Source organism: Balaenoptera musculus, chromosome 8, assembly GCF_009873245.2.
Source record: "Balaenoptera musculus isolate JJ_BM4_2016_0621 chromosome 8, mBalMus1.pri.v3, whole genome shotgun sequence".
Classification (NCBI taxonomy): domain Eukaryota; kingdom Metazoa; phylum Chordata; class Mammalia; order Artiodactyla; family Balaenopteridae; genus Balaenoptera; species Balaenoptera musculus.
This window is the reverse complement of record NC_045792.1, coordinates 56,056,353-56,194,595: the sequence shown is the minus strand read 5'-3', so window position 1 is coordinate 56,194,595 and position 138,243 is coordinate 56,056,353. Positions and strand designations below refer to the sequence as shown.

General features: G+C 47.7%; 4 protein-coding genes and 1 pseudogene across 9 annotated transcripts; 1 reads left to right on the top strand and 4 right to left on the bottom strand.

Moving 5' to 3' along the window:
* Positions 1-27,110: 27,110 nt before the first annotated feature.
* Positions 27,111-28,074, bottom strand: LOC118899512 (annotated as a pseudogene).
* Positions 28,075-36,054: 7,980 nt separating this feature from the next.
* Positions 36,055-37,024, bottom strand: LOC118899511 (olfactory receptor 2AT4-like). The gene is given in 3 exon segments (XM_036861294.1): positions 36,055-36,431; positions 36,434-36,478; positions 36,481-37,024. Coding segments are annotated over 3 exon segments (966 nt in total).
* An 11,890-nt stretch (positions 37,025-48,914) lies between these two features.
* Positions 48,915-59,505, bottom strand: LOC118899510 (olfactory receptor 2AT4-like). The gene is given in 2 exon segments (XM_036861293.1): positions 48,915-49,865; positions 59,497-59,505. Coding segments are annotated over 2 exon segments (960 nt in total).
* A 2,920-nt stretch (positions 59,506-62,425) lies between these two features.
* Positions 62,426-63,153, bottom strand: LOC118898937 (olfactory receptor 2AT4-like). Its single transcript, XM_036859785.1, has one exon. The coding sequence runs from the start codon at positions 63,136-63,138 to the stop codon at positions 62,428-62,430; it is 711 nt and encodes a 236-aa protein (XP_036715680.1). The 5' UTR covers positions 63,139-63,153; the 3' UTR covers positions 62,426-62,427.
* A 14,958-nt stretch (positions 63,154-78,111) lies between these two features.
* On the top strand, positions 78,112-131,273 carry SLCO2B1 (solute carrier organic anion transporter family member 2B1). Of its 6 annotated transcripts, none has more exons than XM_036859781.1 (15): positions 86,397-86,705; positions 87,377-87,524; positions 92,142-92,272; positions 93,389-93,526; positions 94,822-94,984; positions 97,917-98,156; positions 98,390-98,488; positions 101,246-101,436; positions 112,922-113,024; positions 117,258-117,615; positions 119,734-119,899; positions 124,730-124,893; positions 126,292-126,356; positions 126,680-126,800; positions 127,820-131,273. In XM_036859781.1, the coding sequence occupies exons 3-15, from the start codon at positions 92,189-92,191 to the stop codon at positions 127,998-128,000; spliced, it is 2,073 nt and encodes a 690-aa protein (XP_036715676.1). In that variant the 5' UTR covers positions 86,397-86,705; positions 87,377-87,524; positions 92,142-92,188; the 3' UTR covers positions 128,001-131,273. The 6 variants fall into 6 exon arrangements, with proteins under 6 accessions (XP_036715672.1, XP_036715673.1, XP_036715677.1 ...); XM_036859780.1 differs by having other exon boundaries at positions 87,377-87,895; XM_036859777.1 differs by lacking the exons at positions 86,397-86,705; positions 87,377-87,524 and adding an exon at positions 78,112-78,430.
* Positions 131,274-138,243: the final 6,970 nt, after the last annotated feature.

Genomic DNA, 138,243 nt, shown 5'->3' with positions numbered 1-138,243 from the left:
CCTGCACAGCTTCCTTGAATCCTCTCTGTCCTTTGCTTTCCACAACTAAACAATCACAAAAGTCAGACGGATTCTATGCCCTCTTAGACTCTCTGGAAGCTGTGCCTTCCTTTCCAGGAAGTAGAACATAGTAGAAAGAACGTGGGCTTTAGGGTTGGACAGACCTGGGTGGAAATCCTGCCTCTGCCACTTATTGGCTATGTGACTTAGGGAAACTCTTTTAATTTACCCAAGGCTTAATTTCCTTAATTTATCTACAAAATGGGGATAATAGCCTACTTTGAAGAGTTGTTGTGAGGATTAGAAACAATGCTGTAAATACCTAGCACTGTGCTTGTCCCATGGTAACACTTAATGGTAGTATTCATCATAATGATGATAATGATGATGATGATTATTTCTGGATTCACTGTTATTGCTCTAATCTAGGACATCATCTTTTCTCTCCTGGACCATTGCATCAGCCTCCTCACTGAACTCCCTGCCTTCATACTTCATCACAACCCCCTGAAATCTGCTTTTCACAGTTGGAGAGATTTTTCTAAAATGCAAATCTGATCACGATACTTACCTGCTTAAAACTCTTCTCCCTTGGGCTTCCCTGGTGGCGCGGTGGTTAAGAATCCACCTGCCAATGCAGGGGTCACAGGTTCGATCCCTGGTCCAGGAAGATCCCACATGCCGCGGAGCAACTAAGCCCATGTGCCACAACTACTGAGCCTGCGCTCTAGAGCCCATGAGCCACAACTACTGAGCCTGCGTGCCACAACTACTGAAGCCCGCGGACCTAGAGCCTGTGCTCCGCAACAAGAGAAGCCACCTCAATGAGAAGACTGCGCACCACAACGAAGAGTACCCCCTGCTCGCCACACCCAGAGAAAAGCCCGCGTGCAGCAATGAAGACCCAATGCAGCCAAAAATAAAATAAAATAAATAAATTTATAGAAACAGAAAAACTCTTCTCCCCCTGTTCCATCTACCCTATGCCCCAGCCATACTGGTGGGTTTCTAAGCACACGTTGGTCACTCACTGCGTTCTGCCATGCTTCATTCAAGCAGTCGCCTCTGCCTCTGCCTGAACATCTCCTTTCTCCCCCTTCCCTCACTCCCTTCCTGGCAAATCTTCATCCTTCACACCACCGCCAGTGTCTGCCACCCCTCCATGGATGTCTGCTTACTGGGAGTTGACTGCCAGCTTCTTGAGGGCAGGGAGCAGGTCTGATGTTTCTTTGTGGCCCCTGCCTCCCTGAACAGGGCTTGGTATAGCGAAGGGACACACAATGTCTTCAGACACTTGCCCAAGGTCACAGAGTGCATCAGCAGCAGGGCCAAGGCTTGCACCCAGGTCCCTTGCCTTCCTACCCAGGACTCTTTCTTCTTTGCATGTCATTTTGGCCCAGCAGAGTGCAGGAGCCCAGGGCTGGTGGCTTGGGGTGGGGGACCTCCCCACGTGAAGGCAGCAGGCTGCCTGAGGACATCACATACCCCGTCTCAGTGCTGCGCCCGATAGTGGGGGAAGGATAAAATCATCCACTGCCCACGCCCTGTAACTCCCCATCCGACATGGACTGGAGATAACAAATGAACAACACAAAATCCAATCTTCCTTGGCGCAGAGGCTGGCAGGAGTGCGGTGGTGGTGAGGCTGGCCCCAGCAGCCTCTCCTCGCCTAGCACATCTCATATTTATTGGCTCATAACTGAAGATAGCCTGGAGATGTCCCAGCACCAGCCCCAGCAAGACAGATGGGACACAAGGATGGCTCAGGGAAGGAGTCAGGACACAGACTTCCTCACAGGGCTGCAGCCACGGAGGGGAGGCCACAGAAGGGGAGACAACTAGTTGGCTACTGCACTGGCCCCAGAGGTCTGACCCAGGCCCAAGGTCCTGCTTCTGCCACCCACTTGTGATGATCTTGGGTCAGACCCTTCCTTCTCTAGGCCTATTGTTTCGGGCTTCTGTGTTTTATTACCAGGGTATGGGAGAGCTGTTCTGGGATTTGGGAAAATCTGGGCGACTAACTTGCTGTGTGGCTTTAGGTGATTCTCTTTCCCTCTCTGAGCTTTGTGCTTTCTCATTGTAAAAGACTGAGGGGGTTGAGTTGGCCCACAAGCATCCAGGCTGTGTGTTTTAGCATCAGCGCTGGAAGGCTCCCTGCCTTTGTGGGAAGGCAAAAAGAAAATTCAGAAATGCTGCCAAATATGAAGAAACTGCTACGGCCCCTCATGCTCTGCATTCCCGGGCTTGGCGTCCGAGGCCCGTGGAAACTGTGTAGTCTCATCTCTATAGTTTGTGCTGCTGTGGGAGAGGGGTCGGGGCTGGTAGCCAGGGGCCTGGGTTCTGGACCAGTGTGTCCCCCCTCTCCTGCTGTGAGACCTGGGCAGGGCTTTGACATCTTCAGGTGTCAGAGTCCCTACCTGTAAGATTTCTGTCCCTGTTCGCGGAGGCAAGTAGGGCCCCAAGCCCAGAGCCAGTCAGAGGCTAAGATCTGCAGCTCCCCTTCTAAGTGTCCCCCAAATCCATCTGTCCCTCTCCATTAGGGCCACTGCTTTTACCTCAGTACCCATCTTTTCTTCCAAGATCAGTGCTGTAGCCTCTTCGCTGGTCTCCCAGCCTCCGCCACCCGCTCCCTAATCTCCAGTCAGAGAGACCCTTCTAAAGCATATATCTGACCACGCCTGCCCCTCCCCGTGCCAAACCCTCCCTCAGCTCGCCCTCAGTTGAGCTCCTCTGCTTGGCATTGAAGACCCTGCGTGACCTGGCCCTGCCTTGTCCACCTGTCCCCCAGCTGTCTGCACCCGCAGGCTGGCCTCCTCGCTACCCTCCTCCGTGCTTTTGCTCAAGCTGTTCTCCCAGGCCCTCCCCCTGCCCTCTCTTCAGCTCTGACACCAGGCCTGGGCTTCCCAAACTGGCCACTGGAGGCGCCGGAGCCCTGAAGACAGCACGGGGTGGGGTCAGCATTTTGCCTAGGCCCCTGCTCCAGCCCCTTCAGAAGCTTCTGGAGATCTGAGCCCCAAAGGGTGCCTGTTCCGTGGAGTCCCCACAGCTTCAGGTGGGAAGGATGCAGCCTGTTCTCCCTCCTGCTGCTGATGACCAGAGAATGTCTGAGCCACAGGGGGCCCAGAGGTGATCTCCTATAATCCCCCATTGTACAGATGGAGAAACTGAGGTCCAGAGGGGACAGTGGCCACCTAGCAAGTCAGTGCAGAGCCAGAGCCGGGGCTTCTGCACCCACTGTCTGGGGTGGGGACATGGGCTGGAGTAGGACTGTGAAAGAAACAGAACACTCCAGAGGTGTGGGCAGGAGGGGCATCTGGACTATCCCACGCCTAAGGGTGAGAGAGCCTAGCAGGACAGGCTTAGGGAGGGGCAGGGGCTTCTGCTGATTGAGCTCCCACCCTCATTGCTGGTTCTATTCTGTCAGGGTTTGCAGGTCTCTGAACTTTACCTGACTGAGGTTCCGGGTGGGGTAGGATTTCCCCAGTTGTTCTAGAATGTTAGGACCAGACCTGAGACCAAAATCCAAGGCCCCAGGTCCCCAGCCAGGAGCCCGCCCAGCATACCACATTCCAACCCATGACATGGGATGGTGAGCCAGAAACTTGCCCAGAGGTTTTGCAGAGACTGCTGAGTCGGGCTCGTGCTCACTGAAGAGGGATGGGCACAGCCTGCCCTGCAGGAGCTCAGAGTCCAGAAAGAGGGCCATGGGAAAGTCACTTTGGACGAAAGGCAATTTTATGCAGGCCCAACGTGATGTCACATTAGCTGGCACCATTAGGGAGCTTTTTCAAGGGTCAGGTTATTAGTTTCCTAGATGTAATTTCATAGGAGGAATATGGTCAAAATGGAAGCGTGTCAGTCTAACAGCTGAAGCAGCCTATTCAAGATGCAAAATCGAGGTACCTACATAGCTTGTCTGTCAGTGACATCATAAACCCTGTGTTCATTCTGCAAATAATGACAGAACACTGTGAACTAGGCTCAGTGCCAGGCTTGGGGAATCCACAGCCCAGAACTACTTTTCCTTTAGTTTTTGTTTTTTCTTTTTTTAAATTTATTTAATTTATTTATTTTTGGCTGCATTGGGTCTTTGTTCTGTGCGCGGGCTTTCTCTAGTTGTGGTGAGCGGGGGCTACTCTTTGTTGCAGTGCACGGGCTTCTCATTGCAGTGGCTTCTCTTGTTGCGGAGCACAGGCTTCAGTAGTTGTGGCATGTGGGCTCAGTAGTTGTGGCCTGCGGGCTCTTGAGCTCAGGCTCAGTAGTTGTGGTGCTCGGGCTTAGTTGCTCTGCGGCATGTGGGATTCTCCTGGACCAGGGCTCGAACCCGTGTCCCTGCCAATCCCCTGCATTGGCAGGCAGATTCTTAACCACTGCACCACCAGGGAAGCCCTCCTTTAGTTTTTATAGTTTCATTTTCCACATTTCATTCTTTAACTCAGGGTTTATTTGGACATGTGGTATAAGACGAAGCTGTAAAATGATCTTTCCCCCAATTGGACTGGGTACATGTGAGTTGTAATCCAGGTCAGAATTTTCCAGAGCGATGCTATAGAGTACTGGTCCCATAAGATGCTCGGGAGTCAGTCAAAAAGATATGTAGTCAAAAAAGGTTAGGAACTGTTGCATCTCAATAACCTTTTAGAGACTCACAAAGGTCATGAACATAATGAAAGCTCAGAGGAGTCCTGCGGTAAGGAAATTTTTGTGTATTTTTTTCTATTTCACTATAGAATCTGTTGTTAAATAATAACTATGAATGCAGTGCAGAGCATCCACTTTGGAGTAAAGATGACAGCAGAATAGAACCAAGGCAGAGGACTCCTCTGCCTCAGCTTCTACGTGGTTGTGGATCTGGGGTCTGGCCAGGAAGAGTGAGATGCACATGACCAGTCCTGCTCCAGGGCTGACAGTCCTAAGACTGTGGCCAGGAGCCACAACCCATGGGTGCCCCAGGAAGGGCAAGGTGGCCTCTCTGGCATTCGGCTAAGACTTACAGAGGAGTGTTTGCTCTGGGCCTTGAAGGCTGAGCAGAAGTGTGTGATGGAAGTACCTCTTGTGAGAGCAGGACCTCCAGCAGTGACTCCCTGCCAGGGCAGTGACACAGACCACGCCTCCAGAACCGTGGGACAGCCTGAGCTGTATGAACAGAGCCACCAAAATTAGATGCCCATGGGAAGCCAGGTGAGAACACAAATGCCTATAGCCTGGGGCAAAGCTGGGTGTGGGTGTCCAGCCAGAACAGGTGCAGAGAAAGGTACTTAGCATTCATTTTCCAAGTTCCAGGTCTGCTTTGATGAGGCAGGATCTCCTGGGCCCCATTATGACTGTCAGCACAGAGCACACATGTGACCTCCTCACAAGGCCTCTCTTTCCTCAGGGAGTCTGCAAAGTTCCTTTCTTGTCTGGAACAAGTAACTGGGGAGTTGGTGCGGAGTGAGAGGAGAATGTGGGGACCCAGATTTCTAGGGATTAATTAGGGCCCTTCGATGAGATCTGTTTCCCCTCTGGAGGCCAATTAGGGCATCTGGAAGCTTGGGAGGTGGGGAGAAGGGAGATAGGTATGTGTGTGTGTGACTGAGGCAGGCCCATCCGTCCTGTGCTGTGTCCCTCTGAGGGGAGAGTAGACCTCAGGGGTACCCTGTTCACTTACAGGAAAAGTACAAGTGCAAAGATAATCACAGAACTGTTTTCATCATCTAAGAACAGAACTTTAGTGTTGCACTGTATGAAGTGCATTATCACCATCACCTCTGTAGCATTGTCCTGTACTGAGCACTCACTAGGGGCCAGGCCCCAGGCTAGGTCTTTACATTCATGATCCAACAGCAATACACAAGGGTTCCAGTTTTCCCACATCCTTGCCAACACTTGTTTTTATTTGTTTGTTAGTTTGTTTTGATGATAGTCATTCTGATGGGTGTAGTGGTATTTCACTGTGGTTTTGATTTGCATTTCCCTAACAGTGATGTTGAACATCATTTCATGTGCTTTAGGCCATTTGTTTATCTTCTTTGGAGAGATGTCTATTCAAGTCTTTGGCCCATTTTTATTTTTTTTAATATATATAGTTTTTAAATTTTATTTATTTATTTGGCTGTGTTGGGTCTTCGTTGCTGCATGCGGGCTTTTCTCTAGTTGCGGAGAGCGGGGGCTACTCTTCATTGGGGTGCACAGGCTTCTCATTGCAGTGGCTTCTCTTGTTACGGAGCACGGGCTCTAGGCGCGCGGGCTTCAGTAGTTGTGGTGCACGGGCTCAGTAGTTGTGGCTCGCAGGCTTTAGAGCACAGGCTCAGTAGTTGTGGCACACGGGCTTGGTTGCTCCGCGGCATGTGGGATCTTCCCGGACCAGGCCTCGAACCCGTGTCCCGTGCATTGACAGGCGGATTCTTAACCACTGCGCCACCGGGGAAGTCCTTGCCCATTTTTAAATTGGATCGTTTCGGGGTTTTTGTTGTTGTTGAGTTGTAGGCATTCTTTATGTATTCTGGATGTTAATCTCTTATCAGATATATGCTTTGCAAATATTTTCTCCCATTTTGTGGGTTGCCTTTTTACTCTTTTTGATAGTATCCTTTGACAAAGAAAAGGATAAAAATTTATCTTTTTTTTCTTTTGTTGCCTATGCTTTTGTTGTCATATCCAAAAAATCATTTCCAAATCCAGTGTCATGAGGCTTTTCCTCTGTTTTGTTCTAAGAGTTTTATACTTTTAGCTCTTATGTCTAGGTCTTTGGGATAGGCAGTGTTTAATCTTAATTCATTTAATAGACATCTATTGAACACTTGCTAAATGATGGATCCTGGACCAGGTCCTTGAGGATAAAAATGATGAACACAACTCTTAAGTCAGGCATGTCATAGGTGAAGTATTTGAGCTTCAGAGAAATTAAGTAAAATGTCTAGGGTCAAGAGACTAATAAGTGGGGGAAGCATGACACCACTTAGGCCTTGTGACTTCAATTCTACTCTCCTGTACTATATCCCTCCCCTGTTTGCACATCGTCTACAGTTCCTGAATGTCCAGAAACCAAGACCACAATCCCCAGTGAGGCACCCTGGACTCTTAATTTGGCCAGCCTACACTTCCAGCCTCATCTTTCCTGAGCCACCCTTCGGTACCTCTCACTTGAGCCAGTGACCAGGTCTCAGTCCAATGCCCCGTGCTCTCTGTTTCTCTCTTCTTCTTTGACTCAAACCCACTTACACTCAAAAGCCCAGCTGACAACCCACCTGCTCCAGGAAGACTCTCCTAACCTCTCAGCCCTCACACATCTCTTCCCTCCCCTTTCCAAAGAATGCAAAGTCTCAGTATTATACTTATTTTTATCCCATTAAAATCTTTCTAATACCTGAATCAACATCAGATTTGGAGTCAGAGAAACTGATCTTGAATCCTCTTTCTGCCACTGTATAAAGTCACATCATCTCTCTCAAAACCTGTTTCCTCCTCTAAAAAAATGGGGACACAGATGCCCACATGGCTGGTTAGTTGTGAGACTTTGAAACAGTGACCTAAATCCCCTGACACAGTGCACCGCCCAGAGCAAGTGCTCAGTGATATTGGTTGTGGGTTCTCTCTCCCTTCCCCCATCTGTTCTCCCCTTCCCCCTGTGACCTGAGGGTGAGTCTGCTCTTCTCACCTGGATCACGGATGAACTGTTTCCCCCCAAAGAACTCCAGTTCTCTCACTTTGATGGCAGTGCAGCAAGAAAATCACCCCGTGCTCATCCCCTCCCCCAGCCTGGGATTGTTATTCTTCTAGAGAAAGAAATGAGACCCATGATGGAAAAGTGACCTATTTGAAGTCACACTTATTAGCTAGGTCTGCCATCCATGTACCTGATGGTTTGTTTATTTATGTATTTTGGAGATGGTTTATTTCATTAATAGTGTTATATAAACTGTAATTATCTTGTTTATTTCTTTACTTGTTGTCTGTGTTCTCACTTGAATGTAGACTCCATGAGGATAGGAATTTTGTCTAGTTCATCTCTCTATTTCCTATGCCTAGCTTATAGTGTTTTCTTCATAGATGCTTGTTGAATGAATAAGTGTTACCAATTTGATTCAAAGGAAAATGCAGTGAGGGGTAGTTAATTCAGAATGTCCATTGAAGGCAGCCCCTTTTTAAGAATATTGAGATCAAGCAATTATACTCCAATAAAGAGGTAATAAATAAATAAATAAATAAATATTAAAAAAAAATAAAGAAGAACATTGAGATCCCCAAATCTATAAGCAACTTTTAACATTCCAAAGGGTCAGATTCAGATGGGCCTTTAAAGACACCTTTGTCAAAGCCCCTCATCTTACAGGGAGAGGAGTGAGACTCAGAGATGGGTAAGGGCTTGGTGAGGGACACATTGTAAGGCCGTGACAAAGCCTAACTGGAACCCTGGTCTCCCGCTGCCCAGCCTAGTCTTGTTTTCTTCCCTGACCCCGCCCCAGGGGCAGGTTGTTTACCTCAGGAATATGAGAAGAAAGGCCTAGGGGAGGGCTTTGTTCTCAGAGTGCCTTGTCCTCATATATCACTGACTGCTTCCTGAGCTCCCTGTGTTCTGAGCTCCCTCCCTGTGGGGGCCCCTCCACTGACTTGAATGAAGGCAGAGCTCTGTGCCACCCTCCCATTGTGGAGAGGGGATGGACAGAAGACGGGGTTCCAGAACCATAGACCTGTACCATAGAACCCTACCCTCCATCTGTCCAGATAGGGATATTGAGGCCCGGAAGGAGCCAGGGACTTGTTCAAGACACACAAACGAGCTCCGCACACTGGCTCAGCTGCCCAGGCTCCTGCGGAGGAAGCCCAGGTGAGCAGATTTTGGCCCCCTTCCACAGGCACCCAGCTCTGCCACAGGCTCTATGGTTGGGGATCCACCACCAACTCATAGTGTGACACGGGCTGGTCATCCCCCTGCTTGGTCCACTTACACAATGGGGAGAATAATCTCTTCCACACAGGCATGTTGTGAACATCAGATGAAACAACATGTCTGGAGAATTCTTCAGAGAACTCTGTTATGCTGGGGACTTGAGTCTCCTTAACCCCAAATCCTCACCCATCTTAACTGGATCTTCAGCATCACCCTGAAATCTTAGTGTCAGCTCACTCTCCCATTCTCTGCTGCACTATTTGGTACGTCAGATCTTCTTCACTCTCCTCAAATCCCTCTCATCCTTCACCCTTACTTCTCCTCCCCTTCTTCCTTTCTCTTCCCCACCTCCTTCTAATCCCCTTTCTTCTTCAAATTCTTCTTCTTTTCCCTATTTCTTCTCCACCTCCTTCTTCTTTCTCCTTCCTTCTCATCGTCCTCTCCACCTTCTGCTCAAGATTATCTTTTCTATTCTTGGCTCTCTACATTTACATTTAAATTTTAGAATCAGTTTGTTAATTTCCACACATACATGCACAAAACTCTGCTTGGATTTTTATTGGAATTTCATTGTATATATACATCAGTTTGGGAAATTTTGACATTTTTACAGCATTGAGTCTTCCAATATATGAGCATGGTATATCCCTCTATTTCTTTAGGTCTTTTTAGTTTCTCTCAACAATGTCTCGAGTTTCCTGTGCAAAGGTCTTACATGTGTAGTGAATTGGGATGGAATATTGAATTAGCACTGGCTTAATATCTCTAGCGTTTGAGATGGTCATTATAAGGACCATGGAGTTAGTTAGTTGTTGCTAAGTAACACTGTGTGTGTGGGTGGGTGTGTGGGTAATCTCACTCTGTCTGTTTCTGCCCATCTATCATCAGGATTTGGTTTCCTTTTGCTTGAAACACCCTTTATTGTGAACTTGATGATGATGAATTCTTTCAGCTTTTTTTTGTCATAAAATGACTTTATTTGGTTTTCTTTTTTAAAGGATACTTTTACTGGGTAGAGAATTTTTGGTTGACAATTATTTTCTAACATCACTTTAAAAATATTATTACATGATCTTCTATTTCCTTTGCTTCTGTTGAAAAATCTGCTGTCAGTGTATAAAGGTTCCTTGAAGGAAATTTGTCTTTTTTCTCTGGCTGCTTTAAGAATTTTTATCAGTCTTTGGTTTTTAGCAACTTTACTATGATATGCCTGTTTATCCTGATTAGGGTTTGTAAGATTACTTGAGTATATATAGATTGATGTCTTCAGTCAGTTTTGAAAAATTCTTGGTCATTAGATCATATATTGCTTCTTCCCCATTTTGTCTCCCCATTGCCTCTGGGGCTCCCTGTTAGACCTTCTTTCTTCATTCCGTAAATCTCTTATATTCTCTTCTGTATTTGTCATGCTTTTGTTGCCTCATGCCTAATTCTGGATATTTTATTCTGACATAGGTTCCAGCTCATTTTTTCACTCAGCAGTCAAATTTTCTGTTAAACTCATCCATTGAATTTTAATTTCATTTATTGTATTTTTCAATTTTAGAATTATTAACTGATTCTTTACCCTAGTTTCCTGTTCTTTGTTGAAATTCTCCATATCTCTTAGTGGGTTTTAGAAAAATATCTAATATTAAATATTTCTTCCTCTTTCTTCTTTCCTTCTTAATTCTGGGCACTTTTTTTCAATGTAGTCCTTCAATTTCCTGATGGTTTCTCAGTTATATCTATTCTTTTGTTAACTTCATAGATAGTGTTCTTTATTTCCACTATTATACTTTTCATCTTTATTTCTGTATGGATCTTTTCTGTTTCTTTGTTTGTGTTATACATGGCTAATGTCTTATTGTGTCTTATACGTATATTTAATAAGCTAACTATAATTCTTGGTCTCTCTTCTTTAATATTTCTGATATTGTTGAAATATGTAACCCAGTATATTGTTTTTCCTTAAAAATGGTTGTGCACCTCAAATGCCTTGTTATTTTAGTCTACTAATTCATTTTCCCCTGTTGGTATTGGTTTAGCACTATCAGGCAATGCATATGAAGGAAGGCCAGACCCAAACTCTGTCAGTCCCAATTAGCTCAGGATGTGCAGAGCAGCTGAACCCCCAGTTGGAGAAAACCACAATCGATCCCTCCCTCCCCAACAAAACAGTCCTCAGGAGGTCAAGTCATCCCCTTGCCCCACAGGCAGAAGCAGTATTAAGGTCAGACTGTAATTAGACTATACTTAGTTCTGGGGTTTTGGAGGTGAACAGTGCCTGGGAAAATGCCAAAATCAGTTATTCACACCTATGTTTCTCAGTTCCTCAGAAGTGCTTCTGTACTGCCCTGATTTTGCTGAGGCCACTTGGAATGGAGTTCTGAGTTGCTGCTGGTGTGGGGGGCAGGCAGTTTCTGTCCCAAGACAGTGATGAGAGAGAAGGCAAAGCAGAACTCCAATAGCCCCCCTTTTGTTTTCTCCTCCTGCAACTTTTCAAGGTTGCCTCCTGCCCAAACCAATACTTCCACTCTCCAATATACCAGTTCTAAAAAGGCCCTGTCACACCACAGATTTTGTACAGTTTTCTCAGCATCCTGGTGTTTTTCCTCTTTGGCTCTTTGAGGTTGAGACTGTGGGAGGAAGACAGCAGTTTTGCTAGTTCGATGGCTGGGACAGAACTTCTTTATTTATTTTTGAAATGAAGCTTATTTTATTTTTTATTATTACATGTCCCACTAAAAATATAAATAGTTCCCTGTGCTATATAGTAAATCCTTGTTGCTTATCTATTTTTATGTGTAGTAGTTTGTATCTGTTAATCCCATACTCCTAATTTATTTCTCCCCATATTCAATATCTTGCAATAACCTATAGCGGAAAATAATCTGAAAAAATATATATATACATTTATAAATAGTTAAATTTTATTTTAGTTAAATTTAATAGAAGGAAAAGAAACTGAAGTGAAACTGGAGAAACCAATGAAGGTCAGCTGAATGTATATTCAGCTCAAGAGATACTAATTCTTAAAAACAACACAATGATTAAAAAATTAAAAGGTTATAAAAACATTAAGAGATTGGAGTCATTTTTAATCTCTCATTTCAAAGTATTAACTTTGTACACTTGTTCACACTTCCTTTGGATTCTCAAAAATGTTAGTAATTTTACTTTGTCAAGGTTTATAACATTCATTTCTATTCTGCAGTTATAATCCCCAGAGTTCTTAAATCTTAGTTCTGTATTTAAGTGGATTATTTAGTACTCACCATTATCCTTTTGTCATGCTTCTCTATTCCAGAATTCTTTATTTTGACTTATCTCTTGGTTGTCTGGATTTCTTTATGAAGCAGGTTTTCAATGAAGAGCACATAGATGCCATACTTCCTGAGTTCCTTCATGTTTCAGAATATTTGCCTGCTGCCTTTAGGCTTGAATGACTTCAGAGACATTGTTTCCCTATTTGGAACATTGAATGATGCTGAGGAGAAATACAAGAATTATTTTTTCTTCCTAAGAGCTCGAAATAGTTTTCCTTTATCCTTGGTGTTTGATAACTTAATCAAGATATGTATAGGTATCAATCTTCCTGCACCAAGTTTTCTTGAAATATGCTGCACCATTTAGTGCTGCAGAATTAGTTCTTTATTTCATTGAACTTTCCTGCTGTTTTTCTTGGGATACTCTTTCTGTCACAGTCATTGGGTTCTCTACTTCAAGGACACCAAATAGATAAAAATTTTTTCTTCCCTACTTGCCTACTCTCTCCATTTAGGCATTGGAAAGAGGGAGAGGCACCTCTCTTACACTTCTCCATGGGAGAATATTTGTGGTGCTTGTGGGTGGGAGAAAGTAACAAACAAACTGCTTTTTCTTACACCCCACCTCCTAAAAATGGTGTCAGAGGGAAGGTCCTGGGTAAACAAGAGGCTGGGGTCAGGGAGAAAAGAGAGAGTCCTGAAATCACACTGACTTTTCAAGCTGCACTCTATAGCTTTCCTGGTCCCTGTTATCCTGCCCTGGCTAAAACTCAGTCTGATCCATTCTCTCTCCAGGGACAAATGAGCTTTGACTGCTGGGAAGATACCACCAGTGATTGGCTCTGTCCCCTGAGGAAGGGGCAGGGGCAGAAGAGGGCTCTGCTGTGTATTAGAACACTTTTGGTTGTAAGGGACAGAGCCCAGCTCAAACTAGCTGTACCTTGTAGAGTCTTGCAAATAGCAGAAACCAACTGTGGCTGGCTTAATCAGCAAACAGTTTTACTAAAGGATATTAGGTAGCTCACAAAAATCTCTGTTGGGCCAGAAAATTTAAGTCACATGCCTGGGCTCTATTTGCAAGGGAAGCGGGAAAGCAAGCAAAGGCAGCGCTAGTGGGAGAAGATGGGGAACTCCACAAACATAGGAAGCTTCTGGGAAGCCAACAGAATAACAAGCGTCCAACTCACCAGCTTGCGTAAAACGCAGAATCCATTGTTCACTTAACTGGGGAGTCCAAGGGGATAGTTAGGTTTCTGACACGGCCGATCCAGAGATTCACGTGATAACTTTGCTCTCCTTGCTCCATCTCTCAAAGATATTTCTCCCATGCTGGTTTCATTCTCAGGTTCTTTCCAAAGCCACGTTACAACTTTTATGGATCCTCAGTATTTTTGCTTTTTGAGTTCCTTCCTCTACACGAAAATATAAAAGATTATATTTTACAATTACATTGTTATGAAGATGAATATAACCCAGGCTGGATTGTATTCCTTTTCTTCTTCTGATTTTAAAAGAAATTAAAACATTTTCCTGGGTTCCTAAAAATATGGTGAGCCTTAGGCACTGCAGCTACTGTGCCCATGGATAAGCCAGCCCTGGCTCTTTCCACCTCATGGAAAAGTTGACCAGAAGCAAATCTTGACTCACAGCACTTATACTGTCCTTACAGTTTATACTGTCCTTACAGCACCTGTCATAATCCCAGGTGATGAGAGTGCACAATGCTCTTTCTCCCATTGTATACATTACTGCTTGAAGAGTCCCTCTGCTCGTGTGTGGAAGGATTGCTGTGTTCAGGGTATGGGAGTTTTCTAGTCGGACAGAGTCATGTGCCCACCCTTGAGGTGGGGGAGGAGATTCCGTGTGTGGCTGATGATCCCATCAGAATTGTATGGAGTGGGGAGTTGCAGTTTCTAAAAGGAAGAGATGCTGGGCACACAAAAAGTAATTGGTGTCCACTCCAGCAACATAGTGATGAAATTGAAGGCAGAGAAGAAAAAAAAAAAAAAGGAAAAAAGAAAGAGCATAGTGGACTTTTAAGAAAACATTTTTTCTCCCACTGCAATTAAAGAGAAAGTTATAGGGCAGTGCTGAGCAATATAATGGGTACTGTAATCAACTCGTTGGTTCTGCAGGATGATATTTAAAACATAATGTTTACTGAGTGCCTACTGTGTGCCCACTTGTGTTAGAAATGCAGGTTCTTGGGCCCCACTCAAGACAAACTGAATAAAAATATTCTGAGCAGGAGGCCCAGCAACCTGTGTTTGAACAGCCCTCAGTGTGATATCAAAGCGCACTGAAGTTCGAGAACCACAGGTACGGAGGATTGGAGAACAACGGGAGGAGCAGCTTGGGATTCTGTGCCACCAGGAATCATCCTCTGGGACCTTTGACCCTCTCGAGGAAAACTGACCTTTGACTCTGGTTTTACTTGACTAAAGAATCTGCCATCTGTTCTTCTGGTGAGATTAAGAGAAGGGACACTTAAGGTGCAGAGACAGCTTAATGGAAATGAAATGGATCTCAGCCAGGAGACCTGGGCTGTGGCTCCAGCTTTTTCTTTACTTTACTCTACGTCCATGGGAAACACATCTTCTCTCTCTTTGGGCGTGAGTATATCCATCTATAAACATGGAGTCTGATGTGGTGATTGTTCAGAGTGTGGGAGGGAACTAATGTCGAATGACACCACGTGCCAAGGGCTGAATTACTTATTAAGCGACTACTGTGTGCCAGGCCCTATGAGAGGTGCTGGGCATGTAGAGATGGAAAAGGCAGAGGCAGTGCCTATACTCATATAGCTTGGAGTCTAGTGGAGAATACATACAAGTAATGACAATGTAATTATAACTCAGTGTGATAAGGGCTACGATTGGGAACCTCTATACTAGCTAGAAACTGGTCTTCTTTTTCTAGCATAACAACTAGAAAAAAAAGTTTAAATGCTTTTTACAATAGTAAGACAAATGATGAAGTTTATACTATCAAAAATGACTACCATGTTTGTTGAAAAAATTAAAAATTTGAAATAAAGACATAAAAGAAGATTTGAATAAATGGGGAGCTATATCAAATAAGTGGGAGCAGTAGCTTAATGCAGTCTTCAAAAACTATCACTGCATTTTTGAGGGAGCTTACAAACATATTCCAAAATTTAAATGAGAGACTAAAGACAACAGGTAAGTCAATTTAAAAAAATATGAACGGTGAGAAGGGGCTTCCTGAATCAGATATGTAAAAAGAGATACTACAAAGCTATAATAGTATAATAATATGGTACTGACATACCAGTATGCAAGTAGACAATAGAACAAAATAAATAGCTCAGAAGTAGACAAGGTGTATGGGAACTTGATATTGATAAAGATGGCACTGTAAAACAATGAGAAAGGACAGGTTTTTTAAAAAGCAATTGGTGGGACTTCCCTGGCGGTACAGTGGTTAAAACTGTGCTTCCACTGCAGGGAGCTCGGGTTCAATCCCTGGTTGAGGAACTAAGATCCCACATGCCATGCAGGTGCAGCCAAAAAAAAAAAAAAGAGAGAGAGAGAGAGAGATTGGTGAAAAAATGGCTTCAAATATGAAGAAAAATAAAGCAGAATTCCTACCTTACGACTTAGAGAGGAACTCCACATGAATTCAAGATATATGTATAAAAAAACTAGGAAGCTAATGAAAGAAAATGTTGGGGAATAGTTGTGATATAGTAATGAGGAAAGGCTAAAACCCCACATATCAAAAGGTTAGAAAATGTCATAGATTTAAGTATATCAAAATGAAGAATTTCTGCTCAATGCAGGACAGATTATAAACTTGAAAAACATAATTGCAATATTTAAAGTTGACAAGGAACAAACATACAGAAGTCCTGAAAGCAATGAAATAATACAGGAAATCCAAAGAAAATGAGCAAAGTCTCTCGATAAGCAATAAGGGGAAATGTGAGTTGTTACCAAGTATTTACAGAGATGCTTCATTAGTAATCAGAGAGATGCAAATGAAACAATGAGTTACCACTTTAGCCTGATAAAGATGGAAAAAATTAGAAAGTTGGGTAATATCAATTTTGGTGAGGATGTGGGGAGATGGGAACTATAGTCTATAATCCATTACTGCTGGGGGTATACAAAGCACAGCCATTCTAGGAAACAATAACGAAGTACGTACGGTCATTTCTCATTATTTGTGGTAGTTATGTTCTATAAAGTCCCTGTGAATACACTCACTCTTCTAGGGGGAGTACAAGATTAATTTCCTCTGAGCCTCTGGTCACAACATTTTCGTCAACTAATGTGATCAAATACATAACCTTGTTTTATGGGTGTTTCTGATTGACATATACACACTACTATATATAAAATAGATAACTAATAAGAACCTACTATATAGCACAGGGAACTCTACTCAATACGCTGTAATGACCTATATGGGAAAAGAATCTAAAAAAGAGTGGATATATGTATATGTATAACTGATTCACTGTGCTGTACAGCAGAAACTAATACAACATTGTAAATCAACTATGCTCCAATAAAAATTAATTTTAAAAAACCTCATTTAGTGTATATTGTTGATTCATTAACATTGAACTCATGGCCAACAGCACTGTGACTCATGCCTGAATGAAGCTTATCTAACACATGTATTTTCTCCAGAAGGCACATCACAGACTTTTCATGCTTAGGAGCCCTAGACACCACTTGAGCTCTATGCTTGGGTACCAATTTAAACAGGGAAATTACCAAAAACTAACAAAAATGCTAAAAACATGGCAAAAATTGACCATGGAAAGGACACCTGTCCACAGTTTGAGTTGAAACAAGAGGGCAGAGTGTTGCCTTGTTAGACCTCAATTGGGAACATGCACGTGGTGACTCAGATATTTTGCTGCTCTGAGCGTGTCCCTGAGTGATCCTGAAAGTGTCATGAGTATTGGTTTTAGGGTTAGTGAGTAAGCGAATTTACAAATACAGAATCTGCAGATAATGAAGAGGGACTATGTTTAGCTAAAGTTAACGCACACCCATGACTAACCTGTTTGACTCCTTGTTCTATATTTCAGGGAGAATCCTCCATGGATTCATACAAGGACATACACAGGACATTTATCAAGAAACAGTGATAGCAAAGAGTTGGAGGCAATTAGGTGTCCTCCACTAGAAAAGTGAAATGTAATGAAATCATACTATGGAATATCAGTGGGAACCAATGAAACTAGATCTATAAATAGCAACACAGACAGATCTAAAAAACAGAACTGAGTGAAAATATAAGAAATAAACAGATAAAATGTAAATAAAAAATAAATAAAATGTAAGAAATAAACATATAACATAACTCTTTTTATGTCAATTAAATGTGTACATACATGCACACAACAACACTACCTACTTTTCAAAGATATGCTTATACTTTAGGACATACAGCAAACACATCAGAGTGGGTGCTTAAGTGGGAAAGGGGAATGGAATGGGAATTGGGAGGTTGGAGCTAAAGGGGAAGGTAAAACAAGCAAGGAGCCTACACAGACTAATAGATATAATGAGCTCAGAACTCTTTTCCCCTAAGGTTCAAAAATTTAAAAAGTTCCATGATGGGGGAATTATAAAGTGCTAAGGGGGCACATACAAAGGGCATCTACCTCACCTTTCAGGGTGAGTTACCAGGGCCAGCTCCCCTGAAAAAGTGATGTTTCAGGAGAAGCCTGACTAAGATTTCAGCTGAAATGGACAAAGAGGAAGAGGGCTTCAGGAAGAGAGAAGAGTGAGTTATTGGTGAGAATGAGAAGTTGGTGTGTTTGGGAAACTGAAAGAAGTTCAGAATTGCCATGAGGGTAGCAATGGTGAGATGTGAGGTCAAAGAAGTCATTTAGGGCCAGATCATTGAGAGCCTTTAAGTTATATTGAGGGTGGTAAGGTGACCAGGTTTGTATGTCAGAAAGCCCATTCTGGTCATTTATGAAATGGAGGGTGGGCACACAGGCAGAGGGACAAGGGGAGAGACTGTTGTGCTCATTCAGGAGACAGAAGGTGGTAACATCTGCACCAGGGTGGATGAAGTGTAATGGAGAGGAGTGGACACAGTCTACAGATATTTGAGATGAAATTTCCCAGTCTCACTCAAATCTTCACAACAACTACCTGACACAGATAGGGCCACGACTTCCCTAAGTGTACCAGGTTTCAAATGCCTGCTTTCCCACCCCACTTTTTTTTTTTTTAATAAATCTTTATTGGAGTATAATTGCCTCACAGTACTGTTAGTTTCTATTGCACAACAAAGCGAATCAGCCACATGCATACACATGTCCCCATAACCCCTCCCTCTTGAGCCTCCCTCCCACTCTCCCTATCCCACCCCTCTAGGTCATCGCAAAGCACCGAGCCGATCTCTCTGTGCTATGCTGCTGCTTCCCACCAGCCAACAATTTTACATTGGGTAGTATATGTATGTCGATGCTACCCTCACTTTGCCCCAGCTTCACCCTCCCACCCCATGTCCTCAAGTCCATTTTCTATGTCTATCTCTTTATTCCTGCCCTGCAACTAGGTTCATCAGTACCCTTTTTTTTTAGATTCCATATATATGCATTAGCATATGCTATTTGTTTTTCTCTTTCTGACTTACTTCACTCTGTATGACAGACTCTAGGTCCACCCACCTCACTACAAATAACTCAATTTCATTTCTTTTTATGGCTGAGTAATATTCCATTGTATATATGTGCCACATCTTCTTTATCCATTCATCTATCAATGGACATTTAGGTTGTTTCCATGTCCTGGCTATTGTAAATAGTGCTGCAATGAACATTGTGGTACATGTCTCTTTTTGAATTATGGTTTTCTCAGGGTATATGCCCAGTAGTGGGATTGCTGGGTCATATGGTAGTTCCATTTTTAGTTTTTTAAGGAACCTCCATACTGTTTTCCATAGTGGTTGTATCAATTTACATTCCCACCAACAGTGCAGGAGAGTTCCCTTTTCACCACACCCTTTCCAGCATTTATTGTTTCTGGATTTTTTGATAATGGCCATTCTGACCAGTGTGAGGTGATACCTCATTGTAGTTTTGATTTGCATTTCTCTAATAATTAGTGATGTTGAGCATCTTTTCATGTGCCCCTTGGCCATCTGTATGTCTTCCTTGGTGAAATGTCTATTTAGGTCTTCCACCCATTTTTTAACTGGATTGTTTGTTTTTTTGATATTGAGCTCCATCAACTGCTTATATATTTTGGAGATTAATCCTTCGTCTGTTGTTTCATTCGCAAATATTTTCTCCCATTCTGAGGGTTGTCTTTTTGTCTTGTTTATGGTTTCCTTTGCTGTGCAAAAGCTTTTAAGTTTAATTAAGTCCCATTTGTTTATTTTTGTTTTTATTTCTGTTACTCTAGGAGGTGGGTCAAAAAAGATGTTGCTGTGATTTATGTCAAAAAGTGTTTTTCCTAAGTTTTCCTCTAAGAGTTTTATAGTGCCTGGTCTTAATTTAGGTCTTTAATCCATTTTCAGTTTATTTTTGTGTATGGTGTTAGGTAGTGTTCTGATTTCATTCTTTTTTTTTTTTTTTAAAAACGGCTCTGATGTCCTCCTAGCCATCTTTTTTTTTTATTTTTTTTATTTATGGCTGTGTTGGGTCTTCGTTTCTGTGCGAGGGCTTTCTCCAGTTGTGGCAAGCGGGGGCCACTCTTCATCGTGGTGCGCGGACCTCTTGCTATCCCGGCCTCTCTTGTTGCGGAGCACAGGCTCCAGACGCGCAGGCTCAGCAATTGTGGCTCACGGGCCCAGCCGCTCCGCGGCATGTGGGATCTTCCCAGACCAGGGCTCGAACCCGTGTCCCCTGCATTGGCAGGCGGATTCTCAACCACTGTGCCACCAGGGAAGCCCCTGATTTCATTCTTTTACATGTAGCTGTCCAGTTTTCCAAGCACCACTTATTGAAGAGGCTGTCTTTTCTCCATTGTATGTTCTTGCTTCCTTTGTCATAAATTAGGTGCCCATATGTGTGTGGGTTTATCTCCAGTCATTCTATCTTGTACCACTGATCTATATTTCTGTTTTTGTGCCAGTACCATACTGTCTTGATTACTGTAGCTTTGTGGTATAGTTTTAAGTCAGGGAGCCTGATTCCTCCAACTCCGTTTTTCTTTCTCAACACTGTTTTGGCTATTTGGGGTCTTTTGTGTTTACATACGAATTGTAAAATTTTTTGTTCTAATTCTGTGAAGAATGCCATTGGTAGTTTGATAGGGTTTGCACTGAATCTGTAGATTGCTTTGGGTAGTATAGTCATTTTCTCAATATTGATTCTTCCAATCAAGAACATGGTATATTTCTCCATCTGTTTATGTCATCTTTGACTTCTCTCATCAGTATTTTATAGTTTTCTGAGTACAAGTCTTTCACCTCCTTAGCCAGGTTTATTCCTGGGTATTTTATTCTTTTTGTTGCAGTGGTAAATGGGAGTGTTTCCTTAATTTCTCTTTCAGATTTTTCATTGTTGGTGTATAGGAATGCCAGAGATTTCTGTGCATTAATTTTGTATCCTGCAACTTTATCAAATTCATTGATTAGCTCTAGTAGTTTTCTGGTGGCATCTTTAGGATTCTCTATGTATAGTATCATGTCATCTGCAAACAGTGACAGTTTTACTTCTTTTCCAATTTGTATTCCTTTTATTTCCTTTTCTTCTCTGACTGCTGTGGCTAGGATTTCCAAAACTATGTTGAATAAGAGTGGTGAGAGTGGACATCTTTGTCTTGTTCCTGATCTTAATGGAAATGCTTTCAGTTTTTCACCATTGAGTATGATGCTTGCTGTGGGTTTGTCATATATGGCCTTTATTATGTTGAGGTAGGTTCCCTCTATGCCCACTTTCTGGAGAGTTTTTATCATAAATGGGTGTTGAATTTTGTCAAAAGCTTTTTCTCCATCTATTGAGAAGATCATATGGTTTTTATTCCTTAATTTGTTAATGTGGTGTATCACATTGATTGATTTGCATATATTGAAGAATCCTTGCATCCCTGGGATAAATCCCACTTGATCATGGTGTATGATCCTTTTAATGTGCTGTTGGATTCTGTTTGCAAGTATTTTGTTCAGGATTTTTGCATCTATGTTCATCAGTGATATTGGTCTATAATTATCTTTTTTTGTGATATCTTTTTCTGGTTTTGGTATCGGGTGATGGCGGCTTCATAGAATGAATTTGGCAGTGCTTCTCCCTCTGCAATTTTTTGGAGGAGTTTGAGAAGGATTGGTGTTAGCTCTTCTCTAAATGTTTGATAGAATTTGCCTGTGAAGCCATCTGGTCCTGGACTTTTGTTTGTTGAAAGATTTTTAACTACGGTTTCAATTTCATTACTTGTGATAGGTTTGTTTATATTTTCTAATTCTTCCTGGTTCAGTCTTGAAAATTGTACCTTTCCAAGAATTTGTCCTTTTCTTAGTGGTTGCCCATTTTATTGGCATATAGTTGTTTGTAGTAGTCTCTTATAATCCTTTGTATTTCTGCAGTGTCAGTTGTGATTTCTCCTTTTTCGTTTCTAATTTTATCGATTTACGTCCTCTCCATTTTTTTCTTGATGAGTCTGGCTAAGGGTTTATCAATTTTGTTTATCTTCTCAAAGAACCAGCTTTTAGTCTTATTGATCTTTGCTATTGTTTTCTTTGTTTCTATTTCGTTTATTTCTGCTCTGATCTTTATGATTTCTTTCCTTCTACTGACTTTGGGTTTTCTTTGTTCTTCTTTCTCTAGTTGTTTTAAGTGTAGGGTTAGATTGTTTATTTGAGATTTTTCTTGTTTCTTGAGGTGAGATTGTATTGCTATAAACTTCCTTCTTAGAACTGCTTTTGCTGCATCCCGTAGGTTTTGGGTCGTCATGTTTTCACTGTCATTTGTTTCTATGTATTTTTTAAATTTCTTCGATTTCTTCAGTGATCTCTTGGTTATTTAGTAGCGCACTGTTTAGTCTCCATGTAGTTGTGTTTTTTACAGTTTTTTTCCTGTAATTGATTTCCAGTCTCGTAGTGTTGTGGTCAGAAAAGATGCTTGATACGATTTCAATTTTCTTAAATTTTCCGAGGCTCGATTTGTGACCCAAGATGTGATCTATCCTGGAGAATGTTCCATGTGCACTTAAGAAGAAAGTGTATTCTGCCACTTTTGGGTGGAATGTTCTATAAATATCAATTAAATCTATCTGGTCTATTGTGTCATTTAAAGTTTGTGTTTCCATATTTATTTTCTGTTTGGATGATCTGTCCATTGGTGTAAGTGGGGTGTTAAAGTCCCCTATTATTATTGTGTTACTGTCGATTTCTCCTTTCATGGTTGTTAGCATTTGCCTTATGTATTGAGGTGCTCCTATGTTGGGTGCATAAACATTTATAATTGTTATATCTTCTTCTTGGATTGATCCCTTGATCATTATGTAGAGTCCCTCCTTATCTCTTGCACCAGTCTTTATTTTAAAGTCTATTTTATCTGATATGAGTATTGTTACTCCAGCTTTCTTTTGATTTCCATTTTCATGGAATATCTTTTTCCATCCCTTCACTTTCAATCTGTATGTGTCCCTAGGTCTGAAGTGGATCTCTTGTAGACAGCATATATATGGGTCTTGTTTTTGTATCCACTCAGCCAGTCTGTGTCTTTTGGTTGGAGCATTTAATCCATTTATATTCAAGGTTATTATCGATATGCATGTTCCTATTACCATTTTCTTAATTGTTTGGGGTTTGTTTTTGTGGGTCTTTTTCTTCTCTTGTGTTTCCCACTTAGAGAAGTTTCTTTAGCATTTGTTGTAAAGCTGGTTTGGTGATGCTGAATTCTCTTAGCTTTTGCTTGTCTGAAAAGCTTTTGCCTTCTCCATCTAATCTGAATGAGATCCTTTCTGGGTAGAGTAATCTTGGTTGTAGGTTTTTTTCTTTCAACACTTTAAGTATACCCTGCCACTCCCTTCTGGCCTGCAGAGTTTCCACTGAAAAATCAGCTGATAACCTTACGGGGATTCCTTTGTATGTTACTTTTTGTTTTTCCCTTGCTGCTTTTAATTTTTTTTCTTTGAATTTAATTTTTGTTAGTTTGATTAATATGTGTCTTGGTGTGTTTTTCCTAGGGTTTATCCTGTATGGGACTCTCTGTGCTTCCTGGACTTGGGTGGCTATTTCCCTTCCCATGTTAGGGAATTTTTCAACTATAATCTCTTCAAATATTTTCTCAGACCCTTTCTTTTTCTATTCTTCTTCTGGGACCCCTATAATTCGAATGTTGGTGCATTTAGAGTTGTCCCAGAGGTCTCTGAGATTGTCTTCAATTCTTTTCATTCTTTTTTCTTTATTCTGCTCCTTGGCAGTTATTTCCAACATTTTGTCTTCCAGCCCATTTATTCCTTCTTCTACCTCAGTTATTCTGTTATTGATTCCTTCTAGTGTATTTTTCATTTCAGTTATTGTGTTGTTCATCTCTGTTTGTTTGTTCTTTATTTCTTCTAGATCTTTGTTAAACATTTCTTGTATTTTCTCAATCCATGCCTCCATTCTATTTCCAAGACTCTGGATCATCTTTACTATCATTACTCTGAATTCTTTTTCAGGTAGATTGCCTATTTCATCTTCATTTATTCAGTCTTTTAGGTTTTTATCTTGCTCCTTCATGTATGACATATTTTTTTGTCGTCTCTTTTTTTTATATTGATTGGGATTGTGTTCCTGTTTTACACAAGGAAGACCTGAGTCTTCCAACACTGGGGTTTGTAGGCTATTGGGTAGAGCTGGATCTTGGTGCTGAGATGAGGAACTCCATGAGACCTCACTCCGATGAATATTCCCTGGGGTCTGTGGTTCTCTGTTAGTCCAGTGGTTTGGACTTGGAGCTGCCACTGCAGGAGCTTTGGCCCAACCCCGGACTTGTGAACCAAGATCCCACAAGCTGCCTGGGGCAGCAAAAAAAAAAAAAGGAAAAAAGGAAAAAATAAAATTAGACTAGGAAACTAACAGATATGTTAGGAAGAATATAAAAATATAGATGAATCAACAACTGGAATGTACATCAGTACCACAATAGTAAAAAAGAGGAAGAGGGAAAAAAAGGTGGGGGGGAGAAGGCTTTGGCTGTGGAGGGCAGGGCCTAAGTAAAGGCGAGATTTGGGTGGTGGGTGGGGTCAATGCTCAAGACCCACTGGGCCGGAAAAGGCCCTGGGGGCTGTGGGGGGTGGGGCTTAGGCTCAAGGAACAGAAGGGGCCCAGGTGTGCCCCCCACCTGTGGTCTCAGAGGGCAGGGGACCTCACCTGGGAGCCCAGCAAGCTTCCTGGGCTTGAGTGGGAGGGGCCCTCCCGCCTGCCTCTCCTGATCTCCCCGGCCTCAGGGGTGCCAATCCTGTCTGACCTCCAGTTCTCCTCCCCCCTCAGTCCCCCTACGTCCTACCAGTTCACCTTGGGGTTCCTTCCATCTCCTTGGGCATCAGAGTCCCCCACCAGCAGCCGGCAGGTGCCCTAGTTGGGAGATGCTAACTCCACGTCTTCCCACACCACCATCTTTACTCCGCTTCCCCCCATCCCACTTAAGGCAAACTGCTCCACTAATTCTTGTGTCCCTGTCTAACCATGTGATTGAACTCCATCGAGCTTCCTCTGGCCACAGCTAATCCATCAGTCCAGAGGCGGGCATCTGACAAAATGGCAGCCAGCCCCTAGGCTGCTCAGGGACCTGTGACCTATGGCCTGATTTGAAGCTATTTGTTAAAATATTTTTTATTGTGGTAAAATACACATAACATAAAATTTACCTTTTAAACCATTTTAAAATGTACAATAGAGTGACATTCAGTCCATTCACAATGTTGTGCAACCATCACCACTGTACATTTCCAGAACTTTTTCATCATCCCAGACAGAACTACATATGCAGAAAACAATAGCTCTCCCTTTCCCCTCCTCACCTGGTAACTTTTTTTTTTTTTTTTTAACTTTCCATTTCTATGATTTGACTCTGCCAAGTACCTCATATAAGTGGAATCACACAATATTTGTCCTTTTGTGTTTGGCTTACTTCACTTAGTATAATGTCTTCAAGGTTTATCCATGTTGTAGCATGAATCAGAATTTCATTCCTTTTTAAGGCTGAATTATATTCCACTACATGTATATGTTTATCCGTTCATCTGTCAATGGACATTTGGGTTGTTTCCATCTTTTGGCTACTGTGAATAACGCTGCTATGAACATAGGCGAACAAATGTCTCTTAGGACTCTGCTTTCAATTCTTTTGGATATATACCCAGAAATGGAATTGATGGATCATTTGGTAATTCTATATTTAATTTTTTGAGGAACAACCATATTGTTTTCCACAGTGTCTGCACCATTGTTTCAGGGTTTTCAACTGCTCCACATCCTCACTAACAATTGTTATTTTCCATTTTTTGATAATAACCATCCTAATGGGTCAGAAGTGCTATCTCATTATGGTTTTGATTTGCCTGATGGCTGGTAGCGTTGAGCATCTTTTCATGGGCTTATTTGCCATTTGTATATCTTCTTCAGATAAATGTCTATTCAAATCTTTTGCTCATTTTCTAAATTGGGTTTTTTTGTTGTTGCTGCTTTGAGTGGTAGGAGTTCTTTATATATTCTGGATAGTAATCCCTTAATTTGCAAATATTTGCCCCCATTGTGGGTTGTCTTTTTACTCTCTTGCTAGTGTCATTTGATGCACAAAATTTGAAACTACTTTTTTAAATTGGAAAATACAGAGAGACTGTGCCAATTAGCAGGTGAGGCTGTAGGTGAAAACATCCTTCAAGAGGAAATTTGGCATAAGAGAAGGGAATAAAGAGCTTGGGCTGGCTTCTAAGGCCAGGAAGAATACCTAGGGCTGTATTTTGAGAAAGAGTGCAGGTCTTGGACACAGCATACTACGAATAAGGGGAAAGTTTTCTACTTAGCTCCCCATTGTCATGGATGGAAAAACTATGGTGTGGCTTAGAATTAAAAGAATTGTAATGTTTTTGTGCCCACACAGTTTTGATACGGAGCACTTCTTGCCTAAGCATACACTAGAAGAAGGGCATGCTCTACTTTTCGGACACTATGAAGGCCTAGACACCAGAGGTACTTTCCTGTATAACTGGTATTGACATATTGGTAGTGGCAGTGAATTTTCAGGCAACAAGGATTGAGATGGTAGCAGTTTCAGACTTTTTCCTTGAAGGGGGTTTCTAAGTTACTACTCCAGCAAAAAGGGCAAAGCTGATTCATATCTGTGTGTCAGCAATTCTGGGGACATTTAGAAATATTAGAAGAAGAGATACAAGGGAAAGACTGAATTTCTTTCTAATCAAATACTTAAGTCTCTTGAGAATCAAAATTGTTTGAATTAATGGAAATGTGACCACAATGGGTAGGAAGTACTCACAGTCTTGTGAAATTTGAGATTCACAGCTTAAAAATTGAATAGAAAACTCCAATCCATTTTGTGTGTGAATTAAGGAAAGAAAATAATTTTATAAATTTTTAATAAATTAATTTATTTATTTGTTTATTTTTGGCTGCATTGGGTCTTCGTTGCTGCACGTGGGCTTTCTCTAGTTGCAGCGAGCAGGGGCTACACTTCATTGCGGTGCACAGGCTTCTCGTTGCGGTGGCTTCTCTTTGTTGCAGAGCACGGGCTCTAGGCGCGTGGGCTCAGTAGTTGTGGGTCGCGGGCTCTAGAGCGCAGGCTCAGTAGTTGTGGCATATGGGCTTAGTTGCTCCACAGCATGTGGGATCTTCCCAGACCAGGGCTCAAATCCATGTCCCCTGCATTAGCAGGCTGATGCTTAACCACTGCACCACCAGAGAAGTCCAATCATTATTTTATTATGATGGAAGAATACCTAGGACTATATTTTGAGAATTATTGTTCTAACTATCTGGCTATCTGAATTGTCCACTTTCCCTCTATTGTTATTGGTGTTGGTGAGAAAAAAAAGTTCACCTATGAATCAGGTTTTCCCACCTTTCTTTGTGTCCTGGGGACATGCCATTTTGGTGATTGCTGCTTTGACATCCTTGTTCCTCAGCGTGTAGATGAGAGGGCTGAGGACAGGTGTGAGAGTAGCATGTCCACGTTGCTCACGACTTGGAAGTCAAGAGTAGGTTAGCCCTGTAGGCCACTTAGGCTATGGCAATGGATGAGAAGTAGGTGCCAACAACCAGGAGGTGGGAGCTGCAGGTGGAGAAGGCTTTCGAGCGTCCTTTCCGGGAGCTGATGCAAAGCACTGAGGCCAGGATGTAGGCATAGCAGAGAAGCACCAGGAAAAGGGGAAGAAAGGACACCACCATGGTGATGCAGAAGCCCATGAAGGTCTGGGGTGTGGTGTCAGAGCAGGAGGCCTGGACCGCAGCCAAGTGGTCACAGAAGCAGTGGTAGATGTGAGCAGTGTTGTCAAAAGCCATGTGGAAGGTCTGCACCACTGCTGGTATGGGCAGAAGGAGGGCAGTGAGCTGGGCACTGGCTGCCAGTGCAGCATTGGTCTGTGGGGTCATGAGGACAGGGTAGTGCAGGGGGCGGCAGATAGCCACATAGCGGTCACAGGCCATGACCACCAGGACGAAGGCTTCAGAGCAGGAGAAGCTGTGGAAAAGGTACATCTGCAGGAAGCAGGCAGGGAAGCTGAGACTGTGGTCCCCAAGCAAGAATAGGGACAGCATCCTGGGGATGGTGGTTGTGGTGAAAAGTATGTCCGGGGCTGAGAGGTTGATCAGGAAGAAGTACATGGGTTTGTGCAGGCTGGGCTCTGCCACCACAGACACCAGGATCAGGGCATTTTCCAGCAGGATGAGCAGGTAGAGGAGGAGAACAATGAAGAAGATAGGAAGGAAGAGGTATTTGGGCAGAGAAGGGATGCCCATGAGGTAGAAGATGGTCGATGAGTCCTCTGATCCATTACAGGCTCTAGTCGCCATGATGGGTTAAGCTGGATGCCCAGGAAGTGGGCAGTGGGAACACCTGGAAACCAGAACCATCAGTGATTCTGGAATGCAGATTACATAGTGATCACTGTATAACGTAACCACATTTAGTTACAATCAACGCTAGAAGAGAGATGATGAGCTCTGTCTTCATCCTCTCCCAGAACTCCGTTTTCCTTTTTTAAATTAAGTATGGAAAAAATACCTACAATATACAAAACCATGTGTTATATGCCAGGTATTTAACAAGTTGAACAAAACAAAGAAGGTCTCTAACTTCATGGAGCTGAAATTTTAGTGGTAGAGAAAGACATTAAGCAAAGAATCACATCATTATCTAATTTCAGTTCTGTTAAGTGTTATGGAAGACCTTCTGCTGGTTCCCTTTTCCATGTCCCATATGGTCCTTTGGGGAATATCAGGTCTCTTAAACTAGGCCCCTAAGCTCCTTTCTTTTTTGGCATTTGTTTTAAGTTTTTAAAAAGTGTCATCTTTGTCACCACGTTGCTAGTGAGGGCTGATTTCTCTAAGGTTTACACCAAGAGGCTGTCTTCCTATCATAATTATTAACCAGGGAATGGCTCCTTCTCCCTTGTTTGCTTGGTGCAGTGGTTCTGCCTGTCAGTGTCTAAGTTGAGTACTCCCTAACCTGTCTCTGGGTGTGCGGCTGTTTGTCATGTTACAGTGAAGACAGCGACTTTGAAAATGCTCTTGGAGAGAAGAGTCATGCCTGATTGGAGTCAGAACTGATCATGGATTCTCCCACAACTGGGCAGCAGCAGAGAATCCAAGACAGTATCTATGTTACTCAGCTGAACTTGCCTCCCTACAGGCTGCTGCGGCTCAGTAGATGGTCCTGTTTTGCTTGCCCACTACCCAGCAGGTTTCCCTAGTCTCTGGTCATTGCTTGAGAAGCATTTCGGATGGAAAGGAACTGGAGATTTGCTTGTAATAGCTGCTCCAAGGCAAAAGAACCCCTCCCAGAGGAATCAGGAGGTAGTGTTTTCAACCCACAGATCTGGGTGTTTGAACTGAGAGTAATACTGATTCACCCTCTACTTTGTACTTGTCCCTTGGACTAAGCAACCCCCCAGGCAAGTCCATGTTGATGCTGATGATTCCATCGAGCAGTGTCCCCACGCTTTTCCTACAGTCACCTCTAACTTCTCTCTCTTCTCAAAACGCCTCTTATGCATAAAACCACCAATGTAAAAGCTGGAAAAAACTTTTTTATTTTCAAATCTAACCAATTTTCCTCCTGAAGGCCAGAGACTGAGCACAGAAAGGGCAGGAGCTTTCCCAGGTGCCACTGGCACTGGATGCAGAGCCATCACCAGAACTCAGGTCTTTGACTCCCAGCACAGGACTCTTTCTTCTATGCCATGTTTCCTGGAGAATCCAGAAGTTCAGCTTTCCAGGGGAGAAAATATTAAGACCAAGGTTTTCTGCTTTTCCACTGATAACATCAGACAAATTTATATTTCGGGTTTTTATCTGAGTCACTATATGGTAAGTACTAAGAACTGGCATCTGGCAATGCAAATCTTCCTTTGAAATAATGTTCCAGAAGTCAGAACCCAGGACCTAGCAAAAGAGTGAACCTGCTCTGCACTGCCCTGGACAGTTTTGCTCTCAGACACGCAGTCATGGCTGCCAGTCCCGGGTGAGGCAGAGCCGGGGATTTAAGGGGCAGAAAAGCAGAGTGGTGAAGCCAGAGGGGCCCTAAGAGGCCATCAACCTTGCTACCCGTCTCCCGCCTCTTCTGTCCCACTGCTTTGCAGGCGGAGGTAGGGATGCTGAGACTGCGGCGGAGGGGTGGCACGTGGCCTTTCATTGCCAGGTGGTAGTAGACCATCCATCCGGCATACTGGGCCACCAGCCAATCAGGGGAACCAAAAGTACTTTATGAAAGAATTTAATATTTGATCTTTCAAAGCATCATTCAACTAGCCTATCACAGGAAATATTCAAATTTGGTTGGACTTTCTGACACTTATTTTACAGGTTAAGGCTCTTGTTTTGCTTTGGATTACACACTACATCTGAGTGAGGCAGTCCTGTGCTTAGGGCCTAATGGGTGTTGTTTCCCAGGGCACAGAACTTGCCCCAGCAGGTCCTCCCTGTTGGGATTGTTTATGAGACAGTTACAGTGCAGGTGGGGACAGGCAAGGACAGAAAAACCAATCACTGAGTGCCCAACCTGATGCCGCATTTCATGTACATCATCTCTTCCCAGCATCCAACCCTGCCAGGGAGGGGTTATGTCCTTCAACACATGAGAAACTGAGGGTTGGAAAAGGACAGGCCCTTGTTCAAGGCCACAGCTGGTGAGGGGTGATAGCAGAGGTGGTTAGGAGCCAGCCTGCTCTAAAGGAACCCTGTGTGGCAACCAAGGGCCCTGGCTCCTGGGCCAGCTCTGCCACTTGCTTGCTGTGACTTTGGGCCCCTGAGCCTTGGTTTCCTCCTCTGTGTAGTGAGGGGTTTAGAGGAAAAGTTCTCTGAGGGGTTTCCAATCGGATGAACTCTTTTCTGAGTGTCCCCTCTGTGTCTGGAAGAGCGCATGTCACATGGTCCATGCCCCAAAAGGAGAGGGTGAGCGCTCTCCCACTTAGTGAGCACCTGCTGCCAGCCAGGGGCTTTACCTTCATCATGTCCCGTGGGCCTTAGTGGTCCAGTGTGTGCACTTGTGAGTCAGAAAGGACTGGATTCCAATTGCAGCTCCTACCTGCAGTTGTGTGACCTTGGGCAAGTCACTTTCCCATCTCTGAACTCGTTTCCCTCATCTGTGACCTCCTGGGGTTCTTGTGAGTCCTTGCGGAGAAAATGCTTAGACAACACTACACAAGAGCCTGGAACAGGTAAGTGCTCAAAGTGTGCTAGTGTTTCCAGTGGTTACTGCTGTCATCAGCCTTGCTTTCCTGTGGGAGGAAATGATTTGATGAAGATATGGTTTGAATCCCACCTGTGAGTAAACCCCTTTGCCTGGACCTGCCAGGATATGTGGTTCAAGGTCCCACAGCCCACATACACACAGCCGACCTGGATTCTGGGCACCTGTCTCTTATGCACACCCAATCAGTCCTCCTGACCCCTGGCCCAAGTTTATAGGCCCTGGCTTCTCTGCCCCTGTCTCCCTGCCCCAGTTTTCTCTACCTATCTCTGGGCACTCCATCCCTAGTCCTGCTCACCTGTGAAGCCTGGTCCATACTGGTGTTTCCTGTGGTGTCTCCACGCAAAGACTTGTTAGAGGCTGAGCCATGACCTATTAAACCCTCAGCTCCTGCCTTTTAGGCAGGCCTCCTGGGGTAATTTTCCTCAAGATGGTGCTCCTTTGAGGACCCACCATCCCTCAGGGATCAACTCCCTGGCATCTCCTAAAGCATATATGAGGAGTGAGGGTAGGATTTGTCCCTAGGCTTTGCTGATAGTGAGAAGAGCATTACTAACAGTTCTCAGGGGCCTAGAACTTTATGCCAGTGGTGTAGCCTTCATTCTCATTATGAGGCTGACTGAGATCCATGGATGGATCATCTTGTCTACCTGATTTTGCCTACTCTTGCTGATTTTGGAGAGCTTTTTTACCATGGGTACCCTTTGGTAAATTGTCACATGGGACACAAATATCTTCACAATTCTGACCATTCTGAGAAGTCTATCACCTTAACTCTTCTCCAGACCTTCTCTTCATCAATCCTCTTATCTCGTCCTAAGTTCCTTTATATCCTAGCAAAGACTTTAATCATTGTTTATAAACTTGTATAGAGGGCTTTCCTGGTGGCACAGTGGTTAAGAATCCGCCTGCCAATGCAGGGAACACGGGTTCGAGCCCTGGTCCAGGAAGATCCCACATGCCGTGGAGCAACTAAACCTGTGCACCACAACTACTTAGCCCTTGCACCACAACTAGAGAGAAACCCACACACCGCAATGAAGAAAAAAAGATCCTGCGTGCCGCAACTAAGACCCGATGCAGCCAAAAAAACCAAATAAATAAATATTAAAAAAATAATTAGATGCCACAGTGTTGTGTTTATTTAAAAAAAAAAGCCCACCCTGGTCTGGGAAGATCCCACATGCCACGGAGCAACTAGGCCCGTGAGCCACAATTACTGAGCCTGCGTGTCTGGAGCCTGTGCTCCGCAACAAGAGAGGCCGCGATAGTGAGAGGCCCGCGCACCACGATGAAGAGTGGCCCCCGCTCGCCGCAACTAGAGAAAGCCCTCGCACAGAAACGAAGACCCAACACAGCCATAAATAAATAAATAAATAAATAAATAAAAGACTTTCTCTCTTAAAAAAAAAAAAAAAGCCCACAATATTAACAGACTAACAGAAGAATGTACTTAAATATAAATCTAACAAAATACGTGCATGATCCATAGGCTAGAAACTACAAAACACTGATGAATAAAATCAAAGAAGATCTAAATAAATGAAGAGATATCCATGTTGATGATTTGGAAGACTTAATATTGTTAAAATGTCGAATGTCCCAAATTTGATATGTAGATTCAACACAATTCCAGTCAAAACCCAGCAAACTGGTTCCAAAATTTATATCAAAAAACAAAGGAGCTAGAATAGCCAAAACAATTCTAAAAGAGAATAACAAAGTTGGAGGATTCACACTACCTAATTTCAACACTTAGTATAAAATTATATTAATCAAGACAGTGTGGTATTGGTGAAAGGATAGACATATATCCCAATGGAACAGAATAGAGAGCCCAGAAATAGACACAACTATAGTCAATTGATATTTGACAAAAGTGCAAAGGCAATTTAATAGATAAAGAAAAGGTTTTATAAAAACCGTGCTAGAACAACTGGATGTCTATATACAAAATTAAATTAAATTAAGTTAAATAAAAAATCTCAACCTAACTGTCACACCTTACCCCCAAATTAACTCAAAACTGTTCATAGACTGAAATGGAAAATATAAAATTATAAAACTTCTAGAGGAAAACTTTAGAGACTTCTTGTTTTCCAAAGGGCAAAATCTGCATGATCTTTGGCAATGAGTATTTAGATATGATATCAAACAGTGTAATCCATAAAGGAAAAGTTGATAAATCGGACTTTATCAAAATTAAAAACTTTTGCTCTGCAAAAAACACCATTAACAGAATGCAAAGACCAGCCACCAACTAGGAGAAACTATTTTCATATCACATAACTGATAAGGGTCTTGTATCTAGAATATATAAAGAACTCTTAAAATTCAGCAGCAGGAAAACAAACAATCTAGTTAAAAATGGGCAAATAATCTGAACAGACCTCACCAAAGAAGATATACAGATAGAAAATGAGTGTATGAAAGATGCTCAGCATCATTAGTCATAGGGAAATGTAATTAAATTACAACCACAATGAGATACCACTACATACCTATTAGAATGGTGAAAATTAAAGCAGACAATACTAAATGCTGACAAGGAAGCAGAACAACAGGGACTCTCATTCATAGCTGGTGAGAATGCAAAATGGTACAGACACTTTGGTAAACAGTTTATTCGTTTCTTTTTTCATGAGATATCTTAGTTCCCTGACAGGGGATCAAACCCATGCCCCCTGCAGTGGAAGCGCAGAGTCTTAACCACTGGACCATCAGGGAAGTCCCTATCCATTTCTTATTAAGCTAACAATACACTCAACAAAACGAGTCCTAGGTTAATAAATTATATTGATGCCATTTGTCCATCGATATGATATGGCAAGCAGGGTGTATTACCTCAATCAAACCAAAATTCATAATCTCAATCCATTAATGATAAAATGTCAGACATTCCAAATTGAGGAATATTCTTCAAAATACCTATTGCTCTTTTAAAAAATTAGTAAACCTTATTTTTTAGAGCAGTTTTAGATTCACAGTAAAATTGAGTGGGAATTTTCATGTATTCCCTGTCCATCCTGCCTTCTCTCCCCTACCCAACTTCCCCCACTATGACATCCTGCACTCCAGTGGTACATTTGTTATAATCCATGAACCTATATAACACATTATCACTCAAAGTCCATAGTTTACATTAGGGTTCACTCTTGGTGTTGTACATTCTCTGGGTTTAGACAAATATATAATAATATGTATCTACTATTATGGTATCATAAAGAATAGTTCAGTGCCCTAAAAATCCTCCGTGCTCTGCCAATTCATCCCTCCCCTGCCCTAACCCCTGACAACCACTATCTGTACTGCCTCCATTGTTTTGCTTTTTTCATAATGTCATACAACTGGAATCATATGGTATGTAGCCTTTTCAGATTGGTTTTTTTTTCACTTAATAATCTGCATTTAAATTTACTATTACTCTTCAAAACTATCAAGGTCATAAAAGACAAGGAAAGACCAAGAAACTGTCAGTCAAGGAGAAGTGATAATTACATGCAAAGTGGTATCCTGAATTAGATCCTAGAATGGAAGAAGGACATTAGTGGAAAACTTGGAGAAAGTTGAATAAAGTTTGCAGTTTAGGTATTTACCAATGTTAGTTTCTTAGTTTTGATAAATATACCATGGTTATGTAAGATGTTAAAATTAGAGGAAGCTGGATGAAAAGTAAACGGAAACTCTGTACTATCTTTGTAACTCAAAGTTACAAATATTTCAAAATGAAATATTTTAAATGGCTATAGAACTAGTTAATTTAAATTAATCTATTTTAAGTAAAACTATAACATTTTTAAAAGACTTCTCAGTATAGTTTAAGCTGTTGTTATGATTTTTCTTGTTTTTATGTTATATTCCTCTTAGGATGTGTAGTCAAAGCACTGTTTTAATGTCTCTCACAATAATTTTCTTCATGATCATGCCATTAATTTGATAGACATCCAGGGTCAAGTGTTTCTGTTTATTTTAAATAGGGAGGAATTGTATTTTTTTCTTTTTGAATTCTTTTAATTATGTAAAAATTGTACATACATCTGAAGTCAGATTGTACATTTAAGTTTGTCTTGCTTCCATTCCTGTCCCCTCCACCCTGTTCCCTCCCTCTCCTTGTAGGTAACCATCTTTATTAATTCAGAGGTTTAATCCTTCTAGATTTTTCTGAAATTTTAGACAAATTATCTTCTTTCTTACACAAAAAGACTGTTCTGTAGCTTGCTTTTCTCACTTAGCATATCCTAGATGACACCAAATCAGTATATAGAGAGCTTTATCACTTCCTTTTTATAGCTGCATGGTACTTTTTTATAGTTCTTTCAGCCAGTCCCCTATTGATGAATGAGTAGCCTAATGAATTATTGCCAGTGTATCTTTGAGATAGATTCCTAGAAATGAAATTGCTGAGTCAAAGGGTAAATGCGTATATACCTTTGGTGGGTATTGCAGTAGTGCTCTATCAACTTGCATCCTCACAAGCAATTTATGAGTTCTGATTGTCTACATGCATATTGCCCAACTATTGTATTTTTGCTAATCAAATTATGTGAAAAATGGCATTTCAGTATAGTATAGTTTTAATTTATATTCTTTTTATACAGTATTTTAAGACAATAGACTGAATACATTTTCATTGTTTAAAGACACTGTATTTTTTTGGTAGTCTGTCTTTTCATTTATTTTGCCTATATTGGACTGTTAGTCATTTTCTTCTAAAAATTTAGGAACTCGTTATCTATTTTGGATATTTGCCCTTTCCCCATGATGTAAGTCTTTTGTTTTTTGACTTTGCTTATAAAGATTTTTTGCCATGCAGTGTTTTTTTTTAGAAAAGGCTTCTTGAATTATGAAGTAATGAAATGCTTGTACCACAACTCAAAATATCATACAAAGATTAACATTATTCCATTGCACCAGGGGGAAAGCCCTGGACCAAAACATGACAACCACTGTTAAAGCTGACTACTCAACTGAATTTTCTTTTACCATTCTATATTCATTACTTTATTTATTCAAGAATATTTATTGAGTTCCTAATCTGTGCTGAGCACTGTTATTTGGTATCCTGAGAGCAGAATTAGCCACATCTAAAGGTCAAGGGCTCCTATCCCAGACTGGCTCTTGAGACATGTGATTTTGGTAATGGCTGCTTTGGCATCCTTGTTTCTTAGAGTGTAAATGAGGGGATTGAGGATTGGTGTGAGAATAGCATACGCTACATTGCCCATGATGTGGAAGTTGAGGGGCAGGTCAGCTCTATAGGCCACGTAGGCTATGGCAATGGGTGAGTAGTAGGTGCCAACCATTAGGAGGTGAGAGCCGCAGGTGGAATAGGCTTTTGAGCATCCCTCTTGGGAGCTGATGTGAAACACTGAGGCCAGGATGTGGGCACAGGAGAGAAGCACCAGGAGAAGGGGCAGGAAGGATACCACCATGGCAATGCAGAAACCCATAAGGGTCTGGGCACGGTGTCAGGGCAGGAGGCCTGAACTATAGCCAGATGATCACAGAGCAGTGGTAGATGCGAGCAACGTTGTCATGTGCCATCTGGGAGGTCTTCACTATTGCTGGGATGGGCAGAAGGAGGGCACTGAGCCGGGCACTGGCTCCCAGTGTAGCATTGGTCTGTGGGGTCATGAGGACAGGGTAGTGCAGTGGGTGGCAGATAGCCACATAGCGGTCATAGGCCATGACCACCAGGACGAAGGCTTCAGAGCATGTCAGGCTTTGGAAGAGGTACATCTGCAATAAGCAGGAAGTAAAGCTGAGGAAGTGGTCCCCAAACAAGAATAGGGACAGCGTCTTGGGGACAGTGGTTGTGGTGAAGAGGATGTCTAGGGCTGAGAGGTTGATCAGGAAGAAGTACATGGGTTTGTGGAGGCTGGGCTCTGCCACCACAGACACCAGGATCAGGGCGTTACCCATGAACATGAGAAGATAGAAGAGGAGAAAAATAAAAATCACAGGGAGGAAGAGGGATTCAAGCAAAGAGGGGATGCCCACCAGGTAGAAGACTGGTGAGCCACCCACTGATCCATTACAGGTTGTGGCCTCCATAATGAGACAGCTGGATTTCTGGGGGATGGACAGCTGGAACGTCTGAACACAGGAATATCTGGAAACCATAGAAGCAAAGGATTCTGGAATGAGAATTTTATAATATTTACTCTCTAGTCAAAATATAAACATGATATTTACAGCCAGCACTTGCACACTCATGGTAGGCTATGGTATTGACTTCTACCATGTGAACCCAAAACTTCTACCTCCTTTCTTTTGTCAAACATTAATTATTAATTAACTAATAACCTACCAAATGAAAGACATGATGCTATGTTCAGTTGATACAGTGATGAAAATGAAGAAGACAGGCAAAGTCCCTATCTTCTTAGAGTTTACATTTTACTAGAAAAATCAGACCTAAACAGTTGATTGTTGAATTATGATTGTGAAAAATTCTCTGGAAAGATTTCTGCTGGTCTTCGTCTTAGATTTCATTGTCTGGTTTGGGATGTCAGAGCTCTTAAATCAAGTCTTTAAACTCACGCCTCTACTTTTGCACTCACTCAAAGTTCCACCATATTGCTTTGGGAGGGCTGCTTTCTCCAAGGTTCTTTGCAACATGTTATTGCTCACATAGTTATTAAGCTTATTTTTCTCTCGTATGCCTTTTTTTGAGGGGCGTGCTGCTCCACGCAGCTTGTGGGATCTTAGTTCCCCGACCAGGGATTGAATCCAGGCCCTTGGCAGTGAGAGCAGAGTCCTAACCACTGGACCGCCAGGGAATTCCCTCTTGTATGCCTTGAGTAGTGGTTCTTCCTGACTCCTTTTAAGCTAGGTGTCTGGACTTCCATTCCTGTTTAGGACATAATAGGTCACAGCAGCCCAACACTTCCACTGCAACAATTAGGCAAAACTGGATAAATACACAAATCACATTTTTTAGTGAATTGGAGAAACATGGGTGCAAGAAGGATCCGAAGAATTGGAACTCCAGGGAGTACTCCAAAGTGAACTCATAATCACAAACTGTTTTCTTCTCTGGGAATATGATTCTGAGATTATTCCCTCCCTGATTTTACTTCTAATAAAACATCTTTCATGCCATTGAATCGTAAAAATGCCAAACCTAGAAATGTCCAGCCAGTTGTTTTTCTTTGTAGACCAAAGGGGCAAGGGCTTGCCCAAGCTTAAGTTTTCATGTGGGGAGAAATTGGGGCAAAGATTTTCTCTTTCCTCCTCCATTTCTAAGATGATATTGAAAGCAACAATCATAAATTTCAATTTGTTCTTTGGTCTCTTAAGCCTGGAGGGTGGGCTGATTCCCCATTAGGGAGTGAAGGCTGGTAAAATGTCTTTCTAAAAGACACCCAGAACAGGCCACTCCACTGTAAATGAAGGCTTCTTTGAAAGAAAAAGAAAAGTGTTTTAGAGGTTAACCCCCATTGTCCAGACAGGAAAGCAAAACTCCTGCGCCTCAACTTAAAAGAGTAAACCCTCAGCTGACCAAATCCAATCTGCCAAAGCCAGTCACCGGGTTTCTCTCATACCCAAGTTGATGCAAACTACATTTATTTTCCTGCATGTTGTTAGAGCTCAGAGAAGTCAATTTTGCATTGAATGTCACTGAGTTAAGCTGAGTTGGGGTTTGAGTGGCAGAAATTCAGAGCCATCAATTCCAATTGTACCTCTTCTCCTCCCTCCACTGGTCCATTTCTATTAAGTGGGGGAGACAGATGCTGAGTCTGAAGTCCGGAAACAGTGTCTTCCCAAGGTCTACCAACAAGTTCATAGCAGAGCTGGGTCTTAAACTCAGTGTCCTGGCTCCCATCAGTGTTCATAAGGATTTTTCATGAGAGATGATTCCTTAGCCTGCCATTCAAAGCTTATCTTCTTATAGCCTTATTTCTCCTTACTCTAGTCAATGGCAACTCCTTGCTCTTGCCTTGTTCTTCTTCCAAACTATACTCCAATGTTCCCTCCTCCAAGAAGTCTTTGCTGATCTTGGCTGGCTTGGAGGCCTCTCCTCTGGGCTCTCACAGTTCCTGTGCTTTTCTTTGTCATCAAAATGATCACATTGGGTTGTCTGTCTATTTATGTGTCTGTGGCTCTATCAGACTAGGAGCACTTGCAGGGCTGTAATGGGGCCTGGTTTTTTCTATTTAATGATGCATCACCACCCTTCTCAGGAGCTTGGGGCTCCAGAGACAGGGACCAGAATGCAGCTTTCCCTACTGGCTTTGTTTTGCTACTGAACCATAAAATTGGGATGAAGGGGTCATCAGCAATGAAAAGTTCTACTCTAACCCTTTTTTTTATACAGATGGGGAATACAAAAAGGGAGGCTCGGAAGGAGGCTGTGACTTGCCCAAGGTCACACAGTAAGTGGGTGACAGGACCAGAACTAGACTATCAGCAGGGCTGAATTATCACCTTGAGCCCAGGATAACTCAGCAGTGAGCCCAGACTGTCCCACCTTCTTGAGGCTACAAGACAGACCAACCAGTTGAGGTTTATTTGCTTACCACAAGGCACTGAAGCACTCCCTTCCCTAAATTTCTATTTGACAGAGTGGGCCTATGCAACAGACAAACCAAGCATGCACTTAGGAAGCCAGACACATGGGAACACCAAAAAATGTTTTTGAAAGAATTTAGTGTTTGATATTTTAAAAAAGCATTGGTGCAGCATCATGGTAAAAATCAGAAATTTTCTGGACTTCTTTACATTTATTTTGTGGTTTAGATTAAATGACTTTATTTTGAATACATATTACAGGGGGTGTTTTCAGTGCTTAAGAATACTAAACATTGTTAGAAGACCATTTCCTTGGTCTGGATTATCTACGAGCCAGTTACAGGGCTGGTGGGGAACAGAGAAGGACAGAAAAACCAATCACTGAATGTCCAACCTGACACTGTACATTTCTCCTCCCATCACCAAACCCTGCCAGGCAGTGGTTATGCCCCTTCAACAAATGAGAAACTGAGGGTCGGAGAAGAACAGATACTTGTTCAAGGCTGGTGAGGGGTGAGAGCAGAGGTTGTTCTGGAGCCAGCCTGCTGCAAAGGACTGAGCTCTGCCTGGCAAACAAGAGTCCTGGCTCCTGGGCCAGCTCTGCCACTCTCTTGCTGTGACTTTGGACCTCTAAGCCTCATTTTTCCCATCTGCAAAATGAGGGCTCTGGAAGAGATGATTTCCTCCAACTCAGTACACATTTTTGAGTGTCCCCTCTCTTTATTTGGCTCCGTGAGGTGTTGGAGATGGACGCCTCACGGCCCAAGCCTCTAAGAAGGGAGAGTGAGGTTCTCCCATTGATTAAGCTTCTGTTGCACGCTTGATTCCTTATAGTCATTGTGTCATTACACGTCACTACAACTCCCAAATCCATGCCATTCTCTCATAGTTCCCCTACCCTGTGCTGTCCCCATAGAAAAAAGGAGCAGGATATGTCTGACTTACAGAGTTTGTGTTCATTACCTGGAGTTAGAAAGACCTGGGTTTCCATTCTGGCTCCACCACCTTCCACCTTCCCTCTCTGAACTGCAGTTCCCTCATCTGTGACTCATAGTGTTGACAGACGCCTCGTTAAATATCCCCATTTCTTTTACTGTCATCGGCCTCGCCTCCTTGTGGGAAACTCTCTTACAAGATCATCAGCCTCTTGTTTGTGACTGCACCTCCCTGTCTGTCCTGCCAGGGTGGCTCACCTGGAGTCACACAGTCCGACAGTGTGTGCACATGGGGACCCAGACACTCTCACAGCAGGTGTGTACTCCTGGGCTGCTCAACATGGGCCTGCACGCCCCCGGCCTCCCTGAGCCTGTCTGCCTGCCCCAGCCTTTCCTCGCTTCTAGACACTCCCTCCCCATCTCCGCTCACCTGCCAAGTCCAATCTACCTTGCTGTCTTCTGAGGAGTCATCACACTTGGCCCCGGGGGAAAGAGCCAGGTTGGGGCTGAGCCACGGCCCATTAAACCCCAGAGCCAGGGACTGCTGGGGCGCTCTCCCTGAAGTTGGCTCCCCTATGGGACCCCTTACCCGCCAGCTGGGAACAACTTCCTAGGGTAGAGCGGGGAACTTGGCCCTGGGCTTTGCAGATAATGAAAATAGCATGATTAACCAACTTCATGGGTCCTAGAATGTTATTACTAATGGAGCAGTTTGATTCCTGTTTTCCTATCTGGTGTCATAACAGCCAAGAGGATTTTTCCTACCATATGACATTTGAGGAAACCGGGATCTGGAGAAGTAAACTGACTTGACCTAGGTCACGTGAGTAGCTGGTGGCAGAGCTGGGATTTGGACCCAAGGCCCCAAATCTGGTTCAGCAATTCAGCAGCATAGCACATCATCTAATGGCTGAGACCTGAGTTCTTTCTAGTTATGTCACCTTGGATAAATCCCTTAACCTCACTGAGCCTTCCTTTCTTTATCTGTAAAAAGAGTATAACGGGCTACCGGGAAGATTTCATGCTTAGCCCAGTGCCTATCAAATGGTAAACATTCAATTAAGTGAGAGCTACTATTTTCATAAACCCAAATAGGAAACCCTGTAGCATGATAGGAATAGATCAATAACTAGTGCTGTTATATGTGAGGTGGAGGTCTGTGCCCCAACCCTAGGCAGTGCCAAAGCCTGTTCCTGCCTCAGGCTTTCTGATTCTCTCCTTTAGCTCCATAGCTCTCTATTTCTGACTCTGTCATTCTTTCACTAATATGTATAAAATGTAAAATTTTTTTTAAATTTCCAAGTAATAAATAGATGCCATTGTAAAGTATTTTATTGAGTAAAAAGTGGAAGTTTTCTTCACACCAGCCTTTCCCCATATTTCCCCTTCCCTCCTCAGAGGTAATCACTATGAGTGATTTGGTGTGTTCTTTCCAGACCTTTTCTAAACATTTGTGTGTGTGTAGTTTTGCTTTGTTTTGCTTTTAGCATAAATTAAATCATTTTGTACTTTTTGTGTCACTTATATTCTAACTTAGTAAGTCTTGGAATCTTTCTATGTCTGATCTACTTCATTCTTTTATCTGATATTTGGTATTTGATAGTGTGGATATTATATAGTTTATCTAATAATTTCCCTGCTGATGGACATTTGAGTTGTATCCAGTTATTGACATTATGAACAATATTATAATTAACATCCTCTTAACATTCATTTGGGGGGCACATATACCCCAATATTTCTCTGAGATAGATACTCAGAAGTAGGAATTCTGGGGCAAGCAGTAAGTAGATTTTAAAATCTGCATGTGTGCACGTACAGGAATGGTCCCAGCTTCAAACTCAGAGGCTGTGAGAACACTGAGCCGCAGCAATGACTAAGGTGACATTGTTACACCAGTGCCTGATGCTGCTGCTGCCCAGAACCAGGAGAAAACCATGCCTGAGCCATTCATTTCGGCCCACAGAAGAGACTTCCAGAATAGATCTCTACTGACTGTAGATTTACAACTGCAGGATGCCAGATTACTAGGCCATTGGCAGTTCAGTACAAAACTTCATGGAAACCAAAAACTAGTACAGCAGAGGCTGCAGCCCCTCCTGATCTAACCAACTTCAAGATGGAGCTGAAGGTGGTTTGGGAAGTTTCTTTGAATAACAAGCAAGAACTATATGTGCCATTTCCTCCTCTCCAAATCCATCTGATTGAAGAGAGAAATTTGGGTTGGGGATAAATTTGTGTATGTGGGTCTTTGCTTCCGGATCATAAAGGTAAATGCTGAAGGTGTTTCTGAGGGAGAAGATCTAACCATTCTTAAGTTAACGGCAAAGAATTCTGCAGAATAACCAGATCGTTAAGTGTATTCTTTTGTTCTGTTTTCTGGTTCTCAGACACTGCAGAACTCCTTAATAAACATACAGAGCCAGCTTTTGGCAGCTTGAGGATACCTAAAGGCTTTCTGGGATGTTATGGATGAAAGTAATTAAGAGACTTGGGAACTTGGGCCAAAAGAACCACATGGAGTGCAACAGTTGGTAGAATTGCAGTTAAGTTGGAGAGAACAAACACAGACCAAAACTTAGATTCCTTTTAGGTGTCTAATTTTATTTTGTTTTACTAAAGAAAATGAACCTAAATAGGAGAGCTAAACAGTTGGCTGGCATTTCCTTGTAAAAAGCCAACATTCTAAGACTTACTGTTATAATATTATGGGATAAAATATGATTTATTTCATTACCTCTGAGAATAAAAATGTTCTCATACTTCTAGGAAATGACTGGCTCTTCTATAGCTAAGGTGACAAACAGTCATCAGAACTTTTTTTAAACCTGTTCATCACTCAATGACAGTTCCACATCAGTAAACACACTGCTGAAAGCCAGCCAGTCTCAAAGTCAGCCACCCAGTAACTGCTTCGCTCCAGTAACCACACTGTTATGGCTGAAGGCAAACCAGTCCCTAGGTACTCCCACTCCTGAAAGTCCACCAACCCCTGATCTCCACATTTTCCACAACCCTATATAAGATCAGCTCCCTGTGTTGCTCAGAAACGAACTGTGCCAGAAACTATAGCGTCCCCATGCTTAAGTTAGTGATAAACTCAGCTTTTCGTTTCAGATGTTGCACAGTGGTCTCTGCTTTTAACATTTCTTATTTATGTCTCTATAGTCGGTAAAATGTCCTTTCTTTCATTTTTGATTTTAGTAATTAGGTCTTCTTTCTTTTTTCTTAGTCAGACTAGCTGAAGTTTTGTCAATTTTGTTGATAAATTCAAAGAACCAATTTTGGTTTTGTCTGTTTTCTCTGCTGTTTTTCTATTCTCTTTCATTTATTTCCACTCTAATCTTTATCTTTATTTCATGCCCACTGCTTGCTTTGAATTTAGTTTGCTTTTCTTTTCTAATTTCTTAAAGTTAAAAAGTAGGTTATTAATTTGAGATCGTTCTTTTTTAATATAAGTATTTACAGCTCTAAATTTCCCTCTAAGCACTGTTTTAGCTGCATCTCATAAGTTTTGGTACATTGTGTTTTCATTTTCATTAATTTCAAAATATTTTCTGATTTCTCTTGTGATTTCTTTTTGACCCATTGGTTATTTAGGAGTGTGCTGTTCAATTTCCAAATATCGTGGAAGTAGCATTCAGTGACAGAGCTTTTATTATTTTAAAGATAGCATAGAAAAAGTGGGCAGATTATTTAAAACATGTATTGCTTAGAACTAGAAAAAGTTAGTTTAGAGATAATGACGTCTTCAAAGGTGAAACTAGAAAAGGTTAGTGTGGACAGTTCTGGGAAGATATTTGAAGAAAACATAAGGGAAAGATAAAAGAAATTAAAGTGAACCATGCTATTTGGAATAAAAACAGAAAGCACAAAATAAGAATTCAGTATACTATAACCATTTAATTTACCATCAAGAATGTATACAATTAATGCAGAAAAATGGTATTACATAAATATCGCTCTTATAATGGAATCAAAATCTCATGACTACAGAAGTATTTTCACTTTGTGAAAGTGATAACTAAAATCAGTTTTAGAGCTCAGTATTCTGATTAAGTTTAGAAGTATTTTAAACTAGCTTTTGGAATCTTAGAATTTATTTTTTAATCTTTCTTTTTCTCTCTCTCCCAGTAATATTGAGATATAAAATATAGCATATAGTAGGCTCATGATATGCGTACTTAATACATGACAGCTTATGTCATTTAGCTGACAGATTTGATTTTCCTGACAAGAAGCTTTAGGTAGCCATTTGTGAGGACAGATTGGGTTAAAAAAATCAGATCATCTCTGCCTGATCAACTTGGCTTATGTGATTATTCCAATGCTTAGTCTTTAAAAAAAAAATCTCCACTGGGAAGAACCAGTAACATTAGGACTATTAGTTGTACCTACTACGACTCAGGATAAGCACTGCACTTTTAGGTAAAAGTGAAATTGATTTTAAGAAAGAATTTTCCTGGGTTTCCCTGGTGGCGTAGTGGTTAAGAATCAGCCTGCCAATGCAGGAGACACGGGTTCGAGCCCTGACCCAAGAAGATCCCACGTGCCGCGGAGCAGCTAAACTCGCGAGCCACAACTACTGAAGCCTACGCGCCTAGAGCCCGTGCTCCACAACCAGAAAAGCCACCGCAATGAGAAACCTGCGCACAGCAATGATGAGTAGCCCCCGCCCGCCGCAACTAGAGAAAGCCCATGCGCAGCAACGAAGACCCAATGCAGCCAAAAATAAATAAATATATAAATTTATTTAGAAAAAAGAAAAAGAAAAGAGGGCTTCGCTGGTGGCGCAGTGGTTGAGAATCTGCCTGCCAATGCAGGGGACACGGGTTCGAGCCCTGGTCTGGGAAGATCCCACATGCCGCGGAGTAACTAGGCCCGTGAGCCACCATTACTGAGCCTGCGCGTCTGGAGCCTGTGCTCCGCAACAAGAGAGGCCGCGATAGTGAGAGGCGCGCGCACCGCGATGAAGAGTGGCCCCCGCTTGCCACAACTAGAGAAAGGCCTCGCACAGAAACGAAGACCCAACACAGCCATAAATAAATAAATAAATAAATAAATAAAATTTAAAAAATAAGAGAGAGAAAGTATTTTCCTGACGTAAGTGTACCGTATCTGAGTTTAATGTAAGAAGGCTCTGCAGACAGTAAACCTAACACAAGTACGACCTTAATGCTGGCAGGCAGTCATCCAGTACGTCCCTGCTTTGTTCCCTTGCCTCCTCTTCTACATGACTTTTTCACACCTTCTCTACTCAATCCACTGATATCTTTTCCCATTGTCATTCCAGCCAGTCAGGAGAGAAGTCCCATAGAGTCCCATCCCATCTCCACCCACCTACCGGCATCTGTGCCCACACTCTGACTAGGAAGTTGGTCTGTTCCCATGGATGAACTCTTCATGCTCCTATCGAAAGCCAGTCACTCCAATAATTCTCCCCTCTGTCTCCCATCACGAATTTTTTTTTTACTGTCTCCTGGATTATTCCCATCAGTGTATAAATATGCTGTTATTTCTCCCGTCTTAAACAAAAAATCTCTATACACTACCGATTAAATTTTTAAAATCAGGATGCAGAACAGCACCTATAGTATGCTACCACTCCCCTAAGAGAGAGTGGAAATATGGCCGGATTGCCATATTTTTGTATAATATAGCCATGTTTATATGTTATACATATATTTGTAAATATATGGATTTCCTTATATTAAAAATGGAAGGAAAAACCAAAAAATGAATAAAAACGGTATCTTTAAGGGGGGTGCAACAGGTGGAGGGAGCAGAAATGGAGGCTAGAATTCACTAAAAACGCCTTGTTTCATAATTTTGACTTAAAATTGTTATACTTGTGACTTTAAAATCAAGTATGAAGACCCTCATTACTATTTGCTGGAATTCTCACTCTCTGCTAATGCCCTTGCTTAAAGTTCCACTTAAGTGCTGCACCTTTATCACAATTTGCTAAGGAAGATTTTCTTCCTTTTAACACAAGCCACAAAAATGTCATTGGCTGCTCCATTCACTCTTCTGAGAATGGTTTTCCTTTCTGCCTGTTTGGGGGACACTGTAGAGAAAACATCCCTGATCCCTTTTTGACCTGTGTGATTCCTGAAAGGGACTGGGTGTTAAAATTCTTTGGGTTTAATTGAGTGTAAACTCCATTTCTTGATGGCAGGTGGGGATGGGTCCAAGCTAAAACTCAGTTCCTCCTGACAGGAGGCAACAGGGATGCCCTACCACATCCTGGTCTGCACTAGAGTGAAAGCTCTCCTTCTCTGATGGGAGCAGTTCAGGGCTTCTGTTCAGTCAGCCCACATCCACCGCGGTGTTAACTCCATGAGGGCTCCCAGACACACACTAACAAGTGCATAGGTTATCAGTAGTTATGGGATGCGTTTTTACCTTGGATTAAATATTCAGTATTACCCAGTGTGTTCCCACCACCCCCTGTGCTTCCCTCTGAAACAGCACCTACCTCACTGTGCTATTTCTGCCCACACCTGTCTCCTTCACTAGACTGTGAGCAAATTCATGGCAGCAACTGTCCTGATTTATCTCTGTCTCTAGCTTTTACTGTATCGACTAGTACTTCCCGCATGCTCAGTGAAGACTTCTTAAATGAATGAACAAATGGAGAAAATTATATTCAGCAGCTTGATGCTTACTGTGGATGTGAAAACCACCATTATCCATTGTACCCATGGGAAGACTTGGACCAGACATTGAGAACTACTATTGCAGCCTCTGCCCAGTGGAATGATGCCTTGTCAGAGTTTATAATGAGATACAATATTCATACAGAGCAAAACTGTATAAAGCCTAAATATACAGTTTAATTGTAAAGAAAACACCATGTCACCATCATTCAGGGGAGAATGAAACATTGCCAGCACCTCATAAGCCCCTCGGTAGCCCTCTCTGATTACAACCCTCTCCCTCTCCTGCAGAAATAACCATGATTCTGATTTTTGTAATAAATATGCCTTCTCTTTTCTTCACAGTTAATGACATCTGTATGCATTGATAAAAAATGTAGTTCAGCTTTGCCTGTCATTAAACTTTATATAACTGGAATCATATCACATGTATCCTTTTGAGTTGTGATTCTTTCACTCAGTACTATGTGAGTTTCCTCTATGTTGTTGCATGTATACATAATTCTTTCATATTTTATTGGCATGTAGTGTTATGTTTTAGGAACATTTCACAAATTGGAGAAATGACGCTGTGCTAGATCATAGAGTATATGGGTCTTCGACTTCATAAGAGAGCGGTAAATTATTTTCCAAAGTGGCTGTACCAATTAACATTCCCACTCTCCATGTATGAAAGCTCCATCGACCCACATCCTCGCCAACCTGGGTATCATCACACTTTGACATTTTAGCCAGTCCGACTGGTTTCTAGTGGTAACTATTTGCTGTTGTAATTTGCATTTCTCCTATTACTAAAGAGGTTGAGCACATTTTCTTATATTTATTGGACATTTGTTTATTCCCTCTTGTGAAGTATTTTGCTCTAATGGTATTTTTTCTAATGGCTTGACTACCTTTTTTAAAAATTGATTTGAGTGATTCTCTATATATCCTGGCTATGAGTCCTGAGTCTTTTAGTTGGTTATATGCATTGCAAATAACTTCTTTTGTTCTGTATCTTGACTTTCCATTCTCTTTTTGGTGACTTTTGAGGAGTAGAAATTTTACTTTTTTTTTTTGGCTGTGCTGTGTGGCTTGCGGGATCTTAGTTCCCTGACCAGGGATTGAACTCAGGCCACAGCAGTGAAAGTGCTGAGTCCTAACCACTGGACCTCCAGGGAATTCTCAGAAATTTTACATTTTAAAGCAGTCAAATGTACACTTTTTTTCTCTGGGTTTAGAGCTTTTAAAAAGTCTTATTTAAGAAATATTTCCCCATCCCAAGATCAGGACTATAGTCTCCGATACAGTTTTATAGTTTCACCTTTCATATTTAGGTTGAGATTGATTTTTGTGTTTGTTTGAGGTAAGAGACCAATTTCATTTTTTGACATATGGATATCTGATAGTACTAATACCCTTGATTATATGTCCATTTTCGAACCTGATCTGCAGTGTCATTTATATATCAATTGTCCATATATTCAAGGGTCTGTTTCTGGGCTCTCTGTTTCATTGATCTATATGTCTCTCTATGTCTTAATAACTAACCTCTTTGTGTTCCCATCTTTATTACTATTTTAGCCTTATTATATTAAAAAAATCTATTTGATACTTTTAAGAAGATACTTTTTATATTTTATCTGACATTCTTATTTCTTTCCACAAAAGAGTTGGTATCATTATGTAGCTTATTAATGGAAAGGGAAGCCCCAGTGGTGTACTTTTGGCCCTGCTATAAGTCATTCTTTCCTTCAAAAAACTTTTTTGATAGCATGCTCTCTTCTTAGCACACAGGTATCCTGGGACAGGATTAACTACATCTAAGGATCAAGGGTCCCCAGAATGCCCTGGGTCTTAGGGACATGTTATTTTGGTGATGGCTGCTTTGACATCCTTGTTCCTCAGCGTGTAGATGAGAGGGTTGAGGACAGGTGTGAGAATAGCATGCACCATGTTGCCCATGATGTGGAAGTCAAGGGGTAGGTCAGCCTTGTAGGCCACATAGGCTATGGCAATGGATGAATAGTAAGTGCCAACCACCAGGAGGTGGGAGCTGCAGGTAGAGAAGGCTTTCGAGAGTCCTTCTCGGGAGCTTATGCGAAGCACTGTGGCCAGGATATGGGCATAGGAGAGAAGCACCAGGAGAAGGGACAGGAAGGACACCACCGTGGTGATGCAGAAGCCCATGAAGGTCTGGGGTGTGGTGTCAGAGCAGGAGGCCTGGACCACAGCCAAGTGGTCACAGAAGCCATGGTAGATGTGAGCAGTGCTGTCAAAAGCCATGTAGAAGTTCTGCAGTACTGCTGGTATGGGCAGAAGGAGGGCAGTGAGCCGGGCACTGGCTGCCAGTGCAGCATTGGTCTGTGGGGTCATGAGGACAGGGTAGTGCAGGGGGCGGCAGATAGCCACATAGCGGTCACAGGCCATGACCACCAGGACGAAGGCTTCGGAGCAGGAGAAGCTGTGGAAAAGGTACATCTGCAGGAAGCAGGCAGAGAAGCTGAGGAAGTGGTCCCCGAGTAAGAGGAGAGATAGCATCTTTGGGACAGTGGATGTGGTGAAGAGGATGTCCAGGGCTTAGAGGTTGATCGGGAAGAAGTACATGGGCTTGTGGAGTCTGGGCTCTATCACCACGGCCACCAGGATCAGGGTGTTACCCACCAGGATAAGCAGGTAGAAGAACAAGAAGATGAAGGAGACAGGGAGGAAGAGGAACTCCTGTAGAGAGGGGATGCCCACCAGGTAGAAGATGGATGAAGAGTCTTTTGATCCATTACAGGCTGTGGCATCCACGGTGAGACAGAGCTACATGCCAGGGTGACAGGCCGTCAGAGCATCTGGAAACTGGATAAAACAGGAGTTTGGAAGGAGAATTCCGTTCAGTTCACTCTACAATTAATGCAATCCAAATCATTTATGACCAAGTTTAGAGGACTGGTGGTACCATCCAATATTAACTCTTCCGTCTTAACGCACAATTTACTCCTTCCTTCTTCCATCAACTCTTTAGTAAGTATCTACAATGTGCAAGGCTGTGAGAAGGTAAACAAGGCACACAAAGTCCCTGCCTTCACAGGGGCTTAAATTCTAGTAGAAGGATGGTATGTTTAAAAGCCAATCACACAGTTAATTATCTAGGTACAACTGTGATAAGTGCATTCAAAGAGCTTCCGTCCCTTCCCTGCTCCATTTCCCATACTATCTCTTGGGCATCAGATCTTAGATGATCTCTTAGATTCCTACGTTATTGTTTTTTACTTTTGCTCTTGTTTCAAGTTCTACTAAGTGACATCACTATACCACATCACTAGAAAGGGCTGATTTTTCCAATATTTTCTGCCACATGCTGCCTGCTCAGGCTACTCATTACCCAGGGAATGTCTCCCCTCTCATTTTCCGGGTGCAGCAGCTCTGCCTACCTCTCTCCCTGCCAGGTTCTCTGGGTGCTCTCCCACCCAGTGATGTTTCAGTGATGGGAAGGACAAATGCCTTCAGAGGGACAACTCTCTTCCTGATGGAGCCCAAGCTGATGGTGCATCTTCCCCTCATTTAGGGCCTGTCCTGGGTCTGTCATCTTCCTTCTTCCTGGCTGCCACAGCCCAATGGGTATTGTGTTTAGTTCTTTGATGCCCACTTTGCTGTGGGCTCCTCCAATACCAACTCAGAAGAAGCCACAAGGAGATGTCGTGAGAGCTCTTGTTGCTAGAAAGGACCCAGAGAACTGAAAGCTGTAGCTGCCCAAATACAAAAACCCCTATATCATAGGTTGTTCATTAAATGTGTGCTGGGGTCAATGCAGGGACTGCTGAGGCAATTTTGGCTTGTCCCGACTTCGGGATGAGCCTCTAATGAGTGGTCCCGGCAGTTTCTTGTTTACATCTGCATCACTGCTGTTTGAACCCTATTGATTTCACAAGCAGTTTCCCTTTGAATTCCTAAGAACGACAGCTACCTTCTTTCTTCTCTAAAACAAATGCAAAACAAACTAGTTAAAAACACCTCTCGTGTCCTAGAATTACAGAATGTCAGACTGGAAAAAAAGGTGTTTTTAATCTTCAATTTCAACCCAATTCCCCTCCCCCACACTTCCTCACCACCTTTTAAAAATTTACTAGTTTGCTCTGTGATTGATTTGGATCGTGCAGCCTGGCTTCTAGATTTGGAAGTGGTGACTGGCAAATGCTTTGTCTAATATGAGCATGGGAAGAACAACCGTCCTGTGTGTGTGCTCCTTGAAAGAGAACCTCAGAGGTCACCCTGAGGACCTGGCAAGAGAGTGACCTGATTGTCTCCATGTTGAAGGGTTAACCCTCAGTTAACCAGAACCCCGCTCCAACAAGTGTGGTCACCAGTTTTTTTTCACACCCAAAGGAATGCAAACTGCACTGCCCTGGACATTTCTGCTCTCAGAGAGGCAGCTGTGCCTGCCGGTCCCAGGTGAGGCAGAGCAGGGGATTTGAGGGGCAGAAACGTAGAGGGCTGAAGCCAGAGGGGTCCTAAGGGAGCCATCAAGTCTAACTCCCCTCTCCTCCATCCTCCGCCCCACCGCTTTGCAGATGGAAAAAGGGATGCTGAGACCCCAGTGGAGAGGTGGCGCATGGCTTTTCACACCAGCTGGTACTGGACTATCCAACAGGCAGACCAGGCATGTGCTGGGTCACCAGCCAAGCAAGGGAACCAAAAATACTTTTTGAAAGAATTTAACATTTAATCTTTCAAAGCACCATTCAGCTGGCCCATCATAGGAAATATCCAGATTTGGCTGGACTTTCTTACACTATTTTACGGGTTAGGATTACACACTACATCTGAATGATGTAGCTGTGCTTAGGGCCTAACGGGTGCTGCTTCCTAGGGCACAGAACTTGCCGCAGCAGGTTCTCCCTGTTGGGATTGTCTACAGGCCAGTTATAGTGCTTGGTGGGGACAGGGAAGGACAGAAAATCACTGAGTGTCCAACCTGATGCTGCATTTTTTTTTTTTTTTAGTGGATGATTTAATATAACCTTTTGAGAATGTAAGAAGCCAGTTATACAGAAAACCAAATATATAGCAATAACATAAAAGATTTAAATAATGCATCATCAAAAGCTTAAATGTTTGTGTATACAAATGTTACATGTATGCAATTTTCATCTCTATAGATAATGCACATTTTTCTTTTATCCATACTTCCCTTACAAAAACCTATCATATACTTTATTACAAAGATACTCTTATTTAGTTCCAAAAGGGTAGATATTTTATGTTATAATTTGAGGAAACTTAAAAATCAAGACTAGAAACATGATCAAAGGAGATATATACTTTTTTTTTCAGAAAGGAAGAAATATTGTTCTTATTAAGTTATGAGCACTTTTTTTTTCTTATTAGTCATCAATTTAATACACATCAGTGTATATATGTCAATCCCAATCTCCCAGTTCATCACACCACCACCCCCACCCCCCGCCGCTTTCCCCCCTTGGTGTCCATACGTTTGTTCTCTACATCTATGTCTCAATTTCTGCCCTGAAAACCGGTTCATCTGTACCATTTTTCTAGGTTCCACATATATGCGTTAATATACGATATTTGTTTTTCTTTCTGACTTACTTCACTCTGTATGGCAGTCTCTAGATACATCCACGTCTCAACAAATGACCCAATTTCGTTCCTTTTAATGGCTGAGTAATATTCCATTGTATATATGTGCCACATCTTCCTTATCCATTCGTCTGTCAGTGGGCATTTAGGTTGCTTCCATGACCTGGCTATTGTAAATACTGCTGCAATGAACATTGGGGTGCATGTGTCTTTTTGAATTATGGTTTTCTCTGGGTATATGCCCAGTAGTGGGATTGCTGGGTCATATGGTAATTCTATTTTTAGTTCTTTAAGGAACCTCCATACTGTTCTCCATAGTGGCTGTATCAATTTACATTCCCACCAACAGTGCAAGAGGGTTCCCTTTTCTCCACACCCTCTCCAGCATTTGTTGTTTGTACATTTTCTGATGATGCCCATTCTAACTGGTGTGAGGTGATACCTCATTGTACTTTTGATTTGCATTTCTCTAATAATTAGTGATGTTGAGCAGCTTTTCATGTGCTTCTTGGCCATCTGTATGTTTTCTTTGGAGAAATGTCTATTTAGGTCTTCTGCCCATTTTTGGATTGGGTTGTTTGTTTTTTTGATAATGAGCTGCATAAGCTGTTTATATATTTTGAAGATTAACCCTTTGTCCGTTGATTCGTTTGCAAATATTTTCTCCCATTCTGAGGGTTGTCTTTTCGTCTTGTTTATGGTTTCCTTTGCTGTGCAAAGCTTTGAAGTTTCATTAGGTCCCATTTGTTTATTTTTGTTTTTATTTCCATTACTCTAGGAGGTGGATCAAAAAAGATCTTGCTGTGATGTATGTCAAAGAGTGTTCTTCCTATGTTTTCCTCTAAGAGTTTTATAGTGTCCGGTCTTACATTTAGGTCTCGAATCCATTTTGAGTTTATTTTTGTGTATGGTGTTAGGGAGTGCTCTAATTTCATTCTTTCACATGTAGCTGTCCAGTTTTCCCAGCACCACTTATTGAAGAGACTGTCTTTTCTCCATTGTATATCCTTGCCTCCTTTGTCATAGATTAGTTGACCATAGGTGCGTGGGTTTATCTCTGGGCTTTCTATCTTGTTCCATTGATCTATGTTTCTGTTTTTGTGCCAGTACCATATTGTCTTAATTACTGTAGCTTTGTAGTATAGTCTGAAGTCAGGGAGTCTGATTCCTCCAGCTCCATTTTTTTCCCTCAAGACTGCTTTGGCTATTCAGGGTCTTTTGTGTCTCCATACAAATTTTAAGATTTTTTGTTCTAGTTCTGTAAAAAATGCCTTTGGTAATTTGATAGGGATCGCATTGAATCTGTAGATTGCTTTGGGTACTATAGTCATTTTCACACTATTGATTCTTCCAATCCAAGAACATGGTATATCTCTCCATCTGTTGGTATCATCTTTAATTTCTTTCATCAGTGTCTCATAGTTTTCTGCATATAGGTCTTTTGTCTCCCTAGGTAGGTTTATTCCTAGGTATTTTATTCTCTTTGTTGCAGTGGTAAATGGGAGTGTTTCCTTAATTTTGCTTTCAGATTTTCAATTGTTGGTGTATAGGAATGCCAGAGATTTCTGTGCATTAATTTTGTATCCTGCAACTTTACCAAATTCATTGATTAGCTCTAGTAGTTTTCTGGTGGCATCTTTAGGATTCTCTATGTACAGTATCATGTCATTGGCAAACAGTGACAGTTTTACTTCTTCTTTTCCAATTTGTATCCCTTTTATTTCTTTTTCTTCTCTGATTGCCGTGGCTAGGACTTCCAAAACTATGTTGAATAATAGTGGTGAGAGTGGACATCCTTGTCTTGTTCCTGATCGTAGAGGAAATGCTTTCAGTTTTTCACCATTGAGAATGATGTTTGCTGTGGATTTGTCATATATGGCCTTTATTATGTTGAGGTAGGTTCCCTCTATGCCCACTTTCTGGAGAGTTTTTATCATAAATGGGTGTTGAATTTTGTCAAAAGCTTTTTCTGCATCTATTGAGATGATCATATGGTTTTTCTCCTTCAATTTGTTAATATGGTGTATCACATTGATTGATTTGCGTATATTGAAGAATCCTTGCATCCCTGGGATAAATCCCACTTGATCATGGTGTATGATCCTTTTAATGTGTTTTTGGATTCTGTTTGCTAGTATTTTGTTGAGGATTTTTGCATCTATGTTCATCAGTGTTTTTGGTCTGTAATTTTCTTTTTTTGTAGTATCTCTGTCTGGTTTTGGTATCAGGGTGATGGTGGCCTCGTAGAATAAGTTTGGGAGTGTTCCTTCCTCTGCAGTTTTTTGGAAGAGTTTGGGAAGGATGGGTGTTAGCTCTTCTCTAAATGTTTGATAGAATTCACCTGTGAAGCCATCTGGTCCTGGACTTTTGTTTGTTGGAAGATTTTTAATCACAGTTTCAATTTCATTGCTTGTGATTGGTCTGTTCATATTTTCTATCTCTTCCTGGTTCAGTCTTGGAAGGTTATACCTTTCTAAGAATTTGTCCATTTCTTCCAGGTTGTCCATTTTATTGGCATACAGTTGCTTGTAGTAGTCTCTTAGGATGCTTTGTATTTCTGCAGTGTCTGTTGTAAATTCTCCCTTTTCATTTCTAATTTTATTGATGTGGGTCCTCTCCCTCTTTTTCTTGATGAGTTTGGCTAATGGTTTATCAATTTTGTTTATCTTCTCAAAGAACCAGCTTTTAGTTTTATTGATCTTTGCTATTATTTTCTTTGTTTCTATTTCATTTATTTCTGCTCTGATCTTTATGATTTCTTTCCTTCTGCTAACTTTGGGTTTTGTTTGTTCTTCTTTCTCTAGTTCCTTTAGGTTAAGGTTAGATTGTTTATTTGAGATTTTTCTTGTTTCTTGAGGTAGGCTTGTAGAGCTATAAACTTCCCCCTTAGAACTGCTTTTGCTGCATCCCATAGGTTTTGGATCGTCATGTTTTCATTGTCATTTGTCTCTAGGTATTTTTTTATTTCCTCTTTGATTTCTTCAGTGATCTCTTGGTTATTTAGTAACGTATTGTTTAGCCTCCACGTGTTTGTGTTTTTTACATTTTTTTCCCTGTAATTCATTTCTAATCTCATAACGTTGTGGTCAGAAAAGATGCTTGATATGATTTCAATTTTCTTAAATTAACTGAGGCTTGATTTGTGACCCAAGATGTGACCTATCCTGGAGAATGATCCATGCGTACTTGAGAAGAAAGTGTAATCTGCTGTTTTTGGATGGAATGTCCTATAAATATCAATTAAATCTATCTGGTCTATTGTGTCAGTTAAAGCTTCTGTTTCCTTATTTATTTTCATTTTGGATGATCTGTCCATTTGGTGTAAGTGAGGTGTTAAAGTCCCCCACTATTATTGAGTTACTGTTGATTTCCTCTTTTAGAGCTGTTAGCAGTTGCCTTATGTATTGAGGTGCTCCTATGTTGGGTGCATATATATTTATAATTGTTATATCTTCTTCTTGGATTAATCCCTTGATCATTATGTAGTGTCCTTCCTTGTCTCTTGTAACATTCTTTATTTTAAAGTCTATTTTATCTGATATGAGTATTGCTACTCCAGCTTTCTTTTGATTTCCATTTGCATGGAATATCTTTTTCCATCCCCTCACTTTCAGTCTGTATGTGGCCCTACGTCTGAAGTGGGTCTCTCTTAGACAGCATATATATGGGTCTTGTTTTTGTATCCATTCAGCAAGCCTGTGCCTTTTGGTTGGAGCATTTAATCCATTCACGTTTAAGGTAATTATCGATATGTATGTTCCTATGACCATTTTGTTAATTGTTTTGGGTTTGTTTTTGTAGGTCCTTTTCTTCTCTTGTGTTTCCCACTTAGAGAAGTTCCTTTAGCATTTGTTGCAGAGCTGGTTTTGTGGTGCTGAATTCTCTTAGCTTTTGTCTGTGAAGCTTTTGATTTCTCCATGGAATCTGAATGAGATCCTTGCTGGGTAGAGTAATCTTGGTTGTAGGTTCTTCCCTTTCATCACTTTAAGTATATCATGCCACTCCCTTCTGGCTTGTAGAGTTTCTGCTGAGAAATCAGCTGTTAACCTTATGGGAGTTCCCTTGTATGTTATTTGTCGTTTTTCCCTTGCTGCTTTCAATAATTTTTCTTTGTCTTTAATGTTTGCCAGTTTGATTACTATGTGTCTCAGCATGTTCCTCCTTGGGTTTATCCTGTATGGGACTCTCTACGCTTCCTGGACTTGGGTGGCTATTTCCTTTCCCATGTTAGGGAAGTTTTCGATTATAATCTCTTCAAATATTTTCTCGGGTCCTTTTTCTCTCTCTTCTCCTTCTGGGACCCCTATAATGCGAATGTTGTTGTGTTTAATGTTGTCCCAGAGGTCTCTTAGGCTGTCTTCATTTCTTTTCATGCTTTTTTCTTTATTCTGTTCTACAGCAGTGAATTCCACCCTTCTGTCTTCCAGGTCACTTATCCTTTCTTCTGCCTCAGTTATTCTGCTATTGATTCCTTCTAGTGTAGTTTTCATTTCAGTTATTGTATTGTTCATCTCTGTTTGTTTGTTCTTTAATTCTTCTAAGCCTTTGTTAAACATTTCTTGCATCTTTTCGATTTTTGCCTCCATTCTTTTTCCACGGTCCTGGATCATCTTCACTATCATTATTCTGAATTCTTTTTCTGGAAGGTTGCCTATCTCCACTTCATTTAGTTGTTTTTCTGGGGTTTTAATCTTGTTCCTTCATCTGGTACATAGCCCTCTGCCTTTTCATCTTGTCTATCTTTCTGTGAATGTGGTTTTTGTTCCACAGGCTGCAGGATTGTAGTTCTTCTTGCTTCTGCTGTCTGCCCTCTGGTGGATGAGGTTATCTAAGAGGCTTGTGCAAGTTTCCTGATGGGAGGGACTGGTGGTGGGTAGAGCTGACTATTGCTCTGGTGGGCAGAGCTCAGTAAAACTTTAATCCGTTTGACTGCTGATGGGTGGGGCTGTGTACCCTCCCTGTTGGTTGTTTGGCCGGAGGCGACCCAACACTGGAGCCTACCTGGGCTCTTTGGTGGGGCTAATGGCAGACTCTGGGAGGGCTCACACCAAGGAGTACTTCCCAGAACTTCTGCTGCCAGTGTCCTTGTCCCCACGGTGAGCCACAGCCACCCCTGCCTCTGCAGGAGACCCTCCAACACTAGCAGGTTCAGTCTCCCCTGGGGTCACTGCTCCTTCCCCTGGGTCCCGATGCCACACTACTTTGTGTGTGCCCTCCAAGAGTGGAGTCTCTGTTTCCCCCAGTCCTTTCGAAGTCCTGCAATCAAATCCCACTAGGCTTCAAAGTCTGATTCTCTAGGAATTCCTCCTCCCGTTGCCGGACCCCCAGGTTGGGAAACCTGACGTGGGGCTCAGAACCTTCACTCCAGTGGGTGGACTTCTGTGGTATAAGTGTTCTCCAGTCTGTGAGTCACCCACTCAGCAGTTATGGGATTTGATTTTACTGTGATTGCACCCCTCCTACCATCTTATTGTGGCTTCTCCTTTGTCTTTGGATGTGAGGTATCTTTTTTGGTGAGTTCCAGTGTCTTCCTGTCGATGATTGTCCAGCAGCTAGTTGTGCTGGTGTTCTCGCAAGAGAGAGTGAGAGGGCTTCCCTGGTGGTGCAGCAGTTGAGAATCTGCCTGTCAATGCAGGGGACACAGGTTTGAGCCCTGGTCTGGGAAGATCCCGCATGCCACGGAGCGGTTGGGCCTGTGAGCCACAATTGCTGAGCCTGTGCGTCTGGAGCCTGTGCTCCGCAGCAAGAGAGGCCGCGATGGTGAGAGGCCCGTGCACCGCGATGAAGAGTGGCCCCCGCTTGCCACAACTGGAGAAAGCCCTCGCACAGAAACAAAGACCCAACACAGCCATTAATAGATAAATAAATAAAGAAAATTAAAAAAAAAAAAGTGGGAGTGAGAGCACATCCTTCTACTCCGCCATCTTGGTTCTGATCCCTGATGCTGCATTTGATGTACATCATCTCCTCCCATCATCCAACCCTGCCAGGGAGTGGTTATGCCTTTCAGCTTATGAGAAATTGAGGGTTGGAGAAGGACAGGCCTTTGTTCAAGGCCATGGCTGGAGGGGGGTCAGAGCAAAGGTCATTCTGGAGCCAGTCTGCTGTAAAAGAATCTTGCCTGGCAACCAGAAGTCCTGGCTCCTGCAGCTCTGCCGCTCACTTACTTCCTGTGACTTTGGTGCATGGCTGTTAGCATTACTGACACCATCTTGGTCCTTTTCACTGTCTCCTGACCCTAACCAGGATTGTACTGTGTGGTACGATCAAAGGCTTTGTATTTAATAGATATTGTTTAATACTCATTAGGACCATGTGGCCTCTATGCTGTTAGTCCCCAAACAATGCTGAAAATCTTCTCTGATATATTCCTGGTGCCCATGAGACTGGTCACCCATTCATAAATCTTGACTTAGGAATGCACATCCTATCTCCAAGCACTTACCCCTATACACTAGGTTAACTATAAAATTGTCCCAATGGCCCCTTGTGGTGTGTAGTGCAGCTGCGAATGCTTCCAGATCATCATCCACCTGATCCCGATCCCACTCTGTGAATAAGATACCCTATAATAAACTGATCCATTGATTACATGGAACTGCCTGCCTCATTTTTCGATCTCAAGATGCCTTCTCAATTTTAGTTCCCTCCATGAGAAAACACTTGGTTTTCTCACCTGTGCAGTGAAGGGTTTGGAGGAAAAGTTCTCTGAGGGGTTTCCAATCCAATGAACTGTTTTCTGTGTCCCCTCTGGGTCTGGCAGAGCACATGTCACATGGACCATGCCCCAGAAGGAGAGGGCGAGGGCTTTCCCGCCTAGTGAGTACCTGCTGCCAGCCAGGGGCTTTACCTCCATCATGTCCTATGGGCCTTAGTGGTCCAGTGTGTGCACCTGTGAGTCAGAAAGGACTGGGTTCCAATCCCAGCTCCTACCTGCAGCTCATTTCCTTCTGGGCTCATTTCCTTCATCTGTGACCCCCTGGGTTTGTTGTGAGTCCTTGCAGAGAGAATGCTTAAACAATGCTACACAAGAGCCTGGAACAGGTAGGAACTCGAAGTGTGCTAGTGTTTCCAATGTTTCTGCCACCATTAGCCTTGCTTTCCCATGGGAAGGCTTTGGCCAAGATGACATGAATCCACCTCTAGCACACAGATCTGCCAGGATATGTGGTCCAAGGTCCAGCAGCCCACATATACACAGCCAACCTGGATCCTGGACGTCTGCCTCTTGTGCACACACAACCAGTCTTCCTGACCCCTGGTCCTGGTTCTACCTGCCCCCCACATCCTTGCCCTGTCTCCCTACTCTGGTCTTTGCTGAGCTTTGGCACTTCACCCTTAGCTCACTCACCTTCCAAGCCCTGTCTACCTTGGTGACTCTTGTGTCCCCTTTGTGTCTTCCAACCCGGCCAGGCAGAGAAGAGCCAGGTAGGTGCTGGGCTGTGGCTCATTAACCCCCTAACCCCTCCTTTTAGTCAGGCCTTCGGGGGTCCTCTCCCTTTGGGACTCCTTTGAGGCACTGAGTCCCCACCCCCCAGTCACCCAGGATCAACTTCTTGGTCCCTCCTAGAGCACGTGTTGGGAGGGGACTTGCCTCTGGGATTTGCTGATAATGAGAACAACATTGTTAAGAGCCCTCATGGGTTCCAGAACTTTACAACCAACGGGGCAGCTTTTATTGACATTATTCCATCTGGTCCTCAGAACAGTCAGGGGAGACAGGCAGCCCAAGAAGAGGAAACTGAGGTCCAGAGAAGTGAAATGACTTACTGATGCTTATACTAATGTTTAGTATCAGAGCTGCAAGGCAGACCCAGGGCTTCATTTCCAGGCCTGTGCTCTGCATATGGGTAAGGGCATAGGGTCTGAAGAGACAAGTCCTGGGTATGAATACCAGTTCTAATATATTTTAGCTATGTCACCTTAGGCATGTTACTTAACCTCTCTCAGTCTGAGTTTCTCCATCTGTAAAATGGAACATAACAATATTACCCATCTCATAGAGTTTTTGAGAGGATTTAGGACATAGTGAAACATGATTTTTTGAAACTGACTCCAAGGGTTTGGTTTGTATTATCTAGCAATAGCCAGAGGAGAGGCTGCCTGCATCTATTCTATTTCCCAGAGGACTAGTGATGTTCATCTCCTGCAGGAGAAGATACAACTTTCATGGGCTCTCGGAGTCTCTAGATGCCAAACAGCTGGCTTCACCAGGTACTACTGTCAACAGCTGGCATCTGAGCTTAGACTGCTTAGTACCCAGTAGTTGGTTTTTTCTGCTTATAAAGTTACTCTCTTGCTCCCTTTCCCCCCAGAAGGAAAGCAACAAGGGTCAGGGCCATCATGCCTCTATCTTAGGGTATATGTGTGTGAGTTGTTAGCAGCCAACACTCAGCTGCCAGAGGGAAGACCACTAACTGTGTCTGTGTCTGCTATAGTCTATCCCTTGAACCTCTCGGATTCATTCACTTTTCACAAGTTCACTCCATTCGGACATAGGGTTTCCAGGATTCTGATTAGTCACAGTTTCAAGGGAAATTTCTAAGAGAAGGATTAGTTGGATTAACGACTGCCCTCGCTGCTGCAGTCAGTCCCAAGGCTGCAGGTGACACTTCATCATCCCTCTCCTCTGCCACCCATTCTAGATTCCCTTCCCCTTTCCCTTCACATTCAGTCATTTCAGTGGGTCTAGATGGATTCCCTCCTAGCATGACCCAGACCCTCATCCCTGACAGTTCTGAGCCCCTGTTTACTCTGCCTCATCAAGCTATAGTTGCTTTAATTGTCCACTAAGAGTTAAAGTTGGCAGAAACCAGAAATGCTCACTTGCCTGAGTGCTGACCTCCCAGCCCCCATTATGTAAGAGTGGTTTTACCTCCTCCTGAAGATCACGGTCAATTGCCCTTCTAAATATGGTAACTCCTTTTTCTGACTGCTGGTCTGCTTTCACAGTGGGCTTAAAATGACCAAGCAGAAGCTGTAGCTTTAAATTTAGTGAGATTTACTGTGTCTCCTGGTGAATCCGGACTGCTTAATCCACAGAGGCCAGAATCGTCAGGACTGGAAGTACAAATTCCCTCAAATAGGTCACTGTGGGTAATGGTGGATGGAGCCACTCTAACTTCCACCCACTGGTTCTTGGCAGGAAGCATCACTTTTTAATGGGCATCCAGGCTGAAAATGGATCCATCCCATTGGATGGGAACATGGACCCTATTACCGCTCCCTGATTGGAGCAGCTAGTGGTTTTCTTATGCATTCATTTCCAGCCTCCCACCCACCTATATTGCTGATACATGAGTATTTGCTAACAAACAAGTGATACCAATGCCAAAAATATAAAAACTTACAGGAGAAAATTTTTACATTGTATCAAATGCTAACTTCTTGGCTCCCACAGCCCCCTTTGCTTCTCTCTGTCCTAGCACCTTATATTATTTCTCTGGGTCTGACTCCCCAGTTAAACTATGGATACCTTGAGGGCAGCAGCTATGTCTGGCTTATTTCTGTCTCTAGCAGTCCTAGTAAAGATTTTAAATATAAATGATTGGATGATCAAATTTTATTCATCACATTAATGACTAATGAAAACTGTGAAAACCAATTATTCTATAGCACCAGTGGGAAGACTTCTTGATCCAGTATTTGAGGACCGGTTTTTAGCTGTCTGCTCAACTGAATGAAGTCGATTTGGGTTGCTGTAATTCATTTAAAAATACTTATTGTGTTTATTCTGTGCTGGGCACTGTCATTTGTGTCCAGGGAGCTGAATAATTTGCATCTAAGGATTAAGGGTCCCAGAATTCCCTGGGCCCTGGGGACATGCCATTTTGGTGATGGCTGCTTTGACATCCTTGTTCCTCAGCGTGTTGATGAGAGCGTTGAGGATAGGTGCGAGAATAGCATGCACCACGTTGCCCATGATGTGGAAGTCGAGGGGTAGGTCAGCCCTGTAGGCCACGTAGGCTATGGCAATGGATGAGTAGTAGGTGCCAACCAGGAGGTGGGAGCTGCAGGTGGAGAAGGCTTTCGAGCGTCCTTTTCGGGAGCTGATGAGAAGCACTGAGGCCAGGATGTGGGCATAGGAGAGAAGCACCAGGAGAAGGGGCAGAGACACCACCAAGGCGATGCAGAAGCCCATGAAGGTCTGGGACGTGGTGTCAGAGCAGGAGGCCTGGACCACAACCAAGTGGTCACAGAAGCAGTGGCAGATGTGAACAGTGTTGTCAAAAGCCATGTGTAACATCTGCACCACTGCTGGGATGGGCAGAAGGAGGGCAGTGAGCCAGGCACTGGCTCCCAGTGCAGCATTGGTCTGTGGGGTCATGAGGACAGGGTAGTGCAGGGGGCGGCAGATAGCCACATAGCGGTCACAGGCCATGACCACCAGGACGAAGGCTTCGGAGCAGGAGAAGCTGTGGAAAAGGTACATCTGCAGGAAGCAGGCAGGGAAGCTGAGGTAGTGGTCCTCAAGCAAGAATAGGGACAGCATCTTGGGGACAGTGGTTGTAGTGGAGAGGATGTCCAAGGCTGAGAGGTTGATCAGGAAGAAGTACGTGGGTTTGTGGAGGCTGGGCTCTGCCACCACAGACACCAGGATCAGCTCATTTCCCACCAGGATGAGCAGAGAGATTAAGAGGAAAATCAAGAAGACAAGGAGGAAGAAGGATTCAAGCAGAGAGGGGATGCCCACCAGGTAGAAGACAGGTGAGGAGTCCTTTGATCCATTACAGGTGGCTTCCATAGTGGGTCAGGGCTGGTTATTTGCAGACAGACACTGGAAACATCAGTACATATCTGAAAACCAGAACAACCAGGGGAACATTAACTAGAACATGCATCTTTTTGTTTCCAACATGGATCTCAATCCTAACTGTTTCTTTGTGCCTGGAATTTCATTGCACAACTAAGATGCTCAGGATAGTGAGTTGTCTAATGAGCAATGGTTAAAAAGCTGGTCCTGTGTGGTGGGCAAGAGGGGTGAACATAAACACCTGAAGGGCTGTCAAGGGGCAGGTACAACACTTACAAAGAACTGGGGCCAGTATTAGCAGCTCCAGGGACCCAGAGAGCCCCACATATGGAATAAGTTTCTTACAATTAGAACTATCCCATAAGGCAAAAGACTGGCTTGAGAATGAGTGAATTCCTTATAACTAGAGGTATGCAAAGCTGGGGTCTTTTGAGCTGAAATGGTGCGCAGGAGGTTTAATATTTAAATAGGAGCTAGATTAAAAACGCTTAAGCAACCTTCTGACCCTAGATCCATTGGTTCTTTAAAAAAAAAAAAAAGTAAAATAAATGAACTACATCAATCAGATTGTGGAGGATTCCCTTTCTATGATATCTTATTGATAGGAAGAGCTGCTTCCCCTAAGGGCTGCTACAGAATGCAGTCTGCTTCAGCCAAGAGCAGCTCCCCTTTCTGTGCAGCTGCTGCTGGGACTCTGTCTCAGTCTAACCTGGGTCCTTGTATCCTGTCTATTTGTCATATCCAGAGACCAGTCATCCTGATTTGCCCAGAACCGCCTGGTTTTAGCACTGCAAGTCCCATGTCCCAGGAAATCCCTTAGTCCCCGGCAAACTGAGATGTCAGTCACCTTGCGAGGGCAGAGGCATTGTATATGCCTTTGGTAGAAGGAGTGATTTCCTGAAAGGAATCCAAGTGGAAGATAGATTCTCCCCCTGTTGGGAAAAAAACAAACTCCAGGGCACTTCCTGCGTCACTCCATGGTCTTTCCCCCTCCTGGCTGCTGCAGCTCAGCAGGTGTCACTGTTAAGCCACTTCATGCCCACTGCTCTGGGCCCCAGTTCAGAGGGCACCACAGAGAACTGAAAAGTCTCAGAACCAGTGCCAGGAGAGAAGAGCAAGCACTCTTCAGAGAGTAACTCCGCTCCCAGGAGGCTGTTGAGAAGGTTATTGTGCGTGCACGGCAGCCCAAGACCCCCGAAGTGAGACTTTCCAACCCCCAGAACTGAGCTGAGGGAAGTGTTGACTCGCCCTTCACCTTGACTAAGTGATCCAGGGTCAGGTTATGTTGATGTTCAGATCACTGCCTCCCTGCCCCAGGGACCCCTGGAGCAGATCCACTTGGTTTTCCAGGACCACCTCCAGCTTCTCCCTCTTCTAACAAACCCTTCACATGCCACAGAATACGTAAGCGTGGAAATGGCCTGCAGATAATTGAGTCCCTGACCCTTTCTTTCACAGATGAAAAGTCAGGCTGGGGAATTCCCTGGTGGTCCAGTGGTTAGGACTCTGCGCTTCCATTTCAGGGGGCGCGGGTTCAATCCCTGGTTGAGGAACTAAGATCCCGAAAGCTGGGAGGCCAAAAAAAAAAAAAAGACAAGTCAGGCCGGGGTGGGGATGGGGAGCAGCCCCCAGGTCAACAGCTGGTCTGTACCAGACTTGGTCCTGGAAACCAGGCCTCAGGCTCTGGTCTTGGACTCTTTCCACCAAGCCAGGCCACCTGGAGGATTTGGAAGCTCTGGTTTCCACCTGGGGAAAAAATAGGCCAAAAGTTTTATTTTCCTCTCTCCATTTCTTAGGCTGATGTCAGAGACAGTTATGGATTTCTGTTTGGTTCTGAGGGCGTTTTCAAACAGTTTCAGATGGTCTGGTTACTAAATAGAGGCGCTACATGGCTAGAAAAAAATGCTCTTTTCAAGAAATGACTTAAGGAAGAGGTGGATTGGGCACATCTGCGTGGAAAAAAGTCATGACAATCAGGTCCCGTGTCCTGAGCAGAATGGTTGTATACCTGGTGCCTGGTAGTTGTGGCACATATACACAATGGAATATTACTCAGCCATAAAAAGAAACAAAATTGAATTATTTGTAGTGAGGTGGATGGACCTAGAGTGTGTCATACAGAGTGAAGTAAGTCAGAAAGAGAAAAACAAATACCGTACGCTAACACATATATATGGAATCTAAAAAAAAAAAAAAAAAAATGGTTCTGAAGAACCTAAGGGCAGGACAGGAATAAAGACGCAGACCTACTAGAGAATGGACTTGAGGACACGGGGAGGGGGAAGGGTAAGCTGGGACGAAGTGAGGGAGTGGCAAAAAACAAAAAACAAAAAAACCCTACAACTACAGTTTCAGTAGTTGTGGCTCACGGGTTCTAGAGTGCAGGCACCAGGCACCTGGTACCTGGCTCATAATAAACCCTCAACAAATATTTTTTAAATAAATGAATTAATTAATGAAAGGGTTAACCTGAGTTAAACTGAACTTTTTCCCATAATGGACTAGTCAGCAGGGATTTTTCTTTTCTTTTCTTTTAACATCTAAATTGATAGAATGCACATTTCCGGGGAAGCTGCTGCAATTCTGAGATGCTGTTCCCTCCGCTGGCTGGGCCCATGTAAGCAGGTTTTGCAAGGTCTGCGGGGCAATCACAGAACATCAGAGCCAGAAGGGTCCTTAAAAGCAAGCAACATAGTCCAATCCCCACAGCCCTCCTCCCATTTTTCAAATAAAATAACTCAGAGAAGGGAGTGACTTGCTCAGTCAAGGTCACACAAGGAGCTGGAAGTCAGACTCCGGGCTCCCTGCCAGGTCTCCCAAGGGTCCACCACGGGAGAGGCGCTGAAGCATACCTGTCTGGCAGCCCACATCATTCTTGTATCCCTCACCAGCCTGAGGATTCCTTGGGGCTGGAGACTGACCCTGACTCCTTTCCTATAAAGCCAGGATCTCAGTGTGGCCCAGCGCCTGGCTTCTTCGTGTTTCCACAGAGCTGTCCTGACCACCTCAGGGCTTTCCCTCCAGCATTGCTGCGGAATCAGACACTTCACCCTGTGGAAAGCTTCGGTCCTGCTCCCCTATTGTTGCTGATAGGCAGGAGGAGGCTCAGAGAGGGGCTATGCCTGGCCAAAGTCACACAGCCAGTGACTCAGCAGCCAGCCTGCAATGCTATAAATTGGGGCAGAACGATTTTAGCCCATCTCCCTTCTCGTAGGGCCCCTCTCATAGTGGGGTGATGGTCCCTAATTGCCTGTCCCCTTAAACTGTGCCCTTCCAGAACCCTGTCCCTCCTTGGGCTCTGACAGGCTCTGGGCACTTCCTTTGCAGCCTTCATGCCTACGTAAGAGGGGGCTCAGCTCACCTGCAACCCAGGCCACTCCAGCTGCCCCTTCCTCTCCCCAAGCCAGCGCTGCCTCAGTGGGGAGGACACGTTGGGGCTGAGACTGGTTCCATTAAAACCCCAGGCCCTCCTGTCCCTAACCTGCTGGGTCCTCTCCCCTGAGGTCCCTTTCTAACAGGCCCCTGTGTAATGCTTTTCTGAGGACTCCCAAGTGGCTGGTTAGCAGCTACCACTGGGCTTGGCTGATATTAGAACAACAAGATTAATAGTCCTCACTGGGGCACAGAACTCTGTGGTCTATGGAGGTTTTCCCACCTACTGAGCAACAGTTCACAGCCCCACGTGACAGGTGAGGAACCCAAGGTTCAGAGGTGAAAGGAATTGCCCAGGTCACACAGCAGGCCGAGGGCCAGGCAGGATGGAGGTCTCAGATTTGCTAACTCTCAGTCTAGCCTCTGAGCCAACCAACCACACAAATGAGACGAAGTTTGTGAAAAATCTCTATATAACTGTAAAGTGCCATGCTGTTGGCCAGGGGATGGGGGTGTGGGGACCCTTCAAGTGTTTTGAAGCTAGAGGAACAAGTATGACAAAGCAGAGAGCCACTCAGGTTCCCAAATCTTCACTCTCTCTCACTCGTTTGCCCTCTCTTACTCTCACTGTTTCTTAGATGCCTTATAACTCCAAGTCCAACCTCCTCCAGGGAGCCTTCCGTGACTTATCTTCCTCCAGCTCCCAGGGCTCTTGCTCTCCTCTGGATTAACCAGGCTGACGGCCTATGCCATCCACTTTAAAGATTAGGAGGGGACTTCCCTGGTGGCGCAATGGTTAAGAATCCGCCTGTCAATGCAGGGGACATGGGTTCAAGCCCTTGTCCGGGAGGATCCCACATGCCACAGAGCAACTAAGCCCGTGTGCCACAACTACTGAGCCTGCGCTCTAGAGCCTGCGAGCCACAACTACTGAGCCTGTGTGCCACAACTACTGAAGCCCACGTGCCTAGAACCCTTGCTCCTCAACAAGAGAAGCCACTACAATGAGAAGCCAGCAAACCGCAATGAAGAGTCGCCCCTGCTCGCCGCAACTAGAGAAAGCCGGCGCGCAGCAACGAAGACCCAACACAGCCAAAAATAAATACAAAATAATAAATGAATTTAAAAAAATAAAGATTAGGAGAACTGAGGTTCATCATTCATTCCACGTTGAATGAAGCTGGCTTCGTGCTGGGTGCCTGAACACAGTGAACTGGCAGTCTAGTGCAGGTAGCCTATGGAAAAAATTGACCACCAATCATATCCAGTGTGATCTGTACTACTATAGAGTTGAAGGGCTCAGAGGAGGGAACAAAGTAGGTTTGCATGATGGAAGACAACTTTCAGGTGGGTTGTGAATTATAAGCAGATGAGGAGAGCTCTCCAGGCCAATAAGGCAGGGACAAAGTGAGGAAAGGGTGGAAAAGTAGATGTGTTAGAGGGGCAGATAGAAGTGTGTTTGGGATGCAGTATAGAGGGAGAGACTGGGAGTCTCAAAAGATGAGGTCTGCAGGGGCCAGAACCAGAAGGCTCTCGAATTCCAGGCCAAGGAATACGAAGCCAGCACGAGGACATTGGAGAACTAGGGGCAGCCTTCAGGCAGGGGGTTAACAGATGCTTGTTTCAGAAAGATCACACCCACTGCCACGTGGAGAAGGGATTCAAGCGGGAGAGGCTAGAGGCAGGGAGGCCAGCCAGGGAGATGGGTGGTGAGGAGAGAAAGAGGGTGAGGGAACAATGATAATGATGACAGAAGCTGCTGCCCTTTAGTGAGTGCTTACTTGTACCAATGACTGTGCCCTGGTGGTCACATACTTGGTTTCAGTTCTTCTGATCAGTGGTTTTTATTACCCTGGTTTTTATTATCCAATTGTCTTCAAGGTCCACGCTTCTTAACTATCAAGAATCAGATAGATCTTCAAGAGGCAGCATTGTCAGAATTTGATAACGGCATATGGAAGAGTGCGAGATGATGCTGGGCGTTCTGGCTTGGGTGATGAGGCAGGTGGCGGTGATGTTGGCTGAGCTGCAGAACATGGCAGTGGGCAATGGGCAGTGTAGGTGAGAAGACTTTGCAGGGAGATGATGAGTTTGGTTTTGGACATGTTGCATTAGAGGGACCCATGGGATATCCAGGTGGGGATGACCAGCAGGTATTGGAGGGTTTAAGTCTGGAGCTCAAGAGAGAGAGCTGAGTTGCTGACAAAGACTTGGGAAGGCTATGCTTTATGGAGCTAGGGAGAGAGTGTAGAGTGAGGACAGAATCTTGGAGGAAACCAACATGAGACTGAGGCAGAACAAGAAACGTCTGCAAAAGATGCTGGGAAAAAAATGGCCAGAGAGAGTGAAGCAAAGCCAGGAGAGTATGATATCACAGAGGCACTCCAAAGGGCACATGTGGCCAGCAGCAGTAAAAGCTGCTGTTGGGATTGGAAGGATGAGAAGTGAAGAGTGTCCAGGAGATCCAGCAAGGAGGAGGTCAGTGGGGACCTCAGGGTGAACAGGTCCAGTGGAACGATAGGAGTAGAAGTTTGGTGGTGTGGACATTTGGGGGGTAAGTAGGGAGAGTGGGTAACATTTTCAAGATGTGTGGCTGTGAAGAGACGTGGATGGTTGGAGGGCAATGAGGGATCAGGGAGGATTTTGTTATATTTTTAAATTGGAAATATTTGAGCAGATGTCCCACCATTTGTTGGTAGGAGTTAGCCAGCAGAGAGGGAGAGGAGGAAGGGATGGTCAAAGAGGAGGAGAAGTGGATCTTCTGAGCCCAGGGTCTGGACTACTAGTAGGTGAGAAGGAGGTTTAAAAGAGAGAGAGAGAGAGAGAGAAAGGCAAGATTGCAGATTTAGTGGTACAGGGGTAGGGGGGCAACTTTCACTTAAGACAAGAGTGGCGGGAGAATTTCATGAAGAGGCTGAGACTGCAGGGGAGTTTGTTCTCCATCGAATGGGTCTGAGAGGGCCATATAGTGGATATGTGCTCAGATCCTGGTGCCAGACCAGTTTGGGTTCAAGCCTGGCTGGGAGCTCTCTGAGACTCTGTTTCCGCTTCTGTAGAATGGGGGTTTGTTTACTGAGTGCAAGCTCTGTGCTAGTGCGGTGCAGGTTGAGAAGAGGTGAAGGGTGCCAGCAGGTGTCAGAAGCGTCTTCCACCCAGGTTACACAGCCCTGTCCCTCTCTCCTGGGACGGTGGGGAGGCCCATAACATTCCCAGTCCAGGTCTCACCCACCTGAGAAAGTGGGGAGGTCCAGAAATGTCTCTAGGAGGCATCCATGTATCTCAGGAACATTTTCGAGCTCAGAACAGAAGACAGCCTGGCCCTCTAAGTTCCGCCTGAGTGCAGGCGAGCTGCCTAAGCCGCTCTGCCCTGGAAAGTCGTCAGTGACGCTCTGTCTCTCTCCGTCTCACCCCTGCTGCTCCTCACCTTCCCTGGTGTCAGGCTCCCACACATGCTAGAGGCTGGAAAAGGAAGGTGCCAGGGAGGAAAGGGAAGTTATAAATACGTCCAGGGAGAGATGGGGCTGCCTCCCGGTGTGGGCAGGAGGCTCCTGGAGCTCTGGGGAGGAGAGTCCAGAATCAGGGACCATGACGGGGGCCTCCTCATCGCTGTCACCATCCTTCCTGCCACCAGGAGGCAGTGTGGCATCAGCTTTGGGGGCCAAACGCACTTGGGTTCAAATCCCAGCCCCTCCATTTGGGCAATGACGTCACTTCTCTCTGCCTTTGTCTCCCCTTTGTGAATCGGGGTAATAGTACCAGCAATACTGGCTGGAATGAAGGTTTAGTGAGACACGCCAGGTGAGAGTTCTTTGCAAACTGTGAAGTGCTGTGAAGAAGTTTTCTATACCATCACTGCCATAGCCACTGAGAAGTTACCCCAGGATGTCTTCCCCTCTGAGGTTTTTCAGCCTGGAAAGCTGGGAACAGAGGACCTGGCTGAGGAAAGTTCCCTGGGGTATGAGCAGTCTGTTGAATACTCGCTGATGAAGGCCATGTAGCGAAGTAGGATATTATCCTGACCACAGCCATGTTCTTTCGGGAGCACAGTCAAAGGTGCTATACTCAGTGCTCAACTCTGCATAAAACCTCATGGCTTAGTGACTGATGGACAGATGACTGAGTCCTCAAACTAGTCCTTTGGGACAGTTAAGTGCCAAAGTTAGGGACATGAGCTCTGGGACCAGATAGTCTAGGTTAAAAACTGGTCTGCCAGGCTTCCCTGGTGGCGCAGTGGTTGAGAGTCTGCCTGCCGATGCAGGGGACACGGGTTCAAGCCCTGGTCTGGGAAGATCCCACATGCCGCGGAGCAGCTGGGCCCGTGGGCCACAATTGCTGAGCCTGTGGGTCTGGAGCCTGTGCTCCACGACAAAGGGGGCCGCGGTGGTGGGAGGCCCGCGCACCGCGATGGGGAGTGGCCCCCGCTTGCCACAACTAGAAGAAAGCCCTCACACAGAAACGAAGACCCAACACAGCCATAAAAAAACAAACAAACAAACAAACAAAAAACAACTGGTCTGCCTTTTACCTGCTGTGTAACCTTGGGCAAGTCTCCTAACCTCTCTGTGCCACCGTTTTCTCCCCAGGTGAGGGGACTTGTGGTCACGTCTGGTGTACCTGTGCGCTGCTGGGCCAGCCTCCTATGGTGAGCGGGCTCACGGTATCGGCCACGTCAGAGCTCTACGTGCACTGCTTTCACAGCCCCCTCCGGGAGGGGACTTGTGGTCAGTGGTCACGTCTGGGGTACATCTGCACTGCTGTCACAGCGTCCTCTGAGGGGGGGACTTATGGTGAGTGGTCAGGTCTTAAGTACAAGTGCACTGCTGTCACAGCCTCGTCAGGGGAGGGGGCTGTAGTATCTGTCACGTCAGAGGTACACGTGAAATGCTGTGAAAGCTTCCTCAGGTGCGGGGAAGTGCAGCGATGGTTCATGTCTCACCACATGCCTCTGGCCTGTGGAGCTGTGACATCACTGCATGTGTATCGCAGACCTGACCACTCACTGCACAACACTAACCTGTGCAGGGTAGGACATGTAAGGTTATCATAGGTAGTTGGGAACATTGACTAAGTTGATACAAGTAAAGTACTTTGAACAGTGCTTGGCCTGTAATGAATGTCAGTCATAATTATTGCATTCATTTTATAGTCAAGGACACTGAGGCTTAGAAAAATGAAGTAACTGTCCAGCGCCACATAGCTCGTCGTTTGCTGAACTCAGGCCCAAGTGACTCCAAAGAGTGGATTGGTTTGCTTATGCTGAACTGCCTTCCCTTGTGGCTATTTCTAGAGGATAGTTGATATTTCTCACTCAAGAGACAGGAGTCTCCAACCTAAGGACCCTTAGGAGGAGATTCTGTGGCCCTCTAGGCTCCTGGTCTGGGCCCACCTCTGATTCAGACACCACCGTGAAACCCGCTTGCTGGAGAGATTCACCCCTGCCCTTGCCAGAGCCCGGGCCTGCTCCACACGGGACACCTCAGGCCTGGTCTCTCCCTTCCCCGAGGAAGACACGTCTATGTTCCACTCAGAGGACAGAAAAAAAGAGGGGGCAGGCATTTTAATAAGGACAGCACCACTTCAATGGTGAGAGAATTTTACACATGAGTGCCAGGAACAGTTGGAGTGAGTGAATCTAGGAAACGTGTGCAGAGTGGAGGGAGTGGGTGTGCTTGGGGTGGAACATGAGAAGGAGAGAACCAAGCAAAATGCAAACTGACAATGCTCCAAATAAACAGCACTGAGGAAAACAGCTTAGCCTGTTCCAGCCCCTCCTGAGAGACTTAGAACAGAGGCAAGTTGGGTGTCCCACCCTGGCCCAGACTGGGCCCTACCGGCAGTCAGAACCCTCCTTGCCTGTATAGTCGTCACTGGAGCATTTGTGGAGGACCAACCTGGTCAAGAAGCAGCTGCCCGTGCTCAATCTGCTTCCTGCCTTCTGCATCTCCAGGCTCATAACCCCATCAGGTGAGGAAGTGACTCATCTTCCTAGGTGAAGCATGAAGCGTGCTTCCCCAGCAGCTGTCATAAACTCTGCCCGAGTCACAGAAATGAATCCCGGGCAGTGAAGGCCCTGGATGTCTATAGATAACCCCTGCAGTCCTACCACACTTGCTTTCCCCCAGAGAACAAGATGGTAGTAATGTTTGTTGAGTACCTATTAACTACCTACCAGGCACTGTGCAAAGTACATCCACTCATTAGCCCCATCCTGCAGATGAGAAGACAGAGGCATGAGGAATTAAGTAACACATGGGTATGAAGTTTCGGTTTGGGAAGATGAAGAAGTTCTGGAGATGGATGGTGGTGATGGTTCCACAACACCGCGAATGTACTTAATGCCACTGAACCATATACTTAAAATGGTAAATTTCACGTTTTGGATATTTCACATACACATTTCACGTGTGTATTTCACATACACACCAAAACCCCCTACAAACAAGCGAAGAATTAACATAGCTACCAAGTGGAGAAGCCAGTAGTCCTGTCCCAAAACCTTGTTCTTGTACCTTTTCCTCTCACTTGCAAGTGGAGATTCTGATCTGGCAGAAGACAGAGAGGTAGGGGGCACTCCATATCAGGCAGAGGGAGATGGGTTTATCCTGAGGGCGCTGGGGAGTGGGGTGGGAGCAGGGTTTAAAGAAGGGAGGGGCATGGTTAGATTTAAGGTCTGGAAAGTTCCCTCTGGCTCACAGGAAGATGGAGACCGGAGATGGGGAGGAGGCTGGGACACTGCCCGGGCCAGAGCTGCTGGTGGCCAGGACCAGGGCAGTGAGAGCAGGATGGGAAGAAGTGGGCTGGTTTGAGAGACGGGTGTGGAGGAGAGGGAGAGAGGGGAGCAGGTGGTGACCGCTCTCACTGGGCTCCTTCCGGCCTGTCCATTTCAGCCTCCTCTGACAGTCATCCTTCCCGCCCCCTCCTCCTGGACTGGAGTCTTAAAGGAAGAGCCTGGGGCACTGACCTCCTCTCTGGCCCCCAGGGGGCAGTATTACAAAGTCTGCAGGGCGTTGGGGCCCTTGCAGCCAGGGGCAGACGCTTGCTCCCCTTGGTCTCCACTCCCGGCCTCCGCTGCACCCCCTCCCCCATGTCCCCTCTCCCAGGAGCCAAATCATTAATAACCGTAATCCCTCATGTCCCGCGCTTGACACTTTACAAAAGCAGTGGTACATCCATTAGCTCATGTTCCTTCCCCAAAGACGGGGGGCAGAGCAGAACGAGACCTACCCCCACCACTTTATAATAAGGAAACTGGGGACCAGGCAGGACATAGGACCTGACCAACGCCAGTGTGTTGGTGGCAGAGGCAGGGTTGGGAGCCACAGGCCAGCCAGTGCCCAGTCTGGACCCTGTGAGAGGGGACAGCCTGCAGCACCCACAGAACAACAGCTGTTAACAACTTGAGTGCCCTCCCACCTCAGAGGGCCTTCCCAGTGATTGAGTCACATGGGGTTGTCAGTGAGGTCAGAATGACCTGGCCTCTGATTTACTTCTATCGCATCCTCTGCTTCTAGAATTACAAGAGTCATCGCCATTACCATCGCCACCATATTAATAATGGCTCATGTCTGCTCAGCTCTCAGACTTAGTAAGCACTAATCCATCAACTCATCTGAGCCTTAGGACAGCCCTGGGAAGGTATTTCACAGACAAGGGCCCTGAGGATCAGAGACCCTTGGGCAAGTGACCAGCTTCAGATCACCCAGCTAGGTCTCCAGGGAGTTTACAGTCTCCTGGGAGAGCTACGCACATACAGAGTGAGATGAGTGAGATAGAGTGAGATGATTGGGTTTAGTGCAGCCCTGCCAGGAGGTTTCCCATCATCTCTACGGATGAGGAGACTGAGCCTCAGAGATCTTCTTACCGGGTCAGGATTGAACCATCTGATACCCACGCTCATGCTCTGTCTGGGCACAGGGCTGCCACTTTCAGGGAGGAATGTAGAGTTTCCAGCAGAGTACGTGTTCTCTCCGGGCTGGAGGGAGAGGCTGGTGGGAGGTAGAGGCAGTTGGACCCACGGGAAGGCTGCTGTTAGGGCAAAAGGGCTTCTCCAGAAAGAAACTCCAGACCGGGTTTAAGCTGCAGAGAGCACAGCATGGGCTGTGTAAAGCTGGGTGGGCTGGAGGAGCCAACGGCTGTGCTGAGCCATGGTGGGTAGGGCTGAGCGGCCAAGCCAGACACCTACCTGCCTGCAGACCCATGATTCTCCTCACCTAGCTGGGAAATTTGCTGCGTTCTCATCCCGGAGCCATGCCAACAAAGATGGGAAAGTCCTGAGCCCTTGGCAGGAGGGAGTCTGTTTCTCATTCACCAGAGGGAGAAACTGAAGCCCACGGAGAGACTGGGACTTCCCTGTGGTCACGACCCAGCACAGCCTGCCTCTCTCCAGCCTCAGTCTCCCAATCTGAAAAAGGGAGGGGATGAATTAAGTGAGCTCCAGGTTCCTTCCTGCTCTGACCTTCTGAGTACCACGGGTCCATCCTTGCTGTCCTTGGCTCAGACCCCAGCCCTGGCTGTATCCTCCACGTGTAGCCCTGGGCAAATCACATGGCCTCTCTGAGTGTCAGAGTCCTCATGGGTGAAGTAAGTATGCACTGCCTTCCTTGGGCAGATCTAATGAGCCATGCATGAGAGCATGTCGGCACAGCTTGAGGTCTGACCCCCAGGCAGCACCTGGGGGTAGGGATGGCTGAGGCTCTGACCGAGGCCATTACTTGTCTGCCTGGCCAAGGGCCCATTTATAGATATCTGCTCTCTGGCTGCCAGGCCAGAGGGAAGTAGGAGCAATGGTGCTGATGTGGCAGTTTAGAGCCTTTTTCAGGAAGGAGCCTCCGGCCACCCTTCCCCTTCCCCCACTGCCCTGCCCCCCTCATCTTCTGGGCACCCTCACAGTGATCCTCAGAACAGTCCTGAGGGTGGGCCATTTGATATCACCATCTCCATTTAACAGGTGAGAAGACTGAGGCCCAGAAAGGAGAAAGGACGTGCTCCAAGTCCCACAGCAAGGTAGTTACAGAGCTGGGACCAGAATTGAGGTCTCGAGGCTGGAGCCCAGGACTCTCCCCTTGTAACCAAATTCCTCTTTTGCCTGGCTTGCAAAAAGGCATTTCCCCACGTGGGATGACTTGAAGAGGTAAAGGCTTGGGTTCTGTGAACGGCTTGGGGTTTCCAAAGCAGCATCAGGCTCGACACAAGACACAGGAGTGTGCAAACATCATGGGGCCCTGGAAGCTGCAGAGCTCTGTAAACTGTGCCAGGCTTTGCCAACGGTATGGGACTCTAAAAAGACATCAAGCTTTGCAAACTGTGGGAATCCACAGATGGTGTTGCGATCCACACACAACATGGGGCTCTGTAAAATGCACAGGGCTCAGCAAACCTCACGTTGGCAAGTGGCAAAGGTGGGGTGCAAACCAGGTTGGTTGAACCTCAAGTTGGGGCCACCCAGAGTGGAACCTCACTGCAGGATTAACCCAAGAGCTATCTGAAGGCCTGTTAGCTTAACTCCCAGAGGTCCCAGGGATTGGACTCGTGCTCTAATTCCACAGCTGGGTTCAGGAATATTCTTGGACCTGTGTCAGCCTGGGGAGGCTGAGGTGATACATGAAGGCTGCTCGTGCCTGAGGTTACTGTATGTTCTGTGCCCTATGGGGTGCTGTGCATGCTTTTACTCAAAGATTGGTGAAATGAACTTAGCCAGCCAAGCTGGTCCCAGCGTCTTTCCATGTGCAGAACTTCTGCAGCCTCTGGGGCCAAGGAGGGGGCAAGTGAGCCTCCAGAAAGTCGAAAGGACCCTTCCCTCTCTCGACCATGCACCTGCAATTTGGAGTCTGGAAGGCTGCACCTCTGCCAATCTCTGTGAGGACTCACAGTGCCTGTCTGAAGGATTTAGAGAGAGAGAGAGCCAATTTGGTTTTCTCGAGCAGGATTGGGGTCTGGTTTTCCATCAACACAAGCCAGCTGTTGACCTTTCCCTGGGTGGTAGTCCTGCATTCCCATTTCTGGTCTCTCAGAGACTCACTCACGCTACGAGTATCTATCAAGGGCCTACTATGTGCCAGGCCTATCTGTGATTACTTCAGATACTCCCCCGCTTCCTTCTAGCATCCCATACAGCCACTGGGAGCCAAGTGGGGCTGATGTGTGTCTCTCTGTCGTTGCACCCCAAAAGCTGAACTCCAATCCCACATCCCTACATCATGCAAAAACTCTATTGGAACTGGGTCAGGTTCACTTCTGTATGTTGGATTTGGGGAAACCCAGAGGTTTTCCTCAGAAAATGCAGCCTGGGTAGAGGAAAAAGCCTGGTTCCTAGCATCAGAGGTTCAAGGCGTGATCCCACAACCTACTAGCTAGGTGACTTCTGGGCAGTTACTGAGACTCAGTGCCTCATCTGTGAAATGGAAGAATAAGTACCCGGCCCACAAGGTCATTAGGAGGGCCAAATGGAAAGCGGAAGTGTGGAGCAAGGAGGAAGACCAGGTTCCTTGCCCTCTCACTGCCCTGTTCTGAGTCCCACCTCTGCCACTCCCTTCTCCGAGCTCCAGGCCTCAGGCTTGGATTCTTTTTCGCTCACTGAACTTGCACAGTAGCCCTGCGAGTGAGGACTATCGTCCCTTCTTTATAGATGAGGCAGCTGACTCTCAGAGAGGTGCAGGGACTTGCCTAAGGCCACTTGACTGGCGAATGACAAAGCTGAGATGGGACTCAGGTCTGTCTGGCTCCAAGGCCTCCATCCTCAGTCTTCAGTGCAGAAAACTCTGGGAATCTCATATGTCCTCTTCTCTCCACCCTCCCTCCGCTGAGACGGCCGTACTTTTTGGAGCTGCTACCATGGGTCCCTGCCCTCCCCCAGAGGCGCTGACCACTGTGACTCCCAATGGATAGAGCCCCTCCTTGCTCTGGATCTGAGGAGCTCAGAGAAGAAATAGGGGGTCAGTGAGAGGGGGTGCGAGCTTGAGGGGGACAGAGGTTCAGTGAAGGAGGACAGTGGGGGAAAGTGGCTCTGTCCGGGGCTCCTGGTGGGTGAAAAGAGTTCTGTAACTGGGACGAGAGTTCGGTGTGGGAGGAGGCTCAGAGCGAGAGTGGGAATGCAGAGAGGAGACTGGAAAATCAGGAGTGAACGACCCCAGGGCTGGGAGGGGCCACCCATCCACATTCCCTCCGCCCCTCACCTCTCCGCTGCTGTAGGAGAAAATGTCCAAGCGCAATGCCAAGCCAGAGGCTGTGAAGGAGCGGGCTGAGGGGAAGCTAGCCAGCAGCCTCCTCCCATCAGCGGGGCTGGATCTAAACAAACCCATCCTCCTCCACAGCTCTGGCCCCGGGCTGCCCCAGCCAGAGATCAGAGGAATTCAGAGAAAGAGACAGAGAGAAGGAACTAGTGACCCAAGGGAGATAGGCACTTGGAGAGTGGGGTCAAGTCTGAGCAGGACTTCCTAACCCACCTGGAAGAGGTGGCAGCTGTCCACTGTGGCCCCAAAAGCATCGATCGACCCAGTGCCTGGAGCCCCCACGTTGGCGCATCCCTGCTGTGTTTCCCTGGCTGCTGTCTACAGAAGCCCCAGATAAGTTCTCGCTCCCTCTCTCCCACTAAGCTCCAGTCCTGAGATTGAAATAGGGGCTGAAGCTCACCGTGCCCCAGAAATCATGGGACCCAGGATAGGTAAGTCTGGACAAAGTCAGAAAGGGGCATTGGGAGGGAGTCTGGGGCCCACGTTCCCAGGGCGAAGCGTGAGGCTGTAGAGGTAACTTGTGCGCTCTGGGGTGAGGCAGGGGTTCGCAGTTCCCTACACTGAGCCAGACACATGGCCAGACCTAGTGAGGGTGTGTTGAATGAATGAGTGAATGACCAGAGGGGCAGGAAGGGACACTGTTTACTTAGCTGGAGGCAGGGCACCCAGCCTAACCTCCCTGATGAGACAGAGAAACCGAAAGGGCAATGGGAAGGGAGGCCCCTGGACGCTCCCTAAGCCCTGTTCTCCCTTTGAAGTAGGCAAAGATAGAGACAGACAAAGCAGACAAAAACAGAGATAGAAGTATAGTCAGACACAGAGCAAGTCCAGAGATACTCAGAGTCAGACAAAGTCTGAGACAGAAAGCCAGAGACAGCAGGAGAAGACAAAGATCAACAGGTGTCAGCTGGAGCAGTGCAGGGACAGGGGCGACCAGCTCAGAGAGAGGGCTGCGGAAGAGACCAGGAGAAATAGAGAGAAGCAGAGACAGTGAGAGAGAGAGAGAGAGAGAGAATCAGACAGAGACAGATCAGAAGAGAGACAGGCCTGCAGACAAAGAATCTGAAAGATCAGCACAGAAAAGAAACCAATTCAGAGAAAGACCTGAAGAGACCTACATGCGTTTGTTGGTGGTGGGGCGGGGAGGAAGCGGGAGGGGAGGTGTCCCGAAGCCTTGAGAAGCCAAGTCTGGAGCGTGCCCAAAGCACCATGTGGAGAGGGCGGCGGTTCTGGGAACAGAGCGTCCTGCTGAGCTTCTTGGGCAGGAGGAGGAAGGTGGAAGAAACAAAGGGTCTTCAGATAGGGTGGCCCTCGGGCTGGACGCCCTGCAGCGATCACCTCTGGCCTTCTCCCAGCTGTCTGTGTGCCTCACACCCACTCAGGCAAGGCCGGACTTGCATCGGGGAGTGAGGCCTGAGGGCTTCCTGGGCTGAACAGGCAGACGCGCGGCTGTGTTGCAGCCACGGCTTGAGGACGTGGCGTGGAAGGAAGGGTGGGGCGGATGCTTCCTCTGAGGCCCTCGCAGGAGAGATGACAATGAGGTCAGATGTGAGTGAGTTGGTTTGCAGATGGGCCACTGACAAACCAAATACCCAGTCAGCCTTGGCATGTTATGGGATCTGAGGGTTGGTGATCCTACGGGAAGAAACTAGTGACTTTGGCTGTACTGCACCTGTCCCCCAACTGTTATTCTGACCCCTGCAGGGCTCAGCTCTGGAATATTCTCTAGCTGGCCCTCCGCTTCCCACACACACAGCACAAGGCTGACCCCAGCTTCTGCCCACTGAGCCACCCGAAGCCGCCTCTGGCCTCTCTTCCTGAGCCCCAGTCTGAGCTATGGCCAGGCTTCCCCCATGCTCTCTTTCTGGTCTGAGGGATGTGGGGATGCAGCTGGGGCAGGACACAGAGCCTGGAGCCTGGTAAGAAACCCACACACAGCTGGCCTGAGGGAGAAGGGCCAGCAGTCCCAGCCAGGGGCAGACACCAGAGAGAAGAGTCAGGGTCAGACCTGGCCGTCAGCCAAGTCCCAGCACCAACTCGCCACGTGCTTTTAGGCAACAGGCAGAGCTTCCCTGTCTATGGGGGAGACACTTAAGAAAATGATCTCCCCAGACCATGCCCATTTTGTGAGTTAGGGAAGCTGCTTTCCCACCTCTGCACCTTTGCTCAGCTTTACCTCCACCCGGAAGGCACCTGCCCACATCCCATTCTGGTGAAATTTGTCCTGTTTTCTAACTCCTCCAAACACCAACTCTTCCAGGAAGCCTTCCAGACTGATTCTCCCAGCTGGAAGTAACCTCTCTCCCATATGCTGTTTGACCCTCTCTTTGCAGTTCGTCCTTCCTTGTTCCTGGTACTGTTTCTGTTGTTCTCTCCAGTCCTAGGTTCAAATGTGGGCCAACCCAGGGCAGGGAGGTGGGGCAAGGGAAGGAACCAGGTTCAAATTGTAGCTCTGCCTCACTGGCTTTATGAGAATGCAGTGACATTCTCTCACCCTTTTTAATAAGTGAGGAAACACATGCTCAGAGAGGGCAAGTGACTCGTCCAAGGTCACCCAGCAAGCAAGCTGCAGAGTCGGGGCCAGAACCAGGCCTGTCCCATGCCAAAGCCCTTTCCGTTCTGTGCCATTGCCCTCGGGGCTTCCTCTTCCCTTCACACACCCCACGCTGGTGAGTCACCACCCACCTTGGGCACTTCTCCACTGGTTCCAGACAAAGCAAGCTGTTCTCTGGGAGCTACTGACTGGGGAGTGGGCAGGGGATTTATTCCCCTAGGCCGGGCCTGGTCCGATGTGCCAGATCTCAGGCAGCTGGGAACCACATGGCGAGCTTGCCTAGACCCCACGATCGGATGCCAGGTATCCACTGCCCAGTCCGCTTCTGTTCCTCTCTGGGACTCACTTTCTCCATCTGTGCAGTAGATGGTAGGGGTCGGCTGAGGTGGTCCCTTGGTCCCTTCCAGTGCTGAGAAGCTCGGTTTTCTGTCTCTGGAGAGAGCAATGGAGCAGAGGCCTCTTGTATGGGGCAGGCTTGGCTATCTCCAGGATGCAAGTCTGGGCCTAGCCACACCCTGGGGGTGGAGAGGAGGTAAACTAGGTTCCTGCTACCCCTCATGGGCTGCAGCCCAGAGCCCTAAGCACTGATGCTTGGAGTGATGGAGAACAATGCCCGCCTCCCCAGACTGGGAGCTCCCTGGGAATGGGGTCTGATCTGATCCATTCCTGAGGGCCCAGAACCTGGCCCAGGTGGGGCAGAGGTGGGGTATTGGGGAAGGCTCAGCGCAGAAGCTCTCCTCCGTCCTCCTCATGCCCCCAGCACCCCCTGCCCCATGACGTTCCTTCCCTCCCTCCAACCTGCTTTGAAAGCCTACTCTTATTGAGGACTGGAGACTCGTGATAAGGAGTGAGGTGGGGTACAATGGGGCCCTTGGGGAGTAAACAGTAAAGCACAGAGAATGACAAGCTGGGACTCTTGGCTGGGGGAAGCAGTGTGGCCTGGGCCAATGGCCACGTGTCTCTGGGGCTCAGGCTCTGTGTTTTAGGCCTAAGGAGGCCGGCCTGGATTCCCTGTGGGCTCAGGGCTCAGGGCCCACCCTCCATCCCCCAGCCCTCATCACTATTTTTAGGGTCATCTCGGGTCTAGATGGGGTAGTCAGGGCTGGAATCGGGAATAGAAATTCCCAGCACAGTGTCTCTGACCCAGCTTGGAAAACACCAGAAAGCAACAGCTGGAGGCCAGCAACATGCTATTGTCCTCCCAACAGACCACCCAAGGGTCCTGCTAGGAGGAATTTCCCAAAGATGACAGCCAAGCCCAAGGCCCAAGACTGCCCCCCCCCACTTCCTGTCTGTGATTCTTCCCCTGCGGAAGCCTTGTGGGACCACACGGGGAACTGAAGCCCTCAGGGGTCCCACATTGCCTCCACCCCACCCCAGGCTCATGCTGCAGCCCCCCCGCTTCCCCAGACTCTCACACTCCACCCTTCTCTCCTCCCTCACTCAGTTTAACTCAATTCAAGAATCATGTTTTTAAGCCTGGCCTGGCCTTGAAAGATGAGAAGTGGTTTGCTGGGAAGGCAGGACACTCCAGGCTGAGGGTACAGCATGTACAAAGGCTGAGAGGTAGAAAAGAACAGGATGAGTTTGGGGAATAGCAAGCATCTACTGAGGCGAGAGAAGAGTGTTCACTAGGGGTGGCCTTGACCTCCTGGAGGCTGTGGCGTCCGTCCTCACGTGCTGCAGATGGGGTCCTCAACTCACCATTGTTGAGGGCCACAGTGTACCAGGCAGGGCATTTTCCTTTAACCCTACCAAAAATGCTGTGTGACCAGAGAAGGCGGCTGAGGCTTAGAGAGGCTAAATAAACTGCCCAAGATCACAGCCACAATGTGGCAAAACAAATATTTGAATTCAAAGTCTTCTGTCCCAGAGGGTTTCAACAGGGACCCGATATGGTCCATCAGGACCCAGCAGAGGACAGCCTCTTCCCGGGGGAGTCCACTGGCTAATCGGGCAGATAAGAGGGGGTCATAAGTGATGCAGGAGGGCGACCAGCCTGGCATCCTAGAGAAAGGGCTGAGGGAACGGGACCAGGAGGGGCAGGGGAGGCTTATGGAGGGAGAGAGAGCTGGCGTGGGCTGCAGGAGCTAGGCCGGGGAGCCAGCAGGCTGAGGGAGCCCAGGGCAATCTAGGAGGTAGGAAGGGCTGGAGGCGAGGGTTAGCCATGAGGCTGGCCTCCTCCTACCCACACACCTCCAGAGAGAGGTATCTGGACAAATGGATTGCCCAGTGTCTGCGGCTGGGAAATCATCACAGCTCAGGCTGTGGCTGTGTGAGTGCTGGAGGTTGGTAGGTTTTCCGGAAACCTCCGGGCTCCTTTGTGACACTGCACCATTCCCTCAACCTTGGCACCTGAACATGGTTCCAGGATGGGTTCCTCCTTTTGCTCTGTTCTCCTCAGTCAGGGCATATGGCGGAGGCTTCTCACTCTCAAAGGCAAGTTTGCCCTCGTGTGGCTTCTGCTCCCTTCTCTCCACACATGCCTTCCAGACGGAGAACCAGACTGGCTCTGGCCCGTGTCCTCTCATGGGCTGTCCTGGAGCCCACGTTCTCCTAGGCGTCTTCCCCTGGGAGCCCCCCTGCCAGCCCAAACTCACATGTCCAAGGCTGAGCTCACTATCACCCTACAATCCTGCCTTAAACGGTGGTACACCCAGACCCAAAGCCTCACCTCTCCCCACTCCCCTGCCCCCAGGGCTCCTCGGCCTCCTGCACTCCCCATCCACCCGCTTTTCCACCCAGTCCTGTCCTTTCCATCCCATCTCCCCACTGTGGTCCATCAGCTCATTACTCTATATCCCCGCTGCCACCACCCGGCCCAGACCCCATCATTGCTCGCTCCCCTGGACCCCACTCCTGCACTCTCCCTGGTCCCGGCCCACAGCCTGGCTTCTCCACTCTCTCCCAAGAGGCACGGAGGTCTTCATAGGAGGCCAAATGAGACCTCATCACTGGGCTCAGGACGAAGCCCAGCCCTCCAGCCTGGCGTTCAAGGGTGGTCATAGCCTGGCCCCACCAACCACTCCAGCCTCACCTCCCCACCTTGACCCCAGTGCTCCAGTCTTGCTGGACTATTTGTTCCCTGAGTGGTCTTTGCACTTTCATACTTCTGCCCTTTACTCTGATGTTTCCTCCCCCAGGAAGCCTCCCAGAACCTTTAAATGTGGTCTAGGACCTCTTCACTATGTTTCTATAGTCTTGGAACTTCTTGTGTCACACAGTGAACACATGTTGTGATTCTGTATTAGATGTTTGCCCCGCCATCACACACACACACACCCACACACACACCCTGGTAGCTCCCTGAGAGCGGGCACCTGGGCTGCTTGCTTCCAAGACCCCGGCCACCTGCCTTGTGGAGCTGTCAGTATGTGTGGAAACAGTCTTCATTCTTACTCCTAGAACAAGCAGAGACAAGCTCCATCCCCACCGTGGTGACCCTGGGCAAGTCATGGCCTTTTCTGGCCTTGCTGCCTCACCCTTCAAAGGGTTAACCCAGCCTTGGCTTCCTGTCCAGCAGACTCCTCAGGCCCAGGGTTGCTGTGGGTCACAGATGGGGAAGCCCACAGGCAGGTGAAAAGGGTCCTGAAGCGGGCCAGGTGGGCCCAAAGAGGCTCTAACAGGGCAAATTGCCACATGAAAGGCAAGCATCTTAGACCAGCTGAGTGTTTCCATATGGGAATGTGGGCCCAGTGTTGCCAGATCTGCTAATCTTTCAAGAAAAAACAAAAATCGGGAGTTTTGTGTGAAATTTCCTGATTTTTTAAATGCTGGCAACTAACTTAAAAACACTCAGTGAGCCAACATTGTACAAGCCAAATAAAAATGTCTAGGAGTCAGATGTGCCCCCAGGCAGGACTGCCATCCGCCCCGCACAACTCCAGAGGGTGCCGTTCACTTCACTGCACACAGCTTACGCAGCTACACATGGGGCCTTTGGCCAGGGCCCTCCCGTTGCAACCTCTGCCCCGTATTATCTCTCTGCCAGTTCCTCTGACCAGCCTGGCAAAGTGTGTATGGTGGCAGGGGTAGGGGAGAGTCCTTTCCTTCTCTTTTTTTTTTTAAAATTAATTAATTAATTTATTTTTGGCTGTGTTGGGCCTTCGTTTCTGTGCGAGGGCTTTCTCTAGTTGCGGCAAGTGGGGGCCACTCTTCATCGCGGTGCGCGGGCCTCTCACTATCGCGGGCCTCTCACTATCGCGGCCTCTCTTGTTGCGGAGCACAGGCTCCAGACGCGCAGGCTCAGTAGTTGTGGCTCACGGGCCCAGTTGCTCCGCGGCATGTGGGATCTTCCCAGACCAGGGCTCAAACCCGTGTCCCCTGCATTGGCAGGCAAATTCTCAACCACTGAGCCACCAAGGAAGCCCCTCCTTTCCTTCTCTTGCACAGGGAAATTATCAGGAAAAAAAAAAAAAAGGTCTTGGAATGCAGCAGGTGAGGATGGAGAGGGAAGGGAAGACAAGGAGACAGCAGAGGGAGGTTTCCAGAGGGTTCTGTGCCTCTTCAGGGATTAGGAGGAGGTGAGCGAGTAATGCTGGGGCTTAGTGTCCCACCGGAGGACAATAAGTTCTGAGGCCTGGAGATAGCTCCCTGGTGAGTCTGGGGCAAACACTGACAAAACTGACACTGTGCAGCATCTTGGAGTTAAAGGATGTTATCTGTGTGACCCTCGTGCAGGCTTGAGAGGCAAGGCTTATTATTCCTATTTTGCGGAGGCTCAGAGAGGTCTAATTGCTGGCCCGAGGCCACACTGGGTCTGAGTGACCCTAGATCGTGCTCTCTCTGCTGAGGGACAGGCTGGAATGTTCTGGAGAAAAAGTGCCCTTTCCTTGTCCCTCCTTGGTCCAAGCCCTCTTCCTCCATCTTCAGGATATGAGAACTCTCCCAGGCTCTCTCGGCATTTCTCAGCCCGTCCCTCCTCAAAGTTCAAATCTGGGCCTTGGTTATGAGTCCTGAACTTTCACCATACTCAGGTCCCCTGGACTGAGGGCCACATGTCCTTCTCACCATATTTCTCTGTCCAGCCTTGCCCTGACAGCGCTCTCTGAGACCCTCAGAAGAGGGTGTTGACTGACCAATGAACTGACTGACTGACCAGCTAAAGAACCAGCTGGTAGAACGGCCAACTGTCCCCATGCAACCACCTTTGACAATTAGCTGGAGGGAAGCCAGGCCGGAATAAGAAATGGCTACATGGCGATTATTTTTCATAGGTTCGAAGGCCATCGTTGGCAGCCACCATCTCATGGTTGCTGTTAGGGGCCCAGGTGTCAGACAGACCTGAATTCCAGTCCAGGCTTTGCCATTTACCAGCCCCAGGACCTGGATAAGCCCCTTCCCCTCTCTGTGCTTCAGTTTCCTCATCCACGTCATGGAGTCACAGCAGCTACGTCAACAGTTTGCTAGGAGGCTGGGTGAGTGTGCCCAGCCCAGCACATAGGGTAGCCCCAGGGGCAAACTCCTCCATCAGGCCACTTCCTGCAGGGGGAGAAGGTGAGCCAGAGAGCTGGGTCTCCCAGCCCCCCCGCCTGCCTGGCCCTTCAGGGCTGAGCTTTCTCCTGGTTCCCAAGTTCTAGATGTGGCAATGCTCCTTGCTGTCCCAAAGCAAGTATGAAGGCGGGCGGGGTGTTTGTACCTGACAGGGAAGAAAACAATGTTCACTGAGCACCTGCTATGCACCGTGTCGGTGCTGGTTCCCCACATGTTGGTGACACAACCTGTCAATAAGACAAAGTCTATTGTTTACCGACATAAGGGACAACACCACTTCTCAAAGCTTTGGCAGTATCTCAGAGTGGGGAGGAAAGGTCAATATTTGTTGAGAATTTGGAAGTTTGTTTTACAGCCAGTTCTTCAGGACGGGGAGAGAGGTGGGTGAGGGAGGGTTGACCAGGATTGGGTAAGAATAGTGATACCACAGTCCAGGGTTTGCCGGTAGAAACAGCAAGGTGAGGATCTGGGGGTCAGAGATTCGAAGAATCTGAGGTGCACACCCTGTTGATGGTTTCCCTTGAAGAGTCGCTCCATCTTTTCGGAAGTGCCTGTCATAAAAAATCAAGCCATTTGCTGGGGCTGCTCAGTCGAAGACGAGTAACAACTAAAAATGCTAATGAAGACAGTGGAATAGCAAAGTCAAGTTAATGTCATCGGTAAGGTGTGGTTTGGGGCTTCTAGTGTCCAGGCTGAATGTGGCAGGAGGGTCTTGTTCTCGGGGGGCGCTCTCGGCAGTGGGAAGTAGGGATTGCTGGCCCTGCGTTGAGGATGAGGAAGCAAAGGGGCCGCTGGTCTAAGGGATTAAAACCTGGGCGATTGCCTCCACAGCTAGTGAGTGTGCACAGCGGGAAGGGGTCCAGGTCCTCAGGTCTTGCGGTTGACTGGGGCTTGGATGGGAAAGAGAGAGTTGATCCACAGACGGAATAACTGGAGCTGTCAGAGGGAGGCGTTAACATGGAGGAACCAGGGGTGCGTGGAAGGGAATGGGTTCAGGTGGGCCTGTGGCCTCAGAGGTACTTGAAGATTATCAGGAGAGGGGAGAGCATTGGCCCTCAGGAGGCCTACTGTGTGCCAAGCCTGAGCCACGTGCCCGAGATGCCTTACCTCCTTGAGTGGACGCTATATCCTCACCTTACAGAGGAAACAGGCTGAGAAAGATAAAGGGGCACGTCCAGGCTCGCAACCCCATATCTGCCTGAGATGTGCTGTTTATAGCTGGGAGATGGCTGGAGTAGGCAGACCCCTGAGCCTTTCCAGGAAAGAACAGGCAGGGAAAATCAACCCTTCCTGTCGGGCTGCTATCTGAACCTTGCCCCTCATCCCCCAGACTCAGATTCCTGGCCGTGGAGGGGGTATGGCCACAGCCAGGACCCCGTGCCTTGCAGACATCTGGAGTCTCTGACTGAACTGAAGGTCTCTGGCTGACAGACTTTTGGGGCAACTTTCTGACTGGCTTTCTGAGCAGCTGCTCTACAGTGAGTGGGCAATTGACAGCCCGAACAGACAAGTCTCCTGAAGGACAGTGGACTAGTGGACCAGTGACTTACCAGCTGATGGACATGAGTGCACGAGCAGCCGCGTGACCCACCGACAGGCACACAGACCCCTTGCCTGCCAGCCCTTGGAACCACCTGGCATACCTGGGGCCCCCAAAACTGGCTACCCACCTAGGAGAGGAAGAGGCTGGAATTTTTTCCTGGGACCTGGTTCCCTGCCTCTCTCCTTATTCCTACAGGCCACCCCAGCCCAGCCCAGGTTCACTCCCTCAGCTGCCCTCTCTCCTGTCAGGGCTGGCCCTTGAAAAAGCCTTCACAGGACGGGAAGGGCCTCAGAGGCAGCAGGTGAGGTGAGGTGGACACACAGCCCCGGATTCGGGACCCTCCTTCCAGGGGGAGTTCTATCCCTTATCAGGGAGTCAGACTGTCTGCCGCCAGCCCCCCTATAGAGGCCTCCAGCCCACAGGAAGGGGTCAAAGGGGACTGACAACCAATCTGACCAGCCCTGTTCAGGGACCGACTGGCCACCCAACACACTGACTGGTGGTGGCTCTCAGGGGGACCCGGGGGGCCAGGGCCAGGGCTTCCCTCCTTCACCCAGAGGTTCACACTATACACCGGGCCACAGGAGGGTGGAAGGTTCTGAGCCAGTCCATTGACCTTTGGCCCCCTCCCTCATCCATCCCCTGGGTTTCTTTCAGAGCTGGGGATCCAGGTCAGTGACTTCTGCCCTTCCAGCCTCAGCTCCAGCCTCATCATCTGGTTGGCCTGGCCCCTTGGGGGCGGACACTGCTGCCTTCCAGGTGGCCTGGCTATAGGTTTGGTTGGGTCAAGACAGAGAAGAACGTTGTGCTTCTTCCCCTCATCAAATCTGTGCAAGGAGCACCGAGTGACACTGAGATGAACACCTCGGCTCGTGTTCCTGCACCAACGTGAGCCAGCAGAGCTAGTTACCTGTGAGCCTTGGTGTCCTCATCAGCAGCATAGAGATCAAGAAAGCACCAAAGGTGTGGGGTGGTGGAGATGCTTCACGAGCATGCAGAATACGCATGCAAGCCTTTACATAGAGGGACAGCATGTAGCGCAGCCTCTGTGCTATAGTGGGTGACTGGTCTCTACTGGTGAGAGGAACTGGGGTTCAGAAATCATCCTGTCAATCTCCTCTGGTTGAGTTTGCTTGGAACCCCCTCACCTTCTCTTCTCCTTCAAAGTGACCTCCACAGAGCCTCGCCCCAACTTCCCTTATCTAGGCCAACCCCTTATCTCCTCCCTGTCAGGTGTCACTTTTGTTTCAGCATCTCCTTGTTTCCTCTGAGTGTTCATACCCCACAAAGGGGACTCCTTCCCAGCCACACACACTTCCATTTCCTCAACCAAATTCCTCAAGCTATTTGTTTTTGTTTTTAATTAATTTATTTTTCAAAATTTATTTATTTTTGGCTGTGTTGGTCTTTCGTTGCTGCGCGCAGGCTTTCTCTAGTTGCGGCGAGCAGGGGCTATTCTTTGCTGCGGTGCGCGGGCTTCTTATTGCAGTGGCTTCTCTAGTTGCAGAGCACAGGCTCTAGGTGCACGGGCTTCAGTAGTTGTGGCACATGGGCTCAGTAGTTGTGGCTCGCAGGCTCTAGAGCGCAGGTTCAGTAGTTGTGGCGCACGGGCTTAGTTGCTCCGTGGCATATGGAATCTTCCTGGACCAGGGCTCAAACCCATGTCCCCTTCATTAGCAGGTGGATTCTTAACCACTGTGCCACCAAGGAAGTCCCTCCTCAAGCTATTTAAATAAACATTTTCCCAAAGATATGGCCAATAAGCAATGAGAAGATGCTCAACATCATTAGTCATTAGGGAAAATCAAATCAAAACCACATGAAGGGGGCTTCCCTGGTGGCGCAGTGGTTGAGAATCTGCCTGCTAACGCAGGGGGCACGGATTCGAGCCCTGGTCTGGGAAGATCCCACATGCCGCAGAGTGGCTAGGCCCGTGAGCCACAATTGCTGAGCCTACGCGTCTGGAGCCTGTGCTCCGCAACAAGAGAGGCCGCGATAGTGAGAGGCCCGCGCACCGCGATGAAGAGTGGCCCCCGCTTGCCACAACTGGAGAGAACCCTTGCGCAGAAACGAAGACCCAACACAGCCATAAATAAATAAATTAATTAAAAAAAAAACAAAAAAAAAAACCACATGAGGGTTATTTGTAGTGAGGTGGATGGACCTAGAGTCTGTCATACAGAGTGAAGTTAAGTAGAAAGAGAAAAACAAGTACCTTATGCTAACGCATATATATGGAATCTAAAAAAAAAAATGGTACTGATGAACCTAGTTGCAGGGCAGGAATAAAGAGGTAGACATAGAGAACGGACTTGATGACGCAGGGGTGGGGTGGGAGGGCGAAGCTGGGGCGAAGTGAGAGTAGCATGGACATATATACACTACCAAATGTAAAATAGTTGGCTGGTGGGAAGCAGCAGCGTAGCACAGAGAGATCGGCTCGGTGCTTTGCGATGACCTAGAGGGGTGGGATAGGGAGGGTGGGAGGGAGGCTCAAAAGGGAGGGGATGGGGGACATGTGTATGCATATGGCTGATTCGCTTTGTTGTGCAAAAGAAACTAACACAGTATTGTGAAGCAGTAATACTCCAATAAAAGTCTATTAAAAAAAAACCACATGAGATATCATTTCACACCCATGAGGATGGCTATAATCAAAGAGACAGACAATAATAAGTATTAGCAAGAATGTGGAGAAGTTAGAACCATCATCCATTGCTAGCAGGAATGTAAAATGGTTTTAGAAAACAGTTTGGCAGTTCCTCAGAAAGTTAAACATAGAGTTACCATGTGACCCAGGAATTCGACTCCTGGCTATATACCCAAGAGAACTGAGAAAAAAAAAAAAAAAAAATATATATATATATATATATACACACACAAAAATTTGTATATGAATATTCACCATACCTGAAACAACACAAATGTCCATCAACAGATTAATGGTAAACAAAATGTGGTTGATATATAGCCATACCCTGGAATATTATTCATCCATTAAAAGGAATGGAGCATAGATACATGCTACAACATGGATGAACTTTGAAACATTATGCTAAGTGAAAGAAGCCAGTCACAAAAGACCACATATTGTATGATTTCATTTATATGAATGTATATGAAATATCCAGAATAGGCAAACCCAGAGAGCCAGAAAATAGATTAGTGGTTGTCAGGAAATGGGAGGAGGGAGGAATGGGGAATGACTGTTAATGGGTGCAGGATTTCTTACTGGGGTGATGAAAATATTCTGGATTTAGATAGTGGTGGTAGAGTATGACTTTTTGAATGTACTAAAACCACTAAATTGTATACTCTGAAAGGGTAGGTTTTATGGTGTGTGAATTATATCTCAATTTTGAAAACTTCCTTAGGCTCCCAGGTATCTTGTGTGAGGAGCACAAAACCCTCACTGGCGGTGGCAGGCCTCCGTAGCCCCCTCCCTGAGTTTGCCTTCCATCTTCCTGGAGAAGGGGTGAGAGGTCCCACACCACCTCTCTGGGTCAGAAGTGTCCTCAGGGCAGTTTTCAGGCTCCAGAAGGAGCTTGTTGAATGAGCGGAAACTCCTGCCAGGTTGAGAGGCATCTGAGACAATGGAGTGGCTTCTGCAGGAAGCGGGACCCCAGAAGGGGAGGAAGGCCAAGGAGGCCTGGGCTGCCAGGAGGTGCAGGTGGTTTTCATCGAAGTGGAGGAGTGGAGTCTCCCAAGGCCAGGCTTCCAGGCTCCTCACTGAGATTAAACGTCAAGAGACCCGGAGAGATGCCTCTGAAGGGACTGCAGTGAGTGGGAGACTGACATGGTTACCATGGTTACCATGGGAGAAAACCAGACACGCGTAATGGGGCCAAGAACCCAGGTTCTAACCTAGCTCTACCTCCTGAGTCATCTCCACATATGGGGCCTCAGTTTGTCCAGGGGTAAATGAGAGGGGTTAAATGGGATGACCTCTTAGTGCCCTTTCTGTGCAGACCAGCCACCTGGTTCATGTACGATTTGGGCATTGGGGTGGTTAGTTCTGTGATTATAGGCAGGGTGGTGCCCTGTGGAGGTGTTGGTATCTGTTCCAAACTACCCCCAGGAAAAGCCTTTATGTCCTGACTTTGGACCAAGACTTGACCAATCACTGGACCCCAGACCTCTGATCCTAGACTGAGCCAGACAGCCACAGACCCAGACCCAAAGTCAGCCTCCAGGAGCACTGGATGTCTCACAGATATAGGCCCCAGGGGGGCTAAGGCTGTGCATTTCTACACCAGGGCCACAGCTTAAAGGTTGTGTGGCAGCATCAGAAAATTCTCCCTAGAAGGAAGATTTACGCTGGGAATGGAATGAAGGTGTGAATAGGTGGTCCCAGTGGGATCTGACCAGCATGGGCACATGGAGCACACACACACCCTCTTAGGAAGGGCTCTTTCAGCACCTGGGACGTAGGAAGGCTGATGGTGCTTTGACTCAGATTCTCACCAACCCCTGAAACACCTTGGGCTACACGGTCAGGGCCGTTCTCTGGGATTCCATCTCCACTCTCATGCCCTGGCTGTCTGTCCCACAGGGCCGATTGGTGAGGAGCTCCAGGTGCCAGACAAGGACACCAAGGCCATGGTGGGCACAGAGGACACACCTGGAGGCAAAGCCAGGCCAAATCCTCAAGATTTGCGGCCAAGTGTGTTTCACAGCATCAAGGTACCTCTCAGGGCCTGGCAGGAGCAGGGCCATCCAAGCCCGATAGAACAGGCTCTGCCACTTACAGGCTGTAAAATGCCAAGCAAGTTGCTGCCTTTCCCTGAGCCTCAGCTTCCTCATCTGTAGAATGGGTAGTTGTGATCTATAGAAGCACTTAGCTTGGTTTCAGGTACGTGTTCTCTCCTTCCAGAAAGGCTGCTCTGTGGGCAGTGGGTGACCAGTCTTCTTGGCTCCTGTTTTTCTAGCAGGAAGGAGAAGGACCCCAGGGATCCTGAACCTGTATGAATACTGGGAGTGCTAGCTCCACCAAGCGCAGCCCTAAACATCCAAGCCTCCACCAGCACCTACAGGGTGCCAGGCCCTGTGCCAGAAACTGTCCCCACATGGTCTTATTTAGTTCTCATAATAACCTGGGGAGGCAGGGGTGTCTTCCTTGTTGCACAGATGAGGAAACCGAAACTCAGAAGAACAGACACTCTATTTTTTAAGCTCTGGCATAAACACCCTATTTTTAATTCTTTGAAGCAAGCTTTTTCTTCTCTTAGGAATTCTGCCAGTTTTTCAGGAGGAATGCAGGCAGGCGGGGTGTTTGGGTGAGGCTGAGTGAGGTGGGGTGGGTAGCTTGGGGGTTCGCTGTGTGCAGGTGGTCTCCCAGGGGAGCTCCAGGGGAGGACTGTGTGGGGTGGGATCTGGGGAGCTTCCTGGGGAAAAGGGTAGGGTGGTGGAACACGGAGCGGGGTCCAGTCCAGCCTGGGGGACCTCTGGGGGTCAGAGGGGCTCCTGTCATCCTTGGCCCCATGAAGACCCTACTCTCAGCCCTGTGGATTCCAGGTCGCCCCCGGACTCCTGGGGTACCCAGAACAGCTTTCCTAGTTTTTAGGCCTGTGTGAGAATCCATGCATTACTCCAGTATCTCTCTCTCTCCTCTTGTTCTGGACTCTTCCTCTCTTCCTCTGTCTCCTCCTGTGTGACTGTCTCCTCTGACTCTGTTTCTCTATCTCGTGGCCTCACTTTCCGTCCCTCTCTCCAACCCCATCTTGGCTGTCTACCACCCACCCGCCACGATCTCCCCGGCCCTCCGCCCACCCGCTGCCATCACCGCGGCCCCTCCGACAGTTCTTCGTGCTGTGCCACAGCCTGCTGCAGCTGGCGCAGCTCATGATCTCCGGCTACCTCAAGAGCTCCATCTCCACGGTGGAGAAGCGCTTCGGCCTCTCCAGTCAGACCTCGGGGCTGCTGGCCGCCTTCAACGAGGTACCGGCCCCGGCACAGCCACAGGGGGGGACATTGAGGGAGACTCACACCCCTCCTCCCCCTCCCTCACTGCCCCAACATAAACCCTTCCCCCCCAGTGCCACATGCAGCCCCATCTTAGCTCCTTCCTATCCCGCCTTTGGGGGGCCCTCTGTTGGGGGACGTGGAGGATTTTAGAGCTAGCCAGGGTCCCCATGTCCCCCCATTCTCCTTTTGGTTCCTTCACCTTTACAGGCACCCGGCTATTGTCCGCCCCAGGAAGGAATCAGAGGAAGCCAATTCAACAGTAGTGAGAGAGGTTTAAATTAGATCAAAGGCAGAACTTTGGGACCTTGGCGTGGTTGGGGGAGGGGATGACTCCGTGGCGTGGAGTTGCCCCGGGATCCACAGGCCTCTGCCTCCGGGATGACAGCCAGACAGCCAGGAGTGGACAATCCGCTTTGGGTGGATTGGGAGATCAGAGTCCAGCTGTGCCCAACCCCTTCCCCACCAGATGTTTTCACCCTCAGAAAGGGCTGCAGTCCCGAGAACACTCTCTTTCTCCCTGACCCCCAGTAGATTTCTGTGAAATTCTCTCTCCCTTGGGTGATGTGTCACATTCCTCCCAACCCAAGGCCTGTGGTCTACACCGCGTCCCCAGGTGCTCCTTAGCACTCCACCCTCAGATCTCAGAGGTGGGAAGAGAACGTCATTACCTGGGTCTTGGGCAAGTCACTCCCTGACTCTAGGCCTCAGTGTCCCATCTATGGAATGGAGTGACTGTCCTTCCCAGGATCAGTCCTCCCACTGACCTTCTGCTGATACCGCCCCCCTCCATCGGCAAGGAGGTAAGGGGTAAGTACCTCACCCGCGGTCACCAACCAGTAAGCCACAGAGTGGAGTGCACACCCAGCTTCTGACAGCAGAGCCGCCCTTCCCTGCAAACTCTTACGTCCCCTCCAGCACCCACATCCTAGGGTTTTGATTCTAAGGCTCAAAATCCAAGCCTTAGTCCTCTGGCTTTAGACTTTATTTGTTTCTCATTCATGACTTCCCAGAAGTTCTAACACGGGGCCCAACCCACATTCTAGAATAAAATGGAACTTCTAGCCCTGTCCACGCTGCTCTTATTTCTCTCCTCTAATGGGACACTAGGGCCCTTCCTAGGAGGACCCAGAATCTGTATTTTTAAGACGGACCCAAATGATTCTTATTCAACCAGCTAGTCCATTCTACAGAAGGGAACACTGAGATTGGCGAGAGCGACAAGGCCGGCCCTCTGCTCCACTTTAATGGGTCCTCTCATCCCTTTGCAGGTGGGGAACACAGCCCTGATCGTGTTTGTGAGCTATTTTGGCAGCCGGGTACATCGGCCCCGCCTGATCGGCTATGGAGCTATCCTTGTGACCCTGGCGGGCGTGCTCATGACTGTCCCCCACTTCATCTCAGAGCCGTACCACTACGACCACACCAGCCCCGGTAAGAGCAGGAGGGGCTGGGCTGAGGGTGTACCTGAGCTGCCGCATTACTGTGCACATGGCCCATCCCCAGGCCTCCAGAGGTTAGGATGGACCCAGCTTCCCAGAACACCTACTCCTCCCCGCCCCCCACCCACTGCCTCCTTCAGCTGCAGCCCGGGCGGGTCCCTCTGGCAGCCCTGGGCAGTGGGGTAGTGGGTAGTCCTGGGGCAGAGAGGTGAGGCCCTCTGGGCATCTCTTGGTGAGGGCCTGTTTGTATGTCACTGCTTTTATTTTTGAGATGGGGGTGGGTTTACAATGCAGCCCACTTTAGGGCCTGGCCTGTGTGGGTCCTCAGGAAATACTTATGGATAATAATATATAATATATAATATATAATATATAATAATTTGTATATAATAATAACAGTATCACACACCACTTACTAGGCACCACTGTTCTAAGCACTTTATGTGTCTTGATGCATTTAATCCTCACAAGAAGCCAAGACATTGATGAAAGAAAGAATGAATGAGTGAATGAACAAATAAAACCATGAAAGAATTTTGGACAGGAATAGTGAAGCCCCTGTTGAGCCCAGTGGGATTTTGTTGAGAGTCAACTTGACAGATGGATGCCTGTCCCTTGGAGAATGACTCAAGCAGCCTTCCCTGTCCTATCCACCTTTCCACCCATTCACCCATCTATCCATCCAATCACCTACCCATCTACCCATCCACCCATCCATCCACCAACCCCTCAACAATCCATCTGGTGGTCCACCCAAGAAACCCTTAGCGCTGCCTACTTTGTGCTGGACCCTCTCAGGGGACTGAGTCCTTGCCTACTGGGAGCTCTCAGTCTGGGAGAGGAAACAGACAAACAATACCTCCCTTTTCCTCACTCATTGTATCAATTGTGTGAGGAAGGAAGAACAGGACTGAAGGAGCCCAGGGAAGGAGCCCACGGCCCAGCCTCCATCATGGAAGGCTTCCCAGGGGAGGAGCGCTGTCAGAAAGCATCCTTCCTCCCTTGTCCTCCCATCAGCTCAGACCCCGAAGCTCCTACTCTGTGCCAGGCCCAGGGGTGGAAAGATGGAGCAGGTACAACCAGCCCCGAGAAGCTGCGAGGGAGCGTGGGTTGGCGTGAGCGTGGGCAGCTCTGCCACAGGCCAGAGCGTCCAGCACCAGACAGCCAGGGGGAGCCGGTAGAGCCCTGAGCAAGGGAAGGATACTGGAGGCTGGAGTGAGCTGGAGGAGGTGGCAGTTGAGAGAAGGTGGGCATTTCAGGTGGAGGGAACCTCACAGGCAATGGCTGGGAAGTGGGGAAAGTCCAGGAAGAAAGCAGAGTGGTTATCTAGGCCTGAGTGGAGAACCGTCAAGAGGCCTGACTAGGATGCTGAAAAGTTACACTTCCTTACATTCCTCCGTCCAGAATCTTCACTTTAACAGAGATTTTCCTGTGCAGGGTCACACACAGTCTTCATCCTCACTGCCATACAACACCCTTCTGCTCCCCATGAAACCCCAAGCAAACCGCTTCTCCTGCCTGAGCCTCAGTCTCCACATCTGTCCAATGGGTGGGCCAGACTTGGTGACCACCAAGCACCCACGCTGCTCTGACATACAAGGCTATTTCATTCACTCGTTCCTCCTCATTAATGAATTACTTATCATTAGTATTTATGTGCCAGGCCCTCTGCTAGGTACTGGGGACCCAGGGGTGGAAAAAAAAAGATCTTATTAAAGATCCCCATAATAATCCTCATATCTAGTGTCTAGTAGGCACTGTGCACAGGCACCAATCACCACTCCTAATGCTTACAACCCTTTGAGCAGGTGTTATCATTATCCTATTTTATAAGTGAGGAAACAGGCTCAGAGAAGGAGGTACTTCCCCAAGGCCCACAGCTAGTAGACGTGCCCTGGTAGCCTGGCCCTAGAGCCTCTGCTCTGAACTACTGAATTATTCTGCTTCTGAATTCCATATTTGTGTAGAACTTCCATCCTAGGGGGCTTGTTCAACAGATGACGAAACCGAGCCCAGAGGGGCTGAGGGCCTCTCTGCCAAAGTCTCACCGTCTTCAACCCAGGCAGTCTTGGTTGAGGGTCCAGGTCCTTGACCTTGGTTCACATGGCTTTTTCCAGCCCTAAAGAGTGGCTCTCTGGGCTGGGTGGACATGGCTCAGAGCTCCCAGAAAGGGCTGGGCCAGCCGCAGAGAGAAGGCCACTTCTACACCCGCATTCAGGATAATAATAGTATGAGGGTCTTCTTAAGTTTGCTCAGCAAATATTGGTGAGCTACAGGAAACAAATGTCTGGTACTAATTTAAGAAATTTCCCTTTATTGCACTCTGCATCTGTGTCCCGAGCTGACACCGAGCCTCCCCATAATGAAGGTCAAGGGCACTAGAGCCCTCCACAGCCCAGGCCCAGCGTCCCCTCTCTTGCCTGGCCCTGCCTTCAGCCCTGGCCTCGACCTTTACACTCTGTGAGCCAGCCATGCTGAACTTCTCAAGCTCCTGGTTTTGCATGTGCTGTGACCTCTTTCTGGAACACCCCCCTCCCCCACCTTCCCTTTCTGGAAAATCTTGTTTGTTCTTCTCCACCCAGTTCAAACTCCACCTCCTTTGACCGCCCCACCCCTCCAACCTAAGAGCCACTGTTGCCATGGCACTTCTACATATCTCTGCTCAGAGAGGTGACATAGGGCGGTTTAAGAGCATGAACTCAAAGCTGGACTGCCTGGGTTCCAATCCTGACTCTAACCCTTGCTAGTTGCTGTCTGAGCATCAGTTTTCTCATCTGTAAAATGGGAGTAATGAGAGCACCTCTTCCGTGGGTTTGTTGTAGGGGTCAGATGACTTATAAACAGGGCATTTAGAACAGTACCTTGCATCAGTAAGTGCTATATAAGTCTTAGGTATTGTCCTAATATTTTTTATCATCTCTCAGCAGACATGCCACAGGACTTTGAGGCCTCCCTGTGCCTGCCCACCACTGAGGCCCCAGCCTCAGCCCCGGCCCCATCCAACAGCAGCTGCTCAGGCTACACAGAGGTCCAGCATCTGGCGGTGGTGGGGATAATGTTCACGGCCCAGACCCTGCTCGGCGTGGGCGGGGTGCCCATTCAGCCCTTTGGCATCTCCTACATTGATGACTTCGCCCACCACAGCAACTCACCCCTCTACCTCGGTGAGGACCTGTCCCACCCCTCGGGCTCTGAGGGAGGGCCCGGCCCAGGTCGGGCTAAGTATGAGTCCCTGACCTCTGCCCCATGTGGCTGGTAAAGGTCCGGAGAAGCCTTGGAGAGCTCCCCGGCCCTGACCGGGGGAGATGGGCTGCTCTTGCCTGCTGGAGGCTGGGCAGGCACTAACCTGCAGAGGGAAGCCGGGCTAGAGGGGTCTAACCTAGGCTTCCTGTTGCAGGGATCCTGTTTGCAGTGACCATGATGGGGCCAGGCATGGCCTATGGGCTGGGCAGCCTCATGCTGCGCCTTTACGTGGACATTGATCGAATGCCAGAAGGTAAGCCTCAGAGCACACAGCTGCCCCCAGGGGCACATAGACACAGCTGACTGACCACTGGTCTCATAGGAGACACTGAGCCAGGGGACCCAGGTTCAAATCCCAGCAACCCCATGACCTTGGACATGCCTCTTAACCTCTCTGAGCCTCAGCTTTCCCATCTTTGAGATGCTCTCTGTCCCGCCCACCTCCCAAAGCTGTAATCAGAATGCAGTGAGAATGTGGCGATGAGCTATAAGGAGGCGTCAGATGGAGAGTTATAGTTGTTGTCACTATTGTTGCGTGTCTTCACCTAGTTCCACCCCTGAGCTCCCCCGGGCCCCCAGCCCCCTGCTCAGATACGCTGTGGAGCAGACAGGGTCACGTACTCTTCTTGGCCTGTGGGGCACTCCCATCTGTCGGGGGACAAGCCTCAGGACACAGAGAGGACACTGGCATGCTGGAGAGAACTTTGGAGCAGGACTCAGCTACATTGGCCATCTCAGATGGGAAATCCACTGGGTGACCTCTAAGGACCCTTCCAGCTCTGATCACCTCAGAGCCTGACAACCTGTGCTGAGGGCACCGTTTGGGGAATAGCGGTCTCTGATCCAGGTAGTGGTCAGGGTGGGCCAAGGAGTGGAACTGAAGCTGGGTCCGAAGGCAGCCAGGAGGGAGGAGTGTTGGGGATCCCAGAGCTCTGGCGCTCTATGAGGAGTGGGAGTGGAATTTTTTTAGAACAGGTCACTGCGGCATCTCAGCTGCCTGCTGGCCACACCAAGTAGCTCTGAGCCCCCAGCTCTGCCTTCTGCCTCCTGCTGCTCAGATGTCCCATCCGTCACCTGGAGATTTTCCAGCAAGCCCTAGAAGCCTCAGGTGACACATATACAGGTAGATGGACAGGGAGATTCTGTTTCTTGTTCTCTGGCTTTTGCCCAAGGGTGCCTCCAGTCAGGACAGGTCTGGGCAGCTCTGAACAAGAGTCACTAGGGAAAACCCTGCCCCACCTCCCTTCCTTCTAGAAAGCTGGACCAGGAGCCAAATGTGGACTCTGGTTGTAACTCCTCTCTCCCTCAATGGAGCAGTCTTGGGAATCAGGAGTCAGTTTCCCAGACGCACCTCAGCTCAGGGGATGGGGGTATGTTTCTGGCTCTGTTGACATCATCCTGGCAGCTATGCCACCTTCACAGGCAGGTGTGGCATTCCTGTGGACCAATGTGCCACCTCCTTAGTCCTTCTTTCTCTCTGGGGGATTGCATGGGTTGGGCGGGTCGTATCCACTGCAGGCACAGACTGGTATGTGAGAAGCAGATCTGAAATATGTGTGTGAGTTCCCACCAGCCTGGCACAGAAGCCAGGGGAGTAATACGTGGAGGAGGGAATCAGTGCAGAAGCCAACTTTGCCCCTAGTTTTACAGATGCATTTGCTGAGTGCTGACTGTGTACTCTGGCTCCTGTCCAGGAGGAGCTCAGGATCAAGCACCTGGGAATCAGCCCCACTCATGGGGTTGGTGTCATCATGCATCTGTATTGTTAGAAAGTGTTTGCAGACGCTGTGGCAGTTGAAGGAGGAGGTACCCAACTCAGCCTTGGGGTCAAGAGGTCTGATGGGAGAGGTGGGCACTCCAGTCAGGAAGTACACCTGGGATAATCTTGTCCTAATTACACCTGGAGGGGGATCAAAATCACCTGGGGAATTTAAAAAAAAATTTTTTTTTATTGTGGTAAAAGTCACATAATATAAAACATACTATTTTAACCATATTTAACTGTGCAGTTCAGTGGCATTAAGTACATTCACATTGTTATGCAACTCTCACCATCCTCCATCTCCCGAATTTTTCACCTTCCTAAACTGAGACTCTGTCCCCATTAAACACTGACTCCCCATTCCCCCTCCCCACCTCCCACTCCCACCCTCACCCCTACCCCCCAGCCCCTGGCATCTACCAAAGTACTTTCTGACTCTATGAATTTGACTTTTCTAGGTACCTAGTATAAGTGGAATCAAACAGTATTTGTCTACACCTAATGTATATTGGAAGGCATTTTTAAGATTAACTTAATATATGTCCTGCAAACAGATTGTACCTTCTTTTTTTTTTTTTTCTTCCTGTGCTATACAGTAGGTGGGGAACTTGTTAAAGGCACAGATTCCTTGGTCACCTTCCCACCCCATCCTGTGGCAGTTCTAAGCTGGTCATGGGTAAGGCCAGGTTTTTTTGACAAGCATCCCTTGTGATTTTAATCATCGTGCAGGTCTGAGAACCACAAGAGTCATCCTAGCCATCAGTTTCGTAATAATAATCACAGTAGTAACAGTAAGCAAAGAGAAAACACCCATGTAGACATTCTATGTGCCAGCACTATTCTAAATGCTTTACACGTATTAGTTTCTATGATTCTCACATCAGCCCTATGATGTAAGTGCTACTAATATCTGTACTTTACAGAGGAGGAAACCGAGGCACCAAGAGGTTAAGTAACTTGCCCAAAGTTATGTTAGTAATGGAATTCAGACCAAGCGGTCCATTTCCAAAGTCCATGACCTTGACCACGACACACATTGCCTTAATAGTTGAAAAAGTTGAGGCCCAGGAAGGGTCAGGGACTTGCCCAAGTTCACACAGGATATACTAACAGGCAGAGGCACAACTGGAACCCAGATCTCCTGACTCCCAGCACAGGCCACTTCATGTCTCAGAGGCTGGTCCCAGGGTGGTGGCCAAGCAGTGACAGCCCATCCTGACCCTAATATCACATGGTCTTCTCTTCCAGGTGGCATCAGCCTGACCTCAAAGGACCCCCGATGGGTGGGTGCCTGGTGGTTGGGCTTTCTCATCTCCGCTGGCACGGTGGCCCTGGCTGCCATCCCCTACTTCTTCTTCCCCAAGGAGATGCCCAAGGAGAAGCATGAGCTTCGCTTCCGGCGAAAGGTCTTGGCAGTTTCAGACCCACCTGTCAGCAAAGTAAGCCCCCTGCATGCCCCACTCTAGTCCAGGCTCCACCCCCAACCCACTTGTCCTCTTTTATAACTTTAAACTCCATCCCTCCTGGGCACCGCACGTCACAGCTTACAAAGCCATCTCGTCAACGTCCCTGCACAGTGTGTATTTCCTGCCCCTCCACAGCTGAGGAGCTCCAGGGCCAGAGATGGAAGTGACCTACCCAAGATCACGAGACCAGCAAGGACAGTGCTGGAACTAGAACCCAGTCCTGTCTGAGCCTTCTCCCCTCATTCTAACCACTACCCTACCGCCTCTCTGCTTGTTGCTTAAAGCGTTTGGTAGATTCTGAATGTGCTATGGCAATGTTGAGAACTGGGAAGAGGTGGAGGGTTTGCAGGAGGGTCTGGGAAGGCTTCTCTAAAGAGAGGGGAGTTGAACAGGACAATGAAGGACGTGCGGAAGCATGGAAAGGAAAGGGAGGGGCATTCTCGGTGTGGAAACAGTCTGGGCAAAGGATTTGGCTATAGAAATGAACCTGGCCTTTTCAGGGACAGTGAGGGGACAGACATGTACTGAGTGCCTCCCTGGGGCCAGGCGTCAGGCTGGACCCTGGGGCTCAGCACATGGTCTCCACCCTTACTTAAACCAGGCACAGCCTAGACTCTGAGGACGGAGTCTCTTTAAGAGACAGATAAGTTGTTAAGATAAGTAATAACTGGCGAGGTACCGCAGGGGTATTTCACTGAATTCTTCTGCTCGGCTCATGGTCTTTCCTCAGAGGACAACACTGAGGCCCAGAAGGTGCAAGGATGTGCTCAAGGTCACAGGTGGTAGGAGAAGGCAGGACCATGTGAGGCTACTGGGCAGGAGAGATGATTCTGGGCTAGGGACCTCTAAGTTTTCCAGGGACCCACAAAAACACGAGGCCCGAAAAACAATAAATTGCCTCTAAAATACAAAAGAAGACAAAATAGAAATGTCTTATAGAAGCTCAATTGTATGTCATTAGCGTCAGCTTCATTAACTTTTCTTTAATTCTCCTACACATTTCATTACATTCTGAAAATTTGTGCATTAGACTTTCTTTTTTCCCCAAGTCTGGGAGTATAAGGGAAAAATACTCCCGTTTTACCTTTACCTGTCCCCACGCAATATTTCTGTGGATTTGATTGTTTGCTGGAGTGGCTAACAGAAATCAGGAAAACACTGACTTATGTGTACCGGTTTATTACATAATAAAGGATATGGTAAATGATACAGATGAACAGCCAGATAAAGAGATACATAGGGCGAGGTCTGGGAGGGTGCCGAGCGCAGGAGCTCTGTCCCTGTGGAGTTGGGTACATCGCCCACCTGGCTGTGTTCACCAACCTAGAAGCTCCCTGAACCCTATACTACTGGGATTTTTTATGAAGGCTTCATCACGTAGGCATGGTTGATTATTAACTCCCTTGTAGCCTCTCCCTCCTCTCTGCAGAATTAGGGGGCAGTGGCTCCTCTCTGCAGAATTAGGGGGCAGTGGTGGGCTGAAAGTTCCAAGCTTCCAATCATGGTTTGGTCTTTCTGGTGACCAGCCCTCACCCAGGAGCCCACCAGAGTCAGCTCATTAAAACAAAAGACGTTCCTATCACCAGGAAATTCCAAGGGATTTCGGGGCTCAGTGTCAGATGCTCTTACCACTCGGGAAATTACAAAGATCTTAGGAGCTCTGTGTCAGGAACCGGGATCAAAGACTAAATATTAGATCAAAAGATTCTCCTAACACCCTTATTTACAAGAGTTTTAGGACCTCTGTGCCAGGATTTTGAGAAATCACAAACAATCATAAATTAAGGAAGTTAGTTGTTGCTAAGTAATTCAATTTCAAAGGGACGATTTATAAAAATCCTATCAAATATTTTGCAGCAAGAATAATTCAATTTAATGTTGCAGGTTGGTGCATTTGAATATGTTTGCTGTAATGTGAGATAGTGCCTCATCCTTAGAGCAAGAAAATTTAGGCCTAAGAGGAAGGGCTGAAAATGTGTCTGCCTGGAAAAGCTGGGACTTGACCCCAAGTCATTCTGACACCACACCTGGCTGCCTTCACCAGCCCATCTCCCACCCCCTGCTGCAGCAGAGGCTATATACATGGGGCTGGGGGGACCAAAGAAAACTGATGTTGGGACAGCCAGCAGGGGCCAGAACAGGAAAAGTCTTGCCTGCCAGCTTCAAGAGCAGTGTGTAGCCCTGGAGGGAGTCCCATGGCTTTAGCACCAGGTGCTAAGTACAGAAGGGATTGGAAGGGACAAGGGAGTGTGCAGAGAGCAGCTGGGGGCAGGGAGATTGATGTGACAGCTGTGGTGTTGGTCCAGGCAGGAACCAGTGCATTGGCAGTAAGGCAGGGCGTGGGGATGAGCCCAAAGAACCACGCAGGAGGGGGACCACACAGACCTGGATCTTGCTCTACTATGGGACGGGCATCCCAGAGACAGCGAAGGGCTGATGCTGGCTCAGAGGCGGGCGAGGCAGGCGTTGGAGAGAGACCAGTTTCAGGGGAAGAAGACAGCTTGGAACCACAGATGGTCCTTCCTGGTTCTGCTTAGCTCATGCCAAAATATGAATGAGAAGAAATTCCTGGAACTTGGGGAATTCTTAGAAGCAAGGGTGATCACAGAGGAAGGAAGGGAAGAGACTGGGTTGCCGGTTATGGGTAATCTCCAAGCTGGGTCTTGCCACAGAGAAGTGGCACTTCTCTGTTCTGAATTTGATCAGAGGAGAAGTGCCACTTGAGCCACGGGGTGGAAGAGGTGGAAGAAACAAGGGTGAGCCTCGGCTATGCTGGGCTCAGTCATATGTCAGTCATGTGACCTTGAGCAAGTCACTTCCCCATTCTGTTCTGTTGTGTACGATGCTGAGTTTAGATTCCTGGAGCAGTATTCTGTGTGCCTCGGATTCTGAGAATGCACTATTCCTTGAGTCGAAGCTGCTGTGATGCAGAGATTCAGATCTTTAGAGCTGTGTCTCTGTGATGACTTGAAACCCTGGCTCCCTCGCTGTGAACCTGTCTGGCTGTCTGGATTCATTCTCTCAGCACATCGGGGATGGAGAGTGAGGAGGGAAGGCGGTGAGAGGTTCTTAAAAAAGAACCAAAGGCTGAGAACATGATGATCTGCTTCCAGCAGCATTCAGGCAATAAATATTGATGTGGGAGGAACTGTTCCCCGCCTCCTGAGGCTGCCTAGGCTGGGTCTGCTTGCAGTTTCTTGGGCTGGCCCAGCCCACTCAGGCCACTGATGGGGAGGGGGATGGACCAGGAGGAAGGGCCCAATTAGACAAAATTGGCAGCCAGAAAGTCCAGGTCCTCATACGTGGGATGTGTATCTTCCATGGGGAGTAGGAACAGGCAAGGGGAGAAAGTGAAGTGGGGGACTATTTCTGAAGTCCCTTCAAGCACCCCCTCCCAGGCTCAGGGGTCCTCTAAATACCCTCCTAGAAGTAAATGCAGCTTTTACTGGTATCCAGGAGATAGTGGTATATTATATAAAGATTGCGTGACCCAGAGAAGGTCTCTGGCCTCAGTCTCCCTGTCTGCACAATATGCAGAAGACTGGACAAAGTCTGCTAGCTCTGGCAGGTTCATTGGTGTCTCCTTTAAATGGCTCCCTGCCTATGGGGCAGTACATGAGCACTTTTACAGGAGGACGGAGGGGTGTATCCCACAGCCCTTGCCCCGAGGAGCTCTCAGGTAGTGAAAGAAGGCCAGGAGCAGACAGACGGAGGATGACTGGATGACAGCTCAGGTTTCTCCCATGGCCAGTGCTTAGCGTTCCCTGCCAGCGGGGAGGGGACTAATAGTCTCCACAGAGAAGACTGTGAGACGGGGGATGGGGGAGGCCATATCGGCATGGGAGGGGCAGGAGCTCTGCTTCCCTGCCTTTGGCTCTGTCCATGTGTCTGTGACCTCAGAGCTCAGGTGGCCACCCAGACGTCTTTCTAGAAGTGAACCAGGGCAGGCCTCACCTCTCTCAGGCCTCAGTCTCCCTGTCTACCATTAGCCAGTTTCTAAGGTCCTGTCAAGCCGCCGGGCTCCTGGCACATGGCTCTGCAGAGCCCATAGAGTAAAGATGGTCTCTTAGGGGCTCCCTAGCAGGTCAGCTGGGCCCGTATAGCTTTGTGGCTGTAGGATCCCATTCAGCCAGCAGCCCTCCTGTGCTCTCCACGCCCTTAGGCCCTTCTGAGCTACCCTTCGGGCTGGACCAGGGGCTGAGAACAGATCCCCTGGAGATCCTGTGTCCCCACCCAGACTCTGAGCACCACTGGCCTCTGTCATATTTCCCAGCAGCCTCAGTGTCTGTTATTCTGGGGCATCTCCCAGAGTCTGGGATGGGAATATTACCTGGTTTTAAAGTTCTATGTTTCTAGTAGTTGAAGATTCTCGAGTATTTATGTTCTATTATTCTAAGATTCTGCACCTCAAATGCTGTGTGACTCCCAAAATTCACATTTCTAAGTAGCTACAATTTTGGCCTAAGAGTCTATGAAATCCATTGTCTCCTGGTCATTAACCTCGATGCGCTTCTTTGGGAGAATGTTCAGGGATGGGGACAGGAGTGGGCAGTGGCAATGGTCTTGAAAACCTAGGACTTAGGGCCTGTCCGTTGGGGTCTGCCCAGGCGGAAGGCCCCTGTTCCCCTGGGACTTTGTGCTCCCACTACAGCCCCTGTGAGATTCAGGGTGACACAGGTCTTCCCTCTGCCTGGAGTCTCTCCCTTGCTGGCACTGCCTCCAGAGCCCTCCCAGCCAGCTTGGGAGCCCTCTTGTTTCCTTCTCCATCCCAGGTGACCCAAGCCTTGTGACTCCACCCTCACCCCACCTCAGCTCTCTAAGGTAGAAGGACCTGTGTGATCATCCAGTTCAACGCCCACTGCCTCTTACAGACAGAGGGATTGAGGCCCAGAGAAGGTCAAGGTTGTGCCCAGAGCTTAGCCAGCACCACCTCCCCCTGCACCCGTCTGTACAAGGCCAGGTCTTGGCCCCAAAGGGCTGAAGAGAGCCTTCCTCTCCCTGGCCTGGTGCAGATCAGAGCTTCCTCATACACTGGGGCTGGAAGGCCCTTTGGAGTGATCTGCTCAAGTGGTTTTCAAACTGCACCCCATAGAACCGAAAAGGTGCCACCATAGGGACACTGAAGAGAGAGGTTCCCCAGCAGGACTAAGGACCTTCCTCTCCTACACACACACACACACACACACACACACACACACACACACACACACACACACACACACACACTTTAGTCAGACTAGTTCTACTTTTCAGTGTTTTTATACCAGTCTTTTGAGTGAGATTTCACTTGGGAAAAGGGTTCTGTAGCAAAAACCAGTTTTAAAAACATTGGTCTAGTCCAATACCACCAAATGATAGAGGAGGAGACTGAGGCTAAAGGGAGGAGGTGTTTGGTAGCTGATCTGGCCCATGAGGCACCATGTAAGCGTTTCCTTAGTGTCTGAGTTGGAGGCATTGCTTAGTGGCAGGGAGGAAGGCCAACAGCAGCTTTGTCTGCACCACCTGACCTGCGTATGAATTCTGACTCTGTCACTTACTAAGACTGAGATCTATAAAATGGGTATAACCATACAATCTATACTTTGGGGGGTTTGTAAGAAGGAAATGAGGCAAAGTGGTGAGGTGGGTGGTTCAATACCTGACATGCAGGCTCAGTAACCAGGAGTGCTTGTTCTTAGCATGGATTAGGCCAGCTTTTAAAAGGAAAAATTACCTTTTTTCCAATATTCTTCTTAGATGCTTTTCTATATCCTACTTCCACTCTGTTCCATAAAAGGTTTGAGACAGCTCACAGCAAATACATGTACAGTACTAGTAAGAGAGTGAGAAATTAGGCCAATATGTACTGTCTACTCTGTACCATCCACTGTTCTAAGCCCTTTGTATTAATTATCCCATTTAATCCCTGTAACCCACCTATGAAATAGGTTCAGCTATTACCCCCATTTTACTCCCGAGGGACCGAGTTACAGAGAGATTAAATAACCTGGTGGAATGGCTAGTGAAAGGTGGAGGGGGATTCAGGCCCAGGAAGAACCATCTCAGGGCCTGTGCTGAGTCACTCAATCAAGACCAAGACCACTTGTTGAAACACTTATTTGGTCCTGAGCTTTCTGGTAGCCACAGGGAAAAGAGGCACGGCCAGTTGCAAGAATCCCATTGTAAGAGAGCCAGAAGCACACGGCTCCCTCAAAGAAGCTCAGCTGTCCAGGACCTCTGCTACAAGACACGATCTCCCTCCCACAGAGGATAGGAAGTTAAGCAGATAACCCCATCCCTGTGGCTGCTTCCTGTGGCCAGATGTGACGGAAGGTGAGGGCTGGCAGAGAGTTCCACATCACCCACCAGGGTCAGCGCTGGCTCCGTGGGGCTGGGATCACAGCCCCGGCCCAGAGCCTTCAAGGAACCCAGCTTCCTCTAAGGACAGCTCCTGGGTCCCCTGAGGCCCCTCAGGCAGTGGGACCTTCCTCGTGCTGGACCACACACAGCGTCCTGGGTCCCACGGGCTGCAGCAGTCAGCACACAGCCCGAGAGGGGAAGTTCTGACCGGCTCCCTCAGCCCAGACCTGCTGACCTGGGCAAACCACAGCCCAGATTGGTCATACTCTGAGCCCCACTCTGAGCAGAGGCTCGATGATTCCTGTTTCTGGAGCCCACTATTAGTCGGAAGTCCTCAAAACAGATGTGGGGAGAGAGGCGGAAACTTCTGGAGAGCACAGAGACAGGGGCTGGAGGTCAGTGTTCCCAGCACCCACAGAAGAAAGCCCAAGTCCCTCAGCCTGGCCCTCCGAACCGCCCTGCTCCTGCCCCGAGAGGCTCTTGAGAGGCTCGTGGCTGTCATCAGTTGGTCCCTCCCACCTCCCAGACACCTCTCTTCCCGCCCCTGCCCTTTCGCTAGTATATGTCCCTGTTTCAAATAACCGTTTCCTTCCTATCTCTCCAATCCCAGAGCTCACCTCTGCCTGGATGCCCTCCTGACCCTACAACCCCTGAAGGTCTGTCCCTCCCCTCCCGTCCCCAAAGCCCAGAGGTCAACATGGGCACAGGGGGTGGTAATAAAGCCTAGTCTGCCAATTACTCCCTGGGTGACACTTGCCCTTTGGGGGTCTCTGCCTCCTCTTCTGTGAAATAGGTGCAGTAATAGTCCCCACACCAGACTGTTGTGGGAATTAAATGACAGGGTGGATGTGAAAGTGCAGTGTAGACCACATAGGGTTATACATGTGGCAGCAGATGACACTGTGGTTGTTTTTACTGTTTACTTGGGGACAAGGAACCCCAGGCAAGGAACTCACAAGATGTTGCCTGTCTGAAGGGCAAGACTGCTTCTCCCTGATAGGAAACCCAGGAAGTTGTCAATCTATCCCCACCCTTCTTACTTCCATTCCTGGGGCAGCACCCCTCTCCCTCCGGGACCCTGGACCTTCCCACACGCTCTCTCACAGCTTGGCTAGGACTGAGAACAGAGTAAGGTGAGTCTCTAATTCTCCTTAAGGCAGCGTGTCCAAAAGAAATATCATGTGAGCCACAAATGTTGTTCTAAATGGTCTAGTAGCCGCATTCAAAAGGAAAAGAAATTAATTTTAAGAAGAATTTTCTTTCATCCTCTATATTTAAAACATTCTCATGTTAGCATATCATAAATACAAAAAACTCACTGTGAGATATTTTCCGTTCCATTTTTTCATACCGAGTCTTTGAAATGCAATGCGTATTTTACACTTAACGGCCCATCTCAATTTGGACCAGCCATAGTTCCAGCGCTCAGCGGCCACATGCGGCTGGTAGCTGCATCCAACAGCACAGCTCTGAGATATAAATGAATAATAGACCCGCAGTGCCTTACCCAGAGAAACAAGACTCAGATTTCAGGCCCCTGCACATCACCCCACAAAGGTGCCTCCTAATTCCACCAGTCCTGCACCATACTTCTGATTCACAGGGCTTGGTGGATAAAGCGTAAGTTTTCGACTCGGGCAGGCTTGAGCTCAGATCTTAGTTCTGCCACTTGCTAGTTGTGTGATGTTGTGCAAGTTACTGTCGACTGAAAAAAAAAAAGCACAACATGAGAGTTGTGAATTAAGTTTTATTTGAGGCAAAATGAGGACTATAGCCCGGGAGACAGCATTTCAGATAGCTCTGAGAAACTGCTCCAAAGAGGTGTGGGGGAAGGTCAGTATGTATGTGATTTTGGTGAAGCTGGGGAAGGAGGTGTGGTACATGCAATCAAGCACACATTCTTGTAGAAGGTTGCTGCAAGTCACGAGGAGCAGACGTCACCAGGAAGGATTTTAGTGCTTTTCTAGATATGAGGAGATGCACAAACTGGGCTCATAAAATCTTCTCCTGAAAATATCTAACTATCTGAAGGCCTGTTCTGCCAGTTTTTCCCAGAGCACAGCGTGTCTTATTCCTGGTCTCCACCCTGAACTCCTTTCAGGGGATGTTGAAGGTCAGCGGTCACAGCGGCTTGTGACTTAATCCTTGTAGAGGCAGACGGCAAGTGCCAGGTTTTAGTCGGCATTACCTAACCTCACAACTTATTTGCTCCTGTGTGGTGTGTAAGTCTCCTTCCTTTGCAGGTCCCAGTGAGGCTGGAGCAGGAGCCACCAGCCCACATACCAGTGGCCTGGCATGCCTGGAGTCTCCGTTCTGCTAGGCCCTGGGGGCTCAGTGTGGACCCTTTGCCCGCCCTTGAACCAGCAGCCATCTCTGAGCTTGCTGCCAGCACAATAGCATCTCCTGTTGATGTTCTCATTTTCCTTCCAAGAGCTTGGCGTTGCCTGCACCCACTGCCCGTGGGAGCCATCTCTTGCACTCCTTCTTTTCATAGATGTTTCCCAGACATCCATTGTTTCACTCCAGGCCTTGTGCTAGGCATCAGAGTTTCAACAGAGAGCAAGGTAAACGTGGTGTCTGCTCTTACAGAGCTCAGAGTTCAGCAAGGGAGAGACACTGAACAAGGTTTTACTCAGACCCTAAGTGTGTATGAGATAGATAGTTATTTTCTCTGAAAATCAACTTAACATCTACTCTGAATGCCCATCCTCCTGGCTCAGTAGGAAATTCAACTTCAGCCTTTCTCAGGGCTCCCCCACCAAGGTGAAGCAAAGGTCCTGAGGTCTTACAGGGTGTCCAGGCACGAGGGAGGTCCTATTCTCACCCCCACTGCACCCCTAGCAGGTATCAGCCTCAATCCATCCTGGTCCATGCGGTCCCCCTTAACCTGCTAGGAGCTGAGAGGCTCCGTGTGGCTGGGAACATGGGGACCCAGCCTCCTTAAGTCATTCTGCAGCCTGCCCCTGAGAAGTGAACTGCTTTCTTGGGTACTGTCGCAGAGGCTATGTGGCTTCCTGCTTCTCAGGGAACCCCTCTCTCCTCTCCCTCTCCTCACAGCCCCCCTCCCCACCCCCCAAAACACCCAGAGTAATCTTCTCAATGGTATCAGGTTTTGGAAACAAAAGCCAGAAAGGAAAATCTTGCAACAATGACTTTCTGCCCTGCCACAAACCTCCCCTGAGGCCAGGAAACCCAGAGCCCAGTACCTGCTGGAATAAAAGTAGAGACGAGGAAGGGAGAAGCCCACGGGGGCCAAACACACTTGAACGGATGTTTGAATGAATTTCCCTGCTGGGGCAGGGCCAGCCTTGAGCCAGCCAACACCTGGAAGTGAGGTGGAAGAGGCTTGGAACAGGGCACTCCCAGGGTGGGGGCCCGCATGGAGGTCCTGAAATGTGGGGAGATCCAGTATTTGCTCTTTTAAAAAAAAAAAGATGGGAGACAGAAGAGAAGGTGTCAGACACCAGCCAGAGGGTGAATCTTATGGGGACCTCACAGAGGCTCTGTGGGGAGAGAAGAGGCAGAACCAGAGACCTCAGATGAGCTCTCCAGCCCAACCCACCCTTCCCCATGGTATATAGCACCCCAGACCAGGGGGAAGTCAGTTTGTGCTTGCATGCTCCTAGTGATGCGGAACTCACTTTCTCCCAGGGCAGCCTCATCCAAGCTGCTCGTCACATTGGGCTTCAGTCTTTCTCCATGGAACTTGTTGCTTCTAATCTTGGTCTCGGGCTGCACAGAAAAATGTAGTAAAATCAGACCCCACTTGATCACTTATACTTGAATGACCCTGTGCCAGAAGCAACTTCTGTAAGACTTAGTTCCTCATATAAAAAATGGGTACAGTAATAGTACCTGCCTGAAAGCACTGCTGTATTGGAGCAAGGCAGGCAGAATACCCAGCACTTAGTGCTGGTTCACTCAGGGTCTTGGTTCCCCCTGCCCTTAGGGTGAACCAGCCAAATGCACACAGGCCCTGGAGTCAAGCTGTCCGGGTTCAAATCCTAGCCAAACCACTTACAAGTTGTGTGACCAGGCAGGTTACTTCATCTCTCTGTGTCCCAGTTTTATCTCCTGAAAAATAAGGATTACAATGGTACCTACTTCAGAAAGTTGCTGTGAGGTTTCAACGAGTTAACGGATTTGTCATTAGAACAGCGCTGGGATGGTAGTTAAGTGCTCAGTAACCATTAACCATTATTTATCCTTATTTCCTTCCCTCTTTGGTGCAATCAGAAGACCGTAATTGTATCACCCCTAGTCTTCTCTTTTCTGGGATCAGAGACCTTTTTTTCAGGCGTTGCACAGAGGCCATCCTCACCCTGGCGGAGGGGCACACTACAGGGTAGCCATGTGCTTCCTCATAGTGTGGTCGCAGGGCTGAGCAGTCCCCTCTGGGTGTGGTCTGACTCATCCAAAAGGAGGAGGGGACTGTTGCCTCTTGGCTCTCCCAACCCAGTTCCCTTCCTGGCGCACCAGACAGGATGGAACAGGATGGGCGCTGGAGGCTCCTGCTCCTGGTGACTCTCCAGGTGCTGACAGCCGTGAGTGATACAAAACCGAAGGTAGTGGTGTGGTGATAACCTTGGATAGAGGTTGGTGATGCTGCTGATGGCGGTGAAGACAGTGGTGGGGGTAACAGTGATGTGGGAAACAGCGATAATGATATTAGTGGTTCCGATAATGATGTTGTTGCTGGTGATTCCGAAGGGTCAGGTGACGGTGATGATGTGATAAGGATGGTGTGATTGTGCAGGCAATTAGTGACCTTGACAGAGGCAATGACAGTAGTAAGGACTCTATTGGTTGTTTATTCATGATGATGTTGGTGATGTGAATGGGGGTGATATTTAAGGTGATGGGAATAATGATGATGATGGTGGCTACGGTGGGAATTTTCATGGTAATGTTGGTTATTACGATGTTAATAATGGTGATGACAGAGTGCAACCGTTGGAATTTCATCCATTTTTTCAAAAATCACTTAAGTATCTACAGGGCCAAGAACAAATGGGACACTGCTGGCAGTGACAGACCCCCGCCCTCTCCTCTCCCAGACCTCCCTTCCCCAGCCCATAGCATCTCTGAGCAGACTGCCCTTGGCCATGTGTCTTCCCAGGGTGAGGACGCCTCCTCCGAGCGGAGCCCTGGGGAGTCCCCAGAGAAGAAGGATGGCCTAGCCCAGATTGCCCCAGACTTGACTGTGATCCAGTTTATCAAAGGTAAGTGAGCTGAGGCCAGAGGTGGGGCCAGAGGGGCACATGGGACTGTACAGAATCCAGCCCTTCCTGCCTTTCTTGAATCACGTTCCACATGTACAGGCCCTTCCTGAGCACCATATATTCCTTGTCAGTCTTCGCTCAAAGGGTCCCCTTTGCCTGGAGCATCATTTTTTATCGCTACCTGTTAAAATCTTTCTTGTTCCTCTAGGTCAAACCACTCTGTCCTTCCCCCAGCCTGGTTCTCTCTCCTCTCGGCTCTCCGAACCTCAGGACTCCTGTGTCAGCTCAGATCTGTACTGTCCAACCCTTCTACCAAGCAGTGAGCTCCTGAGGGTCAGGGCCTGTGCTGGCTCATCTGTGACCCTTCTTCTCCTCCCACCGTGGAGCCTGCAAACAGGAGGCTCTCAGTAAATATTTATTTTTTTTAAAGTCCTTGGCTGTGGCATAGGCGAAAGGAGCTCTGGGCTGAAGTCCAGAAATCTGGGCTTTTGTCCTGGGCCCTTGTTCCTCTCTGGGCCTCAGTTTCTCCATCTGTACAGTGAGAGGTGAGATCCATGTCACTCTGACCCTGAGACTATGAACTAAATTGATCAATAACCAGGGTCCATGTTGTGACCACGCCATCCTTTCTAAAGAGTCTGATCCCACAAACACTGAGTGCCTGTGGTGTGCCAGAGCACTGGACAGCAAGTCAGAAGACCTGGTTTAGAGGCTTGCCCCTGACACTGACCAGCGGACAATCTTTTAGAAGTTACTTTCCTCCTCTAACCAGAGTTTCCTCATCTGAAAGATTGGGTCAGTAATCCTTGCTCTGCCTCTCTCAAGGACTGCTAGGAGACTCAAATGGGATGATGAATGGAAGGTCCTTTATATGGATTAAAAAACTGTGCTTGTATTGATATGATACAATTATTCTTTCAGTCATCACCCCTGCCCTCCTGTTATAATTCTGACCATATCCCAGGACAGTAAATTGAGTTGCCTGTGGTTTAGGAGGGTGATAACCGCAGGGTTTGCTGGAACCACCCGCCATCCCCAAGGAATTTTGCAATAGGAAGTTAATTAGGCTCACTTCTTGGGGCCTAAGTTTTGATGCTGGGGTGCCAGTGATCTAGCCCCTGGTTCTCCAGTACTCTCAGGGACAAGAGGCTGGGCCTAGAGGCAGGGGCTTAGACTCCCTAACCTCAGGTCACCCCCAGCTGCTAGAAGGCCCTAGTGTGCTGTTCCATGGAAGAGCTTGTTAATCGTTGCTTTGGCTTCAGCCCAGAGGAAAGCTGGGGCCAGTTGCTGAAACTGGATCCTGGAGCAGGTGTCCTGGGCCACATTATCTCTGATGGTTTCAGCTCCTACAGGATCCTAGGGGAGGCCAAGGCACGGCCGGCACAGGCCCTGTGGCTGGTCAGCCACCCTGGCTTCTGGGCTTTCTGCTGAGCTCCAGAGGTGCCAGTCTGATCCAAAGGCTTGGCCTTGACCACCTAGGACCAGTGGGGAGGCAGAGGGAGGAGGAAACATGGTCTTTCTGCTGGAGGAGTCCTAAACTCAGGGGAAGACAGTCTCTGAGCTAAGGAAAGGCTATCTGATGGGGGAGACATAGTCCCTGAGCTGGGAGAGGCCCTGTTTGATGGGAGAAACACAGGTCCCTGTCTGATGGAGGGCACACAGTCCCTCGCTGAATGGAGGGAGAACTTGTCTTGTCTAATAGAGGAGACCTGGCTTCTTTGCTGGAGGAGGCCCCTGTCTGATAAGGGAGACATAGTCTCTCAGTGGACAGAGGCCCTGGCTTGTCTGATGGGAGGAGACATTGTGCTGACCTAAGGGGAGCCCCTGTCTAGTGGGAAAGAAAGTCTCTGAGCTAGAGACAGCCCTGGAGTTCCCCTTCAGGCATCCTTATCTAAACTAAAGGCATAGCCCTGCCCTCCAGAAATTTTCCATCTGTTCTAGGGGCAGGTTGCAGATGCTGAAGAGAGATAGAGAATGGGGACAAAGTGTACTGCAGTGATGAGCACAGGAGAATGGGATGGAAACAGTCCATGAGATGGAGCCCTCTAGAGTCAGGCAGCCAGAGGCACAGGAACGCAGGATGGGGTGGGAGTGGAGGGATAGAAGGGACAACGACCCTTACACGAGCAGCCAGGAAGCTCCCAGCAACTCCTGGCCTGGCCCAGACCTTCCTAGATGAACTTGGGCGAGTCCCTGCCCTCTCTTGGCCCTACCTGCATCACCCGTACAGCTTGGGCCAAGCCCAGGCTACTCCTCGCCAGGACAGCTCAAGGAGGGAGGGAAGCTGGAGCAGCTCGCTGGGGTGAAGGCCCGGCGTCACTCCCTCCCCACTCCCAGTGCCGCTGAGTGCACTGCGTGTGTGCCAAGGAACTGAGGGCAGGAGGAAGGCCTGGGACAGGAAGAGGGGGAATTCCACAGCCCCAGCTCCCAGCCACCCCGCCCAACAAAACAGTTCTTGGCCAGGCCCAGGGGGCTAGGGAACCAGCTGGCTCGGCTCTGGCCATGCTCTGAGGACAGACAGAAACTCCCTGGCCCTGCAGCTGCAGGGACAGAAGGGAGCCACGCCCTCACCCCCACTCAGCCCAGAGGAGCCCATGGCCATCTCCCCCCACCAGCCCAGCCTGGCAAGTGTTTAAAGCTCCTCTGATGCCTCTTCTTTTTTTTTTTTATTTATTTATTTATTTTTTATTGGCTGTGTTGGGTCTTCGCTGCTGCACTCGGGCTTTTGTCTATTTGCAATGAGCGGGGGCTACTTTTCATTGTGGTGCCCGGGCTTCTCATTGCGGTGGCTTCTCTTGTTGCAGAGCACTGTCTCTAGGCGTGCGGGCTTCAGTAGTTGTGGCACGTGGGCTCAGTAGTTATGGCTCGCGAGCTCCAGAGCGCAGGCTCAGCAGCTGTGGCGCGCAGGCTCAGTTGCTCCGCAGCATGTGGGATCTTCCCGGAGCGGGGATCGAACCCGTGTCCCCTGCATTGGCAGGCAGATTCTTAATCACTGCATCACCAGGGAAGCCCCGATGCCTCTTCTTAGAAAGGCCTTTCCTCCTCTCTCCCTCACACCTTATGTCTAACTTCATCTCGCCTCCTGAGGGCAGAAACACGTCTTTCTCTTTTGTTGTTGGTGGAGAGAGAGTCCCACAAAGCCTCTGGTCCATCACCTCGGCTGCCCCTGCTGATGAAGGCCCTGAAACCCAGAGTTCGGAACCAACCCAATGTCATGTGCCCTTCAGTTTAGCAGATTTGCAAGGAGGGAGACCTGTACACAGGCATTGGTTTAGGAGGCAGCAAGGGAGGGGAGGGCTTCAAAGCCAGAGCCGTCTCATCTGTTCTTGTTTCCATGCTTTTGCCCCAGCTGTGCCCCTGTAGGAATTCCTTCCCCTCCACCTCTCCAGATCCTCTCGTTCTTCAGACCCTACCTCTGTCCTACCTCCAAGAAGCTGCCCAGCACCAGGCCTGCTCAGCTTCCACCTTCTCCGGAGGTTTTAGATTCTGCTCCAACATTTTGCTATTTGATCACCTATTAAGCTGTATGTCCATTCATTCATTCTCTCATTCATTCATTCTCTCACTCATTCCATAAGTATTTTTTGAGTGCCTACCATATACCCTGGGCTCTGGAGATTCAGCAATTGACGCAACAGATAAAAATCCCTGCTCTAAATGAAGCTTACATTCTGGTGGGGTGACAGTAAAATGGCTAAATGAGTAAAATGTGTAGTATGTTAGGTAAAGTGCTGTGGAGAAACATAAACTAGGAATGGGGAAATCAGGGGAGTGGGTGCTGTCCCATGTTGGGGACACAGAAGGGAAGACAAAGGCCTGGGTTGGCTTGGAAAGAGCTATTGCAGGACAGGATGGAAAGGACTGAGTGGGGGTAAAAATGAGATGAATAAGTAGAACAGAAGATATGAGATGGGATGAGATGAATGAGATAGACTCAAATGGGATGGTATAGAAGGGAACTACATGGAATCGCATTTTGAGTAGAACTGAGTGGAAGGAAATGCAATTGAATAAACTGCAGTCTAACTCAATGGAATGCAAAGCAACCAAATTTCAAAGATGGAATATTATTAAATGGAAAGGACTCAAATGTAATGGGATGGAACTGAATGCAACAGAATTAAGTGGAATGAGATGGGATGGAAGGAATGGAACAAACTGAACAGGCAGGATGGGACGGAAACGCATGGCATGGCCGGCCCACTCTGACCGTCCCTCCCCTCACCCCAACAGTCTTTCCCAGGGTCATGCTGCGGACCCTGCGCCACCCCATCTTCCTGCTGGTGGTCCTGTCCCAGGTGTGCATGTCGTCCATGGTGGCAGGCATGGCCACCTTCCTGCCCAAGTTCCTGGAGCGCCAGTTCTCCGTCACAGCATCCTATGCCAACTTGCTCATAGGCTGCCTCACCATCCCGTTGGCCATCGTGGGCATCGTGGTGGGGGGCATCCTGGTCAAGCGCCTCCGCCTGGGCCCCATGCACTGCGGCACCCTTTGCCTGCTGGGGGCTCTGTTTTGCCTGCTTCTCAGCACGCCCCTCTTCTTCATGGGCTGCTCTACCCACCAGATTGCAGGCATCAACCACCAGCCTGGGTGAGTATGTGCAAGAGCCTGTGAGTAAAAGCTGCAGGAGGGTGCCAGGGACACGGGAGGGGGTGGCCCAGATAAGGCCAGGTCAGTGGGGCGCCCCCCCCACCTCAAATCTCCCCTCCCCTCCCCTCCCCTGCCCGCTTGGCTCAGTTGTGAACAGTGGGACTTGTCTCCTGAAGGCTCCAGTGAAGGTGTCAGGCACCACTAGGTAGGGATGGGACTTCGTGGGCAGGACAGCTCAGGCCGGCCTGGGGCGGGGTGGAAGATGAGGCAGGGCAAAGCCACTTGTGTGGACGGCACAGGTAAGAAGGCCCCTATCAGGAGTGCTGCAGAGGGGACTTATGCCCTGGGAAGGAGTTGGCCTGGAGACTTCAGAGATCCTTGGTCCTTAGAGGCTGGGAGCTAAAATTCTGCTGTTCCATGACCCTAAAATTCCAGAGATCTTTTCCACATCTGTGGGGCAGCACCTGCCTCTACCCTCCAGGGGGAAAGCCTCTGATGCCTGTCTCCCTTCTCCTTCCCCCACCCCGCCCACAGCCCCCCACAGACACAGACCCTCTCCCGCAGGGACCATCTTGGAGAGAGTGTTGCAAGTTCCATTGCTGCCTCTTCTCTGGAATGATTTTGTTTTTCCTGGGAAACTGCTCCAGGCTTAGGTTAGCCCAACACCCAGCTAGAATCCCCCAACTTGCTCTGTTCTCTCCTCTCCCTTGGCATCTCCTCCCTCCACCCAGGGGCCAACTTTCCACACCCGGGGCTCCTTCTGTGTGACTACAGGGGCCTCAGCCCAGAAATGCTCAGCCCTTGCCCCTTCTGTCCCAGCTCCCACCTTGCCGACCTCTCCCCCATCTCCCTTCCCTCTCCCCTCCTTACCTGTCCCTTCTCCTTTTCCCAAAGGTCCAGGGTGGGTCCTTCTGTCTGCAGAGCCTTGTTCTAGGCACCGAGGTGGGGCTTCAGCCAGGCCCTCATGAAGCCCCTGGTCTGAGGAGGGAGCCAGGACCTTTTCATGATTTTTAGAGTAAAAAGTAAATGAATATTTTACCACAATTTTTAAAAAAAGCAAATGGGAAAAAGTGAGCCTACCTCACATGCCCCATTTGTCTCTTCTTCTGAAGCCTCTCACCTTGACCCTGACATCTCATCTCATCCAGGTTCTCATCTATATTCTTGCAATTTATTCAGCTTTGGGTTATAATTCATTGAAGAAGCCTTTGGGGACCAACTGAACAAACTGAGAATTTCTCATACTCCAGCACAACTAATGGTACCAACAGCTGCTGAGAACTAAGGGTCTCCTACACGTCCAGCTCCTCCCATATTCCGTATTATTAAACCCTCACGGGATCTCTGGGATGGGTCCTACCATTATCCCCATTTCACAGATGACGATAGCAAGGCTCAGAGAGGTGGAGTCGCCTCTCTTCTGATCTCCTGCCCCTGGGCCTCCCTGGCCCCACTCAGACTAGAGCGGAGTCACTCCTGGGACTTGGGGGCAGGCCCCCAGAAGGGAGTCAGGTGGGTCTAAAATGTGCCCTAGACAGTGAACAGGGCAGTGAGAGTGAGGGAAAGGTCGTGAGACTGCAGGATGGCGACGGGAAGGGGAACCTGCAGAGCTGACAGAGAAACTGAGGCCAGAGAGAGGCAGGAACATGTTGGAGATCCCACAACTACTCAGGTTCCCTGACTGGGCCCCTCACATACAGTTCTAATTTGCCCAGAAAAGGAAGCAATCCAGCTCATTGAGATAAAGGCACTTTTCATCTGAGCCTAAATTCTGAGAAAAATTTATCTTATGTTCCCTAAAAGAAAGTGTCACTGAGGAACAGAGATGTTTGCAGAAGCAGCGCAAAGACTTGTAGGGTCTTGGGGCTGGAAGGGGGTCTCAGAGCCTCTGGTCCAGACTCTGCTCCCCACTTCTCCCATTGGAGGCCTCCTGCAGCTTCCACTGCAAGGGGCTCACCGTTGCCTGTCATGGAGCAGCTCTGACAGTGAAAAACCTCTGCGTGGAGCTGAAATCTCTGACCATGGCCGTCAGGGGAGGTTTCAGGGCTGAGGGAGCCCTGGCTCGTGGCCTGAGGGAGGGAGAGCCAGGCCAACCTTGCCGGCCTTCTCTCCCACCAGTGGCCAGCCTGGGCTGGAGCTATTTCCAGGCTGCACGGAAGCCTGCTCCTGCCCGTCAGACGACTTTAACCCTGTCTGTGACTCCAGCGCTCGTGTGGAGTACCTCACGCCCTGCCACGCAGGCTGCGCAAGCCGGGTAGTCCACGAGGCTCCGGACAAAAGCCAGGTGGGTCAGGCCTCTGGCCGCTCCCTCTGCCTCCCACGGGCTCTGCCCTCCCCACCTCTGTGCGCCTGCCCCGCTCCCAGCTCTGAATGGTCTCACTCTGGCTCTTCTCTCTGTCTGTGTCTTCTGTCTCCTTCTGCTGGCAGATGTAGAACTTTATTCTTTCAATAAGTTTCATTGCCAGCCTGGGCCCAGCCATGTGCCAGGGCTCAGAGCGCAGAGGTGAACCAGATCTGGCCCCAGCTGTCCATGCAGGGGAGGTGCAGAAGGAAGTAACTCAGGAATTCCAGGGGTGGTGATAGGCAGGAGAGGTGGTCCCCACAAGTACAGACAAGGATGCAAGGAAATTCATCCCACCTGGGAGGGTCCCAAAAGGCCTCACGGGACGTGGCATGTGTGCTGGATCTTCAAGCGTGGGCAGGCAAACTAGGGAAGGGCTTTCCAGGCAGGGAGGGCACATCACATGGTATACACACACACTCACACACACACACACACACACACACACACACACACACACACACAGATACAGTGTTTCAAGAAACTGCAAAGAAATTATTGGAGCAGAAGCATAAGGGTTCATGGAGGGAAAGCAAAGCCCAGACAAGGAAGGGCCTTGAATGCCAGGCCACGAGTGGGGCCTTTATCTGGAGACCAACGGAGACTTGGATGGGTTTTAAGCAGGGGAGTGACAGGGTCAGACCTGTGTCTGATCACATTTGAGGCCTTAGTGCGGAGGAAGGTGAACAGAATGCAGGCCAGGAGACAGGGAGACCAGTGGGGAGGCTGGAGCAATGAGCCCATTCAGTCAGTCAGTCAGTCAACAAACCTTCGTGGAGCCTCTCCTTTGTGCCAGGCCCTGTGCTGGAGGCTGAGGACAGACCCAGAGCCAAGGGTCCCTGCTGTCAAGGAGCTCCCGGGGGTGGGGTTGTGGGGGAGAGGAGGAGTGGGCAGCGTAACTAACAACAGTGCGTTCTACGTGAATCTTAGAAGTACCACCAAGACCAGCTGTTTCCTCCTCTGCTTTCCTCTCATCGCCCCCAAAGGACAAGTGGGGACAATGCTCACCTTCCTCAGGGCCCCCAGGCTGGAATAAAGCATGTGTGTGGGTATGGTGTCAGGCTGGTTGTTATGACAACGCCTCCCTCTCTCCGGAGACCCCCACTCCCATCATGCGGAACCCCTGCCGTTGTGTCCTGCTGGGCATCCGCATCTAAGCCCAAGACTCCTACAGGGAGAGACCTGGGCCCCACGGGCTGGCGCAGAGTAAAGCACCTGGTTGATGATATTTCAGAAACCAGCCAGGCGCCACCTGAGCTGTGTAAACTGTTTGCATTTGGAATAATCGCAATCCAGGCTTTCGAGCCTCCTAGCACTTACTGTCCTGACTTGGTTTGATCTTCCTGAGACCCTTCCAAAGTCCCCCAGGCCCTGGCAGCTGGGGTTGGATCCCCGAGGCAACAGCGAACTCCTGTGGATGGGGGCCTGTGAGCACTGAGGCCAGGCCACCTGGTTCAAATCCCTGTTCTGCCTCTAACTGTCTCTGTTACCTTAGGCGAGTTTTTTAATCTGTGCCTCAGTTTCCTGGTCTGTGAAATGGAGGTGATAGTATTGAGTGCCTACTATATACCAGGCACTGTGCTAATGTTTTACCCTGATAAATTCATTAAGTGAAGAGCCACATGACATAATCCATGAAAAGCACTCAGCACAGTGCCTGAGGAATTTTAAGCATGCAGTAATCACACTTCTATTATGCCCATTATACAGATGGGGAATGGAGGCCCAGGAGAGGACCAGGCATTGCCCAAAGTTTTTTTTTTTTTTAATTTTATTTATTTATTTTTGGCTGAGTTGGGTCTTTTGTTGCTGCACGCTGGCTTTCTCTAGTTGCGGCGAGCGGGGGCTACTCTTCACTGTGGTGCGTGGGCTTCTCATTGCGGTGGCTTCTCTTGTTGCGGAGCACGGGCTCTAGGCGCATGGGCTTCAGTAGTTGTGGCACGTGGGCTCAGTAGTTGTGGCGCACGGGCTTAGTTGCTCCGCGGCATGTGGGATCTTCCCAGAGCAGGGCTCGAACCCGTGTCCCCTGCATTGGCAGGCGGATTCTTAACCACTGCGCCACCAGGGCAGCCCTGTCCAAAGTTTTAATGCCGGAGCTGGGACTAGAGCTGAGGGCTCTGGTCTCTGAGCCCAGCCCCCTCTCCAGTGCATCCTCAGAGGTTGTGTTGGGTATAGTATTTGGAGGAGGGTGTAGCTGAGTCCTGGTCAGCACTCACGAACTGTCACCCTGGCCTGGAATTGTCTGTTGGCAAGCCTGCCTCCTCAGGACGACCTGAGCTACTCAGCCCAGAGATGGATCAGTCAGTGTCCAGCACAGCTGCGCTCAGTAACAATTTATGAATGAGTAAGGGCCCAGGGGAAAGATTGGAGACCTGGATGGCTGGCAGCATCTAGGGCTCAGGGGGTGGGGTCCTAGGGAGTGAGAATCAGAGGCAGCTGGAGAGATTAAAGTCATTCATAACACAAACTTCCTGCCATGGAATTAGATGAATATGAATGAAGGGCTGGGAAAACCCCAAGAGAAAGGCCTCTAGCTTTTTTATCTCTCCCAGCAACCTTCTGCCTCCAGAAAAAAGAACAGGATAATTCTCTTCCAATAACCTGGCCTTGGCATATTTCTCCACTTACCTGTCCCTTTATTGTATCTCCGACCCAGTGGATTGCTCAGCCCGTGGTGAAGGTCCAAACAGTGTGTGCTCAGGGGGGCAGGCACATGTGGCAGCATAGCCTTGTCGTGCAATGGATGGAGCACCCAAACACCCAAGCTGGAATCCTAGGTCTCCAATCTCTCCTCTCTCTCTCTGTCTCTGTCTCTCTCTCTCCCCGTCTCTTTCTCTCTCACCTTGCCCTAATTCCACCTTCTAAATATCTCTCAAATCAAAACCCTTTTCTCCATCCCCCTTCCCCTCCCTCCTGCCTCTTTACCAGCCTCCCCAGTCAGGTCCATCCTCTTGCATCAGCCAGAGCAGCTTTTGTGCTATCAGGTCTTGTCTCTCCATGCTTAAAATCTTTCCAAGGCTCCCAGCATCCATCTCAGGGCTTCCCAGCCCTTTTCACATTGGGAAGAGTCTAAAGCTGCCAAAGCTGGAGGTGAAAGGCCCAGAGAGTTCCAGCTGCCCGGAGTTCACCAGGTCACCCCGAGGGCTGATGGGTTCCCTGCACGCCTGTCGCTCAGCTGAGGCCGAGGTCTCTGGGGCACACTGGTTGGGAAACTGTGATCTAGGGGCAGAAAAGAAAAGCCAGGCTCAGCTTTGCTCCTGTTGAGGCGTCTGAGGACACTGGTGGTCTAGACCAATTCTGAAAGAATCTGGGGGTTTTCCAGGCCACCTTGGGGCTGGGAATGAGGGTTGAAATCAAACGTGAGCCTGAGGACATTTCATTGCACTTTAGAAAAGGGTCAGCTTTTCCTCATTCTTCAGCCTTTGGTGGGGCCCCAGTTTTCCAGGCGTCTCCTATTAGACTTTTCACCTGGCAGGAAGGAGGGCTAGGACTTGTCCTCTGGCCCTGTAGCCCCCAGCCTCAGAAAGCTGTGCTCCATTGCACAAGGTTCTGCAAACACCTGGCGGCCAAACCTTGTTTCAGGCTTCTGCTCGCCTCTCTGGGTTTGCCTCACTTAGTACTGAACCTGAGTATTTTTTCCTTCCTGCCAGCTCATAGATGCTCTCAGGACATTGTTTTCATTGTTTTATTTTATCCATCATTTTAGATTGCTGTCAGCAGGATGACTGACAGGGCACCTAGTCCATGCTGCTTCTGGAAACAGCAGTCATGTTCTCTTTCGTGTCCAGCGTTCTTCACAGTGTGGCCCCAGCACACACACACCCCACCCCCATGCAAAGAGAAGGCAGAGAAGGCCTCCCCTCTGCCTTCTCTTTGCATGCATTCTGCTCCCGACAGAAGGAAAGATTTGCTGGCTTTTTTCATGCCACTGTGATTTTACATTTAGCTTTCCCTCTGCTCATTCCAATTTTCCTCTTGGTGAACTCCTATTCATTCCTTAAGACCCAAATCCAACACCCCTCTTTGGTGAAGTCTTCCTTGCGCCTCCCTTACCTGCTGAACCAAGACTCCCACTGATGCTATCTGCCCCTCTCCATCCTGTGCTTGAATCTCTCCTTGAGAATCCACTCTAGAATCCAGTGCCCTGGAAGACCTCAGTAAAGCGGGAAGGGGGAACACTGAACTGGAAAATCTGAATTCCTTCCTCAAAACACTTTGTTGCTTTAATTCCTTGTACAGACAGTCAGGAATTTGGAACATTCTGACATCACCAGGTGAAAGAATGAGTGAGTGTATGTGGTGTGTGAGTGTGTGTGAGTATATAAGTGCGTGAGCATGTGTGTGGGGTGTGAGTGTGAGTATGTTTGACAGTACGTGTGTGTATATGTAGTGAGTGTGTGTGAGTGTACGTATGTGTATGAGAGTGTGAGTACATAGGTATGTGTGTGTGTGTGTGTGTGTGTGTGTGTGCTATGTTGGGAGTGACTCTCTTCTAGTTCCCTCTCCCTGTTCTCTTTTCCACATCCCCTCTCCCCACAGCCTCAGCCTGGGCTCAGCCCACTTGTGTGCAAACAGCCTGTGTCCAGGTACTTGTCAGGCTGCTCAAGCCATCCTGACTCAGCCAAAGGGTCAGAAATCCCAGCATCCAGCCAGCTCTGCCCCAGTTTGTGTGTGTCTATGGGTCTCTCATAAGCCTCCTGGGGCCTCACCCCTTGGCCAGCTGCTTGTCCTTAGAGGTTCCTGAAGGCTCTTCTTCCCCCCTCCCCACCCTAGGTCTTCTACACCAACTGCAGCTGCGTGGTAGGGGGCGGCCCCGTGCCAGCAGGCTCCTGCGACTCAGCCTGCAGCCACCTGGTGCTGCCCTTCATGATCCTGGTCAGCCTGGGTGCAGCACTGGCTAGTGTCACCCACACGCCCTCCTTCATGCTCATCCTAAGGTGAAAGCAGGGGCGTGCTGGAACCAGTGGATACCAAGAGGTTCCTAACCACAGGCAGGATAAGGGATCCTGAGGGAGGTGTTCAAAGAAGGAGGTGTCCTGGGCCCCCAAAGCAGACCAGGCTCTCACTGTCCTGTCTTCATCCTCATGGCAACTGCTGAGATGAAGTTTTCTCCCCATCTTACAGATAAGAAAACTGAGGCTCAGAGAAATTCAGGAGCTAGCCCCAGGTCATGTAGCAAGTTTTCGGTGGAATAGTACTGATGCCAAGGCCCAGAGCCCAGACCCTACTTTCCCCAGAGGAGGAGAGGCCACACCTAAGCCCCTGCCCTGGCCTCCAGTCTCAGTGAGGAGGAAGTGGGGGAGCGTCACCTGACTCTCCACCCCACCCGACCTGCAGTGAGCTGGTCACAGGTGGTGCATCTAGAAATCCAAACCCCATCCGTGTGGTCTACGACTCTTCCACTTCAAGTCAACAAGCACTAAGTGCCCACTGTGGACCCAGCCTGTGCTGAGCACTGCCTCTTGGTCCAAGATCTTTCTGGCCGTTGTCCTGAGGGTGCCTGCTGGGACTGACAAATTGTCACCTGAGGCCATAAGAGGACCTCAGAGCAGGATAATTCCAAATTTTCATTATGCTGGGATTATTTTATTCCCCATCTGTTTTCTAGAAAATTAGAAGGGGGATGGAGCCCCTTACAATATTAGAAGGCATGTAGATCCATAAAACAGGCTGGCTGCAAGAGCAAAAGCAGAGGAGTCAGATGCCCCAGCAGGCAGGCTGATTAAGAGAAGTTCACGCAGGCAGTGTACGGCACAAATTCCAACCCTTGACAGCCATCAGCCGTGGGGTCTTGGCCAAGTCACTCAACCTGTCTAAATATCTGTTAGTTTCCTTACCTGTAAAATGGGCCTAATGCTATACCTACCATATGGGGGGGACGTGGGTGGCGCAGTACAGAATAACTGAGCCGTAGTAAGCACTCCACAAATGCCAACTGCTGGGATTACTTAGGAAGAGGAGCCAGTGATTGCCAGGGCACCCCAGGCTGAGACATCATAGTGATCAGGGAAGTTAAACGGTGTGTCTGGCTGCCCAGCTCCAGGTTTTGCCAAGTGTAGGAGGAAGGGGAGAATTTGGTGGGACCAGGGGGTGGGGAGAGAGGGGTGTCTGTGACCGGCAACACAGGGAGGTCAGCACAAGGCCCTGATGGTCAGCGGGTATAGCCGGGACCCGGCTCTGCAGGTTGAAGGGAGTGTGGAGCCTGAGCCATGCTCCCCAAGAACCTCAGACTGGGGGCAGGCTGGTGCTGGGTGGTGGGAGAGAAGGGGATGGTGAGAGCCCCTTGAAGGCTGGAACCCTCTCAATCCTCATGTCACCCTGTCCCTGCTTGTTAGGGGAGTGAAGAAAGAAGACAAGACTCTGGCTGTGGGGATCCAGTTCATGCTCCTGAGAGTTTTGGGTAAAGAATGTGCTGGGGACCACTGGTCCAAGGCCTGGGGGGCACAGGGATGAGTGGGGCCCGGTCCCTGACCTTAGGGTTCACTGGCCCACAGGGTCACAGATCTGACCTAGGTACCCTGGAGGGGGGTGCGCAAGCAGCTAAACAGCCCATCAGGGAGACTGCACCCAATACCAGGGTAAGGGGTGGGCTTGAAGGCTGAAGACTTAATGGGCCAAGAGGCCCTCGGTGCCTCAGAGCCCTGAAGAGTTATATATGCCAGGGAGTGGGCAGGGGAGGTACCGGGGTGCTGGGTTCCATTGTCCCCTGAACACCTCCTCCAGCCTGGATGCCCAGCCCCGTGATCCACGGCAGTGCCATTGACACCACCTGTGTGTACTGGGCCCAGAGCTGTGGGCGTCGGGCCGTCTGCCACTACTATGACCACGACCTGCTTCGAAACCGGTGAGACCGGGGGTAGGGGCTACCAGGGGGCTGTGAGAAAGCTTCTGGAAACACTCTTGGGGTCCCAGGCAGGCCACCAGCAGGGAGGGGAGGTCCACTGGCGTCCACCTGCAAGGTGACCGGTGCTCTATGCAGTGCTGGTCTCACCAGTCCTGCAAGCTAGACCTTGTCTCCCCCTTTGATGGATGAGGAAAGTGAGATTTAAGTAAGTGGCCCAAAGTCACACAGCTGATAACTGGCAAAGCTGGGCCTGACCAGTCTGTGCTGGCTGAGTGAGGGGAGAATCAGGGGAGCGGCCCAGCTGTGAGAGAAACAGGGAGTTGGGGTGGGTTAGGAAGATGGCTCTATCTAGGACATAGGAGGCCTAGGATGCAGGCCCAGCTCTGCCTCCCTCATGGCGAGACCTGCCTTTTTGGGGACTTAATCTTCCCATCCATACAATGGGGAGCCTAAAGGAACCTGAAGGCAGAGAGGCTGCAGGCCCTGGGATGGATGGGCAGCTGGGGGGAGGGACTTACTAGCAGAGCTGGGAGCAGAGAGCTGTTCGCTTCCAGCTCTGAGGAGTGCATGGTTCCAGGAGGGCTTCCTAGAGGAGGAAAAGTCAAGAGGAGTCTTGGTGAATTAGACAAACAGGAGGGGGAATCCTCCTTCTCTTGTGGCAAGCGATGTGATCCAGAGTTGCACCTGTCAGGCCCCCTGAGCCCTTAGAGAGACCCAGAGGGAGGCAGGGCCAGCCCAGGCCACAAGGCAGTCAGCACAGGGCAGGGAGAATGCCCAGGCTTCTTTGGAGCCTTTTCCCCCTTCCAAGGAAGGACCCCCATGGGGGTAAATTCTAGGGGTTCCCAGCCAAGGCCATGGTGACAGGGTCCACTGTCCTGGGGCTGGAGGCCTATCCCCGCCTCAACGTCTCCAGCTACATAATGGGTGATGATTTCTGACGCCACTCTGCTTCCAGCCCAAGCACATCCAAGCCCTGAACGGGGCGGTCCTGAGTTCAAGGGTCACTTGCTCTTTCCCAGGTTCATCGGCCTCCAGTTCTTCTTCAAGACAGGCTCTCTGGCCTGTTTCGCCTTGATTTTGGCCATCCTAAGGCAGCAGGACAAAGAGGAGGGGACCAAGGCGACCATACCCAACTCTGGCCTACAGCAGCAGCTGTTAGCGTCAGGGGCAAAGAAGGAGCCTGAGGAATCCAGAGTGTGAGCTGTCCCAGGGCCCCGTTCTGGCCAGGACCGGCAGCCACGGCGAGTACGTCCTCTGGGCCCTTTGCCTGAGATTGGGGGTTGGGAGCCCTGTTTTCCAATTATGAGTCCTCCACTAACTTGCCGTGTGGCTTTGAGCAAGCCACTGACCCTTTCTGGGCCTTTGTTTGCTCACCTGAACCAAAGAGTTACTTGCGGGTTTGTTGTGTTGGCCACTTCTGAAGCTTGAGGGTCTTCCCCCTCTTCTCCCCCAGCCACACGGGCTGACCTGAAACCAGGCTTTCCTGGGTGGAAGGACTGCGTATCTTTCCCCCAGGGCCCGAGGATAGAGCAGTGGACAATAGTAGGCCAGGCTGCCCCGCGTACTGGGTCCTGGCCCTGCTCTGCTGCTCACCTGGAGCACCTTCTCTGAGCCTCAGCCTCCCAGCCTCCATCTCTGTCAGGTGGAAATGAACTTGTCAGCTTTCAGGCCCCTTCAGCTGCGACCATCTGTGTGGCCAGGACAGACTCAGGTCTCCTCCCCAGCCCCGCTCAGCCTGGACTTGGGGCCAGTACAGCCTCTGTTGAGAAGTGTCCATTTGGCGCCCCCTGGAGGCAGAGCCCTGAGCTTTGGGGAGACGCCCTGGGGAGGGAACTGGTCCCACTCACGACATCCAGGCTAGGCAGGGCCTTCAGGAAACCTGGTGTGAGGGCCCCAGGGGCCTTGGCTGTGCAGGGAGACTCACTCTCTGGAGTCAGGAAATCCCGGCCCTTGCCCTCAGGCAGCCACAGTCTGGGCGAGGCCTATTCTCTGCCTGGTGGAGACGGAGACCCAGGTCCCAAAGACCAAACACACTCAGCATAGACTCACTGGTACCCATGCATTGCCAAGATTTCACACATTTGACCTGGGCCCACCAAAGCCACTTTTTGACTTCTGTGACTAGTAGAATCCTAATTTCACCATTTCCTCCCAGGTGCGTGATTCTATGTCACCTGGGGTTGTGTAGACAATGTCTGGTTCTGTGACACCCACATTTTGGGGTAACATCTGGTTCTCTGTGATGCCTGGATTGGCGTAAGAACCTGTTCTTTGTGATGCCCAGGCTTGTGATCTGGAAGCAATAATGCGTGGCTCTGCGTAATAAGTGGGTCTATGGGATGCTTGGGTCTGAACAGACAAGTCCTTGTCTGTGTCAGGCCCTGTCTTGCCTTGTCTTGTTTTATGGCTAATCTTATCCGGCCTGATTATCTCCCTGGGACAGGGAGAGAGTTTCCCAATCTGCTTCCAGCCCAGTCTGGTTGCTTGGGAGGCAAGAGACAGGGAGTCATCAGCAGGAGCTTCCCAGATCTGTGTCCAGCCCCTGTGCTGTGGGCCAGGGGAGAAGCTGGGGCTTTGGGGGCACACGTGGCTCTGGCCCTCTGCTCAGCTCTTGGTGTCAGGGCTTTGAGGCTATGCCACATGAAAGAAGAGGGAGGTACAAAAGTTCTAATTCCCATTTTTGTTCTGCTGGTTGATACCTTTAAATGTCTAACAAATATCTGAGCCTGTATTTATCAGTGCCAAGAGTTTCAGAGTCTCTTCCAACAAGAAGAGGCTGTTTGTATGTCCATCTTCCTCCTCCTTCCCTCTCATTTCCCAGGTTTTGCAGAAATAATCTGGAATTATAGATATAGCTTATTATTAAATTTGTTCTTGCATAATGTGTCTCTGTTACAAAAATCCTTTCTTCCAAACTGTATTAAGGTCTGCAATAACCAGATTATTTCCAGTTATTTAGATTTAAGTTTTACTGGATTCATTGCTCACCGTTATTTCTCGTATATTACATCTTCCCCTACCTGTATATCCCGGTCTAATTTTTGTTCAGCTTGACTACTTCCTCTAGTAATGGTTTCAGAAGGGGAATAAGGTCACAAGGCTTTCCAAGTCCTCACCTGTCCAAACGGCCATTCAGGTTTTACAGAAGAGAAGATGGTTCAGGAAGGATAAGCAACTTGCCCAAGATCACACAAAGTAAATGCCAGAGCCAGGATTAGATCTAGATTTTGTGGGAACTGACGCTTATACAATTTGGGGAGTCCTCTTTAAGAAAAAGAACACAAAATTAGGGAAGAAGGTGAATATTTACTTAGAATGAAAAAAGAAGTCAAAACAAATACATCTCACAATTCAGAAAAATAGCATAAGATTTTTTACTAACTGCTGTGCGTACCTCCAAAATTCTCCCCCTAATGGTTGGAAATATTTTCTAAAGACTAGCTTCTGGTTCTATACATTTCAAACCTGTTTCTCCTCTATTGCCCATATACTTCCAGGGCCAGGCAGGAGAAAACACTTTCATGTCACAAGATGACCTCTGGATATGACACCTTGATGTCACAATGCCAAATGAGTCGGACTGTGGGTAGGATGATTCCTAGAAGCCATTCTCTGTACAGAGGTAGCTAGCAATGATTTATCTATTCATAGAGGTGACTGAGAACCACATAACTATATCCCAATGAATCCAAATTAAATTGATCCCCAACTCCACTCCCCCTTAGCCATATTCCAGAAATGCCCATGCCAACTGCTTCACATAAAGGGAAACTGGGACACAAGGAAACTTGGAGTGGAAAGAACTAGCAATCTTGACCCATAGTGGTGAGAGTGTCTACCTTTGCAAATTTCCTGAGAACTTGACAACAGGAACATATTGCTGAAGCCTCTCCCTGGGCCTGGGTAGAGGCCGTGGTGCTCAAGCAGCCATAGCTTCATGCTAGTCTACCTCTGGGTTGAGCTGAGATTCGAAGAAGACGAGGTGCTTGTGCTTAAAATCATCCAGGCTGGTCAGGGAGGAGACTCCAGGAGTAATCACAAGAGAGACGAGGGGCTGAGAGCCAGGGGTGGAACAGGTAAGGGCCAGCGACTTCCCAGGGATTCAGGGGGTCCAGGGAGCAGCCCTCTTCCCTGACATGGCCTCTGGCCAATGGGAAGCCGCAAGCAATTACACCTGTGAGCTCACTTTCTTCTCACCCTGTCCCTGAGAGTTGGAGGAGAGGCATTAAGTCTCCTACTAGATGCTATGGTGGTAAAATCCAGCAGAGAACAGGCCTGGAACCAGAATGAAGATCCTGACACCTGGCCCGGAGCTCCTTTAGGCTGTAGACTCATGCTGCAAAGTTGCAGGGCAAGCAGATGCCAGGGGGCCAGGAGCCATGACTGGAGCACAAATAAACGAGGAGCAAGAACTGGGACTTCCCTGGTGGCACAGTGGTTGAGAATCCGCCTGCCAGTGCAGGGAACACGGGTTCAATCCCTGGTCCGGGAAGATCCCACATGCCGCGGAGTAACTAAGCCCGTGCGCCACAACTACTGAGCCTGTGCTCTAGATCCTGTGAGCCACAGCTACTGAGGCCGCATGCTGCAACTACTGAAGCCCACGCACCTAGAGCCCGTGCCCTGCAGCAAGAGAAGCCACCGCAATGAGAAACCCGCGCGCTGCAATGAAGTGTAACCCGTTTGTCGCAACTAGAGAAAGCCCATGCGCAACAACGAAGACCCAACACAGCCAAAATAAATAAATAAAATACATAAAAAAATAAAAATGAAAAGAATCTGCCTGACAAGGCAGGGGATACGGGTTCGAGCCCTGGTCCGGGAAGATCCCACATGCCGCGGAGCAACTAAGCCTGTGCTCCACGACTACTGAGCCTGCGCGCCACAACTACCGAAGCCCGCGTGCCTAGAGCCCGTGCTCCGCAACAAGAGAAGCTACTGCAATGAGAAGCCTGCACACCGCAACGAAGAGTAGCCCCTGCTCACCGCAACTAGAGAAAGCCCGCGCGCAGCAACGAAGACCCAACACAGCCAAAAATAAATAAATAAATTTATTAAAAAAAGAAAGAACCCACGGCACCCTTGCCATTCTTTAGACATGTTGAATTCTTTCCCCCTAACAAGCCCCTACATGTGCTCTTCCCTCTACCCAGTTGGCCTTCTTCACATCCCCACCCCATTGTTTGTCTCTCCATCCCGCTTCATGAAGTCCTTCCCAAACTTCCAGACCCAGCTCAAAGGCCACCACCTCCAGGGACGCAGCATGGTATAGGCAACGGGAGTGGGTGGCAACCACCTTAGGGAATCCCATAAAAGATATAGACTCTCCATTAAAAATGCACACAAACTTATACACAACTGTGCCTCTGATTTCAGAGGTTGGGGACCATTTGAAGCCTGGCTGTAGACCTCCAGTGGAGTGGAGTAAAAAGAACAGAGTTTTAGAGTCAGTCAGATTTGGGTTCAAATCTAGACTCTGCCACTGATTCACGGTGTGACCCCAAACAAGATTTAACTTCTTTGCCTCTCAGTTTCTTCACCTGTAAAGTGAGGTTGATCATTCCTGTCTCCCAGAAGGTATGAAGACAAAATAATGATAACATACTCATTCACAGGCAGTGTACCTAATGATCAATATTTGTAAGTTTCCTTCCCCTTCCCCTGTTCCTGAAAGGAGCACATGGGGGTGGAGTTGGGAGTGGGCAGTAAGGACAGGGAGAAGGCACCCCTGAGGGGAGGCACCACCCTCGCTCTGCCCTGCCCTGGCTGCAGCTCTGCTTGTCCCCTAATCTCTCTGCCACTGTCAGCCAGGGCTCAGCCTGCCCAGTCTTATCTCCCCCCACAGCCAGCCTGGGACAGCTTTTCTCAGCCGGATTTACATTTTTATTGATTTTCTTTCTCCCTTCCAGAGCAGTCCCTTCCTTCTCTTTCCCCTTTTGCTATAAAATGGGCTAATCCTGGAAGCAGCAGTTCTGGTGCTGGCCAAGAAGTGATGGTTCAAGGATAGATTCATTCACCATTCATTCATTTATTTATTCAAACACCCAATCAACCAACAAATCTCATGGCTGCTCTATGCCCCTGTGCTGGCATGGCTGGGGACACAGCCATGGGTCCAGTACAGGAAACTCCCAGTATAAGCAGACAAGCTGACAAATAGTAATAAAAGCATGATTAGTCATATAGGAGAGGGAAGAAGAGGAAGCCATGTATTCTTCCTGGGGTCACCATGGAAGGCTTTCCAGAAAAGGTTAAATCAGAGCTGGCCTTAAAGATTAGGCAGGAAATCCCCAGGTAGAAAAGATGCAAATAGACATGAGAAACAATGGTATGAGCAAAGATAGGAAGGCACAAGAGAGCAGAGTGTGTCTGAGATATGGTACAAGAGCGATGTGGTTGGGATGTACTGCATGTGCAGGGCCATCAGGAGAGAGAGGAGAGCTGAGGCTGGATGTACCAGTGAGGACCAAGCCTTGAGTTCCAGCTGAAGGCTTTGGATGTCTTCCTGAGGGCAAAGAGGTGCCCTTGAAGCATTGACTGATGGATTATTCGATTGACTGGTTATTTCAAGCAGGGAGTGACATGACAAGATTTGTGTTTTAGAAAGGCTGCAGGCTGCACCCTGGGAGCTTTGAATGGAAAAGGGAAGCTGGAGGCCAAGAGCTCAGGCTGGAGACTGGTGCTTAATCAAGAGAAGAAGTAGGAGACCTTGAACCAGGTCATCCTTGAAGTGGGGACATCTAAGATGAGTCTTGAAAGATGAGTAGGACCATACCAAGTGGAGAAGTTGGGAACAGTGTCCAGGGAGAAGAAACTACACAGATAAAAACTCAGCATACAGAGAGCTCCTGGCAAGCTTGGGAATTTTCCACTAGTTCGGCAGGGCTACAGTGTGGTCTAAGAGAAAGGTCATGGTGAAGGATGTAGCTGAAGAAATGGGTCAGGGCCCTCAGTTTCGCTCAGTATTCTCTGTCTCCTGAACCTAGACTCAAGTGGGAGAGAAGAGGGAGCACTGGCCACTGTGTGGAGCTGCCTCCCTTGAAGACTGAGAGAGGCTTTCCGTGATCACAGCACTACATTTTACAAAGTCCCTTCACACTTGATCCTCATGGCTTCCTGATGAGGAATGTAGAACAAGGACTACTGGCCCCATAGAGTGGATAAATAAACTGAAGCCTAGAAAACTACAGGAACTTGTCCAAGGTTGCTCAAGAGCTCAGGTATCCCCCTTTTAAAGCTCCAGTGTTTTTTCTAATAAACTTACTTGTCCCTGAATCACATACACACAATAGATGTAGTAGCTACTAACTAATGTGATTGGAATGGAAAAAAAGCATACAAAAACACATCAGAGTAAGAGATCTCCTCCTGTCCTCAATTCCTCAACCTTCACGCTGGAGCTGGAGACATTCCAGCTGAGAAAACCAGGTTCCCTCTGCTTTGGAATCCAATAGACATGAGGACAAATCCCAGCTCTGTCACTTTCCAGGTGTGGGAAGTCAACTGCATTCATCTCAGCCTTAATTTTCTCATCTGAAAAATGGGAGAAACAAACCCTATCTTTCATAGAGTTGTTATGAGGACTTAATGTGGTAATGTAAGACTATAGTAGTTAACTATTGCTGAGTAACAAATTACCCCAAAACTTAGCAGCTTAAAACAACAAATATTTATTATCTCACACAATTTCTGAGGATCAAGAACCCAGAATTGGGCTAACTGAGAGATTCTGGCTCAGGATGTCTCATGAGGTTGCAGTCAAGTGTCAGCCAGGGATGCAGTCATCAGAAGGCTCAACTGGGGCTGGAGGATCCACTTCCAAGCTCCCTCTGTGGTTGCTGTCAGGCTTCCATTCTTTGCTGGCAGTTGGTAAAAAGTTTCAGTTCCTTTCTACACAAACTTCTCCACAAGACTGCTTATGACATGGCGGCTAACTTTCCCTAAATGAATGATCCAAGAAAGAGAATCTACCAAGATGGAAACCACTGTATCTTTTATAATCTAACCTTGGAAGTGACAAACCTTTATTTTTACCATATTCTTTTGGTCACACAGACTAAGCTTGGTACATTGTGGGGCAGGAACACAAAAGGGTGTGGATACCAGGAGGTGTGGATCTTTGGGAGCCATTTGGAAGCAGGCTACCACAAGTGTCCAGAACAGTGCCTGGCACCCAATAGGTACTTATTCATTAGTAGCTGCTATTATTCTCCCTGTGCTCACAGACTAGCTGGGAAGACAAGATTTGGACATGAAAAGAGAGAGCTTGGCAAAGTAGACTGCAACTTGAATTGGGCAATGCTCAATCACATGATGGAAGAGGGTCTGCAGGACAAAGGGATGGAAATAAGGGAAGGCCACCTGGTGGAGGTGGAGCTGAGAGGGGAGGCTAATTCAGCGAGGAGACAGAGGGTGAGTGTGGCACACACTATTTGTTGCCTTCCCGCAGCCAATCTCCTTTTCCTCTTTCCAGTAGCAAGGTGCCCAGCCACAAGGATGATCCAAGCCCTTCAAGGAAAAGCCTTCCTCTTTGCCAGTGAATAGTCTAAGAGTAGACATGTGACTTTATTTTGGTCAGTGAGATATAAGGGAATGGTCTTCTTGGAAAGCTCCCCTCTTGGATAAGAGTGGCATGAGAGAAGATCCTTTGTCTCCCATGCCCTTTCTTCCTGCTTGGGAGGACATGGTACTTGGTACCACATCAGCCATTTTGTGATCACAAGGGGAGTCTCTCTCAAGGCTTAGAATGGGAAAAACCTGGGTCATCAGAGACATAACCAGACATATTCCAGTTGAATAACCAGACCAACCCTGGCTCCACCTTCCTCTGGCTTCCTTGTTAAGGAAATAAAAGGTTAAACCATCAGGTTTTTTCTTACTTGCATTCTAACTGATTCAGTGAGCAAAGCATTCCAGTTCCCTCTGGGGTTTTTTCCTTTTCCGCAGGAAGGTAGAGTGAAACTGTGGAACAGGAAAGGGCCCTTGGCTGGGAGGCAGGAGTCCTTGGTCTAACCCCAGCTCTGCCTCTGAGTTGCTCTGTGATCTTGAGCAACTCCCTGCCCCTCTGGGCCTCCAATAATCATAGGTAATATTTATTGACTGCTTGCTGTGTGCCAAGCACTCTGCTAAGAGCTTCCCTTGCATTATCTCATTCAATCCTCACATCAACTCTGCTATGTCAATATTATTATTCTCCTTATTTTATAGATAAGGAGACTGAGGCCCAGAGATATGAGGTAATTTGCCCAAGGTTACATAGCAAGTTAGTGCTGGATCTCTGGATTCTGAATTCATGCTCATCTTTCTCTAAAGCCCAGGCTCCTGACCATAATGCTATACTGCTTGGTGGTAAAAGGATGTCTCTGGACAAAATGACCTCTAAGGGCCTTTCCAGCTCAAATATTCTTTGACTGGCTGTCCCATTTCTAGCTACATGATGAACAAACTAGCTTATCCTAGAGAAGAAAGAAATAAGGACTGTCTTTAGCCATCTGAAAAGCTGTCATATGAGTGGGAGATTAGACATACTCAGTGTAGCTCAGAGGACGTGAACTGGACAAGTGCGGGGGCACTACCAGGAGATAGAATGCAGCTTATATAAGGGAGAGCTTTCTAGCTTCCATTCAGCAGGGATAGGGGTATGCACAAAGGCAATGGCTCCCCTGTCATGACACTTACACAAGCCTGTGTTAGATAAACATTTGTCAGAAGTACTGCATTGAGTAGGAACAGGATTGAACAGCTTAAAACTTGTGGTAGGAATTAAAGAGGATAATATACTCTAGTACATTCTAATACTCCTAGCACCATAACTGATACAAATAGAGGGAGTCAATAAATTGCTCTTTCTTTTCCTTTTTGACACTGAGACTCTTGGATTTTAAGATTCTCTAATATGGATTTTTGGCCCTTTGGCTGTAATATGCCACAGTTCTATAATTTCAACACATTGTGATTCTGCCCTGCTAAGATGCTATGATTTTAATACTCTAACTTTCCATGATTGTGTGGCTCTGGAAGCCGAGCAGTCTATGATTTTGTAATTTAATAGTCTCTAGCTTTAACAATCCAAGATTCAATAAAGTGTCTCTCACCAGCTCTAGAAATATGAGGGAGTGGCTCTATATGCTGTGCTTCACTGGCCTGGACACACATTGGGCTACCACCTCTGCTCATGTTATCATTCCACTGCCTTCCCCCACCCCAGCCTCAGTCTCTCCATACCAAAAACCCCTCCTCCCTGATTCCTACCCCATCTTCACTCCACACCTACAAAGTAGGTATATTCACTCTCTATCTGCTGGTGATTTTTCATTAACTAGGAACCTTCTCTGTGTCCAGGCTTGTGCTTATTCCAAAAGGGATATAAGAGAATGAGAAGGTATGGTTGTAATTCTCAGGGGGCCTAGGATCTAAGGACTCAAGTCCCTTGCTTTTGTTTAAGTTCAACTCAAAGTTTCCTCTACTGGAAAACCTTCCTTGACTGACACTAAATATCTAGCACCAGTAACCTTAATCACAAATGTGAAGATCTGACTTCTTTGATTGATTATAGTGCACATTTTAATTTATCTGTTTATCATGTTTTCCAGATTATAACTGAGATTCCCTCATAAATTAAAAGCATGTCTCTTCAACCAAACTGAGAGCTTTGTAGAGGAAGACCATGTCTTCCCCATCAGACTGGAGGCTCCATGTAGACATGGTCCATACCTCCCTTATATAATACTTGAGCTAGAGTTAAAAGCAAAGTGATGTTTCTCCACCAGATTAATAAATACCCAATGGTAAGTTCATTTCTCTGCAATGGACTGAGGATTTTATAAAAGCAGAAGCTACATCTCGCCTTAATATGGGGAATCTCCAAAGGCCAAGGGCTGAGCTTCCACTCATGCTGGGGGCATCTCCTTGAGATCAAAGGGTCTAGGGTTCTCCCTTCTCTTTCTATTTCTTTAATCCTAGCTCAGGACTCTAGCCTGAAGAAGAGATATTTTCTCTAAATCAGATAGACAAATGAAAAAGAGAAGATTAAGAACTCAAGCCTCTCCCCCAACAAGTACAGACCCTGTCTTGCTCTATCCTGGGCCATCTCCTAAGAGCTGCCATCCCTCTGCCCAAACTGGGCCCCTCCCAGCCACTCGAGCAGCAAGTGAAGATGTCAGCACCTTGGACAGCGCCCAACCCATTACAGGACTTGTAGCCAGCGGAAGCCAAGCTCTCCAACTCCCTTAGCCTCTGGGTGATGAATTGCCTTGTTTCTCAATTTGATTAAAGCCCAGTAGATAACCAGAGCCCCTTGTTCCTTTCTCTTTTCTCTTCCTGATGAACATAATCAACTCCATCAGGCTGGGAATACTTGCTCTTAAATACTACCTACCCAGCCCCGGCCTAGGCGTGAATCAGGGACACACTGCCAAGACACTTGGAAGACTCACACGTTTTT

Bases quoted from the DNA above. Each gene is read 5' to 3' on its own strand.
- LOC118898937 (XM_036859785.1), bottom strand. From the start codon at position 63,138: ATGCTGTCCCTATTCTTGCTTGAGGACCACTACCTCAGCTTCCCTGCC.
- SLCO2B1 (XM_036859777.1), top strand. The intron at 98,157-98,389 runs GTGAGGACCTGT...TTCCTGTTGCAG, and splicing joins CAACTCACCCCTCTACCTCG to GGATCCTGTTTGCAGTGACC. The intron at 101,437-112,921 runs GTAAGCCCCCTG...GTGTCTTCCCAG, and splicing joins CAGACCCACCTGTCAGCAAA to GGTGAGGACGCCTCCTCCGA.